The sequence below is a fragment of the Gopherus flavomarginatus genome, chromosome 11 (genome assembly GCF_025201925.1).
Source record: "Gopherus flavomarginatus isolate rGopFla2 chromosome 11, rGopFla2.mat.asm, whole genome shotgun sequence".
In the NCBI taxonomy this organism is placed as follows: Eukaryota; Metazoa; Chordata; order Testudines; family Testudinidae; genus Gopherus; species Gopherus flavomarginatus.
In genome coordinates this window covers 51,849,922-51,993,135 of record NC_066627.1, presented here as the reverse complement: position 1 = coordinate 51,993,135, position 143,214 = coordinate 51,849,922, and the positions used below count along the sequence as shown (strand labels likewise).

Sequence of the window (143,214 nt, the reverse complement as noted above, 5' to 3'; positions counted from 1 at the left end):
TAATAAACAAAAAATGACAACACATGGTCGAATCTTGTGCCATTGGAACCGATATATTTTTATTAATATTTATGAATATTTTAAGTCTTTAATATGACAAAATCTATATCAGTTAACAAAGAAATTATGTCTTTTACCAAATCACATCTCTTATTTGCTTAAATTTGCCGCTCTAAGCTGAGAGAGTGGGTCACTTTTCGATCCGATAGGGATGTGCGTAAAAATAAGTTGCTAAGCTTATCAAATGCCAAAAAATTACCCAATGTCTACATTTGAGGCCTCCTTTGAGCTTGAGGCCCAGGCCAAATGGGCTCCTGGCTCCCCCTCTGCTTGGCCCTGGCCGGCCCAGCCCAGCCCTGCTCTGGCAGTCGTGCTGGATCCCGGGGAGCTGGGGAATGGGGTAGCAGCTGCCCAATTCTCTGTGCTGCTGCCAGTCAGGTCCCCCCGCAGCCTTCCCTACCCCACTGCACACAGTGAACGGCCCAGCTCACCCCGAGCATGGGACTGCACCTGCAGCTGGGCCTTAGTTATATGGGCTGTATGAGGGGCTCCTTGCACCTTCTCCCCTGCCCTGAGGGCCTGGCATGGCCTGGCCCTCCTGTCACAGCCGCATGGCTTTAGTAACGAGCTAGGATTTCAGAGCGTATCTGTACATGGGGAGTCATCCTGGAGCGGGCATGTTCCCAGCGGGGTCCCACAGGGATCCACTCTTAGCCCCATGCTAATTAACATTTAATCAGTGACCTGGAAGAAAACAAACTCCCCCCTGGTAAGAGAACACACAGAGGGGAAGTGATAAATAATGCAGAGGCCGAGTCCCTGATTCAGAGCCATCTGGGTGGCTTGATAAGCAGGGCACAAGCAAACAAGGTGAGTTTCAATAAGGTGAAATATAAACCTAGGAACAAAGACTGTTGGCCAGAGATAGGGGGTGGGGGGTTTTACCCTGGGAAGTAGTGAGGCTGGAAAAGATGTGGGGGTGAGGGTGGATAATCAGATGACATGAGCGCCTGGCTCGAAGCTGTGGCCAAAAGAGCCAATGCGATCCAGGGCTCCAGGAATCTGGAGTAGAAGCAGAGAGGATATTTTACTTCTGTATTCGGCATCTGGACACCTGCTGCTGGAATTCTGTGTTCAGTTCTTGCCACAATTCCGGTCCTGGGGCCTGTTTTGTTCAACATCTTCATTAATGATCTGGATGATGGGATGACTTGCACCCTCAGCAAGTTCACAGATGACAGTAAGCTGGGGGGAGAGGTAGATATGCTGGAGGGTCCAGAGTGACCTAGACAAATTGGAGGATTGGGCCAAAAGAGAGGTTCAACAAGGACAAGTGCACAGTGCTGCACTTAGGAAGTAAGAATTCCATGCACTGCTACAGGCTGGGGACCGACTGGCTAAGCAGCAGTTGTGCAGAAAAGGACCTGGGAGTAACAGTGGATGAGAAGCTGGATATGAGTCAGCAGTGTGCCCTTGTTGCCAAGAAGGCCAACAGCATATTTGGTTGTATTAGTAGAAGCATTGCGTGCAAATTGAGGGAAGTGATTATTCCTCTCTACTCGGCACTGGTGAGGCCTCATCTGGAGCAGTGTGTCCAGTTTTGGGCCCCCCATTACAGAAGGAATGTGGAAAATTGGAGAGTCCAGCGAAGGGCAACAAAAATGATCAGGGGGCTGGAACACACGACTTACGAGGAGAGGCTGAGGGAACTGGGGTTATTTAGTCTGCAGAAGTGAAGAATGAGGGGGGATTTGATATCAGCCTTCAACTACCTGAAAGGGGATTCCAGAGAGGATGGATCCAGACTGTTCTCAGTGGTGGCGGATGACAGAACAAGGAGCAATGGTCTCAAGTTGCAGTGGGGGAGGTTTAGGTTGGATATTAGGAAAATCTTTTTCACTAGGAGGGTGGTGAAGCACTGGAATGGGTTACCGAGGGAGGTGGTGGAATCTCCTTCCTTAGCGGTTTTTAAGGCCTGGCTTGACAAAGCCCTGGCTGGGATGATTTAGTTGGGGATTGGTCCTGCTTTGAGCAGGGGGTTGGACTAGATACCTCCTGAGGTCCCTCCCAACCCTGAGATTCTAAGATTCTCTGAAGGGGGTTGATAAACTGCTGATGGTTCAGCAAAGAGCCATGAGAATGATTAAAGGATTCGAAAACCTGCCTTGTAGTGATAGGCTCAGGGACCTCAATCCATTTAGCTTTACAAAGATAAGTTTAAGGGGCGACTTGCTCACAGCCTACAGGTATCCACAGGGGGAACAAATATTTAACAGGGCTCTTCAGTCTAGCAGAGAAAGTCCCAACCTAATCCAACGGCTGGAGGGCAATGAGACAAATCCAGACCTGGAGACAAGGCAGCATTTTTAACAGTCAGAGTAATTAACCATTAGAACAATTTCCCAAGGGTCCTGGTGGAGGCTCCATCATTCACCATTTTTAAATCAAGCGTGGATGGTTTTGTAACAGATCTGCGCTAGGCTTTATTGGGGCAGGGCTCTAGCCTGTGCTGGGCAGGAGGTCAGGCTAGATGATCTCAATGGTCCCGTCTGGCCTGGGAATCTCTGATTCTATGTTTTTAGCCCTTGTGGCTGCAGAGAAAAGCCTGAAAACATGACCTGAGCATGGCCTGTGGCTCGGAGACCAGACGGTAAAGAAACAGTCTTGACACCTGTTATTTCTAAAACCCCTCCGGCTTCCTGGGGGCCAGAGTGACGCTACTGGGACATTGGTGGCTGGCGACACAGGGGCCTGACTCATGTGACAGCTGGTGCCTGGGGCTGCTTGTGGTGTCTGGCCCTGAGCTTTGGGAGACAGGCAGCTTACAACTAAAGGACTGACCCTGCTGCCATTAGCCTCCAGAGACGGATCCCACCGAGCTCAGGCCTCCGCTGCATGGTCTGGGCCCCATGACCCTCAGCGCTAGCCCTCATCCCCTGCACAGTGCTGGAGCAGGTCAGTCCCCTCGCTCACCGCCTCCATCTCCTCCCGGTTGGTTCCGCCATTTGTCTCAGCCGCACCACCTGCTTTGAGCCGCTCCCAGCCCTTTGCCCTCGTTCAATGTCACACTCGGAGCCTGTCAACTTGAAAAAAGGTTTGCATCCGATAAGCGATCGGGCTGTCAGGTGCCGAGTGCCGCTTGCATGTGATTTACTGCAACGCCGCTAACCGGGCACAGATTTTTCTTAATCTAAATTGAAAACTGCTCAAGTAGAAAAATAATTTCATTGCTTCATCTTAAAAGGGGGGAAGAAGAAGAATTGTCAGCTCTGAGCTCCTTTGGGGAGACGACCGAGCTGCGCAGCACGGGGCCTGGTCCAGGGTGCTTCCCGCAGGGCAGGACTCGGCCTCCTGAAATCGTCAGGGCATCCCCGTGCTGGGCCCGTTGCTCAGGGTGCAGTCCCTGGTGCTAAAGGGGCAGTGCCGCCTGCACGCCCAGTGCCGTGGGGCTTCTCAGCCTCAGGCCTCAACGCACTCTGCCCAGGGGGGTGGGTGTCAGAGCAGACGGCAACAGGAGCATGGGGATGACTTGAGCTTGAACTTGTCCGAGGCTCCGGGATTAATCACCTGTTCATGAAAAGTCCTGTGGGGGCTTTAATGGCCAAGAGCATCGGGGATCTCTGATTTACGACTGGGCCAGAGTGTCCCTTACCAGTGGGTCAGTGCTACCTCTGAGCAAAGAAAGACACCCTTGGAGCTCCTTTCAGGTGTGTGCAGGGCGGAGGGAGGAGACCCGCTACCCCATCCTGACAGCTAATGCAACTTGCTGTTACCATGGGATGAGGCGTCTGACGCTATATCGCCTCGCAATGACCACTGGGGCTCAAGCAGTGAAAATTCCTTGTTAGGCTCTTTGATTGTCTCCCCCAGCTCGTGTTTGAGCACCCACTCAAATGAAATGGCAAGGGGCTCTGGGCAGCCAAGGCAGCTCTGACTGGCACCAGGGCCTGGGCAGCCTCAGAAGAGCAGGTGGCTTGAAGCCATGTTTGTGCTCTCCAAAGCTGTGCTCCTGCACGAGGCAGGGACGGAAGGCTGGCGAATCAGACTCCAAGGATTTAGCCAGGACACATCTTGGGAGAGGGGCTGTCTCTTCGGCTGGAAGCAAGAGGGGAGTTTGGGGGCAGCCCCTGCCCGAGAATGTTCACGGGCCTCGTTGTGACATGAGGACCAAGGGTTTCTCTGCACGGGGCCGTACACCAAATCAGGGGCTGGGTTGTGATTCACCCTGTTGTTATTTCTGTGCCTGCCTTGGGGGGGCCCGGTATCCGATTTCACGTAGGTTATTAAATAACCCGTTTCAGGTAAATGGAAGCAGGGCGACCACCATCTGAATTGTGTGTGTCCAGAGCAAGGGTTTGCACCAGGTCACCAAGTGCGGTTTCTAAATGGCTGTGGGTTAAATTGGTGCTGGAGCCCAGCGCAGGACAGTCCTGAGCCCCCCCAGCTCCACACTGGAGCCCGTTCAGTCTGAGAAGCATATTGCACATGAGCGGGGGTAGGGGTAGGGGTAGAACTCCCTGGAAGAACAGTGGGTTTGAGAACAAACCTGGGTCAGAAAAGCATTCTTACTGAAGGTGACGGAGACACTCCCCTTTTGAGGACACGTCATCTCAGATCACGCAGGGTCATGGGCACCCCCCAAAATTTCTGCCAGGGTTTGCCAGCCAGGCCCCCTCCCTGTGCGGCAGCTCCTGAAGGTGGCGAGCTGCAGCCGTGGGGAAAGGCAGCAGTAAACAGCTGGGAGCTGCAGGAAGGGGCTGAGGAGAATAAGAGGAGGCGTGCCTGGGGCGGTGTAACTCAAGCTGTTGAGGGGGGGATGTTTAAATTGCCGCCCCCAGTCAACAGGTATCGATTTGTGGTTGTCTGCAAGTGGGGGAAATTGGATCCCCTGTGCTATGTACCACAGCTGCAGATTGTCTCTGCCATATAACAGCCTAATCCTGGGTTTAGCCTTGCTAAGCTTTTGGCCTCAAGGCTATCAAGGGGCAGTGAGTTCCACAGGTTAGTTATGCATTGTACGAAAGATTCTTTCCTTTCTAGATTTTCAGATCGGCTGCTTTGTCTTTGTATTGTAAGAGAGTTGAATAGCAGAGCCTGCGCCACCTTTGCTGTCCCCCGCCTCGTGTCTTCTCTAGCAGTGCCATCCTTTGCCCTCTGTCCTTGGATCAAAGTTCCTCGAGTGGCTTTCATGGCTGGTCTCCCAGTCACTGTTCCTGCTCTGCCCTGGCTGACAGGCCTCTGCAGGACTCTAGTGCTGGGCTGAGAGCACTCAGGGCAATACAGGCCGTTCATTTGTGGAAGCAGATGCAGATGCTCCGTGGTTGTTGCAAGGTGCCTATTGGGCAGCCTTGTGTTTCTTCACAGACAGACATAGCCTGGGCCACAGCAGGCTCCCCACGCCACACTGTCCTGCCCCCGCGTCCCCTCCGCCAGGCAGATGGCTCTTCTGCATCTGTGGCTCACTCAGCCCTTGGCCTCTCTACTGGCGTCAAATGGGGCACAGATGCCTGGTCAGACTGAGACAAGCCATTATCTCACAAGACCTCTGGAACTGGGCTAGAATTGAACTGGTGACCCAGGGACCTTTACTCACCCCCCAAGCAGCTGAACCTCTTCCGATAATGCCTCTTCCCCCGCCCCCCCCGGAAAGGCAGCTGTGGGATGTGTCCCACTGCGCACAGGCCCAGCCTCCCTGGCAGCTCTGTTCTCTTTAACCTGACGCCCATCAGCTCTTTCATTTGCAAAGGAAGATTTTACTCCTTGCTAGACAGAGCCAGGAGCACATCAAAGGGATGAGAAGCGACAGCCCAGTTCAAAGAGCTCTGGGGGCCCAGGGTGGGGGGGGCCAGGCAGGGAAAGGAGGGGGGAGTTCTCTTTCCACCCTGGCTGCTCCCTTTCTGACCCACTCCAGGGTGCCAGTGCAGGGAGGGGCTGAGCAGAGCAGGGCCTCGTGTTGGGATGAGAAAGTAGAGAGCTGAAGGGGGACGGAAGCTGGGCAGTGAGTGGGAGAGCCCTGGGAAGGACAATGATACTGAATTCCCAGTTCCTGGGCACGAGGCCAAAGGGCACTCGCTCTTGTCCCCATAGCTGAGGGGGCTTCTCAGTCTCTCCAGTGGAGCCCGGCTGCCCGTGACCTGGGGAACGATCTGTGTGGGGGGATATGCTTCATTATCTGGAACAACTTGTGCAAACATCGTTCATGCAAAAGAGTCTGCAAGGCTCCAAAGGTAGGTTCCCCCCGGCCTGCTGCTCACACGCAAGCACTGACAACACGCCTGCCCTCTGCATGTCCTTCTGCAGGTGCAGGCATGCAAACATATCTACAGGTATGTACTGTGTGCACATCTGAACACGTAGGGCTGAAATGGACAGTTTTCAGATCTGAATACAAACCTTCCTCCAGCTCTGGCTGGGCTCAGACCTGGTGCTCCTGTCTGGTCTGAGAGCTCATTCCCTGTCTCGTTCCATCTCTACTCTCTGCACATGTGCAGCTGTAGGTACAGGCAGTCTAGAACGTGCAGCTCTGCACACACACACGTCCATATGCAGGAAGTGGCCAGAATAGGACTGTAATTTCAACCCTTTCCCTTAGCAAAACCATCTTCAGAACATACGGGGAAACTGCCTACCAGATCAGTTGGTACTTTGGAGAGCAAGTGAATTCCAGGAGCATTTGCAGAGCTGGTTAATAACGCGTCCAGTGAGCTGCATCCCAAGTACGCAACCAAATTAAAGAAATTCTTTTCCCCTTTAATTTAAAAGTCACTGCTGGGAACTCTCCAGTGGCCTCGCCAATGATTTCCCCCCAGGCTGGCTTTCTGGAGAAATATTTCAGTTTGATTGTCACTCTTTGTGGAGTTTAAATCAGGGAAGGAGAGTTCTAAATAAGGCCTCACTTCAGAGCAGCGGTGCCAGGGAACTAAACTGCCAGTGAGAATGGGCAGCGTCGAAACCCCACATTCTCCAGGTGCGTCTCTCCAGATTCGTCCCCTTTCCCATCCCCTGCCTCCCTTTGTGCTGGGCCCTCTTTGGTTTGGTTCTGTGTCACTCAGCCCCTGGTGGAGGGGCAGAGTCCCCAGACCATGGGAGTCTGCACTATAGCCAGGTGCCAGGGGGCACTGACTGCGTGGTGCAGGATGAAGGACAGAGCTGGGAGGGTTAAACTGGGTTGGTTGCTTCAGCAAACCCATGTAAATGCTCCATCCTCTCAGCTGATGCTGGAATGTAGCGACTGGCAGGTTGTCTCAGCCCAGGCCTGCTCTTGGAGAGTGGCCAGAGTCAGCTGTCTTGGAGGAAGGTGAAAGAACCCCCAAATATCTCCTTAGAGTGTCACCTGCCCCTGTTGGCTCAGGGTCAGCTCATGCCCTGAGACCGGAGGGGTCACAGCCCTTCCTCTGACTGTGGCAGGGACCATTGTGCTGTAGTGGGTGTGTGCAGCTCCCAGCACAATGCAATTAACACAGGGCAGCTGTAAACTCTCACCCTTTCCCTAGCTCCCCGTAGCGCTCCCAGGCAGGGATTGCGCTGGGTGCTCTGCTGCGTAGGGACCAGGGACAGCTCACGGCGGCTTGGGGGCTCGCTCGGTGCCCATTCTGAATTCTGGTTGCTACGGTGAAGCTGTTGCTATTAACACGGCTGGACCATGGATTGCTTCTGTGTAAACGTGGAATCCACCGTGGGCTGGTAGCACCTGCCCACTAGACGAGGGACATGGTAGAGCAGGTCCCTTACGACTGCACCTGACTACTCAGCTGGTAGGCGAAGGGGGTGGCTGACGCTGAGAGAACCAGTGCTCGCCAGCCTCTCACGAGAGGGCATGGAAAATTCCCTGACAGACAGGCAAAGCAGGGTTTAAGGGGACTCCTGGGAAGAGGGAGAAAGCCACACAGGAAGCTTTGGGCAGGCGGGGAAGAGACGGGCTGGCTTTCGTAGCAGATGGGGCCTGGCTTAGCTGTGGGACCAGCCAAGATCAAGACAAGCTGGCGGAGGGAGAGAGCTAGGCTGTGGGGTTCAGAAGTCAAACTGGGAGCTGTAGCAGGAGGCCTGGACATCCCCAGTGGACCCGGAGCCCAGCCCACCAAATGCTCCGGGGGGTACAGAGGCAGAGGCAGGGGAATGGGGAAAAGGTTTATATTTTTGTGCAGATCTGTTTCTTGTGCTATCAGGCACAGAGCAATGGCAGTTAGGATCCTGTGTGACGTCTAAGTGTGATGTGTTGTGCCTACCCCATGCTCTCCAAGAGTTGACCTGTGACCAGAGCGCCCCCATGGCTGGGGTTCAGGGAGTAGGGGTGTTTAAGCTGTGGGATTGCCTGAGGCTCAGCACTGGACCCTGGGCAGCTGGACTGTGAGGTCTCAGCTCTCAGGAAGGGTGCAGTTGCGTTTAGCATCCTCAAGAGCCTGGAGCCCCCAAGCTGGGCAGGGCCTCAGCTCAGTTCAGACCCCAGCAGCTGGATCCCTTCACAGCAGCCTGATGAGTGCCCCAGGGGGGCAGGCAGGGGGCTGGGCTCAGACAATGCTGCTGCAGGGTACCAGCCCCACGCAGCCCAGCGTGCTGACGCTCAGCACTCCTGCTGCAGCACGGCCTGGGGCCAGGCCCCAGCTGCCTCGGCATGAAACCTCCTGGGGCACCAGGTGTTCCCTTTCCTTGTGGCCGTTAGGGCCTAGCCCTGGTTCCCTGGCTCCCCAACAACACAGCACTGCCCCTGGCATGACCCTCGTTCCCCGGCTGCCCTGGCAGGACAGCGTGGGGCGGGCATAGCTGGGGGTGGTGTCCAGGGGGCCTTGTTACCAGCACAGTGGGATTTCCCATCCCTATCTGCCACCCTGGTTCCTGGGCAGCGCTTCGTTGTGCCCCGAGCTGCCGTCCCCCCTGCCAGCCGGTTCTGGGGGGATGCTGCGATGCCCTTTCTGCAGACTCTCTGGGCGGCTCCTGGGCAAGTGAGGGGCTGCTCTGCAGTGGGGGGAGCACCATGGCCCCACATGACTGTTCTGCTGTCCCCCCTTTTCCCTGCCCCCCTCACAGCTCTTCTCTTCTTTCCTCTCCCTCCCTCAGCCTCTCTCGTTTTCCCTTCCCTTTCCTCCCTGAGCGCCCTCCCCTCCCCAGCTTGGTCTCTCTGCTCCTCGCCTTCCCCCCTGTTCTTTGCTAACACTTTCCAGCCCGCCTGCGCTGGGTGCGCGGATTTCACAGGTCAGCTCCCTTTAATTAGCCAGGATTCCAGTCCTCTCTCCTCTCTCAGCGTGGGACTGAAGGTTCATAAAAATCTCATTAACCTTAATTCTACCCCTGCTCCCTCCCTGCCTGTGCCGGGGGTCAGGCTGGGAGGAGGGGGGCATGCTGGCCCTCCAGCCCCTCCACATTACCCATTGCGGGGGCTGCAGCGGGCGGGTGTGCACAGGCTAAGGCATCCGCCTCGGCGGGCATTCCTGCCCCCTCCCGGTAATTGCTGTGCAGTGCCTGGCTTCTCCTGACCTGCTGCCGCTCTCTGGCCGGGAACTGACCTTTCATCTGAAGATGTGACACTGAAGCTGGTGGGAAGAACGCACTGAAACCCTCAGCCCAGGGGGACTGGGGGGCAGATACTTGCTCCTGAGTCACAACCAGCCCCTTCGAACTTACAGAGGGGCAGTGTCTCCTCCATTGCTCCTTTAACCTGCCCCCCGTCCCCCATCTGCTCTGGGGCCAGGCAGCGAGCACTGGCTGCAGGATGTGTACCCCCGGGGAGGGCATACCTAGCGCAAGCAAACACCTGGATCTCCCAAACTGGCCTCGAGGGCTGGGCGTGCCAGGGCCGGACCCAGCACAGGAAGGCTGAGCGGGAGCAGTGGGCTGCCCTGGCTGGCCTTGCTCCCAGTATAGGGCCCTAACATGCACCCCAGATGCAGGAGCCCCTGTGGCCCATTCTGTCAGCTGAGAAGAGCTGGAGCACGAGGATCCTCTTTCCTTCTGCCTCAGCCTCTGTGCTGATACCAGCTAAAGATGTTCAGACAAAGGGTTTCCTTCTAAAACCCTCCCCAGCTACAGGGACAGGGCCCAAGGGATGGGTTTAAAACAAAAGCTTTATTTAATGCTTTACCTGTCAAAGGCTTCAGCTGTTTTCCCTTCTCCTCTGTAGCTTTAATAAAAGGTTAAAAGGAGTTTTACTGGGGTGTTTGCCATGGTGCTGAGCAGACTGAGGTCTCTGTATTCCAAACCCTGGACTTTGCTTAATGCTGGACAGTGATTGGCCCATCTAAATGAATACACCACTGCTCTTGTTCCCGTGTGTGAATGGCTTTTTTCAGCTCACCGGCCTCCCAAGTGACAGCTGAAAAATGCCCCTTCTAGCAAATGCAGCATGATATCAGGATAATGCCACTTCACCTTAGGTTACACGGAAAAAACCTTCTCAGGTGGACAAGGCCCAAGAGACTAAGGCAGGTCCCCCACACTTAAAACACTGCATTGGTGTATCTGCACCAGTCAAGATGTTCTAAGCCGACAGGAGACAGCTACATTCGGGGCAGGGGAGCATAGCTCTGTCTACACGGGAGGTGAAATCGGTATAACTGTCTCAGACAACCCTGAATGACGTAGGTATACCAGCAAAAAGAATAGGACACAGGAGTCCTTGTGGCACCTTAGAGACTAACACATTTATCTGAGCATAAGCTTTCGTGGGCTAGAACCCACTTCATCGGATACATGGAGTGGAAGATACAGTCGGAAGATATATATACACACATAGAACATGAAACAATGTGTGTTGCCATACCAACTGTAACAAGGGTAATTAATTAAGGTGACCTATTAGGTGAGCTATTAGCAGCAGAAGAAAAAAATATTTGTAGTGCTAATCAGGATGGCCCATTTCCAACTGCTGACAAGAAGGTGTGAGTTAACAGTAGGGGGAAAAATTAGCAGGGGGAGATAGGTTTGTGTAATGATCCATCCACTCCCAATCTTTATTCAAGCCTAATTTAATGGTGTCCAGTTTGCAAATTAATTCCAATTCTGCCATTTCTCATTGGAGTCTGTTTCTGAAGTTTTTTTGTTGTAATATTGTGACTTTGAGGTCTGTAATCGAGTGACCAGGGAGGTTGAACTTTTCTCCAATTGGTTTTTGATTATCAGAGGATGGAGATGGATGGCAGAAGATAGATCACTTGATCATTGCCTGTTAGGTTCACTCCCTCTGGGACACCTGGCATTGGCCACTGTCGGAAGACAGGATACTGGGCTGGATGGACCTCTGGTCTGACCCGGTACGGCCGTTCTTATGTTCTTATGTTATAATTCTTGATGTCTGATTTGTGTCCATTTGTTCTTTTGCGTAGAGACTGTCTGGTTTGGTCAGTCTAGTGTAGACCAGACCATAGCAGCCTAATTCCCATTGACTTTTAGTGAGATTTAAGCTCCTAAGTGCCTTAGGGCTTGTCCACACCTAGAACACTACAGTTGCGCTGCTGCAGTACTTCAGTGTAGACACTGCCTATGCCGATAAGCAGGACTCTCCCGCCAGCACAGGGACTCCACCTCCCCAAGAGGCGATAGCAAGCGCTGTCTGCATGGGGACTTAGGTCAGCTTAACTGCTGCGCTCAGGGTGTGGATTTTTCACACCCGACCTACGTAGTTAAACCGACTTAGTGTAAACCAGGTCTTAGCTAATTTTGGAAATTTGGACTCCTAAATCACTTTGATGCTTTTGCAAATTGGACCCCAAGGCCCGTGTGCTCAGGCAGGGTCCTGGGCTCTTCACCTTCCATGGCAGGATTCTCAGAGCTGGACTGTGCACCATGTCACCCGAAGCCAGATCAGGCTCCGGCCAGATGGGGATAGCAGCTTTCGCAGCCCAGTCAGCCCTGGCTAGAGGATTAAGGAGCAAGCCCTTTGCTGTTTTTCTCCTTCCCATTTGTGGCATCACATGCAATAACAGAGGGTTTGTTCTCTCCCATAATGAGGGCCTTACAGTGGTATCACCTCACAACTCTATTAGCAATTATAAAAGAGGGAAAAAATGAAACCCTCTCTCTGCAGAGCCCCATGTGGCGGTTCTGGGGGTGAACTCCGGAAAGGTTACAGCGTATTTGCATTTTACCCTTCAGTAATTTCAACACTTACGGGTGCAATTAAGAGGCGAGTCTGGAGTTATGAAGCTATCAGTGCGCAAAGACCTGAATACTAACAAACTCCAATGTGCATTTGCCTTCCTGGGCCGTCTGATTTATCAGTGATAAAACTGCAATAATGCCAGCAGATTTCCATCGGCCACTGTAATGGGGCTTGACTACATTAAATGCACATTTTTTAACTTGTCTGATAGCCCAGCCTCCTCAAAGACATTTAAGTGATGGGTTTAGTGCTCATTATGGATAGGCCATTGATAGCCACAGAGAGAAAGAGTAGTCTGTTATTTTAATAGAACTGCAAACCTGAGACTCCTCCGAGGCCACTAAGTGCATCCCTGTAGCCCAGCTGTGAGCAGCAGGGCTTACCCTGTTCTCTGCTTGCCTTGCTTGTCCCAATTCGTGCTCCAGACTGTTCTGCCAGCAGACCTCAGCCTGGCCTGGAGGGACACTTCTCCTTTCCCCATGCCCGAGAGGCTGGGTTTCCAAAGGCCTGCGTGTAGCTGGCGTTTACCAGACAATTAACTTTTGATCTTCCAAAACCAAATTCTCCTCGGGGAAAGCCCCAGGATGTGTGCTGTGCCGAGGGCAGGAGCATGGGGTCAGGGCAGAAAAGGTACAACCACCTCCTCTTCACATGCAGGGCTCTGTAAACCTCCTGTCCCTGCAGGCCTGGCAGGGCAGAGCCTGGGAGAACCAGTCACCCCCGAGCCGCTTGGAAGAAGCTGCTCATTTCTAGTGCCCTGACCCTGAGGTGCTGGCTCTGACTGGGCCTGGGAGGGACCAGCAGTTTGGGTTCACAATGGTTGTATGAACATTTCCTTTGGTTTCTGTCTATGCAGCTTACCAAACCTGGGGCCTGGTTCTCTGCTTGGTTACGTTAGTGAGTCCAGAGCACCTTCGTCTTCAAGCAGAGAGCGACTCTGGCTTTACCCGGGGTCGCTGAGCACAGGATTCGGCTGGCTGTGCGTCATTCTCAGACTGTCAGTGAGTTCGTGTTTTGTAGCTGCCCTCCAGGTTGGCCCCTCACCCCCAGAACCAGCCGCCCTGAACTGTAAGGAAGCTCAGCCCAGCTTGGGATGTTGTGACTTGGGACCGTCCCAAGTTCTGAGATCAAATGAACCCCAAAAACTCAAAGCGAAGCTCAAACGGGGTGAGTTTCATCTGGTTTTGCACCCAGCCCTTGTGAAGCTGCTGGTTCCAATGGGAAGTGCGGAATCGGTCCAGGTTGGATCCGTTTGTCAATGGGCTCACGACGCTAACGAACTGTCCAGTGCACCTGGGCAGAGTGTCAAGTCTGTAAGTATCAGAGGGGTAGCCGTGTTAATCTGGATCTGTAAAAGCAGCAGAGAGTCCTGTGGCACCTTATAGACTAACAGATGTATTGGAGCATGAGCTTTCGTAGGTGAATCCCCACTCCGTCGGATGCAAGTCTGTAAGGAAGCCCCAAGCTAGGGGAGTCTCCCAGGGATTGGGATTTTACACCAGTAGTTCACTAGGCTCTAGTCAGAACCCAACTGTCTTCTATGCACAGGAGCTGGGGCAGGGCTGGAAGTAGTTAGACCCCATAGAAACTCACTCCCCTTTCGGACAGGCAGTAGGGTTGAATACAACTGAGATAAGGGCCGGGGTGTTTTAGACCTCGTCACTGAGCAGAGTCCACACCACAGGAGGAGGGGCTGGGAGCTGCCACCTTAACAACAGTCATGTTGGAAGGGTTTGCTTTGGCTTCTACAGCCATTGTGCACCCTTCGCTTTGGACCAGCCTGAGCCCCAAAGACGTGGATGTGGCAGGTGCAGCAGGGGCGCTATCCAGTGATTAAGGGGTTCACTTCAGCTCGGTTTTCCTCTCCTCTTGCGGAGGTGCCCTGGGAGGGCTAGAAGAGTGGCTTGGGGATGGAGGGGGTTGGGGCAGTTGAGTTCTGCATGGCAGGTTATAGGTGAAACCCCAAAGTCGTGGTCGGAGGGGGAGACAGAGACAGTTTGTGCTGCTGCGTTTTCAGCTTGTGTCCCTAGTAATGGCCTCTGCCTGTTTGTGACTTGGGGGTTGCTTTGTGCATGGGGGGGAGAGGTGGGCTCCTGGGATTAAATCCTCAAAACCACTGATTCGGGGGTGGCCCATTTACCCAGCAAAGGAGCCAGCCAAATCTCTGCAGACTTATTGCATCTGGGGCTCTGACCATACCTATTCCATTCGTTCTTCTTGCGAGTGACCGTAAACTCTCTTGCCAGTGCTGGGTTTTCAGAAAGGAGGAGGCTGGTCCTTTAAGTTTCATCACAAATTAATTGGATACTTTTGAGCTCAATCTCATGATTACTTCTTTTTTTTTTTCCTGCAGCAATTTGGTCTGAGATTTCTTTCTTTCCCTCTATTATCCACTCTGATTAACTCAACTGCACCTGTCAGCTTTTATTCCATGGAGCGGGGAGTAACTTGCAGAAACCTGTTAAAATGCATGAGTTTTATCACATTCACTCTTTCGTGGCCAACCATGCTGAACTATAAGCAGGAACAGGATGGAGCTGATAGGGAAAATGCAGCTGCTGGCTCCTACCCGAAGGCAGAGCCCTTTCTGGCTAGTAAATAATTCCCTGGCCTGCCAGGGGGTTCTAAGGAAGTCAGTTACAGCGACCTGGCCAAAGAGCTCAGTGCCCACTTAGGCACCTGTTGGAGAGGGCAGGTTTCCAAAAGCGTTGAGCACTTCATTGCTTCCACTGAAAGCAATGGAGAATCCTGCTGGAACAGCTGATCCTCAGTGACTCCTGCTTTCCCTGGCCTCTGGCCTGGGATATGACTATTGTTCTTAGATGGAACTGAGCTGGGACGTTGCATCTTTTAGGCCCCAAGGTCTCCCAACCATGGGGGCAACATAATGTCCACTGGTGGCCTTGATCTGGGAAGGTCTCCACCCCTGTCTAGAACTGCCCGACCCCTTTGCTGGAAGTCTTGGCACAGTGACCAAGGAGGGAATAAGTTGTCTTTCCTCCCTAAAAGTCAGGGCTCAGGACTGCAGGGGGGCTAATGGGAAAGGAGCCATTAGCTTTGCAGGCGAGCAGAGGGTTTTGTTTGTAGCTGATGCCTCTGAGCCAGCCAAGCCAACACCTGTCACCAGCGGTAAATTCACTCTTACAGAGACAGCAGCAGGCCCAGTGGGCTGGGCTGTGAACCTTGATACAGTTGTGCCAGCCTCTAGGCAGGTGTGATCTCTTGCAGATGGGGCTGGCATATTTTGAGAGCAGTTCAGGGGAGGTCGAAGACAGGAAATTAACTCCCTTCTCAGCCCCATGAAAGCTAGGCCCAGGGGGATGTCCAGGGAAGGACTGCATGGGGCTCAGTGCAGGAATGAATTCGCTTCTGCCTATGGCAGAAGCTGCTCCCTGGGGTTAGGAGGGTGCCTGGAAGCAGAACCTCTCCCATCTGTGCGAGTCCTGGAAGTGGGACATCTGTATGGGGCACTGCAGCCCTGAGGTTGGGGTAAGTCGCCTGGGCCCTTGTGGCTCTGTTCCTGTGGGGACGGTGGTGGATGAGATCCAGGGGTGACTGAAGAGGGAGAGGTGGGGACTGACTGGGGGGGTGGCTGACGGGGTGAGGCTGGTGGCTGTGACAGGGGAGTCAGGCCAGCAGTCCCTGTCGACTGTTCTCAGGATTCCTGGGAGGAGAGAGAGCTCAGGGTGGGCGCAGCAGAACGCAGCATGTTGGCTGTGGCCTAAGTGACTTTGAATTTTGGGTCCCAGTTGGAGAAATCCAAAGCAGCTTGCACTGGGCACAGGCAAAAGGAGTGGCCACTTTCAAACATCTTGGCCTAAAAATGCCCTCCAGTGAAAGGGCAAGTTAGCGAGGGGCAGGGGTCGAAGCGGGACTGGGAGGCAGGGCCCCTGTGTCCTAGTCCTGCCTGGCTACAGGTGCGCAAGCCACTTAGCTTTTCAGCCTGCTTGCTCCTCTCCCGAACAGGGGCACTAATGCCTGGTGGGAGCCTTCACTGACTCCTGTTTGCAAAGTGGTTTGAGATTCTCTGTGGAAGAGGGTGCAGCCGGATGGGATCGGGGGCTGGGTACGTGCACAGAGACAATCTTGCTGGAAACTTGCTTTTTCTCCACTGTGCAGCACTTCTCACTCAGGAAAAATTGTTTATGTTGCTTTTGCCTGATCGGAAAAACATACTGAGAGCTCTTCTGAAGCAGACCCAGAGCTAGCGGGAGAGAGAAACTCGCCTCAGTCCAGCCCCCCACCCCACTGCCACACTCCATAAAAACATTTCTTAGTTGCTGCAGATTTACTGCTTTGCAAATGCTAATTTTACATTCCAATTATACCTTGTTCCCTTTTCTCATTGTAATAAACATGAACGCATCCGGAAACATTACCGCACCCGGGAAAGAGCAAGATCTGACATCATTCAAAAGTGGCTTCAATCAGGCTGTTTTCCTAATGGTTTGTCATATCAGCCCACAACTCCCTGCAATCCCCCCTTTGCTCCCAACCCCCTGAGGCGTCATTTACATTTCTTAATAACCCCTCATTAATATTCATGATGTGGGGAGGGTATAACGGCTGAGTGCACACCACTAATTCAATTTCAGTGAGCCTCCGTGTGTTTAGTTATTCACGGGGGACCTGGGTTACTCAGTTCAATTATTTATTCGGAATTAGATTTTGAGGCATCTGGATTGAAAAGTGAACTAGGAACAAAATTAAAAAGGGATTCTCCTCCTCTGTGTGTTCATCTCTTTCTGTGGCTCCCCCCGGGGCGTCCCCCTCACCCCCTGCCAGCAGTGTGATGCACCTCCCCGTGTGGCAGCCGGGCTGAATAGAAAAACGCTTGGTTTTTTAGTGGCGCTTCTGTTGCACTGATGGGAAATCATGATGATCGCGGTTTGTTTGTTTTTTCCTTTTAAGAAATTGTTCCAAAGCAGGGGCCATCTCTGAACCGCCAGCCTCTCTGTGTCGCATGGGACAGCCCCAAGCAGGAGCCGCCCTAGCAGTCCTGGCCCTCAGGGTCTGCTGCAGGGAAGGAAGCTGAGTGGTGGTTACTGCTCTAGCTTCGCTGCAGCAACCAGCCTTTGGCCCTGAAGTGGGTGAGGCAACCCTGGAAGTCAGGAGCCCAGGTATGAGCGTGTGTGTGTCTGATCCTGCACCCAGGTATGGGGCTGTCTCTGAACCTCTAACCCACACAATTTCCTCTCTCATCTAGAGCTATGACTGGCTGGGAAATGCCTGTGTTCTCCTGTCCTGTTTCCATCCCCCCACCTCTCTCTGGCTCATTCTCATTAATAATGGATCCAGCTGCCTCCTCTTGTAATCCTCACAATCTGGCTCAGACATGGCTGAATCCCCTTCTCCGGGCACATTCCTCCCAGTGGAAGGGGGTGGCTTTGAAAGCACCCCCTCCACTCCGCCTACTTTGTGCTGACAGCTGCTTGGGGACTGGTGTTTACTGAGCCTGTCTCACGCCCTGGACTCTGTTGTCCCTTGATGGTAATTTTCCTTTTTTCTCCCTCTTTCCATTGCAAAAAAGCAGCTGCTGAGTGTTGCCGGGAAGGGGGAATGAGGAATATCAGGAACTAGAGGCAGTGGATAGCTCCAAGGCTGCTACCAACACAAGTCCAATCTTTTGACCCTCTGCTCCCATGTCAGTCTAATCACTAGACGGCACTTCCTCTCCACACATACAACAGCTGTATCTGCCGCTGCACTAATGCACACAGGCATCTGAGAGAGGCTGCGTACAACTGAAATGAAAGCAAGAACTCGGCAGAGGGAGAGGAAATGATAAATAATTTATACATAAAAGGGAATAGAAAACCTCTGTCAAACATTCCTCACTTTCAGTGACTCTTCCTTGTGTCCTAGTGGAACAATTTACACAGAACACTTCCTGCTGGCAGTTTAATGGCTGCACGGTGTCTCCTTGGGTGTGGTGCAATGCCAAGGCTTCCCCTGGGTTTTCAGGACTGTATTTGTTATTGCTGTTAACTCACTGTCGGTGTTATGGCACCAGCTAGAAACCCCAGCTGGGACTAGGGAGCACAGTGTGCCAGGCGCTGCATGACCACCAGCGAGAGCCAGGCCCTGCCCTGAGGAGCTCACAATCTAAGCAGACAGCAGGTGGGAAGGGAGACAGAGGCCCAGAGAGGGGCAGTGACCTTCCAAGGTCACATGGCAAGTCAGTGGCAGAGCCAGGAATAGACGTCAGGTCTCTTGACTCCCAGCCCAGGGCCCTCCCCAGAGTCATTGCTGCTCTCTTCCAGTGCAAGCCCTGCTAGGACTCGGTGGCCAAGGTATCGCTGCATGTGCTGACCTAGATCGCCTTCTGCTCTAGAGGAATGACAAGAGTCCTGAGAATGGGGGGGAGGGGAGGAAGCATCTGACAGTGGGTAGGTGACAGAGAGACTCAAAGTTAGCTTGATGCTGATCGACAGCAGCGTGCAGACAGCCCAGTGGTGCAGCTTTGTTCTGAACTGTTTGGACTTGGTAGATATTACACTCACTTAGCACAGGGTGAGTGACAATGTGAGGGATGGGGCAGGAAGACTCAGTCCCGTGTATCTATTGCAGAAGCTGCATTTCTGCACCGCCTCCGGGAGGAGCCTGCGCTGTCCCAGAGCTGCTGGAGGAAGCAACAAAAGCTCTTGTTAGGGTTAGTGCAAAAAACAGAACAAAGTGCAAAAAACAGACACCTGCGGCTGGCCTGTGCCAGCTGACTGGGGCTTGCTGGGCTGTTCAACTGCAGTGTGAACCTTCAGGCTCTGGTTGCAGCCCAGGCTCTAGGACTCTGCGAGGTCTCATTCAGTCCTCAGCCCTGTCTCCTATAGTGCTGAAGTGAGGGGAGAGGAGTGTCTGTAGGGGAGTCTTCTGGACCAGATGTTTAAAGGCAGAGCGCAGCAAAAGCCAACCACACTTTTGGCAAGCTGTGAAAGGCGCCAAGCCTGCAGCTGCTACGCTGAATGGTCTGGTCTGTGTTTATAGGTACCATGATCAAGCCTTTCCCCTTCACTTCTGCCTCCCAGAGCAGCAGCTTTGACACTCCTGATGTGTTGTCAGAGGCCCTGCTCAGCTGATTGCTTAGAATGTCTGAGATGATGGAAACATGGATGCAACAGCTGAGAGGCTAGGCTGGAGACGCTTGTCATAACTTTATCTGTGGGAAGCAAGCTCTTGTCGGCTGGGTGATGGACGACCAAATGCCGGGGCTGAATGCACGTCCCAGATCGGCTTCATTCGCTTGCTGAGCTGCTTTGCAGGTGAAAAATGAGTTTCTGAGAAGATCCATGTGGTGGAGGGAGGAGATTCCAGGGGAGTAGGGCGAGTCGCCAGCACCTTTCGGTGTTTTCTTGGTAGCTGTGGGATGTCCTAACGTAAATAAGTGGCAGAATAGGCAGAACAGCCATTGCATGTTGGGGCTCTTCCCACCCCCACACGGCTCACTGTCTCACGAAAGCTGCAATCTTTGGGTGCAGTCCCAGCCCCACTGAAATCATGGCAAAACTCCCGTTGCCTTCCGGAGGGGCCACCATGTCACCCCTCAAGTCTTCATCTCTGCAGACCTGCCTGTAAACTTGCACAAGGAAAGCAAGTGAGGGGTGGCTCAGCCGAGTCCCTGGCTGGCAGGGTGTGTGTCTGCTTTGCAAAATGTCTGGCACCGTTTGACACTATTCCTGCTCTCTGGCAAGAGAAGAGCCAGCACTGGACTGGCAGGCAGATCCCTTCCACAGCTGAGCAGCTCTGAGCTTGCCATGCGCCTGCTCGCAGGCTCTGTCTGGTCTATGCTGCTGCTGCAACAGCAGTGCTGTTTAGTCCCTCACCTCCAAGAGAACTAATTCTAGTTCCTTTCATTCCTTCCCCATGGGAGACCTGGTGCCTGAATGGCAGGAGCTGTTTTTCATCCCTTTGGCTCTGGTTCTTGGGCTGTTTGTGTGCCCATGACTCTGCTGTTGACAAATCAAGGCCCTCATCCTGCAAGCTGCTCTGCATGGGCATGGAGTTCTGCCTGTGGGGAGCCACATGCAGGATCAGGGCCTAAGTCACTGGGGTTGGTACCAGGGTGTATGAAGCAGAATCCTTGGGGAGACTTGGCATTTCCCTTTGTCTGGGGAAGCAGTTTCTTTCTGCAAGCAAACCGCACACAGTGCATCCCCCACGGAGAGACATTAGGCTATGCAAAGAGCTTCTGACTCGCTGCGTTTCAGGGGTAGACAGCAGAGGCCCTGCTCCCCCAAGCCTTTAGTTGAATTGTACTTGGTACTTCTACCACGCCTTTCAGCCGAGGATTTCAAAGTGCTTCCATACAGGGGGGTACATAGCATTATCTCTATGCCCAAGGCCACACAGCAAACCAGCGAGAAGTAGGAATAGAACCCAGGTCTCCTGGCTCCCAGTCCTCTGGTCTAACTACTAGACACCCTGCCTTTCTTCGGGCAGCTGACCTACTTGTTACAGAAGCGGGGCCAATATAATTTCTGGAGTAACCCCATTGTCTTTAGGGGCTTTGTACCAAGGATGGATTGGTCCATGGTTGTGCTCCTTTGGAAGCTCTCAGTCATGAGCCTGGGAATCAACACTCCTTCCCTCGAGAATGAAAAATGCTTCTACTTCTCAGTGCATTTGGCCTCCCACTTCTGGTATCCAGATCAGGCTCCAGTTCAGAACCCAGGACCAAGGGCACATTGCTCTCCTCCAGCCCTACATTCCCCTGGCATTTCTTTTTCCTCAGTTTTGTTTCTGTATTTGTTTTTAATTTGATATTTTGTCCCCATGCGCCAGCTCCCTTTATTGGATAAAAACACTGCGTTATTGAATCCTGCCCTGCGGCATCTTGGACAGAATTCAGTTTTGCAGACAGCAATAAGGTTGTTTTGGAGCCTTATGAGGCCAGGCAGAGTGTGAGATGGGAACATGGCCAGGAGAGGCTCTAGTAGCTGACGACAGTTGCTTCACTGACACTTGCATTGTCCTATGCTTGTTTCACCCTCTGCCTTTCCATTCTTCCCAGCACACTTCAGAGACCTTAGTATTAGAGAACCAATGGCAAGGAAGCCCCCTGGTTATTTTGAAAAGCTGATGGGAGAGAAGCAGAATCTCTTGGAGTCAGAGGGTCTACAAACAGGTGGGGTTTGGGCCCCCAAAAAAGCCTGGGTCCTAATTCAGTCTCTGAGACTGACTCCTGCTGTGGCCTCCCTTTTCTTCCTCAGTTTCCCAATCTGTAACATCAGAATGACGCAACTTACCCACCTTTTTCTCAGTGGTTTCTGCCAGGATGAAATAGTTAGTGTCTGGACAGTACTTGGGAGCTGGCAAGCACTGTCTAAATGCAAACTACTAGCAGAGCTGCCATTTGCAGTTTATGAATTAGTAACAACCTCTCTCTGCCTCACTTTCCCCACCTGCAAGATGGGCACAGGAAGGCTCTGAGTGTGCAAAGATTTACTCGTGTGCTGGGCTTCACACACTTCCCCTTAATGTCCAAGTGTGTAAGTCTCTGCAGGATATGGGTCAACTCTTTAAATCTCACAGCCCCTCTGTAAGGTAATCTCTGAATGTAAACCGCGGTGAGATCTTTGGGTGAACTACATGCCCAAAGTATTATTACACAGTTAAAGGAAAAACATCATTTTAGGCAGATAATATCATTCAAGAAACAAAAGCAACAAAAGGGGACACAAGGGAAGTCAGAGCAACAAAACATAATGTCACTTTGAATACAAAAGTGAATGTTGTCTGAGGTTCCTATGGATGCCAGGTTTATGCTCCTGTCTGTACACTGAGGGTTGGCTCTTACCTCTTTATGTACTTTATTTATTTTGCAACTCTGTATGTCTTATTTGTTAGCATCACTTGTCAAGCTTTCCAATAACTGTATCATGCTCACAAGTATGTGTCAATACTCACAGAATGACTGTGTTTTGTCTTCACAGCTGGAGAATTATCTGAATACCCAATAAAAGAAAGGCAGAGGATCCAATAATTATCCTTTACTAGTCTCTTCTTTAGAGTGCAGATTTGTTGAGTTAATTTTGTCATGACTGCTGTCTCCCAGACTTTATTGAAACAGCAGGGATGCCAGGGGCTTCTTTTTTAGAAAATGTTATATATATTTTTAATTTCATGACTGTCCTTAGAGTAGACACCTGCTGAGATAACTGCAATAGCTGCTATCGTTATGCTACAAGGATTTTTACCTCAAAGCTGATTTTTAAAGAACAGCTAAAATATATTTGATAAGATATTGGACAGTTTGGCTCTCTGTTTTCATCATTCCTTTTTTTAAAAGTCAACAAATGCTGCTAGTCATTGCTTCATATTCAGCTGAAAAGCAAAACTGACTGTCATGACCTCGGTAACCAGTGGGATTTGACACATCTCCTCCATGCAGATGTTGATGTTTTCTGCACTAGGATGGTAGCTCTGCAGCAGACTTGTTGGGCACCCTCAGGCAAGTCTGTGAAGGCCTGATTGTTGCCAGAGCTACATCTCCACAGTCTTTTTTGAATTCAGGTGGGGCAGGGGATGCGCAGCACTTCTGACAATCAGGGGTGCTGGATTCACAAAAGGATTTAGATGCCTAAATCCAACATTGGACACCACTGATACTCACAAAACCACTGCTTGGCTGCCACCCAACTGCACTGCTGAGCCCTTGCAAAGTCACCTAAGTCCTGAAGTCACTGAGATGCTCAGCACCCTAGCTCAGGCTTAAACCCTGGCCAGATTCTCACATTGGGCATTCCTCCCCCTATCTTGTCTGATCTGATAGCATTGCTCAGAATATGCCTAACCTGTGCAAAAGGCAGCTAGGGGTAAGCCACCTGGGACATTCTCTCAGGAGGAGGGAGTTCAATTCCTACTCTAACTGAGGCAGGCTGAGGAATCAAACCGGGTGGGGAATCAAACCTGATTCTTCACCATCCCAGGGAGTGTCCTGACCACCAGACTATTGGCAAGGCTGGTGTAGGCCTTCTGCAATCTGTCCTGCTGAAGTGTTGGATAAATAGCTAAATATTCATTGGAGCTGGGACTCGAGCTTGAGTCTCCCCTGTGAATACCCAGATCACTGGGCTATAGAGTGTCCATCTCTCACCCCTCTCTTCTCTCTCAATGAATGTTTAATTCTTTACACAAAATGGACCAGATTCAATAGGCAATCTTGTGGGAGACCCAATGGCCTGGTGGTCATGGCACTCCCCTCGGCTGTAAGGGTGTGTACACTGGATTAAAAACCTGTGGCTGGCCCATGCCAGCTGACTAAGGCCAAGGGGCTGTTTAATGCAGTGTACCTGTGCAGGCTTGTGCTCAAGCTGTGGCTCTAGCCAGGATGCTGCAGCCAGAAGCTCTACGCCACAGTTAAACAGCCCCTTAGCCTGAGCCCTGTGAATGCGAATCAGCTGGCGTGGGCGTCTAATTGCAGTGAAAACATACCGTAAGAGACACGAGTTCAAACCTCTACCAAATCAGGCAGAACAAGTGTCCCAGATTCCTTGGAGAGTTCCCTGACCATTGTCTATTGGCTCCCTGCACAGGAATGGCCTGACTCCAGGAGAGGGTTTGTGGCTGGGAATCCCAATGCCCCTGTGAACATGGGCCCTAGGCCTGGCGCTTGGCCCTGCATTTCACCCCAGTTGGCTTTGGCAGCTCCCCATTCAGCTTGCTGGTGTCCATGAATCCGTTTCTTAGGTGTCCACCTCTTCCCCGGCCTAGCAGGGGGGAGCCTGGGTGCCTTCCTCAGGGCTAAGAGTGCCACAGGGCTGCTGGGTGCCTGGCAGCGAGCCGCTGCAGCACCGAAATCCCTGTGAGAATCTAGTCCCAGGCCCCCGCCCTGGCTCTGCCCCCTCTAACAGGGGGCCGTGCTGCCTGTGCTCAGGCAATCGGGGAGCCCAGCAAGCACCAGGTAGAAGCTGAATCAGAAATGGCTCAGGGGCCAGGCCCCATTATTAGCATGTGTTGTGGGGAGGGGTGCAAAGAGCTAGCTCGTGTGGCCCCCCCAGACAGGGCTGGCCACAGCAGGGCAAAGCAGGACACTGCTAACACAGCCCTGCCCGGCTCAGCACGGCCCCGCCCAGTGCCCCACCTTCCCAGCATGGCCCCACCTGCCCCCTTCTGCCCAGCACAGCCCTGCCCCAGTGCCCCACCTGCCCCCTCCGCCCAGCACAGCCCTGCCCCAGTGCCCCACCTGCTCAGCATGGCCCCGCCCCAGTGCCCCCTCCCGCCCAGCACGGCCCCGCCCAGTGCCCCACCTGCCCCCTCCGCCCAGCACAGCCCCGCCCAGTACCCCACCTGCCCAGCACAGCCCCGCCCAGTACCCCACCTGCCCAGCACGGCCCTGCCCCAGTGCCCCACCTGCCCCCTCCGCCCAGCACAGCACCGCCCCAGTGCCCTACCTGCCCCCTCCGCCCAGCACAGCCCCGCCCCAGTGCCCCTCCCGCCCCCTCCGCCCAGCACGGCCCCGCCCCAGTGCCCCTCCCGCCCCCTCCGCCCAGCACGGCCCCGCCCCAGTGCCCCACCTGCCCCCTCCGCCCAGCACAGCCCTGCCCCAGTGCCCCACCTGCTCAGCATGGCCCCGCCACAGTGCCCCCTCCCACCCAGCACGGCCCCGCCCCAGTGCCCCACCTGCCCCCTCCGCCCAGCACAGCCCCGCCCCAGTGCCCCACCTGCCCCCTCCGCCCAGCACAGCCCCGCCCCAGTGCCCCACCTGCCCCCTCCGCCCAGCACCGCCCCGCCCTAGTGCCCCCTCCCGCCCAGCACGGCCCCGCCCCAGTGCCCCACCTGCCCCCTTCTGCCCAGCACAGCCCTGCCCCAGTGCCCCACCTGCCCGGCACAGCCCCGCCCCAGTGCCCCACCTGCCCCCTCCGCCCAGCACCGCCCCGCCCTAGTGCCCCCTCCCACCCAGCACGGCCCCGCCCCAGTGCCCCTCCCGCCCCCTCCGCCCAGCACCGCCCCGCCCTAGTGCCCCCTCCCGCCCAGCACAGCCCCGCCCCAGTGCCCCACCTGCCCCCTCCGCCCAGCACCGCCCCGCCCTAGTGCCCCCTCCCACCCAGCACGGCCCCGCCCCAGTGCCCCACCTGCCCAGCACGGCCCCGCCCCCTCTACCGCCCGCCGATCCCGCCCCCCCACGCGGCTCCGGAAGTATTGCGTTTGAGGGCACGTGACTCGCGCTCCAGCAAGATTCACAGCAGTGTGGCGCCCCTCCCCCCGTCGCGCTTTGCGGCAGCGCGGCTCCTGCTCGCCCCGGGGAGGAGCCGCTTTTTTTGCGCGGCGCTTTACGGCAGCGTGTTGTCCATCCCTCGGGTTTTGCGACATTTGGAGGGGGCCGCTGCGCGAGGGTCATGGACGTGGGTGAGCTGCTCAGCTACCAGGTGAGGGGCGGCCGGGGGCGGGGCCGGCTCCTTCCCCCTCCTGGGGGGCACAGCGCCTGGCCCTCCCCCCCGAGTGCCGCGCCTGTGCGGCGGGGCCGGGGTGTGAGATCCCCGCGGGCGGGGGGTGAGAGTGGGACTGCTCCAGCGGCTGGAGAACCCGAGATCCCCCCCCCGCCCCGCCTAGGCCCCGGTTCTCCCCGTGTGCCATGGGGCTCGCAGGGCCGGGGGGCCGCCGGCAGGAGACTCCCTGCAGCGACACCGGCTCGGAGTTAGCAAAGTGACTCGCCGGGCGCGTCGTGGTGCCCGCACGTGGCCCGTGGCCTCGCCAAGCGTGAGAACCGGCGGCCTACAGCGGCGGGCAACGCTCACGTGTGTAACTGCCCTGCATTTGGGGCCACCCCGCCGGGCACCGGCTCAACAGGCCGGCTATCCAGTGCCTGCGACTTTGGCCGAACACTGACCTAATGAAGAGCTGTCAAGGGCAACTGTTGGAAATGAACGGAGGGGTTTGGTAATGAAGGTTTCTCATAGAACGTTCGAGGGTGGCGTGTGCTTTTGGCTTGTTCCCCAAGCAAAATTATCTTTGTTTTCAGCAGAAAGCAATGTAAAAATCTTTGCCACCAATTTGTCTTAAATTGCGACTTATCTTGCCGGCTGTCCAGGGAGGGCCAATAGTCAGTCCTTAAGAGACATTCCCGTTGGTAGTGGCAAACTAATGAAGTTCTTGGATCCACAAATTGACCTTTCCGCCCCATATATAGAGTTTGTAATGCCTTGGGAAGAAAGGAGACCATGGGACCTATGGAAATCTTTCCACCTGCCTGTCATTGTCATATGTCCTGTATGTCTTTCTATTACTGTCTAATGTTTATTTGTGTGTCCCCATAGGGCAGTGTCTGTCTGTGCCCTTAGGCTGTTCCACACATTAACTGACTGTTAGGTCACTTTAGGCAGAAAACTTACAAGATCAATATCAATGTCTTCACACTTTTTTGAAATAGATTGTGATTAAAAACAATCTAAATTTTTTTTCTGTAGTGTTTCTCCTCAAATATTGTAGCAGGAAAGTGAAACTGACAAGTCTATTTTTGTTATTCCAGCTGAATGAAATGCAAAAAGTAAATGTCAACATTACTGGTGAAAAGAACATTAGATTTCTAAAATGTTGTGGTGCAGTTTGTGACACAGGCAATACCTGTTTTTTAAGTCTTAATCTGATAATCCTCCTGACTATTCTTAGTAATAAAATTTCCCTCATTAGGAGGGAGGGATAGCTCAGTGGTTTGAGCATTGGCCTGCTAAACCCAGGGTTGTGAGTTCAATCCTTGAGGGGTCCACTTAGGGATCAGGGGCAAAATCAGTACTTGGTCCTCCTAGGGAAGGCAGGGGGCTGGACTTAATGACCTTTCAAGGTCCCTTCCAGTTCTGGGAGACAGGATATCTCCATTTATTTATTTAACCTTGGCATCAGGTCTTTTCTTATGTATAGTTTGTGACCTTTTGGTTCTTAGTCTACTATATTATCCTCTTGAATAGTGTTCATCTACCTTCTCATAGCCCTCAACTTTAGAAGTGGATGTGTGGAGGTGTCTAATCTCTCTTCCAACAAATATGAATAAAATTTCCTAATATTGTGTCTGTTGTCCCTGGCATCCGATGCTGCTTTCCTGTGGGTATCTTCTAATTCCTGAAATATGGTGCCTCAAGCTTTACTCAGTAGGTTGGGTGACCACTGCAACACATTGGTACTCTGTTCACATCTCCAATTGTTCTTACTTTCTTAACTGTTGAAAAAGTGGCTTTAAGTTATTGTTCACAGTTGTCCTAAATCCTTTTCCTGAATAGAGCCTATACTCATTTCACAGCTGTCTTCATTACTTTCAGCACAAGTCACTTTATGTTGCACAAGTCACTTTTGAGTGTATTTTATCCGGATCCTTTTAAATCCAGTTTCCCTCCTCTTGAGTAGTGTGTATTATTTCATGAAGTTTGTTCTCTTGTTGGCCTACAACCATGATAGCCTTATCAGAGAATGTTTAAACTTTTTCTAGTCAGATGTAGCAAACCTCTTATTTCCCCTGACCATAGTGAGCCTGGAATACTGTCCTGTGGGCAACTGAATGAGACCTTATATGGTGATTTATAATATTGGGATCCCTCTTATGCTACTGAGGACTTGGAGATTCATTCTTGAGCAAGCTAGTTCTTTGCCTTATAGTTCAGTACAGTATGAAACCAAAAGACACTTTAATGTATTAGCTAACATATACGTAAGTATAAAACTCCAATTTAAAAGATGTTCAGGTAGATTATTTCTGCAGTCCTTAGAACTGTCTGGAAGTGGGATTTGTTATAACCTTGGGATATCTCCCTCTAGGGGAGAGAGCACTTGTGAATATGCTTTGTTTATTGTCTGTGACACAGTCTGCCTATTAGTTAGGAGAAAGAACAGGAGTACTTGTGGCACCTTGGAGACTAACAAATGTATTTGAGCATAAGCTTTTGTGGGCTAAAACCCACTTCATCGGATGCATAGAATGGAACACACAAGATATTTATACATGCAGAGATCATGAAAAGGTGGGAGTAGCCATGCCAACTGTAAGAGGCCAATCAATTGAGATGAGCTATCATCAGCCGGAGTGAGAATAAAAACCTTTGAAATGATAATTGAGATGACCCGTAGAAGGTGTGAAGATATTTTAACATGGGGAAATAGATTCAATTAGATCATCACTTCAACGGTTTTTTTTCTTTCTCTGGCTGATGATAGCTCATCTCAATTGATTGGCCTCTTACAGATGGCATGGCTACTCCCACCTTTTCATATTCTCTTTGTATACATATCTTCTTTCTGTGTGTTCCATTCTATGCATCTGATGAAGTGGGTTCTAGTCCACGAAAGCTTATGCTCAAATACATTTGTTAGTCTCTAGGTGCCACAAGTACTCCTGTTCTTTTTGCGGATACAGACTAACACAGCTGCTACTCTGAAACCTGCCATTAGTTAGGGTGTGTTTAAATTTCTGAAGTACCATTACTTTGAGGTGGAGAGGAAAAAGTTCCATTGACTTTAGGTAGTTTCTGTGTTGTCTTTTCCACATGAGTGAGTTATTCTGGAAGGATGTGGAAGGGATCCTGCTGTGCTAATTCCTCCTCTGTGTCTTCAGCTCACTCTGGCATCGAAGCTGCAGAGTGCTGCTTACCTTCTCGCATAGTCAACAAAATGTGACCTCGTCCTCTGACAGCTCCATGGGGGTCCGGTTTCTTCAGATCAAGTTCAGCACATCTTTCCTTTCTAAAACTCTTTGTGGACTTGCTCTTCCTGTGTCTCCGATCTTCCCCTTCCTATCCATCCAGCCATCTATCTACTGACTGACAGTACTAATCTTACTGCTGTTGATATGAGACCCTTTCCCTCTATTGCTCTTGTATCTCTCCATTTTACCAACTTTCCATCCAATTTCCAATCCCAAGTGAAAACATTCATTTTTCACGGGTTTCTACTTTCTCATTTTTCTCAGGCTCTGTTATTTATTTCTAAGTATTTTGTGGCACAGTTTGTATGTAAGATGTTTTAAAATACAAAGTTGCACTGTATTTCATTCAGTTCGCTTATTTCAGCAGCTCTTCTGGAAAGGACGATTTATTCCTCACGTTTTTCTTGTTTCAAAATGAAAGATAAGTCCCTGTTTGATTCTATTCCACTCTGGCAGGGAGGGCTTGCTCACATCTACTTGAAATATTGGATATCATCTCTGATTTCTCTAAACCTTTTGAATTCCTATTTCCCAGGGAAATGGTCTTTCTACTACAGGGCTATGGATAATTTTTGAAGGATTGTTGGGAGGCAGGGTATGAAGAAATCCTCTCTTCCTCTCAGTTCTCATGGGTTTGGCTGCTGGTCTTGCCAGCAACCTATTCTCTACTTGTGGATACTTTTTTAAAAAAATGAAATTATTATATCCTGCAGCTTTCAGTCAAACCTGGGTTGGGGGTTAAGGGAGGGATGCTTCCGTTATTGGACTGGTAGTCGAAACATAGAATTCTTTGAGAGGATCAACAAGCATGTGAACAAGAGGGATCCAGTGGATATCTTGTATTTAGATTTTCAGAAAGTCTTTGGCAAGGTCCCTCACCAAAGGCTCTTAAGCAAAGTGAGCTGTCATGGGATAAGAGGGAAGGTCCTCTCATGGATCAGCAACTGGTTAAAAGATAAGAAACAAAGGGTAGGAATAAATGGTCAGTTCTCAGAATGGAGAGAGGTAAATAGTGGTGTCCCCCAGGGGTCTGTACTGGGCCCAGTCCTAGTCAACAGATTCATAAATGATCTGGAAAAACGGTAAACAGTGAGGTGGCAAAATTTGCAGATGATACAAAACTACTCAAGATAGTTACGTTCCAGGCAGACTGTGAAGAACTACAAAAGGATCTCTCAAAACTGGGTAACTGGGCAACAAAATGGCAGATGAAATTTAGTGTTGATAAATGCAAAATAATACACATTGGAAAACATAATCCCAACTACATGTATAAAACGATGGGGTCTAAATTAGCTGACACCACTCAAGAAAGAGATCTTGGAGTCATTGTAGATAGTTCATTGAAAACATCCACTCAATGTACCGCGGCAGTCCCAAAAGTGAACAGAATGTTGGGAATCATTAAGAAAGGGATAGACTATAAGACAGACAATATCATGTTGCCTCTATATAAATCCATGGTACAACCACATCTTGAATGCTGCATGCAGTTTTGGTCTCAAAGTTAAATTGGACTTGGAAAATGTTCAGAAAAGGGCAACAAAAATGATTAGTGGTATGGAACGGCTGCCATTTGAGGAGAGATTAATAAGCCTAGGACTTTTCAGCTTGGAGAAGAGACGACTAAGGGGGGATATGATAGAGGTCTATAAAATCATGATTGGTGTGGAGAAAGCAAATAAGGAAGCGTTATTTACTCTTTCTCATAACACAAGAACTAGGGGTCACCAAAATGAAATTAATAGGTAGCAGGTTTAAAAGAAAAAAAAGAGAGTATTTTTTTCACACAACCCTCAGTCAACCTGTGGAACTTCTTGCCAGAGGATGTTGTGAAGGCCAAGACTATAACAGAGTTCAAAAAAGAACTAGAAAAATTCATGGAGGATAGGTCCATCAATGGCTGTTAGCCAGGATAGGCTTGAATGGTGTTCCTAGCCTCTGTTTGCCAGAAACTGGGAATGGGTGACAAGAAATGTATCACTTGATTACCTGTTCTGTTCCTTCCCTCTGGGGCACCTGGCTTTGGCCACTGTTGGAAGACAGGATGCTGGGCTAGATGGAACTTTGGTCTGACCTGGTACGGCCATTCTTAAGTTTTTAGTGGGTTAAACCATCTTGATCATGTTGGATAATCCCTGCTCCAGAGGTGCCTCCTAGCGCATGATTATTGAGGGTATCTGCACTTTTTCTCTACCAGACAAAAAGCCACATAATTAAAATCCTGTGCCATTGTGGCCTTTCTGCAAAGTCCCTTGGTCTTCTCTGCTTTCCCCATCACAAACCTTAATTGCTTTCCTTATATTGTTTCAGATTTCTCCTCTCTGAACGGTTAATATGTGTCCCTACTTAATCAAGCAGCTGTGCTCCCTTAGTGCCAAATTTGGCATGGAAGATTTCAGACACTATGCCTCCAATTCTGCACCAAGTGCTGGTCAAAATGGAAAAAGGAATTTCTTGCAGCAGAGAATACAATTAAACTGACTCCAGCACCTGGCTGTTTATACAGAGATCAGGAATCCATAAATTTTGTGTGCTTCTGCAAAATAGTTGCAGATGGTCTAAACCGATGATTAAATATTGCTGCTGTTTTGCCCAGAAATGCTATGCCCATACCCTCTGTGTCTGGTTTCCAATTACAGTGTTAATTAAGGGGGCAGAGCCATCTCCAGTTATTTCCAGACATCTCTTTCAGTTATCTCTGGAGAGGAGAAGGGGAGATGTTTTTAATCCTGCTCAGATGCGGATTTCACTGCTGTATGTAGAAATTACAAACTGCTTTGGTTTTAGATAGACTGCGTTTGTGACATTAAAGGAAGTAGTGAAGGCAGGGATCAATGTAAAGCTTGGCTGCACTGGCTGGGGTTATGTTCTTAAACTGTAGGTCTTGTTAAATTTGCTAAGCTTGGCTCACAGTGGGATCTGTCTCAATTAGTGCAGGTGCCTGATGGTGTACAGATAACTTACCATACATTTGCTGGGTAATAAATGCAGGTGAAGCTGAAGACAATTAGTGCAGCTTGAGAAGCAGTGGACTTGGTGAATATTTACAACCTTATTAACCTGGTGCATCTCCTGCAACTGATAAGCTGTTCCCAGTAACTTCAACTCTGGTCATTCTCTCTGGTTAAAGTAGTAGTCTGTAGCCAGGGCTGGCTCCAGGCACCAGCTCAGTAAGCAGGTGCTTGGGGCAGCCAAGGGGAAGAGGCGGCACGTCGGGCTCTTCGGCAGCAATTCAGCGGCAGGTCCCTTGGTCCCTCTCGGAGAAGAAAGCGGCACGCTGGAGCTGCCGCCGATCACGACCGCGACTTTTTTTTTTTTTCCGCCACTTTGGGCAGCAAAAACCCTGAAACCGGCCCTGTCCATAGCACCTGCCATCGTATGCTGTTTGAAGTGCTTGCAAGGTTCATCATTGCCCAGTTCAGCAGGAATGAATGCCTTGAAGCTAAGATAATGAACTTGAAACCTGACCCTGAACTCTGCCTTTCCATGTGCAGTCTCCCTCTCCTCCTGTAGACTGGAAAGCTTGTAAAAGACCCGGGAAAAACAAACCAGAGCAAAATAATACAAAGCTGAAATAAGCATCACTTCCCATCCTGTCTTATGACCTGCTTGCCTATGTGAAGTGAGTTGCTGGTTCTCATATGCATGGCTAACGATTGTATCTATGTCTTACAAAAACCACTGTAACAGGCTTCCATTTTGCAGTCTCAAGGTATAGCTATACTGCAGTTAAAAATCCATGCATGGCCTGTGCAAGCTGAATCAGGCTCAGGGCTAAGGGGCTGTTTAGTTGTGGTGTAGACGTGTGGGCTTGGGCTGCAGCCCAATCTCTGGGACCTTCCCACCTTGTAGAGTCCCAGAGCCTGAGCTCCAGTCTGAGCCCAAATGTCTACATCGCAATTGAATAACCCCTTAGCCTGAATCAGCTGGCATTGGCCAGCCATGTGTATCTAATTGCAATAGACCTACCCTGAGAAGAGAGGCCGAGGACTGAACTGACCACTGGCTTCTGGTCTTAAGCTGAATGACCCAACTTTTGATGAGAGAGTCAGCAGAGTTTCAGAATAGCATATTTGAATTTAATTATTTTGGGGGACAGTTCGGATCTCATATTGCGAGGGGTCATTCTTTGGGAACTTTCAGGTTGCTCTGCTGAGCACAAAGGGGGGTGTTGTTCTTTCAGGCTTTGATATCATGCAAGATGGAAAAGTATTGGGAATTGTGCAGCTGACTATGTGGATGGGTCTTAGCAATGCTACAAGTTCCTTTAAACCTGTTCTTGCCAGTGCATTTTCTGCCACTGTCTGTGCATATGTGCCTTGGTTATTAACTTGATCTTGATGGTAGAGATGGGTTTCTTATGGCAAGATTGTGGTGTCTGTTAAAGGCTGGCCCTCTAGTTTTTGGCAGCTGTTTGTGGTATAGTCTTTCAGTAACTGGTATATCTTCATTCATCTCTGAATCATTCCCCAGCATGAAACAAAGGCAGACAACTGCAGGACTTACTGGATGTGTATGATCAATTTTTATCCCCTTTCCATGCAAATATTTACCAGGAGTCATCACCTTAATTTTTTTCTGCTCTTGCTGGCCAGTGTCAGTCTGCGGGGGGGGGGCAGGAAATCTTCAGATTTTTATGACTTCACAACTTTTTCCTTTTTGTGCCCCTTAAGCAGTAGCAAGCTGCCTTTTATGCCTTTTGCACCCAGTGCAGGAAAGGGGAGAGGAAAGGAGTTAAAGGAGAATTAAGACTTAAACTGCATCCATGTGGCTGAAGTGCACAGGTTCCCTTCCCTATGTATTTGCTGGCTTGTGTGACTCACAGCTCTGGGGAAGTATTTATGAATTTTTCTTATACTTGGTTGTTTAGTTGTGATTTTTTTTTTTTAATATTTAGATTTCACATTACCTAAACTTGCTCATCTTTTGAGTTATGGCAATGAGAAGTGAGGTGAAGAGTGTCTGGTTTAACACAGGTGTTACAAACAGGATTAAGAGGTTCTTGGAAAGAGATGGCTGGAGTTTTGGGACTCGTTTTCAGAAGTCATTCTAAATTGACAACTAATGGATAGTTTTTCTTGATGGCTCTTTCGAGCTGGTTGCAAGTGGCTGAGTTTTGCTCACAAAGGGAGCTCGATCCCTAAAGAAGGTTCCTTTCAGATGTCTTTAATACATGATTTCTGAGCTCCAGAGTGACAAAGTTACTGTGCCTCTGCATCAGGCAAAGCAGGTATCTCTGTATTATTAAAATAAGTAAGTTAGCCAGGTTTCTTTAAATCTTCCTGATTCATTGAGGAAGCAGTCAGGGCTCAGAATGTGTTCCCAGATTTCTGTGGGATACACCATTTTGTTAGTGATAAATAATTCCCTGCGCCAGGGCAAGGTAAGGCAGGTGCCCCCTAGTATGATTATTCATTGATTTAGGGCACATCTTTTTTGATAGAAGGGACTTCAGGGCGTCATCTAGTCCAGCCCCCTGCTCAAAGCAGGACCAATCCCCAGGCAAATTTTTGCCCCTGATCCCTCAGTGGCCCCCTCAAGGGATTGAGCTCACAACCCTGGGTTTAGCAGGCCAATGCTCAAACCACTGAGCTTCACCACCTCAACCCATAGGCAGAGCTCTTTCTCTTTTGATACTGGATCCAAGGACAGATCTTGCGTTAGGACTTGTCGACACATGAGGGTTAATCTGGAAAGAGGTAGGATGTAAATTTAAAGCAGATTAACTATTCCTGACTAACTCCATGGGTAGATGTGCTTATTCCAGAATAAGAGTATCAGGGGGTAGCTGTGTTCGTCTGGATCTGGAAAAAGCAGCAGAGAGTCCTGTGGCACCTTTAAGACTAACAGACGTATTGGAGCATAAGCTTTTGTGGGTGACGAAGTGGATATTCACCCACAAAAGCTTATGCTCCAATACGTCTGTTAGTCTTAAAGGTGCCACAGGACACTCTGTTGCTTTTTACAGAATAAGAGTGTCCATACACAAGGTTAAGCAGGAACAGCTGTTGTGGAAAAACTCCTCATGCAGGCAAGCCCTTAAATCCACATGTGAGAACAAAAAATTCCAATTCCAGGATGCATTATCTTAAAACTTTACATTTGGTCATTTTTAATTTTCTACTAGTGTAGCAAATTACACCTAAAATAACTATAGCTGAAAGAGAGTAGAGAGAAAGTCTTTGTTTTTCCCATCAGTTTGTTTACTTTTTGCATTTGACAGAATTTTGTGAATATAAATTGCACCCTACTACCCAGTAGAGTCAGATGGTTCTTCCTGAAGAAGAAAAATGTATTTACAAAATCTGATTTTAAGTTTTAAATACAAATGTATGATTTTTAGATTAAAAAAACAAATTTCTGTATCTATCTAGTTATCTGTAAATGTAAAGTATAATCTCATTTTATGCAGTGGTGTTGTAGCCTTGTCAGTCCCAGGATATTAGAGAGGCCAGGTGGTTGAGGCAATGTCTTTTATTGGACCAACTTCTGTTGGTAGGAGACACAAACTTTCAAGCTTATACAGAGCTCTTCTTCAGGTCTGGGAAATGCCCTCGGCGTGCCCCTTGAAATACGTATTAACGTCTTATGCTAAACAGTCTGTTCTGCCTTGTATTTAATTGTGACTCTCGGAGTACGTGTCCCAGACCTGAAGAAGAGCTCTGCATAAGCTCGAAAGCCTGTCTTTCCCACCCACAGAAGTTGGTCCAATTAAAGAAATTACTTCACCTACCTTGTCAACTTAATTTTAGATTATTAGCTCTCTGGGACAGGAAATGTCATTTACTGCATATTTGTACAATGCCTGGCGCAACGGGGCTGTCACTTGATTGAAGCCCCAAGGCACTACAGCAACATAAATAGTAAATCATTTCCATATTGTTGCATACTTAAGTTCTCCTGTAGTTCCCTGTGTTAGAATTAGAAGGTGTTTCTTGAGTAGTTGACATCACAGGGTAGAACTATGAAAATGAGCACAGCTGGAACTGGGCATATGGAAATGTTGTAGGCTCTTCAAAACATACGTTATTTACAGGCTTTCTGGCACCCCCAAGGCTCACTACCCTGTGTTGTATAAGACTGGTGTGAAGTGCTCTGCTGCCTCCCACACATTCTGCCATAAGCATTTAAAAATGCTTTTAAAAAGCCACATAATTTTGAGAGAAACTTTTAAGATGCTGTTGAGTGTGTGCTATGGGGGCAGAATTAAGGTTGTTTGGATACCTTAACTCTCTCTTTATACTTTTAAATGAACAGAAATCCAGGCATGTTATCTTAACCTGGATTTATTTGGTTATTCATTATGCTTGTTTGATAAATGCAATGTTCTTGTAAGGTTTTCTTTCCTTTATTTTTTATGATCCTTTAAACCTTAACTCCTGCTTAACAAAGTTTGTCTGAGAATTCAATTACATTCTGTTGCAAATGTGTTGGTGGCATTAATAATTACACTCCAGGCATTTTCATAATTTATCATAATAACTCTGTTACTGCATATTAGAGAACACCCCCTCCTCCCGAAAAAAGATAGTGTAATTGAGGTCGAAACAGCTTGTAAATGCTGATGATCTAGATTGCATGCTTAGAGGAACTGGAGTTGGTTTCATGGTGCAGTTTTAATTTAGAATTCGTTCTGGTGATGTAGCCTCTTACTATGGTACATTAGTTTGCATCCGACAGCCCATTTGCCCTTCATTACAGCTACGGTCTCATTGCTTTTTAATTTAAAAAATAAGGAGAGAGAAATGAGAACCTGGAGTCTAGGTTGGAAAGTGTCTGGATACACAGGGAACATCCAAGGAAAATGCTGGATTTTTCTTTAACTCTTTATTGGCTTTTGTAGCACTAATTCAGTTCTATGTTTCCAATGGAAATCATTTTAGAGAAATGTTTGGGACGACTTGAGCCATTTCTCCTGATAGTTTTTGGGTTTGAACTGTGGGCAGCAGCAGGCTGGAGTCAGTAGAACATCCTTGTCTCTGGAAATCGCTGTTTGTGGAACAGGAGCATGGTCTGCCTTTCAGGGCAGCAGGGAAGGCATATGTGTTTACCAATACTCTTCCCTGAGAGGGTGTTAACTGAAAGAACATTTTTATTTTTGTTTTAGACAAAAGTGCTGCTAATTGGTGGGGGAGTGTTTAAATTGCTGGCTGCTGCAAACAATACATCGTTTCAAAGTTGACCTATGGGGTGTTCTAAGTTGTTAATGTGCCCAGAAGGCATGTAAGGAGCACACTTTTTAGAAATAAATAGCATTTTTCAGTCCGAAGGATCCTGAAGTGTTTTACAGTGTATACATACATTACTGCACCAGGCACTGAAATATTGCCATTTCTGCAATGGACCTCAGCAGGTGCTTAAGAGTGTGCAGTAGAACTGCACAAGACAGATGCTACTGTCTTGGGATAAGAAGCAAAGAAGCGTACTATATCCAGTTGAAGCAGGAGGGAAAATGTAGGCAGACAGAATATAGTTAACCAAGTTTAAATGAATCTGGCAAGAGACCAAGGCTTAGGACTCATATTCTTACCAGAAGTGCCAAGCCATTTCTCATAATGATATGCGCACAGGACCTTAATTGTAAGTCTCCTCCTAAAGATGGCACCTTCAACAGCACAGTGCCCCTAACTATGCTGCTTTTATGTCCATTAAAAAACTGTGTTGTGCCTGCTGTTCCATTTGCACTTTGCACATGGTCACAACTTCCAGTCTCTTTTGCATAATGTGTACAGCCAAGTTTTCAGTTACCTGTCTTTGATTTAATTAAAAAAAGTAGTAGTGAGGGAAACTAAATATTGGAGCAGCTTATCGGAGAGGTGGTGGACTCACCATTGCTTGGAGTCTTTAGGGTGAAATTAGTTACCTTTCTAAAAGGTATGTTTCAATCCAGCTCTTGGGAGAAATTCTGTGGCCCGTGTGTGTGTCTGGGCTTGATGGTCATGGAGGTCCCTTCTGGCCTTGGATCCTACGAATTCCCCTGTTTATCCCTATCCTTCAGGGCCTTGGGAAGAACAGGATTGCATGCATTGTCCCTTAATGTGCTCCTAACATTTTCAGCACTACGTTAGGACAGTGACTATACTCAAATCTCATGCTTCATTTCATCCCATTCACCTGCAGGGATCAGGAAGGATCCCCTCACCTATTCCGTCCTCAGATGCACAGTTGGCCAGATGCATTCTGGGGTTTTGCCTTCCTCTGAGGCATCAAAGATTAGCCACAGTTGGAGATGGGAAGCTGGATGTTGTATATGTTCAGAGTCAAACTGGTTGCCAGATTTGGGATGGGGAACATCCCCTTCCCTTCCAACTAATATCACATTGGCTGGGATGTTGGTTTGTTTTAGGGGTTTTTTTTGCCTTCATCTGCAGCAGTGAGTGTGGTTTGCCTGCTAGGATCCTGTGGGTATCTCAGCTAAACAATTTCCTGTCATTGGGCCTTGGCCATTGGTAGCACCATGGACTCTCGTGTTCTCTGCCAGTGGACACAATAGTTTGGTCTCCTGTGGACTGAAATGCTTAGGCTAACTAAAGTCATGGGTGTGTGGGTGAAATGGAACGGCCCGTGATATATACAAGAGATCAGACTAGATGATGTGATGGTCCCTTAAACTCTACAGAATCTCTGAAAATAAATGAAATGCTCTTTGGATTTTGCACTGAGACAGTGTTGTAGCTGGTCTGCAGTAGTATACGCATTTTAATCAAAATCACAGCAGGTCTTGTCTTATGAGCCTGAAAGAATTAGTGCCTCCTGGGGGCTATGGTTCCCAACATGCTGTGGAGCTGCAAATTCCCACTTGGAAGCCTGTGCTCTTATGGGACCTGGCAAGAGAGTGACACTTCCACTTTTTCTTCTCAAAAGATTTTTTTTTTTTCAATTTATTTACAATTCTCCATCCTCAAAGTCAGGAATAGTCCTGATTGCATTGAAACAGTAGCTGCTACCTTTGTGGAAGTGAGCTGTGATTTTGAGATTGTAGACAAAGGAACAGCAAAGGAGAGAGTTGTGTTTTTGATCTCTTAAGAAGGCCAAAGAGGATTTTTCAGAAAAAAGATCTGCTTTGTACAATAGAAAGTTAGGTGGAAAACTATGGGAGAAAGATAGACTAGTAGGGTTATCGTATCACAAATATCAAGGAACCAAAACCTGAGCAGCTGGCAAAGGAGAGGAATTTTTAGTTATTTTTCTTTAAATTAATACCTAGTTTACATAGACACCTGTTAAACAGTTGGCAGAAAAGATTTTTGTGAAAGAATCAGCTGCTGCCCTTCAATTTAGGGCTGAGAGCTCTCATTCCATATCCCTTTCCTTCCAGCAAAAGGCAGAGGAGACAGGACTTAATCTTCCTATCTCTTAAGGGGGGAAGTAAAATTTTTTTTTCCTTAAAATCCCAACCCAAGAACTTTCAGGCTTTTTCTGTCCACCTTAAAGAAGAAAAAGTGCTATGCCCTTTTTTTCCTCTGTGGGTCCACTTTAATTTTGCCTAGTGAATGGGAACGGCGGGTGAAAATAACAGGCAGTTGCAATCAAACATACTGTGCTCGTGTAGTTCCCATGTCCTGCCGCTGCTGAACTGCAGTATACAGGCCTAATACTGCCCTGGATGTGCAAATGATGAGCCTGATTCTGCATTAATTGGGCATCCAACCCAAGAGGATTTTGAGTGCGGAAAATAATTCAGAATTCAGTCTTCACCGAGGTGAGTCAGAAGACGAGGGTGCAGTATTGGAAATTCAGTGAATTCACCTCTAGACCCTGGGGTCATCTGAGAGTTGGGAACCAAGGACTTGTATCACTTGTGAGCCAAGTGAAAATTTATCCATTTCACAGAACCATTCCCTAGTCAGCTTGGTCACTAAATCCTGCTTGGATGTGAAGTTCCAGGGGTTTTGCATGATAAGGATGTGATGTCCTAATGGATGTTCATGAGCCAATGTAGGGAAGAAGGTTGACACAGCTCTTGCTGGTACTAGTCATCTATTTATATGATATTAAACATCACTAAAGTAATCTCTATTTCAATTTTCAAAGTTGGTAAAAGTATTGTAAGCAAATCTAATTAGCTGTGCTTAAAATAAATTAAGCTTTGTCTCTGGGGCTCTGAGATAAAGGGAGGCAAAAGTTCTTGGCTCACTCGCTTCATTTCCTCTTCTTTCTCTTACCTCAGCCCAACAGAGGGACAAAAAGGCCCCGTGATGATGAAGATGAGGATATCAAAGCACGGCGGAAACAAGCCAGTGCACGGGAGCGCAGTCGCCACCGAGAAGAAGAAGCTGCTGCACTGGAAGAAACTGATGATGAGAAAAAAAAACTTCTTCAGATGGTTGACAAGGAGGGAGAAGAGGAAGAAGAGGAGGTAAATCTCCAGTGTTCTGTGGGGATGGGCTGCCTGAGATGTAGTTGCCTCTATTCAAATCAGAGCCTTTTCCATAAATTTAATGAGAAAAATATGGGTGCTTTAAAGTTGTCTGGGCCCAAAACTATCCCCCCTTTAAGGAAGACACTTTCAATACCATACATCCTATTGACAGTCCTAATTGTACCTACCTATCAGCCTACTCTGCAGTACAAATATTTGGAGGAAAAAAGGAGACTGTTTTCTTAACCACTTTAAGAATGGAAAATATGAAAATGAATGACACAATCATTTACCTAAGATTTACATTTCAGTCTGCTTGGATGCTGAAACTAACTGGTCATTTTTAATTCCTGGGGCTCGGAACATCATGGGGCTACTGTTTCCATTTCTAACCCTTCCGGGAATACACTCATTTTAAAAAGGGGCTTCTGAAATAATGAACAAAAGATCCTAAGAAGGCTTGGAAAAAACTTTCAAAATATAAAATCTCTGTTTTAGGGGTAAACTACTTGAGTCTACTTCTAAAATTTGTGACTAGAAGTAGCTTCTGGGTTCTTATTAATTTTCTAAAGCCATTAGTTTCATAGGTACTCTCAGCCTCATAGCTTCACCCACCCTTCCTCTCTTGCTAGCTCTGCAGCAGCAAAGAAGCAAACCACCTTCTGTAGGGGGAAGGACTTGGCCACAGGATTAGGGTAGCAGCTTGGCACAGTTTCAGGGCAACTGCACCTGCTTTCACCAAGGGCACTCACTTAAAGGCTTCTGGCTCCTAGCTGTCACCTCACCTGGGCCTCATTCCCTTTTGATCTGAAGTTTTAATGCTGCACAGTTCCCAGTATTGCACTGTGATATCCTTGGCAACTGGCTCCTGCACTGTGCTTTCTCTCTGAAGGCAATGACCAGTGTATTGCTCACAGGTGTAAGTTGTCACACTGCATGTTTAATCTTAAGGTAAAAACATTACTGAGAAACAGGTAAAAACCAATGTAAGTTCGTACAGACATGCTAAAAATCTTACCAGAGATTAATTACACCAACTCCATCCTAGGGCTTCAGTAGGTTTTAGTCCTTCCAAACCCACAGCTGGGTTTTCCCCATGGCTACAAGTTCACCTGCCTTAGAACCAGAACAAAGGCTGAGAAGTTCAATCCTTTCTTTATACAGCTTGGGCCTTTGATCTTGGACTTTTGTAATAGATACTCGGTAACTTCAAAAGGCATAACTGAAGTTGGGGAATTTGCATTAACTAGGTATTCCTCTGGAAATCCACTTAACCCCTATTGTCCCAAAAGTCCATACTCCCGGTTCTTATGTCTCCCCACTAGAGAGGTTACATACAATCACAGCCCGCAGTAATACATAAACTTAATAAAGGTCTTTCAAGGATTTTGCAGGATATTGCCGTCTCTGTCACACAGCTATCAAGGGTAAATGATTTCAGGTCTTGGAGACAGAGACCCAGTGCAGGACTGGCCCTTCTGTTAAGGGGCAGGGAAAAGATAATTGTATAAATCTAACAAACGGGTTGCTATAAATCCAGGAGATAGACATCAGGAAGTAACTGTGTCATGTTTGATGAAAAACAAGTGACATTTGCCACAGTGGAATCATGTGGGTTTGTAAAATATCATTGTCCTTTGTGTGCAGCATTTCTAACGTTCATCTCTGAAATCTCCCTCTACTTTCTGATGTTGAGCTATTGCTACTGCTGCTGTGGTTGATGGTGAGACAGATAATGCGGGATTTCCTTAGTGTTTGAGTTGGAGGATGAATGGATCAAGCAAAAGCCCTGTTGATTGGCTAGAATCTTGGGAATCATGTAGTGTGCAAGTTCCCAGTCTCTAGCAACAAGAATATCATCCAAGCATTCTGTTTTTCCCATAGCCCAAGATGTTAGAATTTAAAAATCCCTTTAGAATCTAAGTCCCCTGATTGGTAGCTTAGTTCATGTCAGTGCCATTAAATAGCTTTTCTATTTACTGAGTAGATGCCCTTGTTTATGCAGACAGTCTCCGTAGGTCTCATGGAAACATTTTTTTCTAACTGGACTTGCTTAATCTGAAAATGTAGCTCACGCTAGGGCTATGTCAGCCTTCTGCAGTGAGACTTTTGGGGAGCTTCCTTCTCTGATTGCCATTTGCTCCTGGTTACTATTATATCACAGGTGTAGCCAGGACTCACTCAGTTTGTTGGTTACTCTTACTTATTGCCAGGTTGATGTTGCGTCCATCTCTGAAAGCTAAGCAATATTTGTTTTGTTTGGCTAGGATGAGCCTCTGGATGAAAGTTCGGTGAAGAAGATGATTCTCACTTTTGAGAAGAGGTCTTACAAAAACCAAGAGCTGCGGATCAAGTTCCCAGATAATCCAGAAAAGTAAGGTCATGTGCAGTCCGTCTATCTCACTCACTGTGTGCCTTCCCTCCTTGCTTGAGCCCAAAGTTAATCTCTTCATCAGAGAGGCAGGTTCAGTTGTGTGAAAGATCATGTGATTAAAGACAGTTATTGCCAGGTATGACCTGTAAGTTGTGTTTGAAATGTGACGGGCTGGATCACAGAAACCCCCTTGGCAGCTGCCAACTGATGTACCAAGACTACTCCTGCTCCTGTTTTCCTGCCCTGGCAGCTTGGAGCTTCAGTGCCCTGCCTGGTTTGAGCCAGACCCGCTAGCCTGCTGCAAACCCAGACCCAGGTCTGAACCACGTCCCCTAACAGCTGTAGGCTTAACTGAAACCAGCTTAAGAAGTGTTCCTGTCTTTAACTCTCAGATGCCCGGCTCCCAATGGGATCCAAACCCCAAATAAATTCGCTTTCCCTGTATAAAGCTTATACGGGGTAAACTCATAAATTGTTCACCCTCTATAACACTGGTAGAGAGACATGCACGGCTGTTTCCCCCTCCCCCCCCCCCCCGGTATTAATACATAGTCTGGGTTAATTAATAAGTAAAAAGTGATATTATTAAATACAGAAAGTAGGATTTAAGTAACTCCAAGTAATAGCAGACAGAATAACGTGAATTACCAAGCAAAATAAAATAGAACATGCAAGTCTATGCCTAATACAGTAAGAAAACAATTGTCCTGGTTAATGGGAGCCATCAAGATTCCAAACCGCCTTTAATGGCCCACGCTTTGCATAATTACGATAGGCCCTCAGAGTTATATTTCATATTTCTAGTTTCAGATACAAGAATGAAACATTCATACAAATAGGATGATCACACTCAGTGGATTATAAGGTTTGTAATGATACCTTACAAGAGACCTTTTCCATGAAGCATAATCCAGTTACATTATATTTACACTCATAAGCATATTTTCATAAAATCATATAGAGTGCAGCGTCACAGAAATCAACATTTTTAATTTAAAAATTGGAATTGCGGAGACTCGTGCTGGTAGTGGCTATGCTGTGAATAAGAGGAGGACAGGTTGAATTTTATTTAAAAATATATTAAATTCCTTGCTATGTTACTAATAATACCTTAGATTATTTAAAATCTGCTGTTTTTAAATTCTAGTTTGTATTCTATTTTTGGGCAAAGATTTAAAAAAAAGGGACTTAAAGTAAGGCTTGCAAGGTCTTTTTTAAACACCCCAATAAAGACCTAGTTTTCAAAAGTGCTGAGTGCCCAGCTGGTCCCCTAGGAGCAGATGATCTTGTTGTCTGTTGCCTGGAAAGTCAGATGGACTTGGGCTAGAATGTCCAGACCGCCATTATCAGAGTTTTACAGAAAGCTCTCAGGCAGACTTCCTGTAACACGTACTGTTTCATTTGTTGCTCTCTCCCACTTCTTCACTTTCCTGTCTATACTAATGTCTTGTACCTCTCAGTATGTTCAGCTCCCATCCTATAATTCTTCACCCATTTCTACTGTCCGTCTAAAACTTTCTCTTCAAAGCACTTTTTTCTTTCCTTTTTGAATTTGGCCTTTCTTTGTTGTCCCCTTTTTTTTTTCACCGATCTCTCCTCATTGTTAGTACTTTCCCCTCAGTTTCTCCACACTTTGATGCTCCTTCCTTTCCATGATTTCTAACCTTGCCAGCCCCAAAGTCTAAAGAGGGCTCTGTTTACCTAATAAATATAGGTGCCAGGCATTTCAGAAGGTGAAGGGATGACCATGAATTTAAGGGTATATCCTAAATGATACGCTCAGCACAGCCAAATCATGTAACTGTACTACCAAGTGTTTATGTGAAGGGAATCCTGCTTCACAACATGGGAACTTTCAAAAGACTCTACGCTGAGCAAAATGAGTGGTTCAAATCTGTTGATAATCTGACTCTTCCTATGAAGTATTTGTTCTCAGAACTGCAGTTGTTTGAACACAGGGAGCTCCCTCCCACAGTTAGTCCAAGGCTCTTGGATTGAAATCTTTGTGTGTCTGTGGCTACAGTCACTACTCATTAGTTTTTGCTGCTTTTCTCCCAGTCCTGAACTTTGCAGGCCCTGCTGATATGTGCTCTGCTGCATTAAGCGGGGAGGGAGTTCTGATAGTGTGAAGCAAAAGAAATATTCTGTGATATGTCAGGCTGAATCCATGTCCCTTTTGCAAGTCTTGAGTTCTAGTTTTAACAGGCAGTGTTGGTACTTGGTACTATGTGTTTGCCCTCTAGCTTGACCCTTTCTCCTGACTGATGAGTCACACGTCTGGGAGTCTAATACCCCAAGACAATCCCTTCTGAAGGTCAGAGCTTGCTTAAAGTGAGAAGAAAAGACTCGGTTCAGCAAGGCCAGTTTACAAAACCCTTCTTTCTGAATCTGAAGCAAGAGGCGAGAAGTTCAATGTAACAAGTGATATCCCCACCCCTTTCCTCACACCAGTACAGGGATGCTGGATCTGATTCAAACGTACCCGTTTTCTGGGAATTGCCTTTATTTAACTTAAATTAAAGTAAACTTTCTGCCTGTTTTCTCCTAAGGTGGCTGGAGCTAGGTCTCTGCCCCTGCTCCTATTCTCCCTGTCTCAGACAGACACCCAAGTCCTCTTGTACGCTTTATGGAGCTAATATAACCCACACACGTTAACATTAAGATGAGTCAGCAGAAGAATTCTCTATTCAGGAACTAGCCTGCACACTTATTCTTTTAAACTGATATACATAAATTAGAGAGGGCAGGAATGCTACATCATAAAATGCTTTCGGGGCCCATATGCAGTGATATGACAAAATGAGGGACAAACTCTTTGCAGTGAGTTCTGAATCCAGTGACTGACTTGGTGATGATGTGAGCAGAATAGCAGGGGCGCTATTTCATATTTGGTGGCCAGGAGGCAACTTTAACTGTGACTCCAAGGGCTACTTAGGCACCTGAAAACGCTAGGTTATTTTTTTTTGTTTTGTTTTTTTTTTGCAGATATTAACTTAGAAATTAGCTGATAGGAGCACTGTATCTGATTCCTATGTAAAAAAAAAAAAAAGAGGATTTAATAAATATTAGACCTCCTTTTCTGAATATAACCTAGGCTCAGTGCTTTGCTGTATTCTATTGCTGAGAATAGCCCACTTCCACTTTAATTGAATTGTCTCATTAGCACTGACCCCCCACTTGATAAAGCAACTCCCATCTTTTCATGTATACCTGCCTACTGTATGTTCCACTCCATGCATCTGATGAAGTGGTGTTTAGCCCACGAAACCTTATGCCCAAATAAATGTGTTAGTCTCTAAGGTGCCACAAGGACTCCTCATTGTTTTTGCTGATGCAGAATAACACAGCTACCCCTCTGAAACCTGTATTTTTTCTGAATCCCCTGTTCTCTCTAAAACAACCCCTCCTCCTTCTCCCCCCTCCACTGAGGGATTCCTCTTTTACAAGCTAAACTTCCATACCTTTCATTTAATCACCAGCCCTTTCTTATCTTAGGGCTTGTCTACATCAGAAAGTTGCAGCGCTGGTGAGGGAGTTACAGCGCTGCAACTTAGGAGGTGTACACATCTGCAGGGCACCACCAGCGCTGCAACTCCCTGTTTGCAGCGCTGGCCGTACTCCCATTTTGTCTCGGGTGTAGAGGATCCAGCGCTGGTGATCCAGCGCTGGTAATCAAGTATAGTCACTTACCAGCGCTTTTCTTGACCTCCGTGGAATAAGCAGGTATCCCAGCATACCTGAGGAAGCCTCTGGTAATCAAGCTGGTCTCCTTCCCCGGCTTGCTCTCGCGTTCCCGGAACCCCGAGCAAGCAGCTCTCCTTCCCTGAGGTTTGCTGGGTGGTTCCGGGAAGGCGAGAGCAAACCGGGGAAGGAGACCAGCTTCGCCGCGGTTTGCTCTCGCGTTCCGCGAACCCCGAGCAAGCAGGTCTCCTTCCCTGAGGTTTGCTGGGTGGTTCCGGGAAGGCGAGAGCAAACCGGGAAAGGAGACCAGCTTCGCCGCGGTTTGCTCTCGCGTTCCGCGAACCCCGAGCAAGCAGGTCTCCTTCCCTGAGGTTTGCTGGGTGGTTCCGGGAAGGCGAGAGCAAACCGGGAAAGGAGACCAGCTTCGCCGCGGTTTGCTCTCGCGTTCCGCGAACCACCCTGCAAACCGCAGGGAAGGAGACCTGCTTGTTCGGGGAACGCGAGAGCAAACCGCGGCGAAGCTAGTCTCCTTCCCCGGTTTGCTCTCGCGTTCGCCGAACCCCCGAGCAAGCAGGTCTCCTTCCCTGCGGTTTGCAGGGTGGTTCGCGGAACGCGAGAGCAAACCGCGGCGAAGCTGGTCTCCTTCCCCGGTTTGCTCTCGCGTTCGCCGAACCCCCGTGCAAGCAGGTCTCCTTCCCTGCGGTTTGCAGGGTGGTTCGCGGAACGCGAGAGCAAACCGCGGCGAAGCTGGTCTCCTTCCCCGGTTTGCTCTCGCCTTCCCCAAAACCCCTTGAAGCCGCCCAACAGCGCTGCAGTGTGGCCACATCTAACACCACTTGCAGCGCTGGTTGCTGTAAGTGTGGCCACTCTGCAGCGCTGGCCCTATACAGCTGTACTAATACAGCTGTAACAACCAGCGCTGCAAAATTTTAGATGTAGACATGGCCTTAATCACCTTGCCTCTGTTTGTAAACAAAATGCTAACTCCCTGCCCAGGGGCACATCTCCTCTGCACAACTTAGATTTCACAGGAATGCTGTGCTGTAGTTAAGAGCTCCACCTGGGAGCTCCCCAGAGGTGAAAGTAAGCTGGTATGGTCCGGTACAGTGTACCGGCAAGAGCTTGTACGCCGTGCTGGACTGGACCGGCTTCCCCAGCGGTGATTTAAAGGACCTGGGGCTCCCCACAGCGGCCGGAGCCTCTGGGCCCTTAAATCCTCACCGGAGCCCAGCAGCTGGGATCGGGCTGGGATTTAAAAGGCCCGGTGCTCCTGCCGCTGCTGGGAGCGCCGGGCCCTTTATTTTGCCCCACAGCCTCAGAGCTCCCAGCTGCCTCTGCAATCTTTAAAGACCACACCTCTTCTGGTTGAGGTCACGCCACCACTCAGGACTCCAGCGTATCAGTAAGTCCGTTCAGTTACTTTCACCCCTGAAGCTCCCAAACCTCCTGTAGGAAACTCTGGGGGCGAGGAATTGGAAATACTGGGGCACTGTGATGCCTGGATGAATGAGCCTTGGTTGGTGGGTTGTGTGGCTGCTTTGTTCTCAGTGTTGGGAAGGCCTGTGTTCTACTGTGAGAATAGCTGATGCACTTATATTCCCACTGACCAATTTTGCCCTGCTTCTGTCCACAGGTTCATGGAGTCTGAACTGGATTTAAATGACATCATTCAGGAAATGCATGTGATTGCGACCATGCCTAATCTTTACCACCTGCTGGTGGAGCTGAACGCTGTGCAGTCTCTCCTAGGGCTGCTTGGACATGATAATACAGATATCCTTTTAGTGTTAGAACACGTCTCCCAGGGGTAAGGCTTTCTGCAGGCACCTCCGCAATCTCTTGTGCTCCATTTTCACACAGACTGTGTAATGGGGCAAGGCCAGATGGCTACAGTAAAGTACTGAGGAACAGGTATGTTAGCCCCAGGCTAAACAGATCCCTAGTACCATGGTAACCAAATGGCAGTTGCTCCAGGTTAATCAAGGCACCTGGGGCAAATTAAGATCTTTCTAGAAGGCAATGGAGATAGCTACATTGATTAGAACACCTGCAGCCAATCAAGGCAGGCTAGTCAGGGCACCTGGGTTAAAAAAGCTCACTCCAGTCAGGCGGGAAGGAGCCAGAGGAGAGGAAGTGCGTGTGAGGAGCTGGGAGCAAGAGGCACAAGAAGCTGAGAGTGAGAGGGTGTGCTGCTGGAGGATTGAGGAATTATCAGACAATCAAGCATTATCAGACATCAGGAGGAAGGTCCTGTGGTGAGGATAAAGAAGGTGTTTGGAGGAGGCCATGGGGAAGTAGCCCAGGGAGTGTAGCTGTCATGCAGCTGTTGCAGGAGGCACTCTAGACAGCTGCAATCCACAGGGCCCTGGGCTGGAACCCGGAGTAGAGGGCAGGCCTGGGTTCCCCCCAAACCTCGCAACTCCTGATCAGACACAGGAGGAGTTGACCCAGACTGTGGGTTCCACCAGAGAGGAAGATCACTGAGGTGAGCAAATCTGCCAATAAGCGCAGGACCCACCAAGGTAAAGGAGGAACTTTGTCACAACTGCTAGATATTTTTTTCTCTTCCCTTCCACCGCTTTAAATTTGCATCGTCTTTTTTTCACCTGAAACCCTTCTTTACTCAGCTACTCTCTCTCCTGAACATTTCAGTGTCCTTATTTTCCCCTTCCGAGCTGTTAATGTACACGTCATCTCATTTGAGGAATTAGCCTTAATTTCATTTTTAAAGGTTTTGTTTGGGCACTCACGTAAAGTGGAGGGCTAATCACAGACAAGCATGCAGTGCACTTTCCTTTACAAATGCTGCTGAGGATTTGGCACCTGAATGCTAGTATGCATCCATTCATGCTATTTATTCCAGTCCTTGTTCCCCAAAGGTTCTACCAGGGAACCTCAGTTTTGGCCCATGTCTGCTGTGTACTAGTGGTTTGTCTGTCCTGAACAGAAGCACCATAACTGCACTATTCCCTTTTGTTGCCAGGACATCTAACCTTCAGCTTAGGAGCAGATTGACACAAGATATTTGGCTTACCAGTGATATGCATGAGAGGCAAAGACTAGTTTAACCTAACTTAAAATCATGTAACAGCTTCCCCTTCTTCCATTCCAGAGGGAGGCTGCATGTACTGTGTTTGAACCAGCATTAGTGAATTCATGAGGCGGCCTGGTCCAAGGTTAGGGCACTGGATTGGGAAATGAGACCAGGGGTTTCTTCCAGTGGCTCGCTGTATGACTTTGGGCAAGTCACTTGCAATCTCTCCGCCTCCTTTTTTCCATTTGTGAAAAAGCAGATGATAATGCCTGACACTTTTCTTAGGCCCTTTGAGATTTCCAGGTTAAAAGTGCTGTAAAAATGCTAAATATTTATTATTGTTTGATTTAAGGATGTCATTTTTCTCTTTTAGCAATTTTTTTCTTGCATTTAAGGCACTGTATTTTTTTAAAAAATGATACAATCTTTGCAAATAGATATAGTGATGGTATTATAAAAACATATTTTTAAAATCTCATTACAGTGCAGTTTTCATCAGAGAGCGCTATTTACAGGGTTGACTATTTTAACTTGCATCTAACATAACCTTGGTCTGCTAGAATGCTGATCTCTGCAAAATAGCCAACACCGCTGCTGTCTTATCTGCGATCTGTAATAGAAATTATTCTCAAGTATAAGGTTGTTAACAATTTACTGTTGTACAGCTGGAAATGCCTACCATGCATAACCAGTTTCATGGACATCATGATTTAATATTTTATACCTTCACCAGAGACCTCAGGCTTTTTGTGTACAATGTGCAGAGCACTGAAAGGTTATCTTGAATTTGTCATTCTCAGGGAAAACATAAACTATGGGGATTTTGACTGGGATCAGAGGTCTGGTTCATGGTGACCTTAAGAGCTGGAGCATATGGGAACACAGCTTGTCTTGTCCTTTCAGCCATAAAAAGATGTCTTGGGATCACTTGTTAAGGGCCTGTCAGTATTTACACTGCTAGCTTCTCCCCCTCCCCTTTTTTTTGTGGTAAAGGAGTTAAAACTTGTTTGTCAGTTAGTTTGGGGGCAGAAATTTGGCCTGTGAGCTGTAAACCTGGGAGAAAACGTATTTCTTGTTACCGGCTTGTAGAAATCTTTTCAGATGTGTTGGAAGCAGACTGTAGGCTGCAGTAGCACCTCTCTCTGTGCTAGGTTATTGCTCAAGCCAAAAATGCAAAAACTGTTGAAATGAAGCTCCTAGACATACAGGAAATAGGGCTCTTCATTCAGGTCTCCTGGTGGCTTTACTAAAACTAAACAGGATAAGGTTTTAAAATAGTTTTTCCAAAGGGAACACCGAAGGACAGGTTCTTCACACTTCATTTAGGTTAGTGCCTTGGAGGGGCTAATGCAGGGAGGGGATGGAGAGGTGTGGGGATGAATCCCAGGTGATCTGTTTAGGTAGCTGTTGAACTGAGTTAGTGCAAAAGATGTGAGTAAAAGATAATGACTAGGCTGTGACTTAAATTAGCAAAAGTCAGGAGAGCCAGAGAAGCCTTTTCCTTTGTCCTGAACTCGCCTGCACAACTGGCATCCTTGTTGGCAGGCTCAGGAGAGATTCCATGGATGGAAGTGCCATAGAAGCTCCACTATCCTGACCAGTAGAGAGACTGCAGCACAATCACCGGTAGCTGGGGGGAAAACATCCTGCACATGCCATGGTGCATTTCTTACGTGGCTAGAGGATTTCAGTTTCTTTAGCACTAGCAATTTGGTGTTGTCTTTAGTGGTAAATGTATAGGTGACTGTTTCAAAAGTGACCTAGGAAGCTGTCACTGGCTTTTAATGGGTCTTGGGCTCCTAAGTCACTTAAACACTTCAAAACTTTACTTATATGTTTAGGTGAGCAGAGGCCTGACTCTGATGTTTTACGAGCGTAACCTGTGTTTTTGTATCAGCAAAACTAGTCTCACTTCACTAAGGGTAGGTCTACTCTACAAGTGAAGGTGCGATTGTAGCGCAGGCAGGTGATACCTGTGCTAGCCTCAGTCTCGCTAGCATGGGTAACAGTAGCTGTGTAGACGTGGCAGGATGGGTTCAGCAGGGTCCATCCCACCCCATCTGCAGTGCTGTTGTTGCCCGTGCTAGGCAGATTAAAGCTAGTTCAGGTGTATCTCCTCATGCCAAACTCACCCCCTTAGATGGGTGCTGCTGCATGTGAAGTAGGTACTATCACTTACTGATCTGAGGATTCTGCAGTGCCTGGATGTAGCGGTTTGAAGTGGGAATGAAATGGCAGTCGTATTACAGAATTTCCTGGGTTTGGTTAAGTCAGGACTGTAACCTTATTAAATAATGAAGTATATAAAAATACATTTCCATTCTTACATAAATGGATGCCTAGTTTATTAGCCTGTGGATTTTAAAGAGATCCTTCAGAATCTTACTATGTAGGACATCTTGACAGCTGGATTTCTTGTTCTGTCCCAGTGGGAATTGGGCAGGATTGATCAGTGTGTCTGAGAGAATAGGAAAGTTGGTCTAATGAGAGGGAATACGTCTGGCTGTACTAAAGAGCTATGTAGCTGTCAAAAGAACCATGTGTTATACAGCCCAGTGTTAATGAATTAAAATTGGCTGGCAGGATTTGTGCAGTTTTCCTGTGGGGTGCATGGTTATAGACGCATGCTGTCCTAATTGGGCCAGGCAGAAAATGGTTATCATTCCATCGTCATATTACGGCCTTGTTCGTGGGGTGCATGCTATGCCAAGGTAGCGATGGTATTGGGAGGATAATGCACACAAATCAAGTTGCTACATTTTTCTGTGCTCCTAACTAGAGTTTTAACAATTGCTACAATGTAAAATGGCTGGTAACCAGTTGCACCAGCTCTGGAGTATTTAATTGGTTTAAAAATGACAAAAAGCAGATGGCACTGGGGAACAGTGAAATTGCCAAATACAGCGAATAGATGATCATATTGCAGGATTACTCCCAATGACTGAAATCAGTTAGTTTTAGTGCTTATGAAAACAAGGGCTGCTAAAGCAGTGCCCGCACTTATGCTTGGTCTTCCTCTGTCGCTCTGCTCTGCTCTGCTCGTCACACGCTCCTTGCTATTCCAGTCTCGGCAGTCGGTGAGCAATCACGCTCATGTTGTGCCAAGTATGAAGATAAATGAGGTCTTGATTATGACTTTGGTTATCCTTAACATCTCCCACATGTGTCCATAGCCGTGGTGGATCTGCTTCAAGAACTGACGGACATAGACACGCTCCATGAGAGTGAAGACGGAGCTGAACTCCTCATTGATGCTCTAGTAAGTAGCAATTTCAGTATCTCCAGACTAGGCTGATCAGTGGCCACCTTATAGAGGGGCAGGATGCGTTTTTAGATCTTTTTATAAAAGGATTTTTTATACCTGTGGCATCAATGCTCCCTCTAATATTTTACACCCGTGTGCGGAATGAATTTTGTTATGTGCACCAATATGGAGGTGATGTATGGAGGTGATGTATGGTGGGGGTGGGGCTGAGGGGTTCGGAGTGTGGGAGGAAGCTCAGTGCTGGGGAGAGAGTTGGGCTGCAGGGTGGATGAGGGCTCTGTCTGGGTTCTTGGGCTCTAAGGTGGGGCTCAGAATGAGGGGTTTGGGGTGCAGGCTTCCCTCGGGCTGCGGTGGGGAGAGAGAACGCCTGTCAGCCCTTTCTGGCTGCGGTAGCTTCAGGGCTGGGGGACAGGTGCCTTTCCCTGGCCGAGGCAGCTCTGGGGCTGGGGCTGGGGCCGGGGCCAGGGGAAGCAGCCCTTCCCCACCTGCACGGTCCTTGATAGCCTGCTATGTAGCAGTGCAGCTTAGAGGGAACTTAGCCTGTGGTTCTCAGTGTGGGGCAGAACTGTGTTGCTCCTAGTCTGTTTGAATAATCCATTTTCTTTTGAATGGCTTGAGATACTGTGAATACAGCCATGACGGGTTTCTATTCTGGTATGAATGAATTCTTGGGGCAAGTTCCTCCTCTGCATCACCAGACCACCTGATTTTTGGAAGGAAGGGCTTGTTTTTAATTAGCTTTGTGTGGGGATGACATGTTTCTCTGTGTCGTATCTTACTGTGCTTCCTGTATTGTTATAGCAGGAGAATGATGGCAGTTCTGTGACAGCAGCACAGTGTCATATTGAATTAAATAGGATCTTGATACCTGCTCTTGTGCTTCCTTTGCAAAGCAAGGCAGTTCTCTGATCTACACATACTGGGAAAATTGAAATCTGACATAGTTGGTTCAGAGATTTTTATTACTTTTTTTTTAAAGCGCAGAAGGGCCATTTTGATCATCTAGTCTGACCTCCTGCATAATGCAGCCCATAGATGTTCACCCAATATTGCCTGCTTCAAGCCAACTAACAACGGCTTGATCCTACCAAGGAAAATGCTCAAAATTCTTCATGTATAATCCAACAAACTCATCCTGCCACATACTTATTCTGAGCGTGGAAGAGAATTTAATTATCTCTTACTCCACAGAGAAAACAACTGCATGTTGTGGTCCTGTACCAGTTGAAAAGGCACTACTACTGACGTCTTACTTTCCCTCGTGAAGGAACTCTCTGTTTAGTTAACAGTACCGAGTGCCTCTCATCTGCTATGTTGGTGGGATACCCTCTTTTCCTGGTGTTTGGGCAGGATATCCTTTTTCACAGCATTGTAGTAGAAGGTGAAAGCTCCCAGTGTGAGCAGGAGTACATTGCAGGGAAGGGAAGCCATTAGAACTATTTGTAACGGTATGCAAGAGATGGAGTCCATTCTCCTTTCAGGCAGTTTCTCCAAGTGAATTGCTGTGTTTGTGAAACACCTAGACTCTGGCTTGGTCTCTAACTATTATGTTGAGATTAAGGGGCTAGGGATTATGGTTTCTTAGAGGAGCAGAGTGAGAAGACAGCTGTATTCTTTCTCCTACAATCCCTCTTGCCTAGTTGCTGTTATGTTGCCTTCCACAGGTTAATTATGGTGGCCCTGAGTTGAGTTCCTCTGGCTGGCCTCTGAGCTGTTTTTAATTACTGTCCCTTCATAGAAGGGTTGCTGGATGAATGAAATGGAAGAGGGGAGCTAATAGGGAGGGTCCTTTCTATACAATGCACTGAAAGCAGTACATTGAACAAAAGCTCTTTCTGTGTGTTTCTTGTCACCAGCCCACAATAGCCAGGTTTGATTGTTCACTTGAAAGAAACAGGTCAGCCATGTCATGAGAAAACCCGAGCTATCTGCTTCTGGAATCTAGATGGCTCCTTTATTTTAAGGATGTGGGCATCACCCTGGGAGACCTGTTTAGAGGTTGTTGCATTACCTACTACAGCAAGCTAAACCCTGCTGTTACTTCACTCTCTGAGCTTATAGAAAACCTCAGTTAGCAAATGGTATTCGTGATTGGGGAGACACTGTGCTTGCAATTTCCACTCTCCTGTTTAAAACTGAGGATTGTCACATTAGACTTTAGCTAGTAGCAGGACTAAAGTAATACTGGGATCCACAAACTTCAGAATCTGGATTTCCGTTTCTGCTATTGACCTGCTCTGTGACCTGGAACATGTCATTTCATCTCCATGTATGGGGAGTGGAGATCTTAACATGGGTGTTGCATGCCGAAATGTACCGATGTGTTGACATATGTAAGCTCTCTGGGGCAGGGGGTGTCTTCCTGTATGGTGCACAGAGCCTGGGCTTTAACTCAGCCAGCTCAGCCCGTGCGTAAGTAGGACTCACCTTGTTGTGATGGAGCATTAGCAGGCATTAGAATAAGCTAGATAAGGTGAGCTTACCTCACACCTTTCAATCCTAGGCGAAGCAGTGCCCAAGTGAACGCCGTCCAAGGCTTCCCCCAAACTGTCATAAAAGTCAAATTCATTTTTAATCATTTACAGTTGGCTCTGGCCAGGGTGGCTACGTGATGTCACATATAATGGAAGCCAAACCCATCCTTTTTTAAACCTGTCTTTCTGCACCTAGAACTAAAACTTCCCTCTGTGTGACTGCTGACCCCTTACGCTGTGATGCTGCCTTCACAGGCATTGTTTCAGCTGCTTTCTGACAGCCAAGGACAAAATGCAGATAAACCATCAACAAGCAGTTGAAACTAGGGGAGCTGCTTTTATAGCTGACAGGCAGCTGATGTGTCTCGCACTTTGAAATTCAGGGCGATTATAAGTCAATCAGGGTGATTTAGGGAATAACAGACTGTGAAAAGGTTCATATTTTTCCTCCAGATGTTTGTTTTATCTGACACAAAAATTGTCTAATTAAGAAAAATGAAGTGGTGAATTTACTTTGTGTATCCTTTGCCAGCTCTGAGATTTCAGAGCACGATTGTTCATGTCTCTTGATCAGAGGCATGCTTTCTGGAGTGTTTTTGTTGTGCTTATTGATTTCCCCCCCCACCCCTCCTTTCTCTCCCATCTCCACCCCAATCCTCTTTTCTCCATGTGGCCTCAATGCCTTAGGTTGATGGCCAGGTTGTGGCCTTGCTGGTCCAGAATTTAGAGCGCCTAGATGAAGGTGTAAAAGAGGAGGCTGACGGAGTCCATAACACGCTTGGTAAGGGGATATTACAGTACAGTATCTCTTTTTGATACAGTCAACAGAGGAGCGGGTGTATGTAGTCTGTCCCTGTTGTGAACTACCACAGGGGGCAGAAAAGGCCTTGTGTGAATTTCGTGTAATACTGTTTTCATTTAGCTTGCATGTAATAAAGCATAAATCTGTTCAACGGATAACTTCATTACAGGAAGCTGTATTACTTTAAGAGGCTTCCTCCTCTTCATGTATTAAAGTATTAACTGTATTTTTCTGTGGTCTGCCAAAAGAGTATCTTCATTTATCACAGCTGTTTCTTAGGAATAAATGTGCCATTAATTTGTTACCATCTAGAGCAGTGTTTCTCAAATGCAGATTTTTCTGCGGCCTAACAGCCTCCTGGGCGGAGATGGGGGAAGGAGGGCAAAGCAGTGGCCTCTCCCTGCAGCACCCAGCTGTTCCTCCTGGCTGCCTTGGTGTTTGCTGGCAGCACCATTAGGGGATCAGCAGCCTGCATCACGCAGCCTCCTGGGGGCTCCGGGAGGCACCTCAGCAGACACATGGGGCCAGTGTGTGTGCTCAGCAGACTTCGGGTTTCAGGCCCTTAGGCCACCAAAAAAATTGTTCTGAGAACCCCTGATCTAGAGCCCAGGAAATATACCCTATAACACAGCAGCTCTCGGCCCTTCCAGACAACTGTACCCCTTTCAGGAGACTGATTTGTCTTACGTACCCCTAAGCTTCACCTCACTTAAAACCTACTTGCTTACAAAATCAGACATAAAAATACAGAAGTGTCACAGCCACTATTACTGAAAAATGACTTTCTCATTTTTACCATATCATTCTAAAATAAATCAATTGGAATATAAATATGTACTTACATTTCAGTGTATAGTATGTAGCAGTGGTTTTCAAACTTTTTTTCTGGTGACCCAGTTGAAGAAAATTGATGCCTGTGACCCAGCGGAACTGATGATGAAGAGTTTGGGGTGTGGGAGGGGCTCAGGGCTGGAGCAGAAAGTTGAAGTGTGAGGGTGAGGGCTGCAGGGTGGGGCTGGGAATGAGGGGTTCAGGGTATAGGAGGGGGACCTGGGCTGGAGCAGAGGGTTGGTCTGTGGGAGGGGGTCAGGGCTCTGGGCTCAGGGTGCAGGCTCTGGGGTGGGGCTGAGGATGAGGGGTTTGGGGTGCAGGAAGGTGCTGTGGGTTTTTAGGGGGCTCAGGGCTGGGGCAGGGGATTGGGGTGCAGGCTTACCTAGGGCAGCTCCTGATCTGCGGCACGGCAGGGATGCTAAGGCAGGCTTCCTGCCTATCCTCAGACCATGCTGTGCCACGGAAGTGGCCAGCATAGGTCCAGCTCCTAGGCAGAGGCACACAAGTGGCTCCGCGCGGCTCTTACCCGTGGGCACTGCCCCCAGCGCTCCATAGCTGGTGCTCGGGGTGAGGGCAGCACACAGAGCTCCATGGTCGCCCCGCCTAGGAGCCGGACCTGCTGGCCGCTTCCAGGGCGCAGCGCGGCATCAGAACAGGTAGGGACTAGCCTGCCTTAGCTGGGCAGCACCGCAAATGGGACTTCTAATGGCCTGGTCGGTGATGCTGACCAGCGCTGCCATGACCCAGTGCCTTATATTCCGCGACCCAGTACTGGGTTCCGACCTGCAGTTTGAAAACCACTAATAGAGAGAGCAGTATAAACGAGTCATTATCTGTATGAAATTTTAGTTTGTACTTACTTGGCTAGTGCTTTCTATGTATACAGCTCTGCATATCTGTGGATATCTGCTGACCAGGTTTGCGTTTCGCGGATTGGATGCGGATCCGTGCACATCTCTGTTTCTGTAGCCTGTTGCAAAACTAGGCAAATATGTAGATGAGTTGATGTACCCACGGAAGACCTCTGAGTACCTCCAGGGTCCACATCTCCTGGCTGAGAACCACTGCTGTAACAACATTACTTTAGGGGCCCTCAAACTTTTGCACAATTTGGCGACTGTTTTGCAGAATGCTTCTATTCTGTCATCACCTTCCCGTCTTAGAGTCACGTAGTATCCTTTTGGCAACCACAGCAATGGCTTCTTAACAAATCATATTAGGAAAATAAATAGATATTATGGTTTGTCTCTTCATGCAAATGAAAACAGGGAGTTGTTAGTACCTTGTGACCATCCACGTATGTCTTGGGGGGCCACAATTTGTTAACAACTGAGGTACAGTATTTGCTTATTTTAAATGTTCATTATTGTTTCTCTGTAAGCACAGTACTTAAAGCGAATGAGAGGCTGTTCTCTGAAAAATCTTTTTCTTTAGAGTAATCCATTAGGTGGGCTCCATTTCATTGTCTTTACACGCACACTTCTGTGGCCAGTTCAAATTTGACCTGCGGGACACTCAAAGCTGTGCTGTCAGGGACTTTTGGTACTCATTTAAAGCTGTCATTTCTCTGGCTCTGCATCCTTCCTGAGAGCTGGAGGAATGTGAGGCTGGAAGTAGGAATCTTTGTTTTGTTCACATCACTCTGTGGGAACTAATGTTTGTAATTCAGCCTTTCCCAGCTGGAGTTGCTGCGTGGGCTGGTGCAGGAACTCTGGCTATGGATGAGGGAAAGGTAGTTCACAGCTTCTTCAGACTCCCACTGCAGGAGCTGGTAACACACGGTCTGGAGGTGGATCACCATGGAAATGAGGAGATTGAGACAGTGCCCTATACCTAGTGTAGCTTAAATAAGACCTCTAACTTTGAAACAAGAACTGCAGCCCTTGGAAGGACATTAAAACTGACTGAGCAGTGTGGAGCTGGGAGAGGTGCCTCTGTTTGGGAGGGGACTGGAGCACACATGGAAACACAACAGACTCAGGCTGTGATCTGTATCTCTTTTGTCAGCAATTGTTGAGAACATGGCAGAGTTCCGGCCAGAAATGTGTACGGAAGCTGCGCAGCAGGGCCTCGTGCAATGGTTGCTCAAGAGACTGAAGGTGAGTTTATTCCCCTTTCATCCTTCAATAATAAGCAACAAGCCAGTGACCTAGAAACTGCTGCGCCTGAGGTGGTGTCTGGCATAAATACCAAAGGCCCAGGGCTAGTAGTCACTCTTCCATTTAATGCAGATTTCACAGTCCCTTCAATTTCTCCTTCCCTTCCACTCCCAACACCTGTGAGGGCAATAGATTTCAAGCCTTCCCTCTTCCAGCCTGGAAAATGTGCCTCTTGAATTTTTTTGTGGAGCACCAAAAATCGGTGCTTTTGTATGCTAGCACCTGTGCATGGGGCTTAGGGAGTCTGTGGGCAAGTGTTCCAATTTGAGTCTCAGGCCTGGTCTACACTATGCGTTTAAACCGATTTTACCAGTGTTAAACCGATTTAACGGTGCACCCGTCCACACTACGAGACCCTTTATATCGATATAAAGGGCTCTTTATATTGGTTTCTGTACTCCTCCCCAACGAGAGGAGTAGCGCTAAAGTCGGTATTACCATATTGGATTAGGGTTAATGTGGCCGCAAATCGACGGTATTAGCCTCCAGGGGGTTTCCTACAGTGCACCACTGTGACTGCTCTGGACAGCAATCTGAACTCAGATGCAGTGGCCTGGTAAACAGGAAAAGCCCCGCAAACTTTTGAATTACATTTCCTGTTTGCCCAGTGTGGAGCTCTGATCAGCACGGGTGGCGATGCAGTCCCAAATCCAAAAAGAGCTCCAGCATGGACCGTACGGGAGATACTGGATCTGATCGCTGTATGGGGAGACAAATCTGTTCTATCAGAGCTCCGTTACAGAAGACGAAATGCCAAAGCTTTTGAAAAAAATCTCCAGGCTACACAGTGCTGTGTGACAAGCGTAACGGAAAGCCAAAGAATCAAATGGACGCTCATGGAGGGAGGGAGGGAGTACTGAGGACTCCAGCTATCCCACAGTCCACAGCAGTCTCCGAAAACTATTTGCATTCTTGGCTGAGTTCCCAGTATCTGTAGGTTCAAACACTTTGTCCAGTGTGGTTCAGGGTATAGCTCATCAATTTACTCCCTCCCCCCCTACCCACGTGAAAGAAAAGGGAAAGAAATCATTTCTTGACTTTTTTCAGTGTCACCCTATGTCTACTGAATGCTGGTGGTAGACGCGATGCTGCAGCAGTGAAGAGCAGTATCCGCTCCTCTCCCCTCCCTGGTGGCAGATGGTACAATATGACTGCTATCCGTCGTCGTCATCAGCCCGTGAGTGCTCCTGGCTGGCCTCAGGTGAGGTCGGCTGGGGGCGCCTGGGTAAAAATAGGAATGATTCCTGGTCATTCCCAGTAGATATTACAGAACGGCTGGTAACCGTCCTCATCATAGCAACTGGGGCTGAGCTCCATCAGCCCCCTCCCTTTCCTGTGTAAAGAAAAGATTCTGTACTGCCTGGACTATCATAGCAGCAGGATGCTGGGCTCCTCTCCTCCGCACCGCTTAATGTCCTGCCTGGACTGTCATAGCACCAGGAGGCTGCCTCCCCCTCATTTTATCTCACTAACAAGTCACTGTTTCTTATTCCTGTATTCTTTATAACTTCATCACACAAATGGGGGGACACTGCCACAGTAGCCCAGGAAGGTTGGGGGAGGAGGGAAGCAATGGGTGGGGATTTTTCAGGGGCACCCCCCGTGAATGGCATGTAGCTCATCATTTCTGCGGGATCTGACACGGAGCAGCTGTGCTCTCTGATACACTGGTTCTCTAGCACGCTTGCCCCATATTCTAGGCAATACTGACTATTTTTAGAAACCATAAAGGAGGGATTGACTTGGGGAGTGATTCCCAGTTTTGCCTTTGCACCCCGGCCGACCTCAGCCAGGAGCACCCATGATAGCAGCAGATGATACAGAATGACTGAAACCATAAAGGAGGGATTGACTTGGGGAGTGATTCCCAGTTTTGCCTTTGCACCCTGGCCGACCTCAGCCAGGGGCACCCATGATAGCAGCAGACGATACAGAACGACTGATAACCATCTCTGCTATCATGCAAAAGCAAACGAATGCTGCTGTGTAGTGCTGCAGTAACACCTCTGTTAGCGGCATCCAGTACACATACGGTGACAGTAAAAAAAAAAAAAAAAAAAAAAAAAAAAAAATGCTCAACAGGCTCCATGGTTGCCATGCTATGGCGTTTGCCAGGGCAATCCAGGGAAAAAGGGTGCGAAATGATTGTCTGCTGTTGTTTTCCTGGAGGAAGGAATGAGTGATGACATTTACCCAGAACCACCTGCGACAATGATTTTTGCCCCATCAGGAACTGGGATCTCAACCCAGAATTCCAAGGGGCGGGGGAGACTGCGGGAACTATGGGATAGCTACAGAATAGCTACCCACAGTGCAACGCTCCGGAAGTCGACGCTAGCCTCGGACCATGGACGCACACCGCCGAATTAATGTGCTTAGTATGGCCACGTGCACTCGACTTTATACAATCTGTTTTATAAAACCGGTTTATGTAAAATCGGAATAATCCCGTAGTGTAGACGTACCCTCAGGCTGGTAGAGTGTCTGTAATAATTTGTGTTTTCGGAGACTTTGCTTTTGTTTGTTTCTTGTGTGTTCTGTTTGGTAAATATGGCCCTGATCCTGCAATGAGAACCATGTAGATCAACCCTTCTGCCAACAGGGCTCTGCGTGGGTGGTGTAGTCCACCCTGGTGTCCGCAATTGCAGGATCGGGGCCTATGTTAGTAATTTTCACTTGTTAAGACTCCACACTCCCTTGTGTGCAACTATTAGGATGTGGTGGGGAATGTTCTCTGAATCAGAAGGGTCTGTGTTTTTGTTTTGATTACACTGTTGCCAATAAATAAGCCCAGACCATTGGTACCACATGTTAATGTTCTCTGCTGTCATTATGCTCTAGCAAGCACTTGTCTTCTGAGTCACGCATGTTCCTCCTGGTAATGCTGGTGGACAAGTAAAGAAAAGGCAGCCTTGTTGGCTGCTTCTGCAAAAAAAAAAAAAACAAAAAAAAACCAGTAGGGGGGAGGAGGGAGAAATAAATTCATCAAAGGAAGAGCCAAGTACTTAATCCTTTGCATGCCAAGGAGTGTTTGGCCAAGACCCACCTTGGGCTGGGGTAAGTTTAAGAAGGGTTCAGTGCTTGGATGCCCACAAGGAGAATGCTGAGATGTTGTTAACCTTGAAGAGTCTATTGAAAACAATGACGAATGCATGAAAACATCCTGTATGAAATAGCAGGTGAGTTTCCCTTAAAAAGGGGGTTGTGGGGATGCTGCTGCAGCCAGTAAGTTAACAGCCCTATTCATATGCTGAGGATGTGCTAGTGGTCAAGTCCTTGCCTTTGTGGTGGTTGAAAATTAGCACCTCTAGCGGTGGAGAACCTCCTCCTCTCTCCCCTCCACCCCAGAACACCTTAGTAGTCAAAAGGCAACTGAACCACAAAATATATTCCACCAGTTGCATAAGTCTGCAAATGTTCCTCTGTGTCCCTTACATAGTCGTTAGCAGAAGTAACCTATAATTTCTGACTGCAGGTGGTAACATAATTGTTTCTTTTGGCTAAAAACAAACAAACAAAAAAAAGTAAAGCTAATTGTATTCCAGGCAGGTATGTACTAAATGCAGACCTCCTCTCTGCTATGTAATTACTCTGACAGCTGAAAGACTTAGAAACTTAGGAAAGCAAAATAATCACCACTTGGATTCCCCTGGTTAGTGCAGCCAGACGTGACCGCTGACAGGCTGGCAAGCCTGGTGCTGAAGGCAGGCATTGTCTTCATTCTGACATGTTTTAATTTCTGCGGGGCATAAGTGCAATGCGATCAGGCAGTGTTTGCTTTTGTTTACAGCTTTCATTGTAGGAAGGTGCACACTAATCAAATTTCATTCAGTGACCTTTGCTTTTGGCGATACTTGGCTGATTTGAACGTTTCTGCCCCCGCAGACACACGCCTGCCCCATCCCATTGCTTCAGTGTTGAATGGGAAATACTTTCCTTGCTTTGTGTGGGCTTTGGTTCCCTCTTCTGTGTGTCAGTGAGCGAGCCCTCAGGCTGTCAGTTTTCATAGATTATATTAGGATTCACAGTCCTCGAGAGCATCCTGCTGATTTATTCCCCGAATGCATTCAGGCTTTTTTTGAGCCAAGTGCGTTATCCCTTTGCATGCAAACAGACGTGCTGGTCCAGAACCACGTCGTGGGCTGGGATAAGCAGAGGAAGTCTTCATCCAGTCAGCACCTGCAAGCAGAATCTTGTTTTTCCCAAGAAGTGGCGTTGGTGAGTTAGTAGATAGTGCTGGTTCCAGGAGAAGAGTGTTAGGCCAGTGCCTCAACATGTGATAAGGGCTCTGCTGCGGGAGGTCCCATCCTCAGGAGGAGATGTTGGACAAAGGCTCTGGCCAGAGATCTCTAAAGAGACCTGGCTCTTTCACAAAAGTAAAGATATGTGAACTCTGGTTTCCTGACTGATTTCTAACTTGGTTACTTGCATTCTGGCCACCAAAACGCCCTCAAGGGCAGAAGTTATATTTACTTCCTCATAAAAATTGTATTGGGTTGCTAGTGTGTAGTGTGTGTATCACCCAGGAGCGTGGGTCAGACACAGACTGTTATTTCCTAGGGCCTGTCTCACCAGGAAGTGGGAATGCCCTGATTTCATTAGTTCCTCTTACAGATGGCCCAGACTGGCTGCCATGCTCCATCTCCAGAGCTGGCAGACGATTGGTATGAAGAGCTGCAGTCTGTAGAGCGCTTTGGGATCTTTCTGGGGAAAAGGCTTAGTGGAAACAGTACATTGGTGCCCCTTGATGCATCCTACTGCTCGTTATTGGCACCAGATATTAGTCTCTTGTTCTCTCTGATGTGGCAACAGACTGAGATGATTGGTGCAGACAACACCTTGCGTGGTGACTGCTCCCTTAGTGAAGCTGCAGGTAGCCGTGTGTGGCAGGCAGAGTGTGGCTGGTGACAAACACTATTTTAAACCTAACCCTTTTTGCGGTACTGCTTTTTTCTCTGTGTACAAGGGAAGATTAATGGCCAGGCAGTGGAAAGTAAAAGCCTAAAGGAGGCTTCCTGTTTTGTAAATGCCTTTAGTGAACTGACCCACATTAGTGCTTCTGAACTGTTCCCTCCAATGAAACTGCTCGGTAGGTAAAACTGGGGGGTTGAGCACGATTCGTGATCCCAGTCCAAGGGTCTTGCCTTTCTTCCAAGGAAAAGAGTTCCAGGCTGTTCACTTTCATCGGATCTGAGTGAGTGCAGTGTTCGTGCAAGGTGTGGGATTGAGCCCCAAGCCCTGATACAGTCTGGGCCGGGGCAGTGCCAGAGTCTTGCATGCTGCCCTGCTTGATGCATCTCAGTCCTTCGTCCGGGTGTGTGAGGTCAGTGTTTGCCACTGGGTAGCTTTACTGCGATTCAGTTGACCCTAATTCAGTTCCTGGTGAGGTGGGTATAGATTGTTCATACTGGGATGAGGATACGTGTGTACAGACCTATGTATAATCTTTATTTCTGTAAGTGGGTATGGAAAATCTGTCATAACACATTTCTCCCTGTATGTGCCCAGTGGCAGGCCATGTTTGTAGACTTTCCAAGCCTGCTGCCAGGCATACTTCCTTACACAAGCTTTTGCCTCTGAGGATGTTGGCAGGGATCAGAGTTGATTTGATTGTTTGTTTTTTTTTAAATCAGTGAGAAGAATTAATTTTTTTCTTGGCACTGATTCAGACTATAAGATTATTGCTGTTTTGTGTTTTGTTTTAAGCGTTGCTCATGTGTTGCGTGATCTGCTTATCACGTTCTCTAAATCAAAATAAACACCCAGAGCAGTGCCCCTGAGGGGTTTCTCATCCTTGTTTTTTCCAACAGGCAAAGATGCCTTTTGATGCCAACAAGCTGTACTGCAGTGAGGTGCTGGCCATTCTGCTCCAGAATAATGATGGTGAGATGCAGCTCTGGTATTGATATTCTGTTAGGATAGGATCCAGACTTGTTTCAGATCATGACAGCACTCTTCTGCCTTTGGCTTCCCCTTGCTTTCTCTCTCTCTGCAGGTTTTGTACTCTGTCAAGCTGTATTGATTTTGTTTGCTGATGTATCCGTGTTAGACGGCTGTAAAATCTGACAGTTAGCTTCATTTTTTCCTCTCTTTTTTTTCCCCCTCTAGACAACAGGGAATTGCTGGGGGAGCTGGATGGGATCGATGTGCTGCTTCAGCAGTTGTCTGTGAGTAATTCATATGCTTCTGGTCTGCCACTGAGAGACTCACTGATTGGGGCTGAAAATAGTGATGAGCAAAAATAGTAGCAGGAGTGGAACAGATGCTCGGTATTGTTCTGTCTTGGCAGCTTGTGTACATTGTTGCATTATAATGCTCACTCTTCAGCACTTTCATAGTACTTTATTAACTTCCACCCTCCAAAACAGGTGGGGGTTGTCCCCATTTTAGAGATGTGAGTACTGAGGCACGACAGAAGTTAATGGTTCACCTAAAGCTACATCAAGACTTGGAGGTAAAGTGAGGATTAGAACTCGGGTGCTCCTGGCATCCTCTGCTCAGTGCACTAGACTGCATTGCCTCTTTGCCCTTTTAAGGGGGTTTACTCAGCTTTGTATCCTTAACTACTACTTGTTCGCTGAAGTGACGGTGACGTGTGTGGGTAAGGTCTAGGGTCAGGCTTATATTTGCTTTACTCAACAACTGCTTCTGGTGTTCACTATCAAGGACTCTTCAGCTGTATCGTAGTCATTGAGGCTTGCATACAGAGAAGGGTTGAGGAAGAAATTAAGCAAAAAACCAGGAGTAAAGACTAGTGACAAAAGGGGAGGCCTTGTCTTTGGGGTGCAGAAGAAAAAAAATCATAGGAAAAACTAACAATTATGTGGAATTGTTGGGCAGAGGCTGGTTGGGAGGAGGTCAGGAATGGCATAAGTGACTATTGAGGGATGCTAGTGGGGTGGTGGTAGGTTGGCTATTTGAAGTGATCATAGATTTCGTTAGTATAAAGAAGAGGTCATCTGAGCACACAGTTAGCAGCAGTTGTGCCTCTGGTAATCAGCTGTATCCTCACGGCACTGTAGGTCAGGTAACCAACCTGTTTCCATTTTTCCACACCCTCCTGTTGTGCTTTTGATTACATCTCATTTGCTAGCAGCCATTTGGGCCATGGCAATAACAGTCCGTCATGCCAAATGGAATGAGAGAGGCGCAGAGATATGGGGGTAATGCACCGAGAGGGTGGTTGCTACCATCACAGTTGCAGGCTTATGCAAAATTGTAATTTACAAGTTAAACTCTGAAGCTTTGCCCTGCGAAATTTGTGTTTGATGTTAATTTGTGTTTGATGTCAGTGTTCATATGCAACCAAGTAAGGGCTTACGTTTTTTTTGCCCCCTTTGGCATGCAGGTGTTTAAACGACACAATCCAAGCACGGCCGAGGAGCAGGAAATGATGGAGAACCTGTTTGATTCTCTCTGTTCCTGTCTTATGCTGAGCTCCAACCGAGATCGCTTCCTGAAGGGGGAGGGGCTACAGCTGATGAACCTCATGCTCAGGTACATATCTGACTACTTGATCTCATTCACACTTAACCAGAACAACACATGCACCTTGCGTCCGGACACCTCTGTCCTCATGCTCTGCCTCTTCTGTCCAGCAGCGTCAACAAGTACAACCACTAGTGAAACAAATTGAGTGGTGTCTCCCTGCCATCTGGTTGCTAAATGCACCTGTAATCCATCCAGGTACTAGTCTGGAGGACACATTCCTATTTGGGTGATACCCCCTTGTCCCAACGCAATACTCCCCTTTGATCTAGCCAGAGATTCTTAATGTGCTTGTTTCTCCATCCAGTCCCCTTTATCACATCTGAATATCTCACTGATATAATGCTCCGTCCCTGATAGTTCTATGTAACAATCCCAGTTCTGAATTTTATGCAAAAAGTGATTTTCTTTTTTAAATTTATTTTTTTGGGTGAAACTTCCCCTAGTAAGGCATTACTGAGATAAAGTAGCTGCTGGAAGATGCAAGTATAATTCTGTCCTGGAAAACCAGGTGAAAGAACACTATAGGTCAATCCGCTAACCCACTAAGAATTTGGACTCCAACAAAAACAGACTACAGGTTGTGGGGGCCTCTGAACAGAGTGCTTTTCCTTGTATCCAGATGTTATCCTCGCAACATTGATTGACCAGGTTGGTAAGGGTGTTTTTGTGAAAGCTGAGGTGAAACTGCTTTTGGGAAATGAATATAAATGTGCATTTCCTATCCATGCACGTTTTGTGTCACACCGTAACTCTCCAGTCCTCCTCCTCCTCCCCTCTATGCTGGTGAAGTGTATCTGCTCTGACTTGACTTGGGCTCTGCCCAAGCCTCACAATTGCATGTTGAGTAGGCTCTCTGTCCAGTTCTGCCTGGTGTGCTGAGCTGCCTGTGGAGGCTGCTAGCAAATTCCAATGAGAAATGATGTATTCCTGCAGTGTATGGCTGGGTAATGTGCAGCAATGGGGAGCTGAATAAATATCCAGAAACGTGGATTGTTCAGATAGGAATGCTGTGTTTTCTTAAGGCTAATTAAAGAAAAGCTCCAAAGCCAAGGACAAGGGGGAAGCCTCCCTCTGCCTCTAGGTTGTTTCTAATACTAAATGGCTAAGCTAGTCTTGCGGAACTAAATATCTGGAGTACTTGTGCCATGTGGGTGGGAATTACCATTTGAATTTTTAATGGATTTTTTCCCTTGTTTGGACTGCGATGTTTACCATCTTCTTCACCAGGATCCTAGCTGGAATGTTACGACGAGGGGAAAATTTTTCCCTTGAGACTTTTTTCTTTTTTTAGTGGCCATAAAGGAGCAATGAAGGGCAAAGCACAATTAAACTGCCATCAACATCTGTGGTGTTGCTGCAGTCTGGGAAAGGAGTTGCAGTTTTGGAAATATGGCTCCTCACCCGAAGTGGTGAAAGAGGAAAAGTGGGACTTATCAAAGCTTGAGCAGGGCTCTGGATTGCACATTAGTCGATGATAAAGGGGACTGGATTGCTTGTGGGGCAGAGCCTTGAACTATTCAAATCCAGTGCAGGTCAGCAGCAGCCAGAAGTCATTGTCGTCTGGCTGTTTGACTGGGCAACAGGAATTGTTGTTCTGCCTGATTCCTTCTAGACAGATGTTCACATCCCCAAACCACCATCACATGTGGCATTGATTTGTCTCCTTGTTGCACGTTTCAGAGGGAGCAGTGACTAGCTGGGCCTGGAAAGAGAACTACTCACCGCTCACCAAAAGTGGTTCCTGTCGGTCAAGGTTAAAGGCACCGAGTGGGAGCTTTTATTGCTGTCATCTGTGCTGTCTGTTCTGTTCCACTTTCTATGGGCTGGGAGTCCGACCCTCTCACTAACAGTAAAATAATTACTTCTCTCTTAAAGGATACGAAAGAACTTGAACATACTCAGTTCACTCTTTCTGTGCTGCGGACATGTCCTTTGATTCCCATTTCTAATGCATGTTTCTTAACACCTTTTTGGTATGGGTTTTTTTTTCAAGGCTGTCAAGCGATTAAAAAAATTAATTGTGATTAATCATGTGATTAAACAATAATAGAATATTGTTTATTTAAATATTTTACAGTATACAGTGCTCACTTTATTTATTATTGATTGCAAATATTTGCACTGTAAAAAACCAAAAATATTTTTCAGTTCACGTAATACAAGTACTGCAGTGCAATCTCTTTATCATGAAAGTTGAACTTACAAACATAGAATTATGTAAAGAAAAAAATTGTTTTTTAATGCAATGTAAAACTTTAGAGTCTATAAGTCCACTCAGTCCTGCTTCTTGTTTAGCCAGTCGCTCAGACATACAAGTTTGTTTACATTTGCAGGAGATAATGCTGCCCTCTTCTTGTTTACAATGTCACCTGAAAGTGAGAACAGGCATTTGCATGGCACTTTTGTAGCTGGCGTTGCAAGGTATTTGTGTCAGATGCGCTAAAGATTCATATGGTCCCTTCATGTTTCAACCACCATTCTGGAGGACAAGTGTCCATGCTGATGACACACGCAGGGGGGAGGAGGGACATGATAGGGCTCAGGACGGAGGGAGCTTGCTGTCAGCAGCTGCTGTCTCAACTTGCTGATCTACTTAAAAAGGCAGTGTATTTAAAGTGGGGTCAGCGTACTTAAAGGGGCAATCCACATCTCTCACACACAAGGTGTGTGTCTGTTTCTCTCTGCCATGCTGTTTCCGCTCCCTCCATTCGTGCTGCTGTGTAGTGTGAGGCTACATTAACAACGTGTTAACCCTTGAGGGCTGAGCCAAGTGCTAGTTCATCATTTAGCAGTAAGGCATTCCCTGGGAAATATTCCCACTCCCCCCCCCCCCTTCCCTTCCACCCTCTGATTCCACCACCTCAACCAGGCTTCACAATCATCATTGCTGTGTACAGTATTAAATTGTTTAAAACTTATACTGTGCATATGTGTGTGTAGTAGTCTTTTGTCTGGAGAAAAATATTTCCCTGGAACCTAACCCCCCCCCATTTACAATAATTCTTATGGGGAAATTGGATTCGCTTAACATTGTTTTGCTTAAAGTAGCATTTTTCAGGAACATAACTACAACATTAAGCGATGAGTTACTGTACACTATATCCACTGGATCCCCATAGTCCACATACTTGTTGACCCCCTCAGAGAATTCTAGTAGATTGGTGAGGCATGATTTCCCTTTACAAAAACCATTTTGACTATTCCTCAACAAATTATGTTCATCTATGTGTCTGACAATTTTGTTCTTTACTAAGTTTCAACCAGTTTGCCTGGTACTGAAGTCAGGTTTAGTGGCCTGTAATTGCCGGGGTCACCTCTGGAGCCCTTTTTAAAAAGTGGTGTCATGTTAGCTATCCTCCAGTCATTTGGTACAGAAGCTGATTTAAATGATAGGTTACAGACTACAGTTAGTAGTCCTGCAATTTCACATTTGAGTTCCTTCAGAATTCTTGGGTGAAGACCACCTGGTCCTGGTGACTTATTACTCTTTAGTTTATCAATTTGTTCCAAAATCTCCTCTAATGATACCTCACTCTGAAACAGTTCCTCAGATTTGTCACTAAAAGGAATGGGTCAGGTTTGGGAATCTCCCTCACATCCTCAAGCATGAAGACCAATGCAAAGAGTTCATTTAGCTTCTCCATAATGGCCTTATCGTCCAAGAGATCTGCAACCTTTGCACCAGGCAGGCCAGTCACCATACGATTCCCCTGGGGTGGGATAGCTCACTGGTTTGAGCACTGGCCTGCTAATCCCAGGGTTGTGAGTCCAGTCGTTGAGGGGGCCATTTAGGGATCTGGGGCAAAATCAGTACTTGATCCTGCTAGTGAAGGCAGAGGGCTGGACTCGATGACCGTTCAATGTCCCTTCTGGTTCTGTGAGATAGGTATAGCTCCATATATTATGGTAGCATTCTCTGAAATGCTCCTCCAGTTCAGCCACCCTGGTCTCCAAAGCCCATACACGGTCTCTGAGGGCCAGGAGCACCTTGCACCAAACGCACACGTACGCCATCTGCCCATAGGGCAGGTAATCATACATGCTGCATTGGGTGCAATTAACTGGCTTGCCCCCACTCTGTTGCTGGACTTCTGACTGCATGCTCTTCATATTCCTGGAGCTGGGTCCTTTGTTGTTGTTGTTGTTTTTTTGTTTTTCCAGGGGGTGTTTTTTAGCTTAAGTTTGAAGAAGTTTAAGAAATGTTAAGTGTATGTATTCCCCCTCCCTCTACACCTGCCCAAGGTCTAACAAGTCCCAAGTTGTTCTAACATGTTTCACTCACCTGGTGTGGGAGAGAGGAGAGCTAGGTAGGAATGTTCTGTGGCTTGACTCCTGGCTATTTCCTAGGCGCAAGTTCCATTCTTTGTCTAGTGCATGTTAGCAGGTGTGTGTCACTGGTGTAACTGCTCCATTAGTGAGATCATCTATCCAGAGCTGCCAGACAGTGTGGTGGCCTTCAGCTGAATGGTTAGCTTAGCAGATAAAGTGACCCAAGAGACTCCCAGGGATGACACAGGAATGAAAACAGGTCTGGGTTACTTATGCTGAGATTTAAGGCTGTATATCCACCAGCAAAGGAAACTTGCACCTTGTGTGAAGTTATTCTCTCACTTCCCTTGGGGACTACGCAAGCCTCCATCTACTCTCCCATTGAATAGCAACTATAGTCAGTGCCGAGTGCCTTCAGTTAATGGATTTTTAAGTGACACATTCAACAAAAACTGAGCAAATGTTCTTATTAAAGCAGAGCTGAAATTGATTTTCAGACTTTATATACTGGGCCTCTATATGATACATCTTTATTCTGTTTAACTAAATGGATGCTGAAATGTTGCACAGGGTTAATATAGTTAAAGTTACAAATAAAAGGCCTGGCGAATCAAAGCAGAGTGACACAGGAAGGCTATTCCATATGGCAAGAACTGCAGAGAAAGTTCTTGTGCTGACAATGGCAAGAGTAGCTGATGAAAGGAGGGAGCAAACAAGAAATAGTCAATGCACATGAGGCAACTGTTTCAGTAATGATGGCAGTTTTGAACTGAGCCCTGAATTAATGGGGAGCCAGCAGTGGTATTCAAAGAGAGGCCTGCGGTGGGCATCGCCCTTTGTATGTGTGGGAAGATGGGTGGCAGTATTCTGCTCTTGAAGTCTGTGATCTCTATCTGGGGCATGGGGGGTCATTGAGATGGGAGTTGCACCAGTCAGATCAGGAGGAGATAGAGGCCTGGATGAGCACTTCAGCAGAGGGGCAGATGGCTGATATTGCAGAGGTGGGGATAAACAGATTTGCAAAAAACAATTATGGAAGAAGCAGGAGAATAGAGGATTGAGCGTGACCGAAATTGTGGGCAGTAGAGACAGACGAGAGTTGTGAGACCCAGAGGAAATAGAATTGCTTGAGGAGGCACCTTGTGCCCAGGCATAGAGCCTTGTTTATGGTGTGGGCTGCCTCTCACGAATGAGAATTTATCAGCAAGATGGTGGCCACCACAGAAGGTTTAGAAATGTCACATTCAATTAGTCTTTCTTCCAGCACAGTTCAGGTTTCTGCAGGCCAGGAAGCACTTTATGCAGTGTGGAATCTCAGGTGCTGCCTTGAGCCAAAAAAGGTTCAGTTCTCTTAAAAAGGCAACAAAGAGAGAAAACCAGAATTGTGTTGTCAGCTTCCTTGAAAACATTGACACGAGGCTTATTACTTTTGCTGTAAAACTCTGTTAGGGCTTGGAAGAGAAGCGACCACCGTGTTCTCAAGGGACATATTGAGAGGGATCTCTGTTGTGTAGCAAGAATAAAGTGAATCTGTCTTGATTATTAACTGAAGGTGCAGGCATGCACACACAGACAAATGCAGCAAAGAGGGTGCACAGAGATTTCCATTGCTTGAACAACAGACATTTCTATTCTGAAGAAATTCACTGTGGCTTTTCTTAACCTGTGCAAAAGCCTCTTTGACTCTGCAGCACAAACAAGGGTATGTGAGCAGTACAAGGCACAAACTCTGACAAATGCGTCTGCATGTGCACAGCTCCACAGAGCTTGTCTGTAGTTCTTTCAAGGTGCATCTTTCATGGCTCTTAACAGTCTCTTCTGTTTACTAGTCCTGGTGTTCCCAATGATCCCTTCAAAGCTCCGAATTAGTCTTCTTGCTGTATCTTTTTTCATTAAGCATAGACATTTTACCCAGTGTTTGCCTTGCAGGCTCTGTCCATTAGTCCATCAAGCATGCTGTACTGTTTCTTAACCGCTGAGGATAGGACAAGAAGCAATGGGCTTAAATTGCAGCAAGGGAGGTTTAGGTTGGACATTAGGAAAAACTTACTAACTTATTAACAGGATAGTTAAGCACTGGAATAAATTGCCTTGGGAGGTTGTAGAGTCTCCATCATTGGGGATTTTTAAGAGCAGGTTAGACAAACACCTGTCAGGAGTGATCTAGATAATACTTAGTCCTGCCTTGAGTAGCAGGGGACTGGACTAGATGACCTCTCGATCCCTTCCAGTTCTATGATTCTCAAAGTGACTAATATGCAACATACTCACTGGATCCTCCTTGTCCACATGCTGCTTGACCCTCCCCGGCCCCCGCCAAAGAATTCTAGTAGATTGGTAATGCATGATTTCCCTTTATAAAAACCATCATTATTTATTTCTCTTGATGTATACGAGGAAAATACAAATTTGAAGCATGAAAACCTTTTAGAAAGGAGAATGTAAAGCACATGCAGTGGCCCTGGTAGATGCATACACTGCCTTTGTCCTTAAGCGGTGTGCACAGGAGGTTGATTGTTACTCTGACAGTAAGTGCTGCCATTAAAAATAACACTACAGCTCAGAGGGCGGGGGAGTGTCTTCTCTGCACAGCGTGTACTCTGACCTCTGTGTAATATAATGGGAGAGATGCATGACTGGGATGCGATGGATTGGGATGGACTGAATGACTTTAGAAAACCCTGCTTATAAGAGACAAGATGATGTATAGAGACAGGGTTTATAATAATTGGCTTTATATTTATGCTGATGTGGGGTCTGGAAAACCTTGGCAACTATCCTTTTAAAGAAATAGACTTTACAAAGGATACTTCTCTTATGTTGAATAGCAACAAAGGAATAAACCACAGGGTGCTATGTGCAATGGGAAGACTCTGCATTGTAGTGCGTTAGTCCTTCTTTTAAACTGAGCTCACTCTCTATTTGGTGGGCTGCACACCTGCTTGTGTTTGAATTAGTGCTCAGCTAAAAGATACTTCAATAAACCCAGATAAGACTAAGATAAACTACTTGCCCTCCAGTAGAATAAATATTTTAAATAAAATCAACCCTAGACAGTCCAGTCAAACAGCTATTGATCTCTAAAGCCTGAACTTAAATCCAATGAATATTCCAGAGATAGTTCTGTGCAACCTGCCTAAATGCTGATCAATAGGCAATTACTTCCCTCTGAAAATGTTTCTTAGGCTAGTCAGCCAAAAAAAGACTTTATTTTTTAGCTTTTTGTTACTTTGACCCAGAGTGCAAGGGAGAGTTTGAAGTGGGAAGGGTGTGCAGGTAACAGATAGGGCAAGGAAAAGATTGAACCCCCAGATCTCAATTTATTTATTTTTTTAATTTAATGCATAACTAGCATGAGTAAGGCCAAGATCTTAGCAGAATATATAAAAAAGGACATTTAATGGGTATTGAAAACATCCACAGTTACACTAGGCAGGGTAACTTTTTTTAGTTAGGCTATTTTATACTTTCATGCTTCAGGTATAAGAACCACTAATTCACAGAGGTTAGGAAGAAGCTTCCACTATAGACATACTATTCTGTAATTATCCACTATGGGGTTTCTTGCACCTTTCTCTGAAGCATCTGATCCTGGCTGCTGTCAGAGAGAGGATAATATACTAGATCAGTGGTCTTCAACCCTTTTCGTCTGGCAGGCGCTGGATGGCGAGCCACCGAGGTCTGTGGCTGACGGACAAGCATCCGCCGAAATGCTCAGGGTTTAGCTGATCGCCATATTTGGGGTCGGGAAGGAATTTTCCTCCGGGGCAGATTGGCAGAGGCCCTGGAGGTTTTCACCTTCCTCTGCAGCGTGGGGCACGGGTCACTTGCTGGTGGATTCTCTGCAGCTTGAGGTTTTCAAACCACAATTTGAGGACTTCAATAACTCAGGCATAGGTTAGGGGTTTGTTATAGAAGTGGATGGGTAGGGTTCTGTGGCCTGCTTTGTGCAGGGGGTCAGACTAGATGATCATATTGGTCCCTTCTGACCCTAAAGTCTATGAGTCTGAGTCTATAAATGCCACCGAGAAGTGGCAACCTCAAGAGGTGTCTCCGCTGAAATGCCGCTGATTTTCAGCAGCGACGCCTGTTGGTGATGGGCACCATGTTGGGGACCACTGTACTAGATGGGCTAGTGGTCTGCTCTGTTTGTATGTGCCTGTTAAGAGCAGTGAAAATTTTACCAGTTAAGGGCTTGATCCTGCATTGTCAGGTTTCGTTGTGGTTTGAGGTATGATGGGAATGCAGACCTGGGCCCTGAGTGTGCATTCTTGCCAGCCTCTCACTGTTCTGTAGCATGGACTGGAAGGGGCTGCGTGGATTCTTTTGTTCTTCCGGTTGTGTTGTCCCTGCGTGTGTTCGTCTGTTCCACTTGGTCTGCTAGCTGAACGTTTCCGTGGCTCCTTTCGCAGTTCATGTTTCGCAGATTTTGTTAAATGTCTCAAATCTATTGTGGTCAATCATGTTGCTGATGTGAGATGCATAGAATTTAAAATACTACTTCTGAGGTACCTGCCTACAATGTGAATTGCAAACATTAAAATTGCAAATTCCTGTTAAAACCAAATAGCTGAAAATCCTTCTGCCTCCCTCCAAGACATGATTTCAGGGGACTGAGTTTTCTCTGCTACGTTTAACATCACCCCAACAGGAACAGATGTAGTGTGTTCATTGCTATTGATGTTGTTAACTGTTGTCATAGAAAAGCCAAACTGGGAACTTGGCATATGTGGTAAAGACTCTTAATTCAGCTTTAGCCACAAAAGTTGCTTCATGGAATAGTAACCATTATTGATTCCACTACCTCTTGTGGGGGAAACTTCAAGTTTAATTATTTAAATGCTGACTTGGTCTGTGTGGTACCCCAAGAAACAGAAGTTTCTCCCAAGTTATGGCTCCTGCTCTGAACTGTTTCCATGGTGATTAGCATGAACAGAACATACTAGATGCAGGCACCGAAACATGCCTTTAGTAATCTTGTACCTTATTCCCTGATAACCAGAAACTTCTTTGCTTAAACTCTGTACCGTTCACTTTTTTTTTAAACATCTTAATAAAATTTTTAAATCTCATCATAGCAAGAGCCAGATTCCCAGCTCAGATGAGTGCAGCACATGTTCAGAGTTTTCAAGCCTCCTTCATTGCTGAGAGAGAGGCCGGTTTATAACCTTGTGGGGACAGTCTAAGGTGCCTAGCATAATACTTTGAGGACTGGACTCTTATTAAATATTACTCTGCATAGAAAATATATTTAACAGTTCTGTTGTTTTTTGGGGTCAATTTGTGCAAGGCAGTTTATTTTTCAATACCCTGTAAGTGCAGTTGTGGTACATCTGTCTCTCCCGGTATTCCTATGGTCCTCATCTCTAGCATATCTGAGAGCCTCCCTATAGTTAATCAGTTTCTTTCTCTCTTTCTTCCCTGCCACCAAGAAACAGGTCAATAGTCTTTTCAGATGAATGGGCAGGCCCGCCGACAGCAATTCTAGGCCCCGGGGCAGACCAGTCAGTGGGTCCCCACGCATGCACAAGCTGTGTCCACGGTCCACTTGACATTTGGGCAGTGCTGCACCTGTGCTTGCTGGTGTCAAGCTAGCTGCAGGCTGCGCTGCTGGGTACGCTGTTCTGGCACAGCCAGGGCATTCCGATGCCCGCCCGGTAGGGTTGCCAACTGTCTAATCACGCAAACCCAAAGGCACTTGCCCTGCCCCTTCACTGAGCCCCCACCCCTTCTCTGAGGCCCTGCCTCTGCTCACTCCATTCCCCCTCCCTCCATTGCTCGCTCTCCCCCACCCTCACTCACTTTCACCAGGCTGGGGCAGGGTTTTGGGGTGTGGGGTGCAGGCTCCAGGAAGGAGATTGGGTGTGTGGTGTGGGTCCTGGGAGGGAGTTTGGGTGTGGGTTCTGTGATGGGGCAGGGGGTGTTGGGGTGCAGGAGGGAGTCTAGGGATCAGTGCTTACCTCGAGTGGCTCCTGAAAGAGACCGGCACATCCCTCTGGCAGCAGATCCTAGGTGGGGAGCCCAGGAGGTCTCCACGTGCCCCTGCAGCTCCCATTGACTGAAGTTCCTGGCCAATGGGAGCTGCGGAATCAGTGCTCGGGGTGGGGGCAGTGCATGAAAACACTTCCTCCCCAGGGGCCGCGGGGCTGTCCTGCCGATTCTGGGAGCGGCACGGAGCGAGGACGGGCAGGAAGCCTGCCTTAGTGCTGCTGTGCTGCTGTCAGCGGCCGGGGGCTCCTGGGTCCTTTTAAATTGCCAGGGCCCCTGGGTAATTGCCCCATTTGCCCCCTCCGTCAGCCAACCTGCGGATGGGGCTGTGAAAACAAGCATACTGCTGTGGGAAAGCCTGCACAAAGAGGTCCCTTTTCCATTTGCCTCTGAATGTAGCAGGTTTAGTGGTGGTTTTATTAACGTCATCAGGAACCCTTCCTTGCTTTCGTGATGTGGACTCTTGTCCAGCAGGAACCCAACAGAGGTTACTCTACTCATGTCCTCTCAGCTGACCTCACACTAAATTTGAATCCTGGTCCTTATGGTGTAAAAGTACCTGGTTCCGCGTGCTGCACACCATGCGCTTTGTGTGTAAGACAATCTGAAGGTAGACTGCTCTTGTTGTAGCAGAAGAGCATGAAGGCTGTTTTGCCCTCGTTGTTGATTTGAAAGGGAGAGATCCAGGGAGCTAACACTTCTGCTTATCGCAAAACAAGACACTTAGAGGAATTTGTATATAGACTCTTCTCACTTGGTTTTGCAATATTAATTTTTGCCTTTTCACACAGTCTCTTCAAACTTCTATAAATGAAGCTTTACTCCATAGCTCTGTGCATCACTCCAATCCTGAACACGGGTATTTTCTTTTCACAGAGAAAAAAAGATCTCTCGCAACAGTGCTCTGAAGGTCCTGGACCATGCCATGATTGGACCCGAGGGCACAGACAACTGTCACAAGTTTGTTGACATCCTGGGTCTGAGGACTATCTTCCCACTCTTCATGAAGTCTCCAAAGAAGATAAAAAAAATCGGAACAACTGAAAAGGAACATGAAGGTAGGACTCAGCCAGATCTGTCCTGTTACAGTGCATGGTGGAAGGGGAAAGTAAATTTCTGAAAAGAATAGAGCACCAGCCCTTTCATTACTCCTCAGCAGCATAAAATGCACGACAGCCTGTGCAGTCACCTTGGTGCAGCATTAGCTGTGCACACAGCTGCTTTGCGTATTTCAGTACCGGCAGCTCATAGTGGTTCCATTTCCTGTGTGGCTGTTAATAAGTTATTGTATATGTGTACATGTGTCTGCTGTTTGAAGATCTGTCTCTTTGATGCAAAACTCTTTTGAAAAGAGTAATGAGGCAACTACAAATGTCACCTCAAAAGCAGTGTTTTCAGGGCTCTGAGCATTGAAGTGTGACTCAATGAACATCAGGCTTTGCAGAAATAAACTAGTAACAGCTAAAGTTCTTCTCTTTGTTTCCTTTTTCCTCTGGGAGACTCTGCATTACAGAATGCGTCACTGCAGTACGCCGGGACCCTGCAACCTGAGCTGGGTCTGGCTCAGTCTCCCCCTGCTGCTGGGGGAGAACTGTAAATACTGACCATGATGCTTGGGCTTTGTACCAGAGATTTCCTAGCTGAACTTTCGGGGAGCGGCAATTCAAATGGTTGGCAAAACCAGTGAGGAGTATGAGTGGATCTTAAATAGGTAACTCTTATTTCGAGTGATCCATCCCGTTGTCCAGTCCCAGCTTCTGGCAGTTGGAGACCTGTCCTCCATGAACTTATCTAATTCTTTTTTGAACCTGGTTATAATTTTGACCTTCACAACATCTTATGCCAATGAGTTCCACAGGTTGACTGTGCATTATATGAAGTAGTAGTTGCTTTTACTTGTTTGAAACCTGCTCCTGATTAATTTAGTTGGGTGACCCTTAGTTCTTGTGCTACACAAAGGGGTAAATAAGCCTTCTCTATTTCTTTCTCCATATCATTTATGATTTTATAGGCCTCTAGCATATCTCCCGTTAGTCTCCTTTTAATCTCTGTTCCATACCCCTAATCATTTCGGTTGCCCTTCTCTGTACTTGTTCCATTTCTAATATATCTTTTTTGAGATGGAGCAACTAAAACTGCATGCCGTGTTCAAGATGTGGCGTGCCATGGATTTATCTAGGGGCGTTATGATATTTTCTGTATTATCTATCCTTTTCCTAATGCTTCCTAACATTGTTGGCTTTTTTGTCTGCTTGTGCAAATTGAGCAGATGTTTTCAGAGAGCTATCTGTGCTGACTCCAAGAACTCTTCCTTGAGTAGTAACAGTTAATTTAGACCCCATTATTTTGTATGTGTAGTCGGGATTATGTTTTCCGATGTGCATTACTTTGCATTTATCAATATTGAATTTCATCTGCCATTTCGTTGCTCAGTCACTCAGTTTAGTGAGATCCCTCTGTAGCTCTTTGCAATCTGCTGTGGGCTTATTTTGAATCATTTTGTGTCATCTGCAAATTTTGTTACCTCACTGTTCACCCCTTTTCCAGATCACTTATGAATATGTTGAACAGTACTGATCCCAGTACAGATCTTTTGAAGACCCTGCTTTTTTCCTCTCTCCACATGAACACTTACCATTTATTCCTACCATTTGTTCCTGTTTTTAACCAGGACCTTCGCTCTTATCCCATGACAGCTTACTTTGCTTAAGAGCCTTTGGTGAAGGACCTTGTCAAAGGCTTTCTGACTGTCCAAGTGCACTACATCCACTTGGTCACCCTTGTCCATGTGTTTGTTGACACTCTCAAATAATTTTAATAGATTGGTGAGACATGATTTCCCTCTACGGAAGCCATGTTGACTCTTCCCTAACAGATCGTGTTTAATGATGTGTCTGTTCTTTACTGTAGTTTCAATCAATTTGCCTGGTACTGAAGTTAGGCTTACTGACCTGTAATTGCATCTGGAGCCTTTTTTAAAAATCGGTGTTACATTAACTACCCTCCAATCATCTGGTACAGAGACTTGCTAAAGTGATAGGTTACATACCATAGTTAATAGCTTTGCAATTTCATATTTGATTTCCTTCAGAACTCCAGTGAATACCCTCTGGTCCTGTGGTTTATTACTGTTTAATGTGTCAATTTGTTCCAAAACCTCCTCTACTGACACTTCAGTTTTGGACAGTTCCTCAGATTTGTCACCTAAAAAGAATCACTCAGGTTGGTGGGGGGGGTCTCCCCCAGAAGCTCTGCAGTGAAGACCAATGCAAAGAATTCATTTAGCATGTCTACAATGGGCTTGTTTTCCTTGAGTGCTCCTTCAGCCCTTCGATTAGCCAGTGGCCCCACTGGTTGGTTGGCAGGTTTCCTAGTTCTGATGTATTTACACATTTTTTGCTGTTGGTTTTTGTGTCTTTATTTAATTGCGCTTGACATTCTTTCAATTTGATTTGGAGAATACCATGACCCCTCCAAGACTGTTACATTACCTCCTACTGGCTCAGACCCCATGCTGAACTAACATCAGCCATCTGTAGTCAGGGTAGAGTATTTACCATGGTCAGAATAGCAGTGCTGAAAAGCAGCCGGGTAGGGGGGAGTCAGCACTTGTTTGTGTTTGAGAGAGAGTCTGGATGGTAGGGAAGAAAAGCGACAGATTCAACGAGCAGCTGTTTTCCTCCTGAAAAATGTGCCAGTAGTGAGCTGGTAACAGTACATTTGCTTTAGAGCACCAGCATTAGAAATTTGATAACATTATATTAAGGAAGGCAATGGCTTGGCAAGACAGCTCCTGGAAGGCATGTTTGGGCTGTAATAGCTGTTGAGATGAGCTCTGCATCTTGAATACAACAGGACTGGGAGAGGGAGATGCTAAAACAAAACAACAAATGCAGGCCTGGTGTGGCTGCTGCTTTCCTAGCTGCTTGTCTCTGATGTGAGGAGGATGCTTACTTGCCCGCCAACGCATCAGTGCCAGGGCTAGTTATAATTTATACGAAGGTTGGCTAATTCAGGTTCCATTAGCTATTTATATACGTGTTCCTTGTTTTCATAGATGGTGGTGAGGAAGAGATGCTCTTTTACATTGTTACTTGGATTTGCATAATAAAACTGGAGAGAGGGATCTGGTGAGACACTCAGATGATAGATTTGAGGCTGTTTGGGAATCTTATTCCCAGGTGGAAATAACGATTGCCTCATTCCCTTTATGGAGGAACCTTAATCACTATGCCAAGCTGTGCAATTTGGAGTAGGGAGACCTGAGTCTACTGGCTGTGCCACTGATTTGATTTGTGCGTTTGGAAAAGTCACTTAACCTTTGTCTCAGTTTCTTCCTCTTCAGTCTGTGAACAATGCCTGGCTACCTACCTCATGGGTGTATTGTGAGGATTAGCCAGTGTAGGATTGCAAACCCTACAAAAGGGTGAGGTTATTAATTATTTTTTATATTGTAAAGTGAAGCAGGGTTCTGTCTTCTGGAGGAAGGGGAGTGGCAGTTACTGGGCTCCTTGTTCACATAATTCTAGATCATTATTGGTCAGTGAAATGAGGGACGGAGAGAGATGAGGGTCCAGAGATGATTTTTATAGAGATTTTTTTTTAAAATCCTATTTCCATAAGTCCAATTTTCTATGTTTTGCATCATTGGGCAGGTGAGTTATTGGGCTTATAGCCATTTAAGTTAATTGGGATGTTTAACGGGGTTCCCCTGGAGTCTGTCAGGGCCATTGTCCTGATGTGTACATGTGCCTGTGCCTTGCCAAATGTTTCACCAGCAGTGATAAACCCAGTAGCAGTTCTGTGCTTTGGGGAAATACAGCTTGAGGATAACCACTGCGAGCCACTGGTAGAACGGGAATACTGAAATATCTTCTTGGTGTCCATGCTGTGATGGCATCCCCAGGGTGCAGCCTGGGACTGTGGGACCACTGTGCCCCCTGAACTGTCTCCAGCCTGGGCTGTCCCTTACAATGCCTTGCTAGTGACCAGCAGCAGCCCCATCCAGGCGCTGTGATCACTCAGCACAGCAGCATGTGGAGCCCCACACCGAGCTCTATGGCATGAATGCTCCCAGAGCCACTCATGGATCACCAGAGAAAGGTACCAGAGCCAAATCCCCCGAGCACTGTACCTCAGGAATAGACCATCTTGCACTGCATTAACTGGAGAGTGGACATACACCAGCCTTTGCAAACCTGAGCAGATTTGCCCCACACTTCATACAAATTCACTGGTAAATATAAACAATTAAACAAATTTATTGACTATAAAAGATAGATTTTAAGTGATAGGCAGAAAGTCAGAGTGGTTACCACAATAAAATAAAATATAAGCACACAGTCTGAACTCTCAACATTATTAGATTGGGCAGCAACTAGATGAAGCAGTTTTTCTCACCCCACTGGATATTGCAGTCCTTAATTTACAGGTTTATTCTTTAAACCTGGGCCAGTCTCCTGTGTTAGTGTCTTGTCATCTTCTCAGTGTCTTGGTTGCTTGCAGCACAGGTGGGGGCAGGAGATGGGCCCAGTATGTGTCCACGCTGTCTGTTTTATACCCTCAGCCCATGTGCTTGGGGAGCACAAGTCCAGGCATGTCTGGGGGGCATTGCTGAGTCTCTCCAAGCCAGGTTGAGCAGTTCCCCTGGTGTGGCCTCATTCAAGTGAGTTATTGCATTGCAGCTCCCTTGCTGGACAGTGGCTGTTGATAGGTTATTTGACACCCTGCCTGGGCGTTTGCAAACTTAACACCATTAATTTGGGCTTGAATAGGGACTGGGGGTGGCTGGCTCATTACAAAAGCAATTTTCCCTCTTATGGTGTTGACACCTCCTCATCAGTTATTGGGAGTGCACCACATCCAGCCTGACTGAATTCGCCCTGTCAACACTGGTTCTCCACTTGTAACTCCCTTCTCTTCATGTGTCAGTATTTTTAAGCCTATATCTGTAACTTTCGCTCCTTGCAGCTGAAGAAGTGGGCTTTTTACCCCTGAAAGCTTATGCCCAGATAAATCTGTTAGTCTTCAAGGTGCCACCGGACTCCTCGTTGTTTTAACCTGGGTGTCCGTTACTTTTCTTGCTGTTGCCTCTGCGGAGCGAATATCTGGCTGATTCCCCAGCTTACAGCATGTTTTAGTGACCACCATACAACACAATTCTCATAACGTCATATGCATTAATGATACACATCTATGGAGATAGAAATGACTTTCAGCAGATCCTAACCTTTCCCCTGATATCTTACAAGGCATGCTTGGGGATGGCTCAGTGGTTTGAGCATTGGCCTGCTAAACCTAGGGTTGTGAGTTCAGTCCTTGAGGGGACCATTTAGGGATCGAGGGCAAAAATCTGTCTGGGGATTGGTCCTGGTTTGAGCAGGGGGTGGACTAGATGATCTCCTGAGGTCCCTTCCAACACTGATATTCTATGATTATATGAAAATAAGAACTATGGGGGTTAAAGTATGCTCCCCCAAGGTATAGAACGTCACACGCACACACGCCAGTCTTAGGGGATCCTAGTGTCATGATTGATTCTCAGTGCCTCACTGTGCTCTGTTATCCCAGAGCCATGCCACCCCATTGTGTTTCCCCTGCTTGTCCAGGGTTGAGTTGACAGTTCTGGGGCATGCCCAGGGCACTGCAGTACATGGTTTTGTTAGTGGTGTTCTCATAATCTCTGTGCCCACTTGGGAGTGGAGTGGCAGCATTTCAGCAGTATTGGTTTCTGAGGGCTTTCTGCCTGCTGGCATGTGCCAATCATGGAGTTTTTGTCAGAGGTGAAAGTTTCTGCTGTGGGAGCTGATCAAACAAGAGAGTAGGAATAGGAGCTGCTCTTCCATTAGAGGAGCGTATGGCAGAGCCCTGGCAGTGTAGTTGACTAGAATAGACTGGAATGGAAAGGTGGGTTTGTAAGGCCCTGGCGATGTGGGGTTGAAGATGCACATTGTCAGGAATGTTGCAGTCACCAGGTTCGGTTTGGGAAGGGAAGTGTTACAATTGGGGTTTGGCTCAAGCTCTGCTGTACTTTCAAGTGGGGGGAAAACTGGAGTAAACTCCAGCTCCTAACTGACTTTTCCCCTGGATGTAGGTGTGTTTTAGAAGCCCTCCTGTGCACAGAGTTCCTGGATTTTGGAGAAGGGCCCTTGGGGCAGACTCAGGATCTGCTTCAACACTTACGAGTCACAGTGCATGTTTCTCCACGACATTTCTAAGCTCTGACCTTTTTCCCTTCTGCCCAAGTAGTTAAAGCATTCCTCTCTTCCCATCCTGATTGTCATATAACCTCACCTCTTCTGCATGCCCTGGTCCCCCATCCCAGACAGAACTGCTTTTTATACAAAGAGCTGCTTCATAGCCTACCATGGTGCCATATCACTCCGGTCCCTCTTTCCCCACAACCTCCAGTCCAAGCTTCCTTTCCTCCCTTTCAAGGCCCTGTGGTACTTTGTCCTTCCCTACTTAACCATCTTGGTCACTTATCACATCCCTCTGCAAGCAGTGACAGCCTAGGTACTTCATTTGTCTACCTCTCCCGCAATGTCTCTGGGCTTTATTTCAAGCTCTCTATGAGCTGATCCAAAGGCCACTGTCCTCTCTTCCCTAAAACCCACTTCCTCTGTGATGTCCTCAAGAAATTAGCCAATTAAAACATTTATTTAAGAGAGAAATTCCTTGCTCTGTGCACTGGCTTTTGCTGAGTCCTTTACCCTCCAGCCCAGCCTTACTACATTTCTAACCCTTCATCCCCACTGCAGCTTGTCTCAAGCGGGTTTGGAAACTTCCTGGAGCCAGGATTCCGTTTTATCTGTATTGCAAGGGATCTGAGGGTCTAAAATAAACCACCTGGTGAATCATATTACACAGAGAATGTGTTTGCTCTCCATTTTGTTTTTCCTGAGCTTGGAAATAGTAAAGGGGAGTTTTCTGTCTTGCTGTGGAAGCTTAGCCAATGAGCAGTGGGAGGAGTAAATGGTATTTAATTTAAAGAATGGCATTAAACCGTTTGTTAACAGGCACTTTGTTAAACGAGGATTAAAATGTGTGTTTGATGCTTTTCTTGCTGTTTGGAAACCATGTTACTGAGGGGTTTCTGAATCCACTTCTTTTCTCAGACCCATCTATCAACTGTCCTCCTCTGTCCCCTCAGCGCTCGCGCGCGCCTCTCTGTCTCTGTCGCTCTCTGCCTGGAACAGTAGACACCCCAGGTGCAGGGTTCTCCTTGATGATTCTCTGCTCTGCGACGTGAGACGAGTGGGACTCCCCAAGTGCTGAAGGTCTGAAAAGACAGTGGTAGTGAGTAAGAGCCCAAGCCATCTCCCCTCCCATTGCCACATGCCACCATGGAGCTGAACTTTCTCACCACTGGACCCTTTCAGTCCTTGATGTTATCAGCACCTGTGTAGGTGTTTGTCACCTTTTCTCTCAGAACATCTTCCTGGGGTCTCTTCTGCTCCCTCCCTTCCAGTTAGACCTGGGTTTTCTTTTGCTTTGTTTTTATTTTGGTGACCACTTGCTCTGGCAGCGCCACCAATGCCCCAGGCTCCCGCCTCCCAGGGACTCTGGGGGAACTTTAGTTCTGTGGTTCCTTAAAACTCTCCTTTTCTGTGGTGCCTACCATGGCTAGGCCTCTAGTTTGCTGAGACCACGGCCCATCATACTGATCAGTATCATCTCATTGTTCCCTTGTGCTCCCCATGTGACTGTATCAACCTGTCATCTCTTGTCTCGTGCTAAGATTGTCGGCTCTCTGGGGCAGGGACTGTCTTGGTTTTGTGCTTGTACAGCGCCTAGCCAAAGGGGTCCTGGTCCATGACTAGCTCCTCGGTGCTATGGTAACACACATAATAATTATGGTACTGGCATCTCAATTTCCTTGTCCTGATGCTTTGACACCCTGGCACGTTGCCTCAAGTCTTGGCCTCATGGTGCTTCAGAGTTCTCTGTTGTAGGCTTTGGAGCACAGAGTTAATGAACATGACAAGCTTTGCCTATGATGTGTGAGAGAGACACAGTCTATGGGCTCCTCATGAATTGTCTATGGATATTTTACAATGTTCATTGAAGGGTCACATTATGTAGTAAATAATTCTAAGATTATCTCCCAATCACATTTTTCCTTTTTTCAGTAACTACTGTTCCAAAATTTGAGAACAAATAGACTAATCATTAAATGTTCCATTAAAATCACCCAGTTTCTTTCAGTAGTAAACACAGTAGAAGCAAGATTGTCTTGGCTCAATGAGGGGAAAAAAAGAATCCCACTACTGTTTCAGCATGGTATGCTAGAGTCTGGGATATCCTTGCCATGGAGAAAGCTCACACATCAGATTAGTGTAAAACAAACATGATACGATGCACTTCTAGACATGTGGATGCCTTTTGTATATCCAAAAAAGGAAAATTCAGCAGTAGCAAAATATAAAGCTTTGCAGTGTTCCTTTTGAATACTGAGGGCAAGCTGTGAGGTCGTAAAGGGTAAACTAGAGGATGTATGGAAACAGCTTTTTAATAAAAAAAAAAAAAAAAGAGAGAGAGAAAGATGTGTCCAAAAACCTGACTAAGCTTTCATTTTTTAAATACGTAGATATTAGAGAGACTTCCTCTGTAGCCTCCAAGAATGTTTTTTAATAGGAGTGTCCAGTAGCTGTATGTAGCTACAGATTTATCAGGATTTCCATTAGAAACCGTATTATTCCCGGAGGGGTTCAGGATATAGCCCCATTAAAGCCTGTGAAATGTGCTTTGGTCCTACCCAGTCACATTCATGTCTGTATCAGCATGCCTATGTATTGTCGTTTTCTGTTACAGTGGTGCACATAAGGAGGAGGGGATCTGTTAAAATAACAAGAAACTAAACAGCTCAAAGAAAACAATCTTATGCGCTAGTTCTTGGGTGAACTGGTGAATGCAACACAACTGGAGTTCTTCAGTTCCTGAGAAATGAGGGCTTGTCTACACATGAAGTTGTTCCTGATATTAACTCCATGTGTGGACTCTCTTATTCCAGAATAAGAGTGCCTTGTTCCTGTTTAGCTTAGCAGCATTTGAAAGTGGGTTAAGACAAACAGGAACAAAGCACTCTGGAAGAGTGTCCACACCTGGACTTAATCAGCAACAATTAATTGTCTACGCATGGAGTTGTTCCAAGCCCTGATTCTTCAAAAAAGCATTAAAAAGTGATTCCAACAGACAGGTACTAGTAGTCACTTTTCATGATGTTGTTCATAAACAGTTCATCCCACCTGCCTGACACCTTGCCGCAAAAAAAGAGAGATTCTTTTCCAGCAGGCGATTGCACATGCAAACTTTCAGGTGGAAAGGACCTTTTGACTTTGTCTGGAAACTAGAAAAGAGGTCAGAATCAAACATCATAATAATTCCTTAGTGTTAACTACTGTAGTTTCATAATCAAAATCTGTATTTTCATTAAAAATGAAGTTTGATGGCCTTCATGCTATAAAGAAACCCACTAGAGAGCAATTGAGACTGCAGCTAGACAGCTCACACCTTGCAGTGCAGTTGTTCACATCTTTCTTCAAACATCTGAATGTTAAACCTAATTACCATTTAAATAATGACTCTGTTAAAATGGTTTACCGCTGGGCAATGTACAAAGCACATTCATCAGTAGCACTTGTCCAGTGAGCTCATACCTACCTGGCATTATGTTCCATTTGTCTGTAGATAGGTGCTGCCATTGCACATGCACCTTTGACAGCGAGAGGATCCCGCTTCTCTACTTTCTTGACTTTGATGGGTACACTAGGAATGTGCTTTTCACGTAGGAGTTCATGTGTGAAATAGTGTTGATCCTCATAGCTGCTAAAATCTTTTTTTGGCTATGGAATTTTCACTAGAGTATTTATTATTTTGTCAATGTAACTTGGCCAGTTTTCATTAATTACAGAAAATTTTATAGTCCAAATTAAATTTTATAGGAACAATTTCGTATAAAGTATTTATCGCTTTAAAAACTAGCATGAAGGTGCCAACTCTGGTGACTGGGATACCTACATTTTTATCTCTTAATTTTCTATAGTATTGATACCAATAAAAATTACACGGTGCCTAGTGGGCGATTTGTATTGTAAGGTATCTCGTTCATAGTTTGGATTAAGTGTGGTTTTTATACATTATGTAGCAAGGGATAAAAGTAAAAAATAGGTCCTACTGATGAGAGACCCCTTGTACTTCAGTCCTGTTGGATCACTTAAACTTAGAAGATTGACCCACATTGTGTAATTTGACCATACTGGACTTAATCCTGTTCTAATCTCCAGTTTTCGGCCAGAGTGAAGTCTGTTATGGGATATGCTTTCCTGAGTTATACGCTGGATCTTAAAACTTGGGTTTCTGGGACATAATCATGTGTAACTTCGACTGTAACACACCAACAATGTAATCCAACTGATCTCTGGGAACTATTGCCTCATCCAACGGTCTTGCCATTAATGTTGTGGTTTGGCAAAGGCCTGTGATTGCTTTAAAACTTAGTCCTATGAACTCTATTACATGTGTGTGTCTTGGTACCAGAATAGTGTTGAGTTTAGACTTTTCTGAGGCAAAACTGTTAGTCTTCATGCAATGAATTTTTAAGTATTTTAATATCTTTTTGATTATTTTGTTACATTTTTTATTATTATTTTGATATTTTGTTAATACTTTAAGTCTGGTGATGTTACATTATCAAGAGTCTTGCTGTTTGCAGTATCTTTGATACTTTTGCATACAAACAAAACTGCCTTTGATGAAAACAAATTTCTTCTGTCTTGCTGAAACTGGAGACAATAGTATATGTAGTCATCTTCAGGCTGTGAAGGAGAGACGCTGAGTATATTTAATCATAGTGAACACTTCGAATTTTTTTATTGCAAGAAAGCCAGTGCACTCCTGTCTACTTCTGTACTCATGTGCTCTTGATTTTTGTATCCAGTTGAGTATTTGAGGTATGACGGGAGATGGAATGCATCTGCCTACTCCCAAAGAAGTGGAGAATATTTTATTTGAGATGCCCTCTCTACTCGCTATATATAAAAATATATTAGTTGGATGCTTGTCTGCTTCTTTAACACACTACTTGTTATCTAAAACGGAATGTTTTTGAGAGTTTTTGCCCTGTAGCAGATAAAGTCTTGATATGCTTGGACCTAGTTAACCAAGCCCTTCTAGATGAGATTACTGAGGACACAAGGAAGGGAAAGGGAGGAGAAATGGGCTCTACAGAAAAAGAAGTTTAAATCCACTAGACACTTTGTGTTTGTTTTTTAGGATTAGCTACTTGCCATAATCCTCTTGATTAAGGATTACAATTCCTGTAGAAGTGTAATCCAGACGAGCCTCCCAGTAGATGACTGAATACCATGCATGATTTACAATACAATGTGGGTTGGTAATGGCCTTTCACAGACTGTTAATCTATACAGCTAAATGCAAGTAATATGTGTAAGTATGGCATTCCCTACAGCTAGCATCTGTAGACAGGGTTGTGAGGAACTGATGGATCAGAAGCAAACTGAATTTGAGATTTGGGTTTGATTGTTTTGTTATAAAGATGGTTATGAATCATAAACCAAGGAGAGGAAGATGCTAAAGTGAGTCTTAAATTGTGAAGAAGGGTCAGGAATTCTGTTCCAGATAGTGGGTCATCGCAGGAGTACTGACTGTCCCACCACTTTGGACAGACCGGGAGGAAGATGCAGTGATGTCTGGTACCTGAAGAGTATAAGAGAGCTGAGGAATAAAATGGAATGTGGCAGCGTTCGGTAATTCTATGAAGAAGGTTGACAATCATCTGGATTTTTAAATGCGAGGTAGATGGGATAAAATGTTCTTTTCCTGGGTACGTGAGCACAGAACATTAACATTTTAAAAAAGCAGCACTCCTAAATTTCAGAAAGCTGAATAAAATAGTTAGCATATTCATCTGGCAAAAAAGCCAAGAGTCTGATGGGGCACCTTAGCATCCCATAGAGGTGAGAGGCCTGTCTGCTGATCTTCGAACTATGCTATTAGGCTGTTGCTCCAGGAGCAATCTACTGGTTTAAAATTCCTGAACACACTCAGTGGGTTAAAATGGAGGAAACACAAATTCAGGTATGAGTGGCAAGGGCCTCCTCTCTGTGGATCATCAGGTAGCCTGTAGGGAAGCAAATCTTTAGACCCACATGTTGGCTAGTGTGCCTAGCCTGAGAGAAAACAATCTTTCCCTTGCATGCCAAGAGATTGTAATGAACTGGGAGGATGTTCATACCAAGTCATCCAAATTTAACTGCCTTCGCTTTCCCCAAATGTCAGTTTTATTTAAGAATAATTTATTTTCTAACCTTGGAAGAAGTTCATGCACTTTCCTATTTACCTAGTATCTGCAGTTTGTGTATTTTGCCAGTCTGCCCCGTAATAAAAAAAAGTGAATTAGAGTGACACAGCTTTTTAGTTTTCCTTTAGAGGAATAGCTCTGTTACTAAAAATGCTCTCTTGATCCATGGTAACATGCACTGAAATGTAGCAACACCCTTTAAAATGAGTATCTGCTATGTGTCTAAATTCCCAGGGCATGAAAAGGGTAAAAATAATAGAAAACTGACATGATAGAGATTAGTTCTTCTAACTGAACATCATCTGTGAGCCAGCAGAAAATATTTTTCACACAGTGGTCTGCCAAAACGAATGCCTACTAAAGAAATCAATCTGTTTAAACAAATTTAATTGCACCAATTTATTATTTTACCACCAACTTTTCAGAATACAGCAGGATCCTCTTATGTGAATGAGTCTTAGTTTTAATGTTTTAAATTAGTATTTTAAAATAGGGTTTAATTAGTTTTAAACTTTGTTTAATGTTCTCGTAATAAAGAGATTGTTCTGGAAAATAACATTTCTAAGGGTCTGAAGGGAACTTTGCCTAGTGTGGTGCTCTAATCCTGTCTTGCCAGAGGCTTTCATGTGCCCTGGACAGGTGACTCTGGCCTCACTTTACCCATCAGTAAAATCAGAGTGATGCCCTCCTCCATCCTAGGGTTCCGAGGGGTAATTCATCTTTGTACCATTTTCAGAATCATGGCTGGAGGGCTCTGTACAAGTGCAAAGTATTAACATAAATGAATAAATGTTAAGACTAGAAGGGACCATTATTGTCATGTAGTCTTACTCCTTGTGACTGTATAATATATGCCCTAGAATTCCACACAGTAATTCTTGTGCTGAGTCCAGTAACTGGTGGCTGAACTAGGGCGTATCCTGTAGATCTTTCTAATTTTGATTTTAAATGATTTAAAACTCTTAAACTATTCCACTGGTTCATCAGAATTTGTGCTAGGTGGGCTCTTGCCCCTTCCTTCCTTCTCCCCTTTCCACCAAGTGGGTGCTGTCGCTGCTTTGATACCCCCAAAATGTACAGCTCTCTGTCTTTTTGCTATGAGGCTGGTTTAATCTGCATCAGTATTCCACTGTGCATGGCTGTGTCTGCAAGCACCCTGCCCTGCCAGCCAGATGTCCGTTATAATGAAATTTAAAAAGAGGGGAAAATAATAATAAAGGCAGAGAGTGTAATGTTATGGCTTGGTTTGACAGGACCTCCTGCTGCTGTAGCTGCCAGTGCCAGCCATGGACTAGGTTCATCTGTATTCCAACACACCACTGCTGAAGTCAAGATCGATCTAATTAGGTATTTTAAGAACTGCTTGCATCCTAAATCTTCCATGGCCATCTTCTCTAGGGAGGAGTAGGGAGGTCTGTGAGGTTCTAAAGTGATATTGGACTGAGAAGAATCTCTGATGCAGTAGGGGAGCATGTTCTGTATGTGACCTACCTAGAACAAAGGAAGACCTAAGGGCCTTGTGCATTGCTCAGAAACAAAGGCGAGTCATAGCATTGGTTAGGAGTTTAACGGTTTAATCACATCTGGCCCATTACACTGGAGAAGACAAGGTTATCTCCTAGGATAGAGTATGGCTAAGAGTCCAAAGCAGAAGCTTTTGGTGACCAGCTCTGCTTTGCACTCATGCATGTCTTTGCAGACTCTTGGGAATCAATTGCATCCACATTAGGAAAAAAGGTGGCTAGTTTTGGTGTGTTAGCAGGTCAAAGGAAACAGTAAAAGTGAGCGTGCTATTTATCTCAGCCTACTAACAGGCCTTGTCTTCATTCCGATTTTACCTCCTGTTGTTTATCGTGGGTTGGCTAGTAATGGTAAGAACACACCTTTTTTCCCTGGTGCAGACCAGGCTTTTGTGGGTTTGGGTTTGACACTTTTTCAAAAGAGAAGCATCTAGGCCTGTCTTGCAAGGTGATTGTTTTAATATATGAGATATACCTATCTTTGTTCTGGGTGGGGCATCAGGGTAGGTAACTCCTTTGGCCTCTGACCTTGTTTCCCTCCCCCAGACCAACATTTTCCATTCAGATTTTACAAAGCTTCCACATAACAGGGCCAGTATTTATGGAGTTGATTGAGCTGCGTTAGGTGTAGTCTGAGGGCCATATATGACCAAGGGAATGATGAAATATGGCCTGTAGATGTAGGATGAGGACAAAGCTGATCAGCTGCAGGTTCCTCTATTGATGGACTCAAAGCAGCAGCAGTTTCCAGTCAAGTGTGAGAAAATGCACCCATTTACATGTCTGTGTGTGTGATGTATAGTGCTGCAGGTTCCTGGAAAGCTGTGAATGTGCCCTGTGGTGCCTAGAAGTGCAGGTCTGTTTGGGTTAGTACTTCTCATTGTTCCTGCAGGCATCTTGATTTAATTAAGTAGTGGATTCAGCCAAGCTTCATGTCAGCTTTTGGTTTAAATAAGCCAAAAATTGTCCATGGCAGGTCAATTAGCTGTGTTCCTGTGCTGCCCATAGGTACTGGTATTGATTGGGCAGTAGGGCGCATTAGAGCATGTTCATTGGAAATAGGCCTAGCAAGTGGAGACTTCTCCTTTTGGCTCAGAAATATTTTAGACTTGGAAAATAATTATACCATCATTTGGGAAGAGAGATTAAATAGAGAAGGCCAGATCCTACTAGTGCTACCCGGCATAGTGCTCACTATTAAAAATGGGCCCATTAATGTCAATGAGACACCTTCCAGTAGTAAGCACTGCACCCACTAAGTGCTTTTATATGATTGGGCTCATAGTTTTTGTTCATGCATTGTATCATTAAATAGGACTTCACGTCCATGTGTCTGTGGAGGAAGCTATAGGAAGTGGGCAGGATAGATGCTGTACCCAAAGAATAAACACTGAAACATGCTTATGACTCAGTGTCCTTGTGGTTCTCCATAAATTCAGTGACTGAAAAGGTCTGAGGGGTTCTCATACATAACCACCTGATTGTGAGCTTGCGGGGAGGTGCTGTGGCTAATATGTAGATGTCTAAGTGGAGGAATTTTCAGGAGAAGTGGGGTGACATTCAGTTGCATCTGACGTTGGTTATTCTACTACTGGAATCTGGTGTCCATACGTTAAAAAAAGGAAAGCCCAGAGAAGAGCTGCAAGAATTGACAGGAAGTCTGGAAAACCTGTCTTATGACTTGAAGAGATCAGCTTGTTTAGGTTATCAGTGAGAAGGGTAACAGGTGACTTGGTCCTTTGTGTGTAAGTACCCTACACAAGAGAGGGCTGATAAGAGGGCTCTTAAATCTAGCAGACAAAAGCAACAAGATCCAGCGACTGGAAATTGAAAGTAGAAAAATTCAAATTGGAAATCACATTTTTAATGGTGAAGGGAACTAACCATTGACCAGCTATGAAGGGATGTGGTAGAGTCTGTCATTTACAGTCTTTAAATCCAGACTGGATGTGTCTCTAAAAAACATGCTCTAGCTCATCCTGAAAATAATGAGCCTGATGCAGAAATCACTGGGTGAAGTCCTATGGCCTGTGCTGTGGAGGAGGTTGGACAAAATCATACTAGTCCCTTCTGGCCTATACATCAGTGAAGCTAGGTAGACAGACCCTAGGGCATATCCGTGACAAATCTGCTATGTCTGTATTCCTGAAGGAATTGGCTCGGTGTTCAGTTACTGACTACAAATCCTGAAGAGGGAGGTGATGCACAGGAGAGAGTGAGACTGGTACATGGGAGCAGGATTGGAGAACAAGGGGTCCTCATATTAGAGAAGATCAGGCCACACTGGTACAGCAGGGAGTGAAGCAACTTCTTACTCCACTGGCAGCCCCCTCATAGCCTCCTCTCTGACACAGAGCAGGTGAACTCTGGCACATTGGAAACACCGGCTTTCTTCCAAGTCAGCAGAACAAGCTGCTAGGATATTTACAACTTTTTGCATGTCATCCTCCTCATTTTAAGGACAAATGGGCTCAATAGCATTTGGGGTGTTTTGTCATCCTTTTTTTACATGGACAACTCATTTGATATAGTGTGCATGGTGTAGTTGCCTCTTGCTATCCTGAAGGCCCCTCTGCAGTGAGCCTGCATTCACACAGGCTGCACTGATGTATCCATGGCCATCCTTCACCTCCATTTTATCCTGTCGAAATGACAGAGCAGCTGAACGGTGCCGGCCACCAGATAAACCTGTTATCTCCTCTGCTCTTCCTGCCAGCAGCTCTCCCCATCTCCTTGGTGTATGAAAAACTGACACCACCTCCAGCAGAAATCTGTTCCTGAGAGAGCTACATTTATTAGTAGCAAATGAAACTGTGTGTATCTATTTTTTTGTGGTTGTTTTGCTGCCCTTATGTGGCACGCATATAACCTGTGGTGCAAAGGGGCAGACTCCAAATTGGGGCATGGCACACTGGTTACTTAGGTGACTGCAGCCTTTTAATGAAAAAGGTGAGCTGTCAGTTTATTTGAAAGTGCCATGCAAACAGATAAATGTGGTTTGTTCTTTGTACACCAGCGCGGTTGAGCGAGGCTTCTCTTGGCTGCAGGCTAGGCAGAATTGTGGAAATGCATGTTAATCTGGTTTGATGGCAATGAGAAGATGATCCCTCTTCTCTGTATATTGCATTTTTGTCTGTGAAAATAACAAACCTTGACACTCCTTTCCCCCCTCCTGTCACTGAGGCAGTGGAGGAGATTTTTACGGCCACTATTTCTCATCAGTCTTAATCAGCAGAATTAAAGCAAAGACGTCGTTGAGAAGTTCTAGTTCAGAATACATTGAAACGTATGAAACCTGAGGTCTGTGCTTAATGCATACAGGAAGGCAGGAAGCGATAACAAATGATTCGGTGAGGGAGAGAAAGTGAAGGCTGTCTTTTTTTTTCTCTGTGACTTTGTGCTTGCTTCTATCTGCCCTTATTTAAATGTTGCCCTTTGGTGCACTGCCCCATCTCTGACATTGGCACAAACTCTGCAAATGATTTCACCCCCTGCAGTGACCAGGCCTGTAGTGGGGTGATGCAGGGCATGTACCTCACTGCTATTGTTTCCACAGCCTCCCATTAATCTCTCTCTCCTCATCCACCCACCTTTGTACCCTAAAATATATATGAATCCAGACTGTGTCAGCACAGCAGTCTGCCACTGCCAGTGTCTTAATGGGCAAGATAGAGGAGCTGAGGAAAGCATTACAATTGGAGAACTTGGCGAGAAAGGAATGGAGACATTTAATTCACATTTTATTTGGAATACATTGAAAAACCTAGATTCTATCACAGAATTGTAGGACTGGAAGGGACCTCTAGAGGTCATCTAGTCCGGCCCCCAGAACATATGCAAGTGCAGCCTGTCTTTCAGGCAGGTACGTACCGAGTAGTTAGACACTCACATGAAGTGAACTGTGGACACAAAGAGGGAAGCCCAGTTAAGGTCAGGCTGAAGACCAGATTCTGCCTCGAGCGAGGTTAGGGCTGTGTATCATAGAATGTCAGGGTTGGAAGGGACCTCAGGAGGTATCTAGTCCAGCCTTCTGCTCAAAGCAGGAGCAAACCCCCGACAGATTTTTGTCCCAGATCCCTAAATGGCCCCCTCAAGGACTGAACTCTCAACCCTGGGTTTAGCAGACCAGTGCTCAAACCACTGAGCTATTCCTCCCCCCCATGGGTGTTCCTTCTAAGGGAACGGGGGCCAGCAAGGAGTCTTCCTTTTCTACTTAATGTAGCTCCTGGGAAGCCTTGAAAACCAGCATTAGAGAGCCACAACACACCCTATAAGCAAAGAGGCCTAGAACAGAGCTTTCGCTTCCCATGAGATGCTGAGTGACCTGAACTCCCATGGAAGGTGCCCAGTGCTGTGCAGAATCGGACCCTGGCAGTGAGACTGCTGCCATGTCTTGTTAGCAAGGATCTGGAGAGGAGATTCTGCTGCAACGTTTGACAGGGAAGAGCTTCTGAAGAAAATTTGTAAAGAATGAAAGAAATTGTGATGCTTGCTATGCTCTCTCCCCTCACTGAAAACTGTGTTCTTCCTGTGGCTTTGGAGAACAGCATTTTGTTGTGGGACATTGGCATAGCTATTCATAAAGAGAACACCTTGAAGCTGTGACCTGCCACACACAAGAAAAGAATCAGGACAAATTTGAGGTACTTAGTTCAGTTGCCCTTCAGACTCTGAAATTCAGTGGGGTTGAACATGAACTTGGGTTGCCCCTTGTGTTTTTTGCACAGTTAATATTTTATTCTGTTCCAAGGTTGGGCTGTGAAAATTTTGACCCTTAAGGAGAATCTAGAAGGCTGTAGAGCAGATTTCTTTGTTCATTATTTCCTTGTGTGTTGTGCTGAATTTGTATTCCGAACACAGGATTTTCTGTAAATAAGAGGTTTGTTTGAAGGTTTTGCTCTAGCTAATGCCAATTAAATCTGTGCAGGAGCTGTGTTCTGGCGTGCTTCTACCTTTCTTGAGCTATGCTGTTCTAACAACTGCTCCCTGCTTGGTAACGTAAGGGTCAGTCAGCTGACTGTGCCAGCTTCTGAATGGAGCCTGGTTTGGGTCCAGTATGGCTGTTAGCTGTGAAAGAAGCAGCAACGCCATCCCATTAGCTAGGATAGGAAGTGCCAGAAGGAGAGTGAAAGCTGCTGAGAGAGACCTCAGCCAGGGGAGTTAAACGGAACCAGGTTTGGGCTATATTTTATAATGTCTTGTTTTTTCAGGGCTGTAATTAACAGCAAGAAGATTCCAAAACAGGTTCAAAGTAACACACAAATTTGATAAAGGCCTAGAGGTTTTTCCAGCTTTCAGCTAGCTGGGAGAAGAGACGAGACACCTAGGGACCTATTCTTGCAACAGCTTCCCCATTCTTTTATAACCACACCCCAGATCCCGGGTAGGAAACCCCTGCAGCTGGAACCAAAGTTGTGCCTCTTTTACACCTAGTCCCAGCAAGGAAATGATCTGGTTTTCCTGACCTGTGTGCAACTCTCTCTCTTCACCACCAGAGCACGTCTGTTCCATCCTGGCCTCTCTGCTGCGGAATCTGAGAGGGCAGCAGAGAACGCGGCTGCTGAATAAATTCACGGAGAACGACAGTGAGAAGGTTAGTGTGCTGGAGGCCCAACTCTGCTCCCGCTGTTGGAGAACAGAGCAGGGGAAGATGGTTAGAACTGGTGTCGTGCCAGCGTTTCAGTGGCCGTGGGTCTAAGTTGCTGTGTCTCCAGGGGGTGGAAAAAAACCAAACCCTACCAGTAGCAGTGAGACTTGAGAATATGCTAGTTAGTTGTGCTAGCTGCTGGCCAGCACGTGGGCTAGTGCTCTTATGTTCCACACGTGTATCCCTCACCCCTAATCCATGGAGTGCTTCATCCTTAGCAGGAGTGGCATTTGGGCATGGATTTTCCCTGAAGTACCACCAGCTGATGGATAGCCAGGGTAGCCATCTGCAAAGAAGCAGCTTTTGCAAACCAGTTCTTCCAATGGGAATTGTAAATTCAGTCAGAATTTAAGGCCAGAAAGGACCATCAGGTCATCTGGTCTGACTTCCTGCATTCCACAGCCACTAAAACCCACCCAGTTCCCCCTGTATTGGTCCCAGTAAACTGGATTAGACTAAAGCATGCCAGGCCTCAGGAGACTAAACTGTTGTGTGCCTCGAGGGGACAATAGGAAGGTGCACAAATGTCCAAGGCCTGCCAGGATATAACCCGCTGATCCCAGCAAGTGACCCATGCCCAACACAACCAAGGTGCTTGTCAGTCTAATCTGGGGAAAGATTCCTTCTGACTCTGAAAATGGTGATCGGTGTGGGCCTGAGCATGTGAGCAAGAGCCACCCACCAAGCATCTGAGAATTCCCAGTCCTGCCTCGGTGCACAGCCCCCTCCCCCCCCCTTAAGGATTATCTTGGTCCCTCTGTGCAGAACACAGCCATAAACTCTCAACACGCTGTTCACGTGCTGTGCCCATAACTGGTTCTCCGAACTCCAGAAAGTCTCTCACATTGAAAGGCCTTGTTTAATTGCTTAATTCAGTGCAACAGAGAGGGCAGCATTAACCTGTAATGTGTAACAGCGGTCTGAGTGGTCACAGCCTGGCTGGACAGACAGCTACAAATGGGTAGTGGGTGGACCCCTCCCTTTGGGGAAGCTAGCCCCCAGCCCCGGCCCTACGCGCCCCTCCACTCGACATGGCTGTGGCCCTGAGCCCTCCAGCCAGAGAAGCCCTGGGCCAGCCAGAACCCCAAGCCCTTCCCCACCCCTCCAATGCTGGAGGAACCCTGGGCCAGCCCCAGCTGCACTGGCCCAAACAGTCCTAGCCATGCCATCCAGCCCACCTGAGCCCCAGGCTGGCCCGAGCTGCCCCAGCTGCGCTGGCCGGAAAATGGGAAAGGTGGTGTGCCTCCTTCCCGAGAACTCCCAGCCACCCAGGGGAAGAACACTGGGCTTTTTCTATGTGCCATGCAGGTTCCAGGGTGGCTGAGCAGCCAGTATCTGCTACCCAGCTTCCCAGGGTTCGTCAGTCATCTCTCTCAAGTCCAGGGAGATGACTGATGAGCTCGGGAAGCTGAATAGCAGATACCACCTCCTCAGCTGGAACCTGCATAGCACATAATAATGAGGAAAAACCCACAACCTGGCATCCTGTGGCTGTGCCTTCCCTGGCCTATTATATCTGCCATCTGTGCAGCTGCATTTAGGGAGCTGGGGAAAGTGGAGGAGCACAGATCAGAGAAGTGGGCTGAGCTTGTGGCCTGGTTGCCCACCTTCTAGTGGGAGCTGATTGGATCACATTGTGATAAGGTGTAGAGATCACTGGCATTTCAATCCAAAGCACTCGCCTGCCAGCATTCGCTCATTCCCGTGTCTCTCCTGGGAGTGGCAGAGCTGCAAGCTGCTTTGTGAGATTTCTGGGAGGACGAACAGTGGAGTAGGAAGGGCTGACTACTGAGTGGAGTGGGCCTTTCTCTTGCTTAGTATGTGTCTCTCCTGCCCTCACAGGTTGATAGGCTGATGGAACTACATTTTAAATACTTGGATGCAATGCAGGTGGCTGACAAGAAGATAGAAGGAGAAAAGCATGTATGTATTGCTTCCTTGTGTTGCCAGCCCGTGTCTCTAACTCTTCTTCTTCCTCCCACTCTGAGCCCTCAGCCAGGGAGGTGGTGGTTTAATGTCCTTCACATGACACGTTTTTGAGTTGGCTGCCTTCTACCCACTCTCTTGCAAAGAGCTGAATGCCTGCTTGCCTGCAGAGGAGTTTCTTCTGGCAGGGGTGGGTATCCTTTGGGACAAGGTTGTACACAGGGGTTGACTGGCACGCTGCTGTTGGGCAAGGAAGATGTGAATCTCTGTGTAAGAAGCAGGTGTTCCTCTCTATAGATGTTCAGCAGCCAAATTGGTGAATTCTGGCTAAACCACAGTGGATCCCTGAGCTCTGGGAACACAATTCACCACTCAAGGGGCAGGCACCTGTTCTGGTGTCTCATGGGCTACTTTGTGTCGCTCTCCCAGACACTAGCTCTTGTACTGTGCAGGTAATGAGAGAGAGCCCAGTGCGTTCTGTCTGCTGGGAGGGGGCATATTGTTTCTGGGCCGAACATAGCAACAAATTCCTGGCTAGCCAAGCCAGTGCTGTGCACTGAGCCTTCGATTCTGTGCTGAGACTTACGCTTTGAGACCTCTCTCGCCATGGTTTCCTCTGCGGGGTGGGGGGGGTCTTCATTTACAAAAAGCTCTGTCCCTGGACTCACTTTCTTTGTTTTCAACCATATTTTTAAAAGTTCCCTATGTGCTTTAGATTAACCCTGGGTATGTCTACACTATGGGATTATTCCGATTTTACAGAAACTGATTTTTAAAAACAGATTGTATAAAGTCGAGTGCACGCGGCCACAGTAAGCACATTAATTCGGTGGTGTGCATCCATGTACCAACGCTAGTGTCGATTTCTGGAGTGTTGCACTGTGGATAGCTATCCCATAGTTTCCACCGTCTCCCCTGCCCCTTGGAATTCTGGGTTGAGATCCCAGTGCCTGATGGTGCGAAAAACATTGTTGCGGGTGGTTCTGAGTACAGCCTCACCCCTCCCTCCATGAAAGCAGCAGACAACTGTTTCGCGCCTTTTTTCCTGGGTGAATTGTGCAAACGCCATAGCACAGCAAGCATGGACCCTGCTCAGCTCAAGACCCCAATCGTGGACATTGTAAACACCTCGCGCGTTCTCGTGCAGTCTATGCTGAACCAGGACCTGCAAAACCAGGCGAGGAGGAGGCGGCTACGGCAGTGTGGCGACGAGAGTGATGAAGACATAGACACAGAATTCTCTCAAACCGCGGGCCCCTGTGCTTTGGAGATCCTGCTGGTAATGGGGCAGGTTCTAGCCATTGAACGCCGATTTTGGGCCCGGGAAATAAGCACAGACTGGTGAGACTGCATAGTTTTGCAGGTTTGGGACGATTCCCAGTGCCTGCGAAACTTTCGCATGCGTAAAGGCACTTTCATGGAACTTTGTGTCTTGCTTTCCCCTGCCGTGAAACGCCAGAATACCAAGATGAGAGCAGCCCTCACAATTGAGAAGTGAGTGGCAATAGCCCTCTGGAAGCTTGCAACACCAGACAGCTACCGGTCAGTTGGGAATCAGTTTGGAGTGGGAAAATCTACTATGGGGGCTGCTGTAAGCCAAGAAACCAATGCAATCACTGAACTGCTGCTATCAAGGGTAGTGACTCTGGAAAATGTGTAGGTCATAGTGGATGGCTTTGCTGCAATGGGGATTCCCTAACTGTGGTGGGGCGATAGATGGAACCCAAATCCCTATCTTGGCACCAGGGCACCCAGTACTTAAACCGCAAGGGGTACTTTTCAGTGGTGCTGCAAGCACTGGTGGATCACAAGGGATATTTCACCAACATCCAAGTGGGATGGCCGGGAAGGGTTCGTGACTCTCGCATCTTCAGGAACACTACTCTGTTTAAACGGCTCCAGCAAGGGAATTACTTCCCAGACCAGAAAATAACAGTTGGGGATGTTGAAATGCCTGTAGTTATCCTGGGGGACCCAGCCTACCCCTTGATGCCATGGCTCATGAAGCCATACACAGGCAGCCTGGACAGTAGTCAGGAGTTGTTCAACTACAGGCTGAGCAAGTGCAGAATGGTGGTAAATGTGCATTTGGCCGTTTAAAGGCGCGCTGGCGCACATTACTGACTCACTCAGACCTCAGCCAAACCACTATCCCCATTGTTGTTGCTGCTTGCTGTGTGCTCCACAGTCTCTGTGAGAGTAAGGGAGTGACCCTTATGGTGGGGTGGGAGGCTGAGGCAAATCACCTGGCTGCTGATTACTTGCAGCCAGACACCAGGGTGATTAGAAGAGCACACCAGGAAGCGGTGCGCATCAGAGAAGCTTTGAAAACGAGTTTTATCACGGGCCAGGGTATGGTCTGACTGCTGTGTTTGTTTCCCCTTGATGAACCCCCCCCCTTGATTGACTCATTCCTTGTAAGCAACCTACCTTCCCGCTTTGATTACAGCTTGCTTTCTAAGGAAATAAAGTCACTATTGTTTAAAAATCATGTATTCTTTATTAATTCATTATAAAAAGAGGGAGAGAACTGACAAGGTAACCCGTGTGTGGTTTGGGAGGAGGGTAGGAGGGAAGGAAAAGGCCACTAAAAAAATTTCAAAGTAATGACAGCCTTTTGGTTGGGCTGTCCACAGGGGTGGAGTGGGCGGGTGCACGAAGCCTTCGCCCACGCGTTCTTACACATCTGGGTGAGGAGGATATGGAACGTGGTGAGTGTAGTTACACGGGGGCTGCAGCGGCACTCTCTGATCCTGCTGCTGTTACTGAAGCTCCACCAGACGTCGGAGGATGTCAGTTTGATCACGCAGCAGCCCCAGCGTTGCATCCCGCCACAGCTGATCTTCCTGCCTACACCTCTGATCTTCCTGCTGCCACCTCTCATCTAGAGCGTCCCTCCTGTCCTCACGTTGGTCCCTCCTGGCATCTTTCCTGTAATTTGGTACCACGTCCTTCCACTCCTTCAGATGAGCTCTTTCATTGCGGGTCACTTCCATGATTTCCGAGAACATTTCGTCTCGCATCTTTTTTTTCCGCCGCCTTATCTGAGATAGCCTTTGGGATGGAGTAGGGAGGCTTGAAAAATTTGCAGCTGCATGAGGGAGGGAAAAAAGAGAGAGAAGTATTTTAAAAGATACATTTTAAAGAACAATGCTTATACTCTTTCACAGAGAACAACACTATTCACCTTACATAGCACATGTGATTTCACTACAAGGTCGCATTTTGCATCTTAATATTGAGTGCCTGTGGCGCTGGTGTTAGAGATCTCACAGATGCAGGTCCAGGCAGCAGAATTCAGCTTGCATGCGTCCATGGTAAGCCATTGTCCTTCAGCTTCTGCAGCCTTCATATACACAGTGCCCTCCTTTCCCAAATACCAAGCAAATCTCGTTCAGTGCTGCTTCGTTCCTGTTAACATGCAGCAGCAGAAACCACCCCCCAATCCAATTCTCTGGGATGATCGATTTACCCCTCCCTACACCGCGTGGCTGGTATCATCATGGAAGATCACTGCTAGCCAAACACGAAAAAGCTCAGCGCCAATCCCACCCCCCCCCCCCCGCCGCCCCTGCTTGGCTACCTGCAAGGAAGGATTTCTTTTAAGCAACAGGCAAACAGCCCAGTAGGAATGGCCATGTCTGTCCCCTTAATTAAATTCCTGAATTTCAACTAGATTACCATGAACGATATCACTCTCCTGAGGATAACAGTGAGATAAAGAATGGATGTTGCTTGAATGCCAGCAATCACCGGGACCATACGTAGCTAGGCTTTGTCATGCAATGATACCAGATTACTTGCTACATGCATGGTGTGGTCAAGTGTCCTACCATGGAGGACGGAATAAGGCTGCCCTGCCCAGAAACCTTCTGCAAAGGCTTTTGGAGTACCTCCAGGAGAGCTTCATGGAGATGTCCCTGGAGGATTTACGCTCCATCCCCAGACATTAACAGACTTTTCCAGTAACTGTACTGGCTGCGAATGCATCCAGAGTCCTCAAGGCAAATTAATCATTAAAAAACTCTTGCTTTTAAACCATGTTTTATATTTACAAAGATACTCTCACCAGAGGTCGCTTCCATGGCTTCATTGTCTGGGCTAGTGGCTTGGGAGGGCAGGGAGGGTAATTCCGTCTGGGTAAGAAAAAGCTCCTGGCTGTTGGGGAGAACGGAGTGCTGTGTGCTCTCTGCAAGCTCGTCCTCCTCTTCCTCCTCCTCATCTTCCCCATCCGCAGAATCCTCAGGTATGGCTGAGATTACCAACCCCACCTCGGAATCCACAGATGGGGTGGGGAACTGGTGGTGGACCCCCCTAGAATTGCATGCAGCTCAGTGCAGAAGCGGCATGTTTTCGGCCCTGCCCTGGACCTTCCATTTGCTGCTTTGGTTTTCTGGTAGGTTTGTCTGAGCTCCTTAACTTTCATATGGCACTGCACTGAGTCCCTGGTGTGGCCTCTCTGCATCATGGCCTTGGAAATTTTTTTCAAATGTTTTTTCATTTCGTCTTTTGGAATGGAGTTCTGTTAGCGCAGAATCCTCTTCCCATATAGCGATCAGATCCAGTACCTCCCGTGCGGTCCATGCTGGAGCTCTTTTTCAATTCTCAGGAGACTGCATTGCTACCTGTGCTGATGAGCTCTGCGTGGTCACCTGTGCTGGTGAGCTTTCCATGCTGGCCAAACAGGAAATGAAATTCAAAAGTTCTTGGGGCTTTCCTGTCTACCTGGCCACTGCATCCGAGTTAAGATGGCTTTCCAGAGCGGTCACAATGGTGCACTGTGGGATACTGCCCGGAGGCCAATACCATCAATTTGTGGCCACTTTAATCCTCATCCAACATGGCAGTTCCGATTTCAGCGCTACTCCTCTTGTCGAGGAGGAGTACAGAAACTGGTTTAAAGAGCCCTTTACATCGATATAAAGGGTCTCATTGTGTGGACGGGTGCAAGGTTAAATCGGTTTAACGCTGCTAAATTCGATATAAACGCGTAGTGTAGACCACGCCCGTCTCTAAAACGTGCCCAGCCTTCCCTGCCTTCCTGTTACCCTCTAACTTCTAACTGTGTGCCTGTCACCACACTGTTCAAATGGCAGCCACCTTTTCCTGCTCAACTACAGCTGTCTCGATTGGTGTTTTTCATTCGCTTCCAGCTCTGTAACGCAGCACTTCTTTGTCCTTCCTCATTAGCCTTCTCCAGATAGGCATCCTCACAGTGCTCACGCAGCGGCTGCTAGCAAGGCCGCAGCATGACTACTTTGAGCAGGGGGGGATGGTATTTTTGTCTGAGAAACAAGGTTAGAACCATACTGTAAAATCATGCTACAGCCTACTGGGTTGGGTCGCTCACTATGCAGCACAGTTGTCTGGCCAAGTTCTCTGGTGAAAATCCTTGTCGTCGCTGGCTAGAGAAGCTGATAGCAGGACCTGGTAGCAACAGCCGCATTTTAACACAAGTGTAACTAGCTTGGCTGTGCTTCCACCATGCACAGGGGCTAGGTGTAAAGTGTTTTGGATTAACATATTGGGGTTTGTTTGTGTATGTGCATATATACGTCTACACACACACACTGTACAGTGATTCCTGAGTCTAGGACTGCAGTAGCTGTGTTTCTCTTTGCAGTCTCTTTTACTAGACTGAAACGTTACTGGGGCTGGCAGATGGGGGGGGAGTAAGTGACATGCAGTGTGACAATTACATGGTAATATTCAAGGCCTCATTCCTGCCTCTTTAGAGTCCTGATCAGCTGTGAGGGAGCTTCTATCCTGATTAGATGGGGCTGCAGCCAAAGACTGGTGGTTGCTCCAAGTACCTACAGTGGATCATTCTGAGTGACATGAGCTTTGGTACCAGGTCGTATTTTCTTGGAACTAAAGCTGACACAGACTTCACTGAATGAGAGGACGAGCTGTTGGAGTTAGGAGGCAGCTTGCGGAGCTGTTAGTGAGTTTGGCCTGCTTCCCACAAGATTATGGGTATCTGCACTGAAGAGGGTGTGAAATTGATTAGCACTGAGGGAGAGTAATCACAGCTGTGGCTCTCTCTAGCACATGAGCTGACTCTGCATGACACAGGCTGCAAAACCCCCACCAGTCTCTGACAAACATCTGTCTCCTCAATGCCAAGGCCAGTTCACTGGGCACGGGCAAACATTCGGAGGGCATTCGAGCTCAGCAGCTTCCTGACTGCTCAGAAAGGCAGAGGGGTGAGTGATGAATTGAGTCACATTCACTGCCAGTGTGCAGGCTCCATATGGACAGCTGCAGCTTCACAAATGAACAGGGGCCTGCAGCAAAACAGCTTTTTCCCTTCCTTCCCCGCCCTCTCCATTGCTCCTGTTCAAACGCAGCAAGAACTGATTGATTCTGTACATTTCAGTGTTGGTGGGTGGGGTTCAGGCTAAGGGCACTGTCTGGTGCCTAGCAGAGTGTGGGCAGTTGCTGCTTAGAGCCCTCTCCTTCCTCCCTCCCCTCACTAGCTCTGTTTGCTCTTTATAGAGCATCTTTCATCCAAAAGGATCTCAAAGCATTCCATGAATATTACACCTGCAGAATCCCTTTAGCCCTCGGGCAGCCACCAGCCAGCACGTGGTATGAAGAGAGAGGGGAACTTGAGGCCCGGCATGTTTGACTGGGGACCTTTCCCTTAGAGACTTTGCCAGAGTTCCTCAGCGTCCATGGAGAACAGACAGCACCTGTAGTTAAACTGCCCAGGACTCGCTTCATTTACATGATAACGATGAGGGGCTAAATTGACCTGGCCAAAGGTATAAATATTTCACCTTTGAGGTTTGCCCCGCTCCCTGCTGTTCCAGGACTGGGCCTCTCCTACTCAGAGATGAGTGGCATTAGGAAGCCCTGTGCATTCACCGAACTCATCACATTTGTGACAGATCTGTTCCACTTGTGCTGTGCCCAGCTGGCTTTGCTGCCTGACTTACCTATTTTAGGGCATGGGAAAAGGGGACTCTCTTGCAGCTCAGATCCTCTGTTAGCGAAGTGCAGCTAGAAAGGCTGCACCCTCCCTGCAGTGTTCTTGCCAGTCCCCCATGCTAGCTCCCCGTAGTTTGGAATGGCTAGAATAAATGGTTCTCTCTTACCCTGCCTCCCCTAGCTCTAGGGATGTTTAGGAGAGAGCAGAAATGTCCCCCATGTCCTTCGACCTTCTGCAGCACCTTTCATCTGAGCATTGCAAAGGCCTTTACGGGTATTAAGTGATGCTGCAGATCGTCCCTGTGCAGTAGGTCTGTGTTCTGCATCCAAGGGTGCCAGTTGGCACCTCTTCAAGGGTGGCAGGCAGCAGCAGAGCCAGTAGGTCACCAGATGAGGGATGGTCCAGTGGTTAGCATGCTAGTGTTGGCTTTGGGATACCAGGGTCCAAATTTTGCTCTGTCACACACATCGGGTGTGTCACCAGGCAAGTTGTTCGATTTCTCTGGGCTTCTGTTCTCCTCGGTGTAATGGGGAGAATAGCTCTGTCCTGCCTCCCAGAGTTAAATCCATTAAAGATTGTGACTTGCTCAGATCCTCTGGTGATGGGGGCCATAGAAGGGGGATGGATCACTTGGTGATTCCCTGTTCTGTTCATTCCCTGTGGGGCACCTGGCATTGGCCACTGTCGGCAGACAGGATACTGGGCTAGGTGGACCTTTGGTCTGACCCAGTCTGGCCGTTCTGATGTTCTAAGTACCTTACAGATTTTTAGCACCCTCTGCATGCTCTCAGCAGCTCCAATTTCCTCTGTCTCATTGAGGCAGGTCCCACTGGAAGCAATGTCCTTTTTGGCTCCACCATGGTGAGCACCAGGAAAGAGGCTCAGGAGGTGTCCTAACTGCAGCACTCACATTAATGCTAAAGTAATTGGTCTGAGAGCTGTATTGTAAGCTCCTCTGGGCAGTGCCAGGTCCCCAAGATGAAAGATCTTACCAACATTTTATACTGTAAGCTTCTAGGAAAAGTTTTATGGCGTATATGTGCAAGGGATCAGGCTGGATGGTCATGGTGGCCCCTTCGGCCTGGGATTTTGTGACTCTGTGAATCCTCCTGTTTATCCCTGTACTTTTTGGGCCACGGGGAGAACAAGATTGCCTGCATTATCCTGAACATGCTCATAAGCCTTGCAGCTCTGCTTAAAGACCATGACTATAACCAAATCTCATACTGGGGCTGAGGACAGACTCCACCCCCATATGCACGATTGCCTTGATGCAATCTGGGGTTTTTTCACTTTCTTCAGAAGCATCAAAGATTGGCCAAAGTTGGAGATGGGGCTTAGGTCAGCATGGACCAGTTCTCTGAGGTATACAGAGAATCCTTTCATGCCTGGCTTGTGTGTCTTGCTCACCAGATTTGAGGTGGGAAAGGAATCTTCTCCCCTTCTTCCCTGGTCACACTGGCTGGGACTCTGGTTTCCTTTGCCGCAGTGAGTGTGGTTCGCCTGTTAGGTTCTTGTGGGCATCTCACCGAAACGATTCCCTGCCAATGTAGGGACCTCAGGCCTTGGTGGCACTTTGGTCCCTCCTGTTCTCTGCCTGTGGACACAAGTTTAGTCTTTTGAGGACTGCAATGCATTAATCTTAACTGAAATCATTGGGCTTAGAGTAGGGGGGGTCTGGGTGAAACTGACTGGCCTGTATTACACAGATCAGACTAAATGATCTAATGGTCCCTTCTGGCCTTATCCTGTATGGAATCTATTACATTAATAAGTTGATCCTACACGTCCTAGCACAGTCCTGTTAATATTACAGTACCATCTACAGTACAGGATCCTACACATCCTGACTGGGATCTGTAGATGGTGCTGTAATATTAAATCTCTGTGCATTCTCTGTGCTGCCAAGGCCATAACTGAGTAGCAGAAGCCTGGAAGCCCCTCCCAGAAAGTCTTGTCCAGCCATTTTCCTTCACAAGACAGCTCAAGGTGGCTGCGGATTTTGGCAAAAAGTATGGCATGCCGTGCAGTAACCCAGGAAGGGCACTGGGACTCCACCCTTCTATCAGAAACTTCCAAAGGGGAGGCAACTTTACACATAACTGGGAGCCGGTGCTGAGGGACAGTAAATAGAGGCTAGAGATGCATCTTCCTTCAGTTGGTCATTTCAAGATGGTTCTGTCAGCAAATGCCCCCATCAGAGGGGAGTAGAGACAGTTTCTGAGTTCATGGCCCTGTTGTGTCCCTCTCACTTTCCAGGGAGGCAAGGGGGTCAGTCACCACAGGCACAGTGCGCATTAGTGGTTATTCACAGGGGTTATGGAATAAATTTCTGCTCTCCTTCTGGTTCCCAGAAATAAGTTGTCTCCCTTCTGGATACCTAGAAAAAAACAAGAGCAATGGACACTAAAAACTGCAGAAGTGGGAACTGGGAAAGGCTTGGAGGTGTCTGCTTGCTTTGTTTTGGAGGCCCCATTCGGCTCTGAAGTGACTCAGGGAGTTTACTCCTGTAGAAGTAAGCAAAGAGAGCAAAGACTTCCCCAACGCTGATACCCACAGGGCACCTACCTGCACATACCTACTGTACACCAATCATCAAACCATCTAACATTGGTGCTTGGCCCTTCAATACTGCGCTCTGCCACTCAGGGTCAACATAGTGCCTGAGGTCTTCACCGAGGTGGTGGGCATGAAGGGAGCTGCCCTCAGGTTTTGCTAGGATTCCATGCTTAGAGAGGTTAGCCCTCTTGGCCTTCACCTTCTAGGTAACTTCCTAGGCAGAGCTTCACTCATGCTCCTGATTGATCTCCTGCAATGAAGGGCCCTGCTCCCAGAGAATCTGGATCTACAGGTCCATGTCCCCCAACAGGTTCATTACTGCCTGGGCCGGAATGAGAGAGACTTCGATCTGCTTCTTTCGTAGATGGGTAAAAGCCACATTATGCAGGGCGCTTGAGAGGCTGACTTAGTGGAGCAGAATTTGGTCCAGTATGAGAGTTGGCTTCATATCAGTTTGGTGGAGCTATGCACTTTCTGCGGGGTTGGAAGTGATCAGGCGATGAGTTAGCAGCATTCATCCCAACAGCCATATGAAGCCGAGGACTTCCTTTTCCAACACCAGTACGTCTTAGTGCTTTTCGGCTGAGTCTCTAGCAAATAAAGCCTAGAAAATATCGAATCCTTGGCTTGTGAGGGAAGCATCTTGTTCTCTCTCGAGCTTTTTAATCCCTGCTGTAGGAAAAGGTGCAGAACCCTCTGGGCTCTTAGCTCCGTCTAGAAGGAGATATAATTATAGGCAGCAGTAACCGCGGCGAGCTCTGAAAAGGGAAGAAAAAGGCAAGAGACGGTTTAATATTTTTTTTAGTTCCACAGGAAATTATGCTCAGCAGGTTTATTCAATAAAATGTTCTCACCAGATACTTTGCACTATAACGACTTACAAATTACCTGCTAATTGTGCTACAGTTAAGTCATTCCACCCTTGAAAGGACAAGATGGACTGAACTAGAACTGAAGCAGTGTCCACAGGTTTTGATAGCTTAAATGGGGATTTGTATTAGTCTGGCATTTGAGTTCAGTTTGAATTGCATGGAATTGAATTGAGGGCCAGAGATAATGAGGGGGGGTTAATGTAAAGTATAAGCAGTATAACTATGTTCCCTGGAGGGCATGCAGATTGCAGAATCTGGCTACAGTTATGCAGTTGATTGGTCATCTTGCTGTCTGTATTGTGAGCTTCTTCAGGAAAAAGCCAAGAGGCTAAAGTGAGCTTTATAAGCTCCACTGCTGGGATTGCTGGGTCATCTAGACAAGTCATGTTGAATGCCCTGTCACACTTCCCAATTCTAGCTCCCAAAGTTTACCATAGCTGCAGCCTTATGTTTACTGATTCCCTGGAGTGCTAGGCATTGTAGCAAACAGTGAGCTTTTCAGCTATTGCGTATTGGCCGCTCGGTTTACAGATGCACAAATGCATCTCGGCATGTAGGCAGACATGAAGAAAACTTCACAAGACAGTGCAGTTGCTTTCTGTATGCAGGTTTGAGCACTCAGCTGTCACCTTGACATGACCTAGATGTAGACCTGCCCTTTTGCCTGCAGTAGGAGCTGTGAGCCCATCCAGGAGTCAGTCCCAAGCCTGCATTTCAAGGAACGTGATGATGGCAAATCAGTGTGTGAGAGAAGCTGGGAGATCAGAGTGTCTGTTTTCACTGAGGTGGCAGGATGCATGAAACCGGCTCAGTGCATCTTTGGCATATTATTCAAGAACACAGGCTGCATGGAACAAGTCATTCTCCTTTGGTAACACTGTATGGGGCCTCCAGTGCCTTTTGGACTCTGAGTGAATTTACCAGGGCCCTTAACGCTGTTTCTTTACAATCCTGTGAAGTGTACAAACGAAGATAAAAGATGTGGTGTTAGCTAACACACTCTCAAACTCTAGTGGGGACCACAGGAGAAGTCTAGGCTTTCACTTGGCCACCTTAGTATGTGTTAAAGAACATTAGCTTATGCATTAGCTTAATGTTTCACCTTTAAATCTCAGTTTAGACGGCTTATAGGACTCCCCTAGTGCATGTGGGTCACAGCAGCATAGCTTGGTCCTGCTGGGATGTAGGGATGGAATGTCAGGTCTTTGGTGTTTTGTAGTATTATCTGTCTTCTCCTCTCTCCTTTTGCTTTGGACATTGTTCCAGTTCACTGTGCAATTGGGTTGCTGTGATTTGAAAGCAAATTGCAAATCTTTACACTTAATCCTGGTCATTCCTGATCCTCCTGGTGACTGATTTACACCCCCTTTCTCTGTTGGCTCCTCCTGCCAACCCTACAGGCATGTACTCTGCTCTCCATCCCACAGGCTTTTCTTTTGCTGGGCTGGATGAGGCATTTAATGGTGAGTGAGTTGCTGGTGGATACCTAACTCACCAGATGTGCTGAGTGCCTCAGTCATGAAATCACCTCAGGAGTGTGGCAGACATCCTCCTTCTTTGCCTTTCCCCTCTCCCCATGTGAACCTGCCCAACACGGCAGGATGAAGGGAACGAGGGGATAAGCTGCCTACATTAGTGCAGGATCCAAGGCCTAACAGCACTTTTCATGTCCATGCCTGAAGTGATGTCGAATGTTCTGGCTTTTAGCTCTACGCTTTCCTTAGGCTGGTCAGGGCTGGTTTATATTGGGAACTTATCTCAGCATTGTTACATCTCTCAGGGGGGTGAAAAAGCAACACCCCTGACAGACGTAACTGTACTGAGTCTGACCTACCCCACCCCCTGGTGTAGACAGTGCGAGGGCCGTGGAGGAATTCTTCTGTAGTTACCACCTCTCGGGGAGGTGAATTAGCCATGCTGACAGGAGAGCCCCTCCTCTTGGTGTGGTTAGTGTCTACACTGAGGCGCTGCAGCAGTTTAAGTGTAGACAGACCTTCAGAATGGTGCAGTGGCATTCGTGACAGTCTGAACTGGTTCTCTCCCACACTGCTCTGCACTGTCAGTCCTAGCTCTCCTCGGATGAGAGAGGTGAACTGCCATATGTGTGAGGAGAAGGGTGTGGAGCATCACTTAAGCCCACTTTGCCATGCTGTGCAGAGAAATGTGATCTCTCTACATGGTAGTGGCAGATCCATCATCATCAGTAGCTTTTGAGTCTTCACGTGACACTCTAGGCCTGTCAGTCCTCCCTCATTAGTGTGAGAGGAGCTCATTTTAGTTTCACAGAAGCCCATCTTCTTGCTGTCTTCTCCCATCAGCAAGGGGCATCTCAGTGAATATTGGTGGCAGATTAGAAATGGCATCTGAGTCTCATTTGGAGGGTAGCAATTTGACGGCTCAGAGACACACAAAGTGGAAAGGTGGCTATTTGGTGTTGTACTGCGAGATAGATTAACATTTAAAGGGGGCTGTGGTTAAAAAAGGCTAAAAAAAAATGGCCCCTTAGTACTGTGTGTATCTCCCTGTGATGTGTCTCATGAGTTGTATCTGCTTAATTTACTGGTACACAGCAATTTTGCCTCCCTGTCAGTGCGGCAGAGCCTGTTATAGCTATGGAAGATGTGAGCATCTTCTTTGCTACTGCCTGCATAATCCAGCAAATAGCTGAATGCTGCTCCCCAGATCACTTCTTCTTGGTAGCGACGTACGTAAGAGAAATAATAAGGTTGCCTTTATGTGGAGAATATGGGAATTTTTGCAATACCTTCATGAACAATGTGTGCCTCCATTTGTGCGCTCACTTTGTATCCCTACCCACGGAGTGCTAAGGGGTTAATTTCTCTCCGGGATGGGGAAGGTAAACAGTTGAATATCATGTACGCCTGCCTAGATTGGAGCCAGTTACACTATCAAGAACTAACTGGAATCGGCACAGGTGAATGGTGTGTCCTGAAGCGACAACAGATGTTCTAATGACTGAACAGAAGCTTTCAGCGACTGGGAGCCAAGGAAGCTGACCATGTGAACAGAGCGTGGCTCCAACCGAAGACAAAGGGTCCAGGAGTGACCAGACAGTCTGTGGCTGCTGCACATTGTGGGTCAGAGAGTGACTGAGAGACTGATGAAACCCAGGAGGCTCAGTAAGAGTGAGGGAGATTACTCTGTTGTGGTGTACTCTGACTTACACTTGGCTTTGCCATTCTAACCTGGACCCTCCTATGCTGTAGTCCAGGTGGCTAATAAATGCTGCCTTGTTTTGTAAAGCCTGTACTGCCTCCTTGCAGACACTGGCTGCATTGCTCCCTAAAAGGCCCAGATCTCTGTCAGGAATCTGAACTCCTTGGACTCTGTGCAGAGTCATGCGACTGTAGTGGGAACGCCCACATTGTGTTGCCAAGTGGCTTACCCTGTAAAAAGCTGTGCTGAGGGCCTAGTGAATAATGAGGTGTTCCCAAAGAGACTGTAATGGCTGGGGTGTCGAACCCCTGTAAATCCACAACTGGCTGCAGCCCTGGCAGTCTGCACATCGTTCCATTACTGTGAGCTCAGTGTAAGAATTAAGTGCTGTCGAGGGCGATAGGCCATGGGGGGCTTGTGGGGGGATGGAGGAGCTGCTGTGAATGGAACTCTGAGAGCATTTAGAGGGCCAGCACGTCCCTAACAGACTATGTATGCATCGGGTAGGCAGTTGGTGTACTGGGAAGTTTAATAGGAGCTGTGGGCGGGCTGTCAGGAGTCGTCCGTCCCCACCGAGCATTCCAGGCATTTGACTGGCAACCATTGCTCTCCAGCCCCAGGGGTGGAGTACGCCTGGAGCTACAGCATCCCTTGCCATATGGGGGGAAATAGTGTAGCCACAAGCTCTCCCCACTACAAAGCCCCTACATCCTGGGGCACAGTGAGCTCCTGAAGAGCTGTACTTCAAGGTGTCCAGGCCCCCAGCAAGGTCTGTAACCCCCTATAACTGCCATGCCTCCCTCCCCCCATCTCAAACAGGAGAACCCGTTTTGGGTCTGCTATTGGGGCCTTTTGTGCCTGTGGCATGGTGGGCAAGTGTAGAGGGGAAACAGGCCAGTTTGGGCATTCTCCCCTGAACTCAGGAATGAAGGCTGCCCTCAGAGCATAGCTTTACATCTGGAAAGTTCTCCATCCCTGCTGGGGCTGCCGCAGAGCTCCTCATACTGCATGGGCTTGTCACTGCACCAGTTGGTCTTCCTGCCCATCTCCCGATCAGGCTTGTTTTAGTTGGGCTCACGGATAGTTGTTTTTCCTTTCTGGGGTTGCCAGTGAGTGACAACTCGCATGCAGCACATAGAACTGTAACATCCCACTCCGCAGTGCCGCCATCCTTCACGAGCGCTCTCGGCCTGTGAGGCCTGGTGGCATCTGGTGTGCTCTCCAGAAGGTGTTTGCAAGATGCCAGGAAGCCTGTCCTAGTGCCAACCTCCTGAACTCGAGTGGGAGGGAACTCAGTGCTTGCATAAGATTCAGAAGCCTTTCCACAGGCAGCAACATCCTGCTCTTGAACTCTGCACAGCCATGTCTGTGTCCATTCTTCAGAGAGCTGGAGTGTGTTAAAGTTACCTGGGACTGCTAGAGTCCAGGGTTTTCTGCCACTTGGGCATCTCTGTGTTGTCAATAACCCAGTTGCCTTTAAAGCCTTTTCTGAGTCTCGCACACTGAGTCCATCAGAGAGGATTCAGAGTAGCAGCTGTGTTAGTCTGTGTCCGCAAAAAGAACAGGAGTGCTTGTGGCACCTTAGAGACTAACATTTATTTCAGCATGAGCTTTCATGAGCTACAGCTCACTTCTTCGGATGCACAGAATGGAGCACACAGACAGGAGATATTTTACATACAGAGAACGTGAGTTACTTATTTCATCCCACATACGGCTGGTCAGGAGATTTGTCTTCCTTCCCCGTTTCGGAGGCATCAGTTGAGTTGTCCTAGTTCCGTGTCTCAGGCATGTTGAGCAGTCATTGAGAAGAGCCCTTGACCACCTGAAGAGGAAGACTAACGGTAGCAGATGCTGGGACCCTGCAGAGGAAAGCAGGACGGGGGTTTCCAGTCACACTAGATTAAGATGCTGAAACCCTATGTTAAGATGCAGTGTCAATATTAAGCTCTTGTCTGTGCTAGCAGGGCTTTGCCAGTAGGGCTCTGCTGGCAAACCTGCTTGTGGAGAGCCAGCTTATACTGGCAAGAGCTCTGCTGCTGGTGTAGCTTATACCTGTTCCCTGAACAAAGTAAGCGCTTACTGCCATTATAATAGTGTCTAGCAAAGATCTGTCGGGAGTGTGGTACTTTTTAAACCACACTCCTAACTCACAGATGCTGGCTGTATCTATACGTGTACATCAGGCCTCTGCCGGTCTGAGAGGTGGGCACAGTTAGCTCCAGCCAGGAACTGAAGGGGGAGGGAGTCTCTCTCGGAGCCCCGAGACAACAAAGGAGCTAGGGCAGAGGAGGTCCCGGAGGACAACTCTTAAGCGCAGGGCAGGGACTCAACCTGTGGACAGACCCCTTAGGATCATTAGTATTTTGGGCAGTGGGGAGGAGTGGGATGGATGGATGGCTTAGTGCCCCCTCCCTCCCCTTACAGGGGTCTGTAGGGCCCTGGTAGCTTGAGTCACTGATGCTGGCCTGGTGTTAAATATCTCACCAGGACACACACCCTGCTTCCCAATAGATGTGTTAGAGGGGCTGTGCATGAGGCATCTGCTGAGGGACACCTCCTGAGCACTGTCTGTGTCCTCTCCAGCAGACGCTGTGCTCAGGAGTTTGTAATGTAAGAGTCTGTTGCAGAGGTGGGAAGGGTTAATTCTCCTCCTGGTGACTAAGGGACTCTGCCTGTAATTGCACTGCAGAGGTAGGCTCAGAAAGCCAGAAAAAGTTGGTATCCGAAATCAGCTTGTGGCACTTGTGACCTTGTGTGCATCTTTGTCTGCAGCGCGCGCGTGCACACACACACACACACACACACACACACACACACACACACACACACACACACACACACACACACATATACACCTCTCCTTGCTGAGCATTGCAGGTAGAGTGTACTCGCTGGCGATGGCTCTAATGAGGAAATATTGCTCTGCTGGTTTGTGCCCACCTGCCAGACCACTGCATAATAAATCAAACGAGCTGCAGAGAGCTAGCAGGGCCTGACAGGCTGCTTCCTTTCTTTTCTAAAAAAAAAAACCTCCACTGTGAAGATTGTGGAAGGTCACACGGGACAGGAGTTACAGCTGGTCTCTCTGAAAATGGAGGGCACATACCTGTGTGGGTGGGTTTGATGGGCCTTTCCCAGAAAGGGACTGTCTGAGTTTATTGCTGGGTTATCCTTGGAGAAAATGTTCTAAGCAGTGTGATGACTTTCCACGGAGATGGGCTAGATGCTGGCAGCTGCCTCCTTTAACCTCCGTACCCTGCGTGTAGGAAAAGTGAGCACTTCCTTAGGCAGCTTCCCCTACATATTGCTATTGCTTGGGCCTGACCGTCTATTGTCTGCTCAGCACACAAGCACTGGGCCGCCGAGGTCTGCTTACAGGTCCAGATGCTGAGCCTTGGGGAAGAGCAGAAGAAGTAGTGCCCAGGTTGCTCTCTGTAACCCCTATTGACTGAAGGGGGCACTGACTGGCTTTGAAAGGAAGCTCTGTCTGGTCCTCCCTATAGGACAGGAAATCACCATGCTGTAGAACCTTTCAGAGTGGGAGGAGTAAAAGGTGATGAGAGAGGTTCCTAAAGGATCCTCCTCTGGCCCCTTCAAAAAAAACCAAACAAACCAACCCCACACTTCTCGTATGCCAGACGCTCTTCCTGTCCTGAATGGGAACTGATCATGCTGAAATGAATGCTTTGGATAACATTCCTTAATGCACTGTTCTGCATCGACCCCTTGTAGGTCATCGTACCTACAGTGCCCCAAGACTGTCTGGCAGAACTTCAGCAGGTGCAACTGTCACGAAAGCCAGTGGAGCTATGATTATTTATACCAGCTGAGGATCTGCTGTATGAATGTTCCAGTAAACAAAGCTGGAATAGCCAATAGTTTAGTGGTGGTGAATCTGCATACTGTGTAGGACCTCTAGGCTTTGGTTCTGTCTTGTTCACGTGGCCACAGAAACGTGGAGCTCCAATAGACAGGTCTTTGAGTCTGTTGAGGATTGGTAGCAGCCCTTCACTAAAAAGGGACTTTGAGGAGAGAACTATGCACATTTTTCACATCAAAACTGGAAACAGTTGAAATTGATTTTTTCACATTTTGTCATGGAATCAGAAATCAGCCTGACTTTTTGAAATACTTATAAACTTGTTACTGAAAAATAAAAACATGATCCTTTGCAGGTGAGCACATTTTAGAGATAAAGGGTGAAAGTTTGCTAAAAAGTGAATGGAATTGAGTGAAATTAAATTCATTTTCAAGAGAACTATAATTTTGTAAGAGAAGTAAATGAGAACTTGCAGTTCTTGATGCATAAAGTATATCCAGTGAAAGAGTATTGGCAAATTTTTGCAAGTGCGAAAATCGTATGGAATGGAATTGGGACTATTTTTGTTTAAAGAACCCACCTCCACGTTTTTTCTAGCTTCGCACAGCCTATTTTATGGGGAAATGTCAGAGATTCTTGGCCTGGAGGAGGATGGTGGACACAATGGCTGAGTTTGAGAGTTTGGGGTGTGGGAAAGCAGAGGGATCAGATCCTAGGAGCTCGGTCAGGGACTCCATTTCCTAGTGGGGGAAAGCTGGGAATATACGGCAAAGCAGATAAACCCTCTATAGTGAGATTACAAAAATGCCAGATACTTTGTCTTTTGTTACATGTACCACAGCAATATGGGGGTAGGGCGCTCTCTTGATCCACCTGATAACACCACCTTGTGCCATCCTTCAGGATATGGTGCGCCGAGGGGAAATAATAGATGATGACATGGAGGATGAATTCTACCTCCGTCGCCTAGATGCTGGTCTCTTCGTTCTGCAGCTCATCTGTTACATCATGGCAGAGATCTGCAATGCCAATGTCCCCCAGGTAAAGACGCCAGCTGCTTCAGCCATGGGCTTCCAGCCATGACACGCAGGGCTCTGAATCCCCTCCGCTGCTCCTCATCCCTACAGGAATTTCTCTGCACTAGACTTTTTTTTAAGAAATCTGCTCCAATCACAGTTGCACCAGTGGTAACAACTGTGCCTGCCCTAATGGGCCAAGAACACCAGCATTGTTACCACCACATCAGCTAGAGCAGCTGTGAGTAGGGCCAGCAGTCCCAAAGGTGGAAATGTTGGTGCTCTGCCTTACCATTGGAGGTAGTGCCATTTCCCAGAAGTCTCATGTAGGCACCACGTAGGTCTCCTGTGAATTCCCACAGTAGCTCATTCTGCCTAGGGGTCTCTCAAACCATGTGATATGTGTGATGGAGTAGGGGCTGTCTGTGTGGGGAATGGGAGAGCAGGGGAGGACTTTAGGGGATGGACGATACCGGAGCCTGTAACCTGAGCTAGGTAAGGGAGGGGAAAGGTCAACACCTTTGCCCGGGAAGGGGAACAAAGGAAGGGAGTGGCAGGAGGGAAGCAGTTTTGAGTTTGGGCTTGGGGCTGTGTGGGCGGAATTCAGGGTATCCTAGCTAGGATCCAAGCACCCTGAAAGCCCAGAAGGACTCGATGGAGGGGTCCTGACTGTGCCTGCAAGCTCTGCTGTAACCTGTGTTCCTGTTGTCCAATAAACCTTCTGTTTTACTGACTGGCTAAGAGTCACTGTGGGTCCCAGGAAGAGGGGTGCAGGGCCGGACTCCCCTATACTCCATGACAATATGCCACGGTCCTTTGTGCAGACGAATATGGAGCTTTGTGGGCTGGGGGTGGGCACACCTTTTGCAAACCCGTTGGTGAGCCTTTCAAAACTTGCCTGGCTGTGCACTGAGAGAAGTGGGCTTCTGAAGGTAGATGGGAGTTTAGAATGCTCAGGATTTCTGCTCTTCCGCCAAGAAAATAAGACATTCATGGTCTCTCTGCAGCTGTGCTGGGAATGATGTCTGTTCTCTCTTCTCTCCCTACCAGATTCGTCAGAGAGTCCATCAGATTCTGAACATGAGAGGCAGCTCCATCAAAATTGTTCGGCACATCATAAAGGGTGAGTTGCTCTTGTTCACTGGTTTGTAGTACCCCAGTCATGTGCCTTTGCCCAGGGCCATTCTCCCTGAGATCAAGGGAATAGAGCTTGTTCAGACTTTGCAAAGTTCTAGCTGAGTCTCATGTTTCGTTCCCATGGCCCCGCCCCACACCATCTGTGGCATATCTGTGTCCATGGCGTGTTAGTCTTGTTCTTAGCAGCAGATGAATATGGATTAGGGCGTTAAAGTATCGCTCTCCAGTTTTAAGATGTAGCTATTGTGATTTGCAGTCCTAGCTTTAATGTAGTGTTTGCAAAAAAGCAGTGCTTATTTGGGCTCTACCCTCCCAGCTCCAGGCCATCCCATCTCTTCTCCAACATAAATAGTCATCTGGATTGAGGAGCAGGAAGGCAGAGACATGTGGCAGGCTGCAGAGATGATCACCCGCAGTAAAGTTCCCCCTCTGACTTGCTACTCCAGGTGGCTGGTCTGTTAAGAGCTGGCTAAAAAAATTGTAAATTCCCTGACAGCTGAGGCTGCAATTCCTTATTGTACAGTGCGACCATGGCTGGCTGATCCTGAGGAGCTGGGTTGGTGTCTATGGGTGCTGGAGGATGTGTCTCTTCCCTCTGAGGGAAGGAGGAATGTCTCGAATGTGGTGTGGGGCTGTGAGTTGTGCCACTGTCAGTGCAGTGATCAGGGCTGTCCTGGCTGAGTCCAGAACAGAGAACAGTGGTTGGCCTGTCCCTTCCACCTGACCGTGTCGGTGCGGACAGGAAGAGAGAGAGCAGCTGTTTCTTCTCTCACACCCCTCCCCACCCGTTCAGAGGGGAGGGCAAGGGTGAGCAGTGCACTGGTGCCGTGGGGAAAAGATTGAGGTGATTAGGGACTCCAGGGTCCTCAGGAGTATTCTCCCTGGGGGCTCTGGACACTGTACAGCTGCTGCGGTGCAGAAGCTGCACATGTAGGAATAACGGGCTAACCTGTGCCCCAGGCTGGTGTTTAGAGGTCAGAGGTCGTGCACTTTGGGCCAAATTCATCCTTGGTGTCACTCCACTGACTTAACAGGAGTTACCTCAGGAATGAACTTGGGGAAGCCGCCTGCCAGTTGGAGTACCGGGTTTAATCTGGGGGAGGAGTCCCAACACACTGGCCCTGCGTGTCCCCTTGAGAGGCTAGTGACAAGGAGGGGGAGGATTTCCAGCCCTTGGCACAGCGGGAGCAGGAATCCCGCACTGCAAAGTGGCGTAACTCCAGCACCACCCTTGTGGATAGAGCCATTGCTGAAGCCTTCCCCCCGCCAGTGTCTGGCTCACTCTCGGTTGGGCACAGTCTGGGATCGCCCCTTCATGCATAGTCTTGCTTTCCACTCCGTGGGCTTCTCTCTTGTTCCATTTTTATTTTCTGGTTTTGCATACTAATTAGGTGCCTGCTTTTTAGTTTGGTTTTATGGCCTACTTATTCTCCATGTTTCTCTGGCAGCTGATGGTTCCCTGGGGATTGCTGCAAATTGCTTATCATGCAAGTGAAGCGGAAGGCCTCTGTTCCTCCCGTGGTTTTTCAGTGGGGAGGAGTGGGCCAGGGATAAGTGAATCTCTGCAGATTGACCAGGCAGTCTCGTGGCCTGTTCTCCTGAAGATCCAGCCGCACTTACAGCTGGACCATCAGTGTTCTCTTCAGGAGTACTTGGACTGGGAGGGAGCAGATATTGGAATGCAAGTTCGGCCTCGTAGATAGAGCACTGGACTTGGACAAGGGGACCTGGGTTGTGTTTATGCCTCGGTCACTGGCCTGCTGGGCAACCTTGCTGCGTCACTGCCCTGCCCATGCCTCAGCTTCCCCATCTGTAAAATGGAATTAATGACTCTTCGTAAAGCACTTTGAGACACACTGATGAAAAGTGCTGTATTAAATCGTGGTGGTGGTGATATTATTTAAGCTGATCTCTGCTCAAGGAACAATTGTATAAATATGGACACTTGCCCTTACAGGGAGGAACATGGACTGGTGATTGCTGACCCATGGAGGGGCCATTCTGTCCTGCCTCTGCCCCCTTGTCATGCTGTTGCCCCAGCCCCCACGTGGACCCTCCCGTGGTTTCCGAATGATGCCCTGATTGGCGAATGAGGCATCAGAAGCACCTAGATTCTACAGTGATGGGCCACTAGTAAGATAGCTGGTAGGGAGGAATGTGTGTTAAGTTAAACCAAAGCCTGTTCTGTGCTTAACCAAAGAGAAAAGGCAAATGCTTTATAACTGCACAAAATTTGGCCCATGTTCCCTCAGTCTATGTTCTCTGCTGTTTCCAATATCCTCTTAGAAACCTGGAAGTATTTCCCTGTTGATTTGGACTGTTCTCTAACCATTGTATTTTCTTTTGTCTAATGAAGCAGAAGCCGATCTTAGGCACTTTCTGTTTGCACAGCAGCAGCAGTGCGTACAGCTCTGAGGAAGCACTGGTTAGTTTGACATCTGTAGTATGTAAGGTCTTGGAAAAAATTTTGAAGGAGAAAGTAGTTAAGGACATTGAGGTCAATGGTAATTGGGACAAATTACAACATGGCTTTACTAAAGGTAGATCCTGCCAAACCAACCTGATCTCCTTCTTTGAGAAAGTGACAGATTATTTAGACAAGGGAAATGCAGTAGACCTAATTTACCTCGATTTCAGTAAGGCATTTAACACGGTTCCACATGCGGAATTATTAGTTAAATTGGAAAAGATGGGGATCAGTATGAAAATTGAAAGGTGGATAAGGAACTGGTTAAAGGGGAGACTCCAACGGGTCATACTGAAGGGTGAACTGTCAGGCTGGAAGGAGGTTGCTAGTGGAGTTCCTCAAGGATCGGTTCTGGGACCAATCTTATTTAACCTTTTTATTACTGACCTTGGCATAAAAAGCAGGAATGTGCTAATAAAGTTTGCGGATGACACGAAGCTGGGGGGTATTGCTAACACAGAGAGGGACTGGGATATCATACAGGAAGATCTGGATGACCTTGTAAACTAGAGTAATAGTAATAGGATGAAATTTAATAGTGAAAAGTGCAAGGTCATGCACTTAGGGATTAATAATAAGAACTTTAGATATACATTGGGGACACATCAATTGGAAGCAACAGAGGAGGAGAAGGACTTGGGGTATAGGTTGATCACAGGATGACTATGAGCCGCCAATGTGATATGGCCGTTAAAAAAGCTAATGCGGTTTTAGGATGCGTCAGGCGAGGTATTTCCAGTAAAGATAAGGAGGTGTTAGTACCGTTATATAAGGCGCTGGTGAGACCTCATCCAGAATACTGTGTGCAGTTCTGGTCTCCCGTGTTCAAGAAGGATGAATTCAAACTGGAACAGGTACAGAGAAGGGCTACTAGGATGATCCAAGGAATGGAAATCGTGCCGTATGAAAGGAGACTCAAAGAGCTTGACTTGTTTAGTCTAGCCAAAAGAAGGCTGAGGGGGGATATGCTTGCTCTTTATAAATATATCAGAGGGATTAATATTAGGGAGGGAGAGGAATTTTTTAAGCTTAGTACTAATGTAGACACAAGAACAAATGGGTATAAACTGGACACTAGGAAGTTTAGACTTTAAATTTAGACAAAGGTTTCTAACCATTAGAGGAGTGAAGTTCTGGAACAGCCTTCCAAGGGGAGGAGTGGGGGCAAAAGACATATCTGGCTTTAAGACTAAGCTTGATAAGTTTATGGAAGGGATGGTATGATGGGATAGCCTAATTTTGGCAATTGATCTTTGATTATCAGCAGATAAGTATACCCAGTGGTCAGTGATGGGATGGGATCTGAGTTACTGCAGAGAATTCTTTCCTGGGTGCTGGCTGGTGAGTCTTGCCCACATGCTCAGGGTTTAGCTGATCGCCATATTTGGGGTCAGGAAGGAATTTTTGCTCCGGGGCAGATTGGCAGAGGCCCTGGAGGTTTCTCGCCTTCCTCTGCGGCGTGGGGCATGGGTCACTTGCTGGTGGATTCTCTGGAGCTTGAGGTCTTCAAACCACAATTTGAAGACTTCAGTAACTTGGACATAGGTTAGGGTTTGTTATAGAAGTGGGTGGGTAGGGTTCTGTGGCCTGCTTTGTGCAGGGGGTAGGACTAGATGATAACATTGGTCCCTTCTGACCCTAGAATCTGAGTCTATGAGTGAGGCGGGCGTGCACACACCCCCATTTAAATAAATACATTAAACCCCATTCTCACTGAGTTTTTATCTGCTTTTTTTCACTTCATGTCATCGGCTGGTAGTGACCTAATAAACAATTTCCCAGCAAGTCGTTGTGAGGCTTCGTCTTACAAAGCTAAATTCTTAGGAGGAAAAAATGCTGCGCTTTGGGCAGAAAACAGAAAATCTGTGACTTGTTCTCACATGGGAGATTTCACTGGCTCAGGGGGGGCTGGGGGGAAGATGGCTGTCAGTGACCCCTGTGGCTATTACATCACTTGAGGCAAGTGCTGCAGGTGCTTTTTCCTTGAACAAACCCTTAATATCTAACTGAGCTGTGATCCAGCTCTGCTAGTGCCTCCTGCTCTGCAGAAAATGGCCCCAGGTTCCTGCTTGAAGTGAGAGGGTCTGAGTAGCCTGGTGTTGTCCCACGGCTCCACCACTGGGCAGTACACTCGGGGACGGAGTCCCTCCTGGCACTCAGATGGGGTGCAGAGTTCCCCTTCGGCTGCTCGTGAACAAAGGCCATGCCACTTGCTGCATCTCTCAGGCACTCAGAGTCGCAAGGGCCAGCGAAATGGCCTGCTCGGGGCAGAACCTGCGCCTCTGCTTATTTCCCTGTGGGGATGGTGCCAGTATGTGGAACCCACTCAGGAAGACTGAGCTACACACTGCTATCCGTGGGTACTTTTTCCTGGAGAAAGCAACCCCCTCCCCCCAGCTCAGCACCTGGCACTGGTCTCTTCCAGGAGAGGAGTGTTAAGAGTGGGCTGGGCCGTCACTGGGCTCAGGATGCACCCCCAGGCCGGGATGTGATTGAGAGCCTGGCAACAGAGAGAGGGCATGGCCCTGAGCCTCACTGTGTTCAAACTCTGGGCAGCGGGAACAAGATCTGAGCTGTAAACCATTGGGGCGGCTGCTATCTGCTTCATGCAGGAGAGCCCTCTGTCCTCCGCTGCTCCCCCCACCTCCTTGTCTCCAGGATGCCAGTCAGACGGACCCACTAGCAGCAAAACATGGTGACACCGGGCATCTCTTGTTGCAGAGACTATAGCAGTTTATAAATATTAAACGGATTTATCCCGGAGGCCTTGGCAAAGAGCTCTCTGCTTTGTTTGTGGAGACAGTGAGTGTGCATGAGAGAAGGCTCCCACACCAACTAGCTTCTCCCTGTCCCCAGCCTTTTCAGTGCTCTTATAATGAGGGCTTTGATGGAGCTCAGAAATGTGTAGCAATGCTGAACACATAAATATTAAAGCAAACTTTCTTCTGCAGCTTTGCCATTCAGACACTGAATACAAGCTGTTCTGTTTGGTTGGGAAGAAGGGGTTGCATGAGAGGAGCCAGAGAGGCTGGAAAACATCTTCCTAGGCAGACAGCGTCGAGTCACTGAGATGCTCGTGTCTTCAGCCCCAAATCTGCCTTTTGTTTTGTAATAATTTGTAAAGGTGCAGGGTGAACTGCCTCTGGCTCTGACCCAGATCTCATGAGAGGGCTTTGAATGCAGCTTGGGGACAATTCCTAAACTGTCTCCCCTCCAGATGATGAGGCTGGGGGTGTAATCTGAACTAGACTTCTGGTCTCCCTGCTGATGTCCATCGTGCTAAGGAATGAGGGAGAAGAGCACTGATTCTAGTGCCCCGTCCTTTCCAAAAAAATCTTTGAATGAGGAGTCGGTAGATGTTTAACATGTAGAGTTTTAATCACCAGGAAAAGGAGTCCATCACCATTCCTTGGCTAACTCTCCATCAGGTATTGAAGTGAGTTGTTCACAGGCCAGGATACAAGTTTAGGTTCTGCGGTGGTGTCGCTGCAATAGAGGAGGCTTATCTGCCATCACATCTTGCTCAGGGCTTGTTTTTGTTTTTCTGCAGAATACGCAGAGAACATCGGGGATGGGAAGAACCAGGAATTCCGGGAGAGCGAGCAGAAGCGGATTCTGGAGCTGTTGGAGAATTTCTGAGACCTCTGGGTTTGAAATCTGTGCGTCTCATAACGAGGACACAGCCAGCACACTGAGTCTGTCCACCGCTGGCTGCCCAGCAGAAATGACTTCTCGGTTAAACCAGTTCTAACAGGGATTTCTGAGACATTAAAGTTAATTTTTTTATTTTTTTGTTTGATGTTTTCTGCCAAGAGACCTCAGAGCATCGCAGACACTAGTGCAGCTTCATCCCATGGCCTCTCTCCTGCATACTGTTGAGAAGCTATCCCATGCGCACAGCCTGAGGGGGTTGACAGCAGAGTAGAGGTGGGGCCTGGTAGGGAGACGCTCACCTCCAGGTAGCAGAATCAAATCCAGCCCAGGGGAACACTGGTCAGGAATGTTACCACATTTCAGCAGCTTGGGGGATGGTCTCAGACAATTTCCACAGGACACAAGCTTCCATAAGTGGCCCTGATTGGGCGCTCTTATTGCCGGACTCCCTGGGCCAGGGAGACAGAATTCCCCTCTTCTAGGGAGGCTTAGAGAGCCCTACCTGGGCTGTAGCAGGGATTAAACCAAGAGAAACGGAGGAGAGTGAGAGTGCACTTGCTCCGAGTTGGGTAAACAGTGCCCCTCCACATCTCACCCTCCTGTTTCAACCTACTCTTCCCCTCTGTTCTGTGGCTAAACAGAACCCTGGCCCCTGAGCTATCGATCTGGGACTTCACATCCATGAATGCAGTGCTGGTGAGAAGGAGAACCCCAGATGCAAACTATCACAGTCACTGTGCAGGTCTCTGTTCCTTTCCAGGGAGTCACGGCAGGTGGGTTGCAAAGAAGCTGACCAAAGCCCTTTTCTCGCTCGCCCTCCGTCACTGGCAGTGTGATTCCAGATGTCAGCCAGCCAAACCCAAGTGTTTCTTTGAGCAGTGGCACCCAGCTGAGAGCATCCTTGCTTCCTTTTCTGCGCTGCTAGTGTTAATGACGGTCATCCCAAAACAGCGGAGCTCCAGTAAGCTGGCCTGTGCCTAATTGAGAGAGATTTGCATGCTGACAGCATTTGTATTTTATCTCAGAAAAATGTCTTGTCAGGGAAGCTTTAAGGGTTCCTTCAATCATGACTTCAGGAGGCACCGCTGGCCTGGGTGTACTGAATGCCATTACTTCGGGATCAGCATGGGAGTCGTGGTGGCAACAGCTGCACAAAGCTGCGAAAACACATTTGTGGTGCAGAAATGATCTGTTCTGCCTGTTTTCCTCCCTCCTCCTTGACCCCTGTAGAAAAGAGAATCTTTAATCTTATCCTTTCAGAGATGGCTTCAGTTCTTGACAGTGCTGTACCCTGGAATTCTTCCCTTTCCACAGTGAATTCCTGCTTGCAGCTGCCTTTGGACTTTCATACTGGAAGATGACCTGCTGGAAACCATGTTGGTCCTTCATGAAGCTGCATTTCGCACCAGAGAAACAAGGGGGTAGGAGATGGGAAAAGAGCTGGGTGGAGTAGCGGGGGATGTGATAGTAATGATGAAAAGAATCTAAAAACTAAGAGCTACGTGTTTTTAAAAAAAGGAGAGAGAGAGACATGGTTTTGAATATACTGAGTAGAAAAGAGTAACGTGAAGCATTGAACACAGGCCAGGTTGTTAGTTTAGATATACAGTTGTGCACATAATTTGCACTCAGTTACTGCAGCTGCATTCACACAAAAGGGAGCCGTGTGCACAAATTACAGAATTGGCTGTGTGCACAGTGACCCGAGTTGTCTTTAATCACAGTGTCAAGTATCAGAGGGTAGCCGTGTTAATCTGAATCTGTAAAAGCAGCAAAGAATCCTGTGGCACCTTATAGACTAACAGACGTTTTGGAGCATGAGCTTTCGTGGGTGAATACCCACTTCGTCAGATGCATGCATGCTGCATCTGACGAAGTGGGTATTCACCCACGAAAGCTCATGCTCCAAAACGTCTGTTAGTCTATAAGGTGCCACAGGATTCTTTGCTGCTTTAATCACAGTAATTGTGGATGCAAGCTAGGGACGCATTCTGTGCACAGTCGCACCTCAACTCTGCTTCCCACCAGAGGGGCAAGATTCGTCCACCATGTCTGTGGCAGGAATGAGAGCATCTTTCCAATCTCACTACTGTGGAGTGGCCTTAGTTCACAGCTATCTAATATTTGTTTTCCGTTAACTCTGGCCTTGGCTGGGCCATCAAGTGCGGAGACCCAGGCTGGGAGATACCAGAGGGCTATCTGCTCTGCTCTGCTCTGCTCTGCAGTGTTTGCAGAAGTGCTGCTGTTAATGGAGCTTAGAGAACACTGGCAGTGACCATTTTATTAAACAGCCTTTCTCTTTGTGAAACGTTCTCTTGACCTAATTAGCTATTTGCCAGATACATTTCAGTCTGCAGATAGCTCAGTATCAAATTCTTGCAGCCAGCTATGTTTGCTGTAGCTTGGCCACATGAGATGGTTTCTGTTCCTTGACTAGATTAAAGTCACTTGTGGAACAGATGTCTGATGGAAGTACTTGGGTTTGCCGTTTCACAACACCGTTGGTGCTCATTCTCCATTTGCTCCCAGGGCTGTCTCCACCGTCAGTCGTGCCCGCAAATTCCTTCCACGAATGTTTATGAAAGGGGGGGATGGGCAAAGGGAATTATTTTTTTTGAGTGAATGTTGGTGGGAAAAGCTGTGAGGTGCAGAGGAACTGAATTCGCAGGTCGGTGTTCAGGCTTTGCCTTGTGTGCCTCCTAGTGGCTGTCTGAGGTGCAGAAGCTGCTCTCGGTTTTAGGGTCAGGGTCAGATGCGCCCTTGGAAGTGAGGACAGCTAGAGATTAAGGCGAGTGTGAGGGGGAGGGGGTCCCCCTCTTGGTAGTGCAGAGGCAGCAAAATGGCCTACAGTCTACCCCCCACTCTCCCTCCCATGCAGCCTTGAGTGCAGGGTTGTGGCTTGGGAAGTGAGGAGCTGGGGCTGGAGCACATGGTGCTCTGCCTATTCCAAGCTGCTGCAACAGCCTCTAGACAACTATTGCAGCAGAGGGTAAATTAGACCAGCCTTGAGGCTGCTCTGACTTACATCAGAGCCAAACCAGCTCCAGAACTGGGGAGATGTTATGCCACCTTCCTCCTCCTCCTGCTCCACACCCCCTCCCCTAGTTCTTGCACTAGCTTGGCTGGAATAGTGAATTGAGGCCCAGACCAAGGGGTAGGTTGGAGCCTTATCACACCACTTATACCAGCCTAAATCCTCTGGAGCTGTAATACCCTCTTTCTGCATTGTCTGCTGATCTGTTAGCCTGTCACTGAGCACCCTTATCTGACCCATAAAACCATCACAGGGACTTGTGCTTAGAGGGCGATTCGGAAGCAGCCTGATTGAGAAGTCAATTGAAGCACAAACAGGCCAATCTGGGCTTCAAGAAAGGAGTAAATTCACTCTTTTTCCCAGTGAAAGAAATGTCTGAGGGGATTATAAAAGTTAAAATGTCTGTGCTTATCTGCACACAAAGCAATCGGAGTGTCTCTTCCTTGTGATAGATGAGAAGAGTGGTCCAGATGTCACTGAGGTATTCGCACAGAGCTTGTTATCTTGGTACGGGCTTTCTTAAAACGGTGGAGTGATTCTGGTGCAACATGATGCTCCTTCTCTGCTAGCAAGAGCAGCAACATTCCTATATTGCCTCAGCGAAGCCCATGGAAACCCTGGGAAGGTGGAAACCAGAGAGAAACCATCTTGCACAAATGTCCCTGAGTGTCTGTGGTGTTGGGGACTCCAGTGAGGCTGTCAGAGGTTCCTAAATCTGGAACAACTAGGCACCATTTCCCTTGGAGATAAAGTCACAGGATCCTTGCTCCTTTCTTAAGATACGCTGAAGAACAGTGTGTACCCGCTGGTTAATTTCTGGGTTCTCTTCAGCTAGCTGGTCTTTGTGCCTGAAGAACCACCCAGCACATGTATATCTTCAGTGAATAAATAGTCTTGTGGGGCTGGGAAGTCATCTTCCCACCTGCACTAAATTTTCATTAGGCGAGGGAGCTGCAGTGGGAGAGAAACAGCTGCAATAAATTGTGGTCTGAGTTTGGGACCTGCTGCAAGCTGAGCTCTTCCACCTGAAGGATTTGCCCCTGCAGCACCTGGGCACTTGCTTCTTTCAACTTCTAGTGGCCATGATAGACTAGCCAAGAGAGTTCCCTCCGGCAACATGCCAGAGCCCACTCTAAACTGCTGTGTGTGGAGTGTGGAGGCGACTCAGCCTCACCACAGGGCAAAGTGTGAGATGCCTTCTCCTCTGCCCTGGGTTACTAATTAAGATAATTCTGCAGCTTAAAGTGCTCCTGCTGCATGCCATGTCACTTTTGCACCAATGTTCAGTGGCACGGGAAAGCCTTGGAGATGCAAGCCAGGCACGAAGAGTCTGTGCAGCTGTGGATAAATAGCATTGTTATAATTGGGGAGGATTAAAGGGTTGAGCTAATAGTAAACTTCCTTAATGAAAAAAACTGAGTTGTAGATGGGGATTTGTCCCCATTTACTTGCCTCGGTCTGCTGACCCTGGGTTAAAGTTCAGAGGGCAATGCAACAGCAGCTGTGTGAAAACTAAATGGCGAGCAGGGCTGTGTGTGTTTAAATGCATTATGTGAATAGGGGGTTAAATTTAAGTCTCAAGCAGGGGAAGAGCAACTGCCCCTCAGCATGTGCTGTCACAGGAGACGACGAAGAACCTATTCTCACAGAGGAAATAAGAGCCTCGTTCGTTTATGGACCTTTGGCCGACATTTCAAGACCACTCTGCTGGAGGCGGCCGCGCCCCAGCAGCGCGGTATGGAAGTCCCAAAAACAAGGAGGAAGGAGCATCAGAGCGACGTCTCGGACTGTCCAGAGTCAGCAGACATCTCAGCCAAAAGCCATGAGAGAAACAGCACCTGCCCCTGGGAGAAGAGGGAGAGCAGAGACAGCTGCCTGTGATCAGGATGCGAGCTGCGCTGGGATCAGAAATGTCGCCCTGCATGGGTGGCTCTCACCTGCCTGTGACAGACCCCTGAAGGGCCTGTCTCTTTATTGAGCATTTGGGCAACTCTTGTCTCCGGTGTGCTGTGCCAGTGAAGTCCAGTGGAATGGGAACGCCATCTACTGTTACCTGGCTGCAGATGGACTTTTCTCTCTTCTTAGGAAGGCTCTGTACCCGCTTGTTGGGTAAGTAGGGCCTTGTGCTGGTGTCTGGACCTAGGCATCCCGTCCCAGCTCCTTTTCTGGAGCAGGCTCCATGCTGGGTGGAAGCTGCATTGCCCAGGGCAGTTTGTTAAATGCGTTGGGATTCCGGAGGTGGACGGAGCTTTAGAATCACAAGATTAGCACTGTCCCTAGTGCAGTGCTGTGGCTGGTGCAGGTAGCCCCGGGGCCGGGCGTAGGACTGAGCCACATCGCCTGCCCACATACAGCACTACACGGGGGTCACGTGGAGCACTGGTAAAACAGTGGCGTTCTGATGCCATGTTACGGATAATCCCCTTTGGACTCCATCTGGTCTCTTGGAGTTTGACCAACACACGCTGCACAATCACCACCCAGCAGTGCCGGAGACTGCTAACTGAGCATCAGAATAAAGGGAGCTGAGCCAAGCATTGCTCTTCCCACTGGTGCAAAGGTGCTGGGTTTTGGTTGCCTAGTTCCACACTGAGTTTATAACCCAAGGCCCCCGAAGCAGGAAGCTCTGGGGCTCTTGGTCACAAGTTGCTGGGGGTGGAGGACTGCAAGAGATGGGTGGGATGGGGGTTTCCCCTGTAGTGTGCTCGCCTGGTCCTTGTGCTTTCCCTTTTCACCTTCACTAGGGAATTCCCCATCCCCAGGCTGGCTACAGAAACTGGGATGAGTGCAGCCCCCTCTTTTCTCTTGGCCCTGGCAGCCAGAACTCTTTCCTCAGATTCTCCGCCCAGGCGGTGGGGGTAGGGTCCATTTCTTTCCGGGGTTAGAGATCAGTGGGAAGCTGCGCAGCTCTTAGCCACCGTGCTGTGCAGAGCAGCTAAGCCTGAGCCCACTCTGGAACGGAGGCGAGACTCGGGTAGGTGTCTGGGCTGAAGTCAGCCTGGACAGAGGCGGGTTCTGGGAGGGGTGCGCGAAGGGCAGTCACTTGCGTGCAGGACAGAGGAGCAGCACAGCTGTCGAAGGAGCAACCTCTTGCCACCTTTCCGCCCTGCAGGGAGGAATAACCCCCACTGGCACACGAGGAAGCTGAGGCACGGAGAGGTTGGGACTTGGCCAAGGTCCCAGCGGAGCTGGGAACAGACCCTGGAGTCTCCTGATTGCCATTGCTCTGCCTGGGCCTGAGCGGGCTGCATAGCCCTGTGATTTGCGCCCGGCCAGGCCAGGCTGGCAGTGCTGGCTCCAGGGAATGAAACGACTCTAATAGCTTTGTGCACTCAGTGCTGGGCGCCCAGGACCCCGGCTAGAAGCACCTGTTGACGTGCTCATCCTGGCACAGATGGGTTCAGCATCATTGGCACTGGTGTCTTGTCGCGCTCCCCTTCCTTCACATCACACTCCTGTGGACAGCATAACGTAAATCCACTGGGCTCCCGTCTGAAGCAGCTGGGCCTCTGCTAGCCCGTGGCACATGGATTCATCCGGTCTGGAATCCAGGGCCTTTGTTTGCTGCCGCGTGCTCAGCGTTCAGAATGCAGCACTCACTGTGGTGGTGGTGCTGCTGCTGCTCCGTGTCCTGCTGTCTGGCTGCTGCCAGGGGATTAGAAAATCCCTTTTCACGTTCCTTTCAAGTGTGCAGGAGGTGGGAGAATTGACAAGAGGGCCCAGGGGAGCGGAGCTCTGGTAAGACGGGATGGCTGGGGCAGGCGTGCTGGGCGTCCCACCCCCCACCCCCTTGTGAGAGTAGCTCAGCACACAGCTGGGAGCTGATTTATAAGATAGAGGCAGCAAAGCGTGCAGGGAGAGAGACCGATTTATTGCACCTCGCTCTGGGTCGTGTTTTCTTGTCTCTGATTGTAAACAGACTTGACTAAAGAGGTAAATTGGAAGTTAATTAGAGGGAACATGATTGATGAGACACTTTGTGGTGATTTGGGAGGTGAGGGAACTTACACTCAGAGCAGAAGAGGGGCAGGGGGCCTCTGCGGCTGGTTCGATGCCCTTCCCCTCCCCCGCTCCCCCCATCCCAGGTTGGCAGCGTCACACACAGCAGTGCCTACCCAGCTGCCACGCAGACTGCTCTGGCCATGGAGTTGGGTGGGTGGGTAGGGATCTGTAGCCCTGGAGCTGGTGAAATTGCACTCAAGGCAGGGGAATAGAACATGCTGTCTGCCCTCCCTGTCCCACCAGCTGGGGCCTGCTTGGGAAGAGCCCTTTGGGCCCCTGCATGCCCGTGCGAAAGGAAGGCTGGAGTTATCACAGCCTGGCTTCCAGCCTCCTCCTGCTCCGGGGAGAAGGAATCTGCATTTGCAGAGCAGGGAGCTCAGAGCCCTTTACCAGCAATGAGGCCATCACTAGACAGATAAGAGGTGTCAGTAGCTGGTGTGGTGCTCTGCTCTTGTTCAATGATGAGAACAGTCAGCTGCGTGCGTGTTCCCTCTGTGTGCTGTCCCAGCTCTGCGCGGGTAGCTAACACAGCAAACCCTGAGAGAATCCTCAAAGACCACAGACTCTGGTAAGGTACAAAGGAACCCAAGCCAGGTTTATTGTCAAACGAAGCACAGTAATAGTTTCCCGTAGACTGTACAGGACATACTACGAATCTGTGCCCTCAGCAATGGACCGGCTCAGTCAGTGGTGGGACTTTCCACTGCCCTCTAGGCTGGACAAAGACGTGCACTCCGGGACCTACTTTTATACAGTTACAGGACAGATTACTCATAGACTCATAGACTCATAGGTCAGAAGGGACCAATCTGATCATCTAGTCTGACCTCCTGCACAAGGCAGGCCACAGAACCCCACCCATCCAATTTTATACAACCCCTATCCCAGGATTGAGTTTTTGATATCCTCAAAAATGGTTTGAAGACCTCAAGCTGCAGAGACACCACCAGCAAGCGACCCGTGCCCCACGCTGCAGGGGAAGGCGAAAAACCTCCAGGGCACCTGCCAATCCGCCCTGGAGGAAAATTCCTTCCCGACCCCAAATATGGCGATCAGCTAAACCCTGAGCATGTGGGCAAGAGTCACCAGCCAGCACCCAAGAAGGAGTTCTCCGCAGCAACTCAGTACCCATCGCATGCAACATCTCCCCGCAGACCATTGAGCAGACCTGTCTGGTGGTAATTCAAGATCAATTGCCCAAATTAACGATCCTATCATAACATCCCCTCCATATATTTATCAAGCTTTTTCTTAAAGCCAGGAAAGTCTTTTGCCCCTACTACTTCCCTCGGAAGGCTATTCCAGAACTTCACTCCCCTAATGGTCAGAAACCTTCGTCTAATTTCAAGCCTAAACTTCCTAATATCCAGTTTATACCCATTCGTCCTCGTGGTTACATTAGTACTAAACTTAAATAATTCCTCTCCCTCCCTAACGTTAACCCCCTTGATATATTTATATAGGGCGAGCATATCCCCCCTCAGCCTTCTTTTGGCCAGGCTAAACAAGCCAAGCTCTTTGAGTCTCCTTTCATAAGGCAGTTTTTCCATTCCTCGGATCATCCTCGTAGCCCGTCTCTGAACCTGTTCCAGTTTGAATTCATCCTTCTTGAACATGGGACACCAGAACTGCACACAGTATTCCAGATGGGGTCTCACCAACGCCGTATACAACGGTACTAACACCTCCTTATCCTTGCAGGAAATACCCCGCCTGATGCATCCCAAAATCGCATTTGCTTTTTTAACAGCCGTATCACATTGGCTACTCATAGTCATCCTGCTATCAACCAGTACCCCAAGGTCCTTCTCTTCTTCCGTCGCTTCCAACTGATGCGCCCCCAACGTATATCCAAAATTCTTATTATTAGTTCCTAAATGCATGACCTTGCACTTCTCACTATTGTATTTCATCCTATTTCTATTACTCCAGTTTACAAGGTGGTTCAGATCTTCTTGAATAGCATCCCTGTCCTTCTCCGTGTTAGCAATACCCCCCAGCTTCGTGTCATCCGCGAACTTTATTAGCACATTCCCGCTCTTTGTGCCAAGGTCAGTAATAAAAAGGTTAAATAAGATCGGTCCCAAAACCGATCCTTGAGGGACTCCACTGGTGACCTCCTTCCAGTCCGACAGTTCACCTTTCAATACGACCCTCTGGAGTCTCCCCTTTAACCAGTTCCTTATCCACCTTACAACTTTCATATTCACTCCCAGCTTTTCCAATTTAACTAACAGCTCCCCGTGCGGAACCGTGTCGAACGCCTTACTGAAATCTAGGTAAATTATATCTACCGCATTTCCTTTATCTAAGTAATCCGTCACCTTCTCAAAGAAGGAGATCAGATTGGTTTGGCACGATCTACCTTTAGTAAATCCGTGTTGCAATTCGTCACAATTACCATTGACCTCTATGTCCTTAACTACTTTCTCCCTTAAAATTTTTTCCAAGACCTTACATACTACAGACGTCAAGCTAACAGGCCTATAATTACCCGGATCACTCTTTTTCCCTTTCTTAAAAATAGGAACTACATTAGCAATCCTCCAGTCATACGGCACAACACCCGAGATTATCGATCGCTTAAAAATTCTCGCTAACGGGCTCGCAATTTCGCGCGCCAGTTCCTTTAATATCCTCGGGTGGAGATTGTCCGGGCCCTCCGACTTCGACCCATCGAGCTGTTCAAGTACGGCCTCTACCTCAGTTGCAGTAATATCCACTTCCATATCCACATTCCCGTTTATCATCCCTCCATCATCGCAAGGTTCCTCACTAGTCTTATTAAAAACCGAGGCAAAGTACTTGTTTAGATGTTGGGCCATGCCTAGGTTATCCTTAACCTCCATTCCATCCTCAGTGTATAGCGGCCCCACTTCTTCTTTCTTTGTTTTCTTCTTATTTATGTGGCTGTAGAACCTTTTACTATTGGTTTTGATTCCCTTTGCAAGTTCCAGTTCAATGCGGCTTTTAGCCTTCCTCACCTTATCCCTACATGTTCTGACCTCAGCAAGGTAGCTTTCTTTACTGATCCTGCCTTCCTTCCACTCCCTGTAAGCTTTCCGCTTTTGTCTAATCCCCTCTCTGAGTTGCTTGCTCATCCAGTTTGGCCTGCAACTCCCGCCCATGGTTCTTTTCCCCTTTCTCGGGATGCAGGCTTCCGACAGTCTCCGCAGCTGCGACTTAAAGTAATTCCAGGCCTCCTCCACATTTAAATCCACTAATTCCTCCGTCCAATCCACTTCCCTAACTAATTTCCTTAACTCTTTAAAATTAGCCCTCGAGAAGTCGAAAACCCTAATCGCAGATCTACATTTGTTTATCCTTCCATCTAGTTTGAACTGAATCAGCTCATGATCACTCGAACCAAGGTTGTCCCCTACCACCATTTCTTCTACAAGGTCCTCACTGCTCACCAACACCAAGTCTAAAATGGCATCCCCTCTAGTAGGTGCTTCAACTACTTGATGAAGAAATCCATCCGCAATCACATCCAGAAAAATCTGACCCCTATTATTCGTGCAAGTACTCGTCCTCCAGTCTATATCCGGGAAGTTGAAGTCCCCCATAATCACACAGTTCCCCTTTGTGTTTACTTCACTAAAGACATTAAAGAGGTCTCTATCCATATCCCAATCCGATCCCGGCGGTCTGTAGCACACCCCAAGCACTATCTCAGGGGAAGCTCTAGTTGCTTTTTTACCCAGCGTGATTTTTGCCCAGACGGACTCCGTCTTATCCATTCCATCGCATCTTATTTCGCTACATTTAATTTCATCATTGATGTACAAGGCTACTCCCCCACCTTTGCCTTTCATCCCTACTGACAAATTGAGGTACAGCCCCTTGGCCCATTGGGGGCTGTCTCCTCCTTTGATCATGTTGTTTCAAACAGATCTGTCCATCCTGCTGTCCTTTTGACTCTGTCTTTAAGATGCATCTGTCTGTTCCTCGTTACCTCTGTGGAGTGTTCTGATGTCATCTTGGCCCAAGTTCCTCTTATTGGCACTTAAGTGTGGATGCACCTGCTTCTAGCAATCCTCTTCTTGCCAACTTCTGTGAGTGGGGCCTGCCTCTGGCTCACAGCCCAGCTTTTGCTTAGCAATGCCTGGAAGTACTTTGGTTCAGGCTTCAGGCCTCAGACTGGGCCTCTGACACAAGAGTTTGTTTCAGGGCCTCATCTTACTACAACAGGGTTTAATTGCCCATGTCAGAGCACTGCCCCAAGGCCCCCGTGCCAGGGGCAGGTATGTATTCCATCTCACAGCACAGAGAGCCGTGGGGATTTCGTCCTTTCCTTTGCCACCCACAGGCCCAAGCGGTGTGACCCAGAGGTGGGGCGGCCTGGTCAGTCTAGGCTAACGGGGCAGAGTCTGTCCTGCTGCAAGCAGTCTTCATGGTACTTTGTGCATCCTGTCACTCGGCTCCAAGCTGCACTGCCTGCCTCTTGGGCATCAGAGTCTTCTCGGGGGGGTCTGAGGGGCCTCAACCAAATCCACCTCTTTTCTGGCTGCTGACGGCTTGAGGGGAAACAAGGGCTCTGCTGGCACAGATTGTCCCTGCCTCTTTCCATGGGGGTGGAGCACCCACCATGCCAGCTGTCCCCAAGGAACCTATCGTAAGGGCTGGTTCTAGGGCCTGTTTCTTGATACACTTCCCACTTCAACCCGGGTCTCATCTCACTCCATTGGCAACAAGTCTTGGACTGTGCTGGAGTCCCCAGGCTTCCCATCCCTCAGCGATCTGGTTTCAGACCTGGCACCCAACTGGCTGCTGGTGCTGGCTGATCTGCTGATGAAGGTCAGATCCCCTGAGATCTGTCAGCGTCAATACTGCTGACCAGCGAGGGTTCTGCTGAAGTCCCCAGTTAGGGGCACTGCTTCTTCCTGTGTGAAGCCCAACACGTGGCCTTGGGTGGGTGATCGTCTGCAGGCAGAACTCCTCTTGCCGTCACTCCATTCAAGGTAGCTGAGAGGACTAGTCCAGACGTCGGGGATGCAGTGCTGTCCTGGCCCCAGCTCCTGGCTCCCCCATGGCAGTGACATGACCTGCTCGCAGGGTGAATGAGGTGGAGATTCAGATGAGGGTTCACTGGCTGAGGCTCAGCACATGTGAGACGGGGGCTGATCTTGGCCCCAGAGTCCAGCTCCGTGTGGCCACCTGTAGAGCCCTGCCTGCCTGCTGACATCCACCGCCCTTCCGATGCGTGCGACCTCCCTGGACACTTCTGTTCAATTCTGAATGTGCCACGTCACACGAGATCAGTGTCCCCGGTGTGGTGCCCCATGCCTGCAGAAGGCATTACACTGGGGGCAGGGGAGGAGGAGCTGCTTCCCTGCCGCATCCCCATCGTGGCGGCTGTGGGGAGCCTGCTGTTAATTTTTTCTTTCTGCATCATTTAGACTCAGGGCTTCAGACCCATCCTTAGCCAGACTCAGCTCCCACGGGAGCCGATGCAGGACCTGGGAGTAGGCAACTGAAGCCATAAGGCCCTGCATGCAAACATTGCCGGGGCTGGGTGCAGCTCCTATGTGAGAGCAACCCAGAAAACAAGCAGCTGATGTTGGAACCCCTTGAGTCTCCCGCCAACCTTGGCATCTGATAAGTGCTGGGTTAGAACATCTCTCACAGAGCAACAGGACCAGATAATGGCACCTGGAAAGACTTCAGATTGAAGCAACATAACCTCTCTGATTTCCTTGCAGGAGGGAACCCAGCAGAAGCTGTGCGGGGCTCCTTGGTGTGCACAGAACAGTAATAGCCATGTTCACTGGGTGTCCGGGTGCATCTCCGGCTTGGCTCGCCCGAACAGCTTGTTAGCATCTCTAAATGGGGCGAGGTGAGTGCAAATCATGACTGAGGAATGTTTTCTGGCATCCTTGTAGAGGGACCAAGGCAACACTAAATACAAAGAGACGCTGTCAGAATTGAGAAGCAAACCTTCTGACGTGCAAATGCAGTCACTTACACCAGGGATTTTTCTAAGAGATCTTGGTTGCAGGAACTCTTTATCATGAGTAGCAGTAAATAAACCAGAAGAGGCACTGGGGGGAGGGAGGGAAGAGTCTTTGGTGTTTGATTTTTGGCCATTAAAATCGTGATCTGGAACATGAAACAATCGTGGAAATGACACTGATACCCCATGACAGCCCTTTGTCTGCTGGGAAATTGACAGTGGGTTTTGGAGAAGAGGAAGAAGTTAAATGACAGAAAATGAACTTGAATCATTCCTAAAGAAATGCTGGTTCTTTTACCAAGGCTTCTTTGTCCGGAGGGTTCTAGGGTTTCGATAATCGTGCGCAGCAGGTGGGCTGCTCCAGTCAGATCTGTGAGACTTAGAGAAGCCTGTATGCCCAGAGTGGAGTGTGCTCCACCAGTGCTAAAACAGTGTGTGATCCTCCCTTTACCTCAGTCTCTGTCAAGCTACCCAGGAACTTTCAGTTGGTTGGTAAAGGGCAGCTGTGAAGACTTTAATTTGGCTGCCTCTTTTCCTGGTGAATGTTCACGTAGCAAAGACATAATCTTTAAGGCTCTGGCCTTCAACCTGAAACTGTACCTCTGTCTGGTTGGTTTCCACCACCACCGCAGTGTGTGAGCACTTTGCAGAGTTCATGATTCTCTTGTCTCAGCCCTCTGAGGTAGGGAAGTATTAACATGCCACAGATGGGAAATGAAGCTCAGAGAATGTGACTTGTCCAAGGTCACAAAAGGACACTGTAATAGAGCAGAGAATTTAACCCTGATATCCTGAGTCCCAGACCAGGGCCTTAGTTATAAGCCCGTCCTTCCTCTTGGTGCAGAAATACTGCAGGATTTATGGATTTCTTTTCATTCAGTTTTCTGTCAAGCACCTACTAGTGGTGAAGGCTCAGGACAATGGCCTTGGGTCCTTTCAAAGCTCAGAATGACTCTAGAGAGCAGCCCTCCCCCTCTCCTGAGGAATAATGGGTATTTCTTGCATAAGCTAGCAACACGAGACTTTTCACCCCCCCTAGAACTCAAAAAGTTTGGTCCAGTTCTTTACACAGAGACTGACTTCCTTCAGCCCTGCATGTTTTCATGCATGGCAGATGACAGAACAAGGAGCAATGGTCTCAAGCTGCAGTGGGGGAGGTCTAGGTTGGATATTAGGAAGCACTATTTCCCTAGGAGGGTGGTGAAGCACTGGAATGGGTTCCCTAGGGAGGTGGTGGAATCTCCTTCCTTCGAGGTTTTTAAGACCCAGCTTGACAAAGCCCTGGCTGGGATGATTTAGTTGGAGATTGAGCAGGTGGTTGGACTAGATGACCTCCTGAGGTCTCTTCCAACCCTGATATTCTATGATTCCCTACTCTCAACACTAGACCGTCATTCCCTCCTGAGGCTGTGCCCGCCCCCAACTGACATTGGAATCTGTGTTCTCCCAGACCCGGGTCCTACTCGCCTGTACTTTTCACGGAGTGCTTTGGACTGTGCTCACTTGTCTGGCAGTACCCAGACATGTCGACACAACCCTCCTTTGATTTTCTGATATCGCTTAAATCAGCCCTAAGCCGTCTCCATGGTGCTGTTATCATTGTCATAACCTGTTTGTGTAATAAAATATCTTATTTATAGATAGTGGTAATGTGCCTTCCTGCGATGCGCATGGGCCTTGGCAAATAATCGAATAGCACACGACTATCACACTTCAGCTGTGGAAGGAACCTTTCCAACAGGGATTGTTGAGATTCAAAACAAGGACTAGAAACGGGTCCAGTATCAGTCTGAATGGTATTTATTCTGCCCAGGAAAAAAATGAACAAACCAATCCACCATTCTGGGCATGGAGTGGAGAGGCAGAAACTAACCTGAGCCCATGCTAATAGGGCCTGGGTCCACTTTAGTAGCTGGATTCTAAATGAGAGCCCTCTTCATACCGTTAAAAGCTTTATCTTCGGGGGCTTGAGGCCACTGGTAGGGAAAGAGCATCTCTTTGGGCCAGGTTCACAAGGCAATAGGCAGCATTTGACACCTGTTATTCCCAGCATCGAAGATCTAGCCGTGAGCGGTGGCTGCTGGAGGGTGAAAGGTTTGGGCCTCAGCTTGCTCTTTTCACTGCCACTGCGGATGGGTGAGTGGCGTGAGGACGGAGCTGGGCAGGGAGTAACGGTTGGGGAGGGGCCTGTATTGGGGAGGTACAGTGTGAACAAAGCGTTCAGTGAGGACTTGGTCAGGGTAATGCTCTTGGGGGTGGGGGCGCTGTTTTCACATGGTTAGCTGGCGGCTGAGGATTGCTGAGCGCCTACCTGAGCAGCCTGGCTGCGTGGAAGTCACTACCCCTCCTGAGCCCTAGTTACTCGCATGCAAATGGAGCTGCGCCTGTCGACACTCGCTGAGGTTCTGGCCCCGCACTTGGACAGCATTGGGAAGGTGCTCTGTGTTTTTATTTCTTGTCGAGCCCAGCGCATGGCATCTAATTCTTCTTCTGTTTGTCCTCCATTAACTTATAAATTATTTTGAAATCTGAATTTAAGGTTCAAAACTGTTGTCAGCACTTAGAGGCATAACAAATAAATCAGCTACTCGGTAAAGAGGCGATTCTAGTTTTCCTTCTGCAATGAAATTTTGAGCAACACTGACAATCTGACGAAGTGGGGGATTGTCTTGGTTTCCAGGGGGTTGCATGCAGCGGGAGTGGGACTCAGTGTCCCTGGGTGTTACGGGTTTAACGAGGTGAGGGGAGAGGGAGTTTGTTGGGACACAGGACCGGAGAGGGACTCAGGACCCCAGCCGAGGGCCTGGAGGATGGAGACCCCAGCGACTGGTGACCCGGAAACCCAGCTCAGGAGTCACAGCCGGTTCTGGCCAGTGGGAGGACAATGGGCTGCAGAGAGAGGACCCCGGTGACCTGACCAGCTGGTTCCAGCCAGAGGGGCCAGAGGATGGAAGAGGGGAGAGTTGGCCCAAGTGACCCTGTTTACGACCCTGTTTACCTGGAGAGAAGCCAATGGACAGAGGGGGCTTGGGGCCGGGGAGGGGGAGCAGGCAGAGCCCACCTGGATGCAGGGAGACTGGGATGTGCTGTGCTGAGGGAGGCCAGGCCTGAGGCCCTGAGAGTTTCCTGTGCTGTGTTCAATGCTCAATAAACCTCCTGTTTTACGCTGGCTGAGAGTCACTTCGGTCTAGAGAGCAGGGCGGGGTGGGGGTGGGGGGTATCGTCCCCTTTGGAGAGTGGAGGCCCCAGGGGTCCAGAGTGAGTGGACTCCAGAGAGGGGGCCCATGCAGAGAGAGAGGTGCGGGGCCTAACCAGGGGAGAGAGTGAACCCCCGAGAAGGGCTGTGTCTCTGAAAAGGGCACCCCCCACGGACCACACGGAACCAAGAGTGAGCACAATCTGAGAGTCCGTGACAGACTGCAATAGGAGGAAAGATGCTGGAAGCACGAGCACAGCTTTGTCTGGTGTGAAAGGATGCTATTGTGTGTTGCACCAAACAGAACTTCGGTTTCTTGTCCACTTATAGTTGAGTTCAGTTGCAGGTAAAATGATTCCAAATGTAAAAGTTTTCTATTTTATGTCCAAATATTTAGACTGTTTCAAATTCAACTTCCAATTTTGTATGCTCACTTTTGCAAGCACAACTAAATGTGTACTCAGAAGCAGATGCACACCAGTTCTAAACATGCAAAGCTTTCAATTTCATATGAAAATTGTGCAGCTGGGAGCTTGGTTGTCTAATTTGCATATGCAAATGATTATTGGTATTCATCCATTTTGCAGATGAGCACTTTGCAAGCAGTATCCATTGCACATGCAAAATTGGAAAGAAGGCGGGAAATCTGTCACTGAATGAAATAAGAAATGCTTCAGCCTTGAGAGTAGGCTGCAGCGGGTGTTCCATTATGACTATGACCAGCCCTGAAAGAGTGGCCATGGGCTTGAAAAACAAAATACAGAAAGTGCAGATAAAGGGACCCTATTTGCACCGTGAATGCCAGTCACCTGTGTGTGGCTGAGACAGGCATGGAGTTAAAGGAGAAAATCCTCCTCTCATTCATAGCTGGGTGACCTCATTGGCTTCAGCAGGGCTGTACGGGTGCAACGGGGGCAGGGCCTGGTCCCATTCACTGGTGAGTTATGATCAGGGTGGAAAGGGGAAATTTTGCACATGTGCACATGGTGCAAAGATGTCCAGCATTTCCCTTTCTCTTTCTGCAGGGCTGGTCACCCTGCTGCACAGAAGACTTATTATCCGTTAATCATCATGCTGTGGAGATAGAAAATCATCTGGAAATGGAACTTAATTCAGGCTCTACATCTGGAGATGTTCCGAGCTTTAAGAGGAAATTTATGCTCTCGTTGCTTCTTCGTGGCATCATTTAAATATATTTGATTATGCAATAAAAGATCTTGGCAGATTCCAGCCATTTAACTGTGCTTATACGATGTCAGTATCCAGATTCCTAAGACAGACATCAATACGTATGCTCCCTGCATGTCACTCAGCAGGTACGACCAGCCAGGTAAGAGAGAACACCTGGCAGGACTGGGCTCTCAGTACCTCGGGACAAGGATTCCTACTGGTATTCAAGAGGTGAACGTTCACCTACTGGGAGGCTTTATCCATTACCGTAATAATAATCATAATATCTAGCTCATGTAAAGCATGTCTCAACTTTTGATCTCAAAGTACTTTACAAAAGAGGTAAACATAATTGTCCAGATTTTACAGATGGGGAAACTGAGGCACTGAGTGATGAAGTGGCTTTTCCAAGGGCACCCAGTAGACCAGCAGGAGAGCTAGGACCAGAACCAGGTCTCCTGAGCCCCAGCCCATCACTTTAGGTCACGCTGCTGTGATTTAGCTAACTCTGCTGTATGCTTGTTACACACTGCTGGGTGGTTCTTCCAGTTCTACTTGGCTAAAGGCAACCAGTTCTCATGTCTCTGACTGTAAAGTGAGCTTTGCCAAGACTGGGGAGAAGTTTTCCTCCATGTGCCACATTGCACAGCTAGTTACTTGATTGTGGAGTATTCTCGCTGTCTTCTGAATCTCTGCCCACGTGGGGCAGGCTTCTGCTTTCGCTGCACCTGCCTCCACCGCCCTATTTGGTGATCTGGTCAAGTGCAGCAAATGCTCCACTGAAGTGGGATTCTACTGAAATGATTTAAAATTAGTGGGATTCCTGCACAAGGAGACTGATGCAGCAGAGATGCCCTCACTTTTCTACAGCCAAGGCCTCCCTTGAAGTTAGGAGACAAGTGACTCCCAAGGTTTTGTGATAATCTGCTTAAAACTTTAAATCTCTCTAAAGTTGCTCAGGCTGCTGTGCGGTTCCAAGAGCCTATCCACCAGGAGCTCCTTGAGCTTTGCCTTGGATGCTGTTGCACTTTTGATGTTACAGAGCAAGAACCTTCTAAACTGCAACCAGCTGTCTGAGCATCATCAAATACAAAACTACAGCCTGGCCAGGATGATCAATTATTGCTCTTTATTCCTGCCCCCCACTGCCCAAATCCTAGAGGAGTAATGAACCTGAGTAGAGATCAATGCTCTCTGCTCTGTCCTTATGGGAGATTTATTCTGACAGGTGGAAAACATTGCAGAATGCAGAATTTTTTAAAACCTATTGATGTGTAATGTTGGTATTACACAGTCAGTAGTTACATGGTCTATAGTCTAGCACTTTTTTCAGCTGGACCTCCAGGGACCCTGCCTTC

General features: G+C 47.8%; 1 protein-coding gene across 1 annotated transcript; it reads left to right on the top strand.

Moving 5' to 3' along the window:
- The first annotated feature begins 25,345 nt into the window (after positions 1-25,345).
- Positions 25,346-124,630, top strand: CTNNBL1 (catenin beta like 1). Its single transcript, XM_050917728.1, has 16 exons — positions 25,346-25,452; positions 39,886-40,074; positions 42,345-42,451; positions 47,766-47,907; positions 52,330-52,425; positions 55,593-55,686; positions 58,546-58,637; positions 64,508-64,580; positions 64,806-64,864; positions 66,046-66,194; positions 77,322-77,503; positions 96,782-96,879; positions 98,776-98,856; positions 117,128-117,265; positions 118,291-118,363; positions 124,395-124,630. Exons 1-16 carry the CDS (start codon positions 25,423-25,425, stop codon positions 124,481-124,483), a joined length of 1,692 nt encoding a protein of 563 aa, XP_050773685.1. The 5' UTR covers positions 25,346-25,422; the 3' UTR covers positions 124,484-124,630.
- The last annotated feature ends 18,584 nt before the right edge of the window (positions 124,631-143,214 follow it).

Excerpts from the sequence above, each read along its gene's own strand:
- CTNNBL1 (XM_050917728.1), top strand. The coding sequence starts at position 25,423 with ATGGACGTGGGTGAGCTGCTCAGCTACCAG. Across the intron at positions 52,426-55,592 it reads AACTCCTCATTGATGCTCTA|GTTGATGGCCAGGTTGTGGC; the intron begins GTAAGTAGCAAT and ends TCAATGCCTTAG. Across the intron at positions 66,195-77,321 it reads CTGATGAACCTCATGCTCAG|AGAAAAAAAGATCTCTCGCA; the intron begins GTACATATCTGA and ends TTCTTTTCACAG.